Below are 144,179 nucleotides of genomic sequence, written 5' to 3'. Positions count from 1 at the left end.
GGCAGGAGGGGACTGATTTCTTGGGGCATCCCTAACAGCCAAGGCACTGTCCTGTAGGGATGAGGAGATAGATACAGAGATTTTCTTCAAAGTTTTGGAGCCAAGACGACACTTTCTCCACAGTTGGTGTTTCCATATCTGGGCAATACATTGCTGCCAAGCTGTTAGAATACGACGCTGGGGCACTTTGAATCACCTTTCTCCACATGGCCTGTGTGCATAGGACATCCTCTGGATCTTTGGAGACCTCCTCATCATCTAGATCACTGTAGATGACTTCCACCACTGCTAACTCTCTCAGGTACTGGACGCCTTCATCTGTGGTAGTCTACTTTTCTGGGGAGTTCACAAGATCTTCCTTGAATGGATATCTTGCCCTCACATTTAAGAGGAGCCGTCTCCAGAGACTGCAAATTGCTGCCCCTTTTCCAATTCCTCTTTCAATTCCCCGGTTTCTAGCGAGGGGATCCCAGCTGTTGGGCTTCCTTACCTTCCAGTAGCTGACTGTCGGCCCCATTATCCCAGCTTCGGAGCAGCCAGGCAGCAATCCACTCACCTGGCTGGCGGCTGCAGTCTTTCTGCATGTCTCGTAGTTCTGAGGAGGTGGTCAAGGACCACGTAGTTTCCACTTCCTGTTTAAGTTCTCTCACTCCTTCCTCCAATTTCTTTGCCGAAGGACTGGTTTCTTGATCAAATCTTTCCTCTTCTTCCTCTTCCCTTACTAATCAGTGATATGGACCCGTTGATCTCCTTGTCTACTGTTTCTTTTTCACTACTGGGGCAATTACTGTAGTTGTTGTTTGGGTCCCTATCTCGAGCATGGTGTCCTCAGATGCAGTCTGGGTCCCTGCCTCAACCGTGGTCCTCTGAGAATGCTGAACTATGGCTCGATAGGCACAGGCCAGGCCCCAGTACAGTGCGAGAAGCTGCTGGTTTTCATTGGGGTGGGCAAGGCACCCCTCTATCAGGTGGCGCATCAGTTTGCCAGGGTTGCTTGCCTGTTTGGGTGTAAAGTCCCAGGTTATGGGAGGTGATAACCGTCCTAGGAATCTGCCCAAATCCTTCCATACACCCTGCCACCCAGGGACTGGCCACTTCAGGGCACATTTCAGTATTGCCTTACGCGAAACTTGTCTTCTCTTATACCAGGACAAAACCAGATTCCACAAAACCCATAATATGCCAACAGTATTAATTATTAGTATTAAACAGCTCACATAAGGGTGAACAAGGACCTCGGGAGCCTCCATAATAAAACCATTCACATCAATGCCTGGTAGGGAGAGGGAGATGTATTCCCTCATCTCCTCCACAAGATAGCTACCCCAGCACAGTAAGGCCATCAATGCCAGGGCAAAGCACATAGCCATTATTTGTATTAACATGCTCCGAAGCTCAGCAAAATAAAGAGATAAGCAATGCAGCCAACAAACTCTGTGACCTACACAGGAGCTTGCCACTTAATAACTATAGCACGCTTAATGCAAAACTGCCATTGTTGTGCCCCATGTTGGGCACCAAAAAGGACTGTGGTGGGTTGACCCTGGCTGGGCGCCAGGTGCCCACCAAAGCCTCTCTGTCACTCCCCCTCCTCAACTGCACAGGGGAGAGAAAAAATAACAAAAGGCTCGTGGGTCAAGATAAGGACAGTTTAATAAAGCAAAAGCAAAAGTTGCATGTGAAAGCAAAGGAAAACTAAAGATTTTATTCTCTACCTCCCATCAGCAGGCGACATCTGGCCACTTCCTGGGAAGCAGGGCTTCAGTACAAGTAGCGGTTGCTCCAGAAGACAAATGTAAAATAATGAATGCCCCCACTTTCTCCTCCCTTTACTTAGCTTTTATTGCTGAGCTGATGTCATATGGTATGGAATATCCCTTTGGTCAGTTTGGGTCAGCTGTCCTGGCTATGTCCCCTCCCAAGATCTTGCCCAGCCCCAGCCTGGTTGTGAGGCAGGGGGAAATGTTGGAGGGACAGCCTTGATGCTGTGCCAGCACTGCTCAGCAGTAGCCAAAACACTGGTGTGTTATCAACACCTTTCTAGCTACCAATACAGAGCACAGCACTATGAGGGCTGCTATGAGGAGAATTAGCTCCATCTCAGCCAGACCCAATACACTATAAAAGATTTTAAATGCCTAGTTGGTGTGTGAAGTGTTTAAATCCAGAACTGAGATTCACAGAATAGGCTTATCAGCTTAAACCCAGAGGTTCCTCTTGGATCTCTACCTCTCTCGCTATTAATCCAGTAAAATCCCCCAAGGAATCTGTATTTTTGCTGCTGGGGATAGAAAAACTTCTAAGTCATGAGGGTGGTGCCTGCAGATTCACAAATCAATCATTCATCTACCCAGTTTACCTGCAGGACGTTTTTGGCAGGTATTCTAGCAGATTAGTCTTCAAGTCTGCCATGGATGATGCTAAGAATTATTTATAGTAGAATAGAATAGACTATTTCAGTTGGAAGGGACCTACAATGATCATCTAGTCCAACTGCCTGACCACTTCAGGGCTGACAAAAAGTTAAAGCATGGTATTAAGGGCATTGTCCAAATGCCTCAAACACTACACAGGCTTGGGGCATTGACCACCTTTCTAGGAAACCTGTTCCAGTGTTTGACCACCCTTTCGGTAAAGAAATGCTTCCTAATATCCAGTCTAAACCTCCCCTGGCACAGCTTTGAACCATTTTCCCATGTCCTATTACTGGATACCAGGGAGAAGAGATCAGCACCTCCCTCTCCACTTCCCCTTCTCAGGAAGCTGTAGAGAGCAATGAGGGTTGCCCCTCAGCCTCCTTTTCTCCAAACTAGACAAACCCAGAATCCTTAGCCACTCCTCACAGGACATGCCTTCCAGCCCTGTCACCAGCTTTGTTGCCCTTCTCTGGAGTGCAGTAGTTTAAGTATTCTGCTGGGGCTTGGGAGAGGCAAGTTAAAATGCTTCCTCTGCCTGTGCAGAGATTTGCTCTTTCACATCTTGAGAGTGCCAGTGCCCTAACAACTGGGAGTTATTCTCACATAAATGTCATTCTGCTTTTTTAGAAAGTGATAGCTTTATCCAAATAAGGTCTTAGGTGCCTTGAAAAAGGTTGGACTTTACCCGGTAGAGTTATTTCAGCTAAATTCAGTAAACTAAACATGTATGCCTTTTCTGTAGTTAGTGGAGTCAGAGGCACTATTTTAGGCTGAGATGAATTGTTTTCTGGAGGCACCTATTGATGTCCTTCACTAGAGAGGAAACCCAGACATCTAATTTTTACATAACTAAAGTCAGATGAAGTGAATCCAGGTCTGAGGGCTAAATTTAAAATTCCAACCTAGGTTCTTCCTCAGGGACTATCCACATTTACTAGAGACAAGCCAGCTGACCCAGGTGTTTCCTGCACAGCACCACACCTGTTTCCTACTTAGGCCTGACTGATGGAAACCTCTTGGCCTCTGAAAGCCTCACCACAGCTGACCTTCTTGGCCTGGTCTGAACACTGAAATTTTCAACACCTGATTTCTCTTTAAAATATACTTGGAGAAGGCAGCAAGGCTACCCCAGCCTGAGCCCTTCTCCCCTCCCAGAGCAGCTCTATGCAAAAAAAAAAAAAAAAAAAAAAAAAGCAGGAGTCAGAGAACAAAGAGGAAAAAAGAGATTGTGAGTGGGATTATAGTGGGTAAGGCACATAACCTTAATTTTGGCCTTTAATTCCCAGAGTGTTTGCATTTTCTAATGAATGATACAAGTTATATAATATATGCCTTTGCATAGGAACCAGGGCTGTGATTTCTAATAAGTGTGTTTTATCTTTTAGGCTGTCCTTTGGTGTTTCCCTTGCTAGCTCTGTGCATTTTGCAGTCTTGTACTATACAAGTGTTTTATAGAAAGCAGAACAGTTATAACAGGTGAGCTTGCCAAAGTCAGCCCAAACAATCAAGGTATTTGCCTAGAAAGTAAGAGATCTGGGTTTGTTACAGTTCCCACTCTAAATTATGTAAAGGAGGTGTTTAAACAAAGGTTTCCTGCCTTCTTAAGTCCCTGCAATAACCACTATGCTATTGGGTATTTAAACTCCTGGCAGTGGCCAATGAAAGCAAAAAGCTGTTTCTTTATCCATGAATGTTGTTGGAGGAGTGTACTGCTTTTGAGCTGGAGTTGTTATGTAAAAATCCTGTGAGAATTTTACTCCAGTATTTTTGTACTGGGTCTGGTTGGGCTATGTTAAGGGATGTTAAGAGCAGCAGTGGCTGCAGCCTCCAGAAGCTCTGGCCTGGGACTCTCTCCTGCTTGGCCACTGGAGCCCAGTCTGCTGTGCCTGGGGATGCAGGACCTCTGCCCAGGCTGAGAGATGTGGCTGTCACTTTCCCATTTGCAGGTTCAAGCAGTAGTAAAGCTGAGCATGTACTGCAGAGATATGCACACAGGACGCTAATGTGGCTGGCTACACAGACTGCTGCTGGCAAGGTGCTGCCTTCAACAGCATATAGGACTCATAAAACATAAACAGACAGACAAGTCCCCTTTCTCCTCTTTGGTTGGTAGAGATAGAAGGTCACTTGTGAATGCCCACATGCATCACTCTAAAATCACAAGCACATGCATATTTGTGGATCCCCTGAGTACTGGCATGGCTCCCTCTGTCTGCCTGGTACCTCTACTCAGATCCTAAGCCTTCTTACTTGCTTAATGGGTCCCCTACTCATCAGCTAGTCCAGCTTCATGCTCACTAGCAAACACAAATGCACACACTCGTCCCATGGGTGCTCCACACTCACAAGTCCCCCTCCTACTCATTGGTTAGTCCAGATGGAAGTTTGCTAGTGACTGACATGCCCATACCCACACACACCAGGTTTGGGGAAGACACTCGGCTTCCCCCCAGCAGCTGGCACCAGGCACACAGGTTCTGACCTGTGGTCCTGCTCCAGCCACCGGCACCGAGCCCCTCAGTTGCCTCACTCATGCTGTTTCCCCCACCTAGTAGCTCTTTTTTGGGACACACACTGTTCCCACCCCAGTGGCTGGTGACCAAGGGCCCCACCCACTCCAGTGACTGGCACTGAGACCCCCACTTGTTCCAATACCTGACACAACAGGCCAGGGGTACCTGTAAGAGTCGGTCAGAAAATCAGCATTGTCTCAACATTGTCATCAGGAACATGAACAGTACGTTACCTGACAACGGCCTGTTTGGAGCACAGCGGCCAATCCCAAGGGACAGAATGTGTGGTACAAGGCTCCTGGAAGGTACCTGGCTAGAGCCGTTAGAGATAACCGCATAGCTACTGTCAAAAAGGATGGATTGCACCTGTTGCCATAACATCGATGAAGAAATCATGAACTCTAGACGAACTTTGCTTCATTATAATACCAAAACACACCTCCTGGTCGAAGGCTACCCGCCTCCAAGACTTACCACAGCCCTCGGACAACTGACCCTGCGCCTGCGTGATAGCCTCGCTCGAGAAGGGCGGAGAATATGATAATTATATTCTGAGAAGGGCGGAGACTCCTGAGGCAGAGGTGGAGCAAGGTGTGTTACTAAGCATAAAGATGACTTCTGAACAATTGGGAATTTGAAGCTTCCCCACCAGGACACCACGCGATTCGACGACGCAGCATTAGCTGGACCCGGGAACCGTTAGGACGTCTTGAGATCAGCGGTGGTAGCTATAACCTCTTTTCTTCTCCTCTCTCTCTAAACTTAACATTTACTTTCTTCTCCTTTCTCTCACCCATCTCTAACTCTCGCGTGCCTCTTCACAGGCAATACAATAAAGTTTATACTGTGTGATTACTGCTATCCCCTTTGGTGTTGGTCACCTTAACTTTTGCACTTTCGAGATCGTAGCAAACGAACCATCACGAGTCCACCGAGTGGGACCGTGACATTAAACTGGCCGTCACGGACAGGATCCTGAGAGACAGAGGGGTTGCAGGTTTTGTGTGGTTTTGTAACAGGGGAAGAACGTTTCGTTCCAGCCGCACCTGGCCCTACACCTGAAAGGGTGAGAGGTGTCCAGAAAGCAAGGGGGCGATTCGGGATTTCCGCACACCGCACACACCTCAGTGGTATTTCATTCACCCCAAACTCGAATTGAGGGGCTCTGTCTATCAGGATCAAGTGAAGGATCTCTTAGTGCAAAAAGGGGTAACTGTCCTCGTTAGATGAGGTTGACTACTCGGGGAAGTTGAAGGGGACAGCAGAGAAAGTCTGCACTTGTGAGCAACTAAGTTTTGACTCCCCGAAGTGAGATTTTTGGTCCCTTCAGCCACTCGGGAAGAGGAGGGCGACGCAGCCGTTGTTGCTGTGTGGTTGTAACTAAGTTTGACCTCCCCCGAAGTGAGTTTGGGCCCTTTGCAACAAAAATGACTGAAAAGAATGGTTATCAAAACTCTCCATCAGTAAAAAATCTTGGCTCGTTTTATGCACTCTTGGCAAAGTATGGAGCTCGACCCTCCCCGCCTGGGGAAGAGTGGGCTCGAGACAATTGGGCAAATTTACAGAGTGTAACAGACCGAGTGATTTCTATACAGAATGAGGCTAGATCACGGTCAGGCAAAGGCAAAGCGATAATCTGTGCAGTTCTTGGAGCCAGCCTGGTCGCAGCAATTGAAGACCGCTATAAGCGGCGTAGCCAGGAAAAACAAATCATAGAATCCCTTGAAAATTTGGTACAACTTTTGCAGAAAACAACCTCCAACCTGGAAGAGCAGTTAGCAGAGAAAGAAAGAGTAATTTGCTTGTACAAACAGCAAGCAGAGGAAAAGGAGGAAGAAAATCGCTGTCTAAAAGATGCCTTGAAAGAAGAACTTTCAAAGTCTGTTGAATCATTGAATGAGATAGAAATGAAAATGGAAAAGATAGGTATTCGGCAAATAAGTCAGGTATACCCCCAAAAGGAGCTAGAGGAAGCAAGGAAACACTTCAGGGAAAACCCCCAAGTGAGGCCTTTGATTAAAGCAGAATATACTTATATAAATGATGAGGATATGACCCACATATTACAACTAAAGAGATACCATACACTCCCACTGAACTGGCCAAAATGAAAAGAGAATATGGGCGCCTTCCCAAAGAATCCGAAACAGAGTATGTGTGGCGTGTATCTTTAACTGGAGGGGACCAAAATTCAGTTAAGTGAAAGGGAAGCTAGTGGTTACTGGGGCCACGGCGTCTTTTTAACAACAGGGGATAGACGTGCCCCATGGTCCCTAAACCAGCGGGCTGCCTATTGGGCCGGAGGGCTGAACCCCCTTAGACAGGGGGGATCCCCTAGCAATCACAGGCACAGCTGATCAATTGCTAGAAAGTGTGCACAAACAGCTTGCCTGCAAATGATACATGAAAGGAAGTTAGTTCCCCGGATGTGAATCCCCCAATGATGTTGCCGGTGAATCCTGAAATCATGACTCCTTTAATAAGGGGACTCCAGAATCGCTCAAATCTACCGGGATTGTTCTCCAAAGGGACCATAGCGTCTTTAGTACCCTGTAGAAAAGTTGGAGAGCTTTATTAAAGGCAAAAGAGATGAAAGTAATGTTGGCAACGGATTCACCCTTTAATCATAGCTCGGCTTCTTCCCACTCAAAACATAAAAGGATGTGGACGTGGGGAGATGTAGCACAGGAATTGATAGATTATAGCAGAAAATACTGGTCCTGTGAGAACTTTGGAGGAGAAACCTAAAGGAATCCGTCAAGTAGGAGCTAAGATCTGCCCCTATCTGTTAGTAAAACTGTAAACCGCTCTCACTGACTCCGCCAGTGCTGCTGACTACTCCTACTCTAAAACTGGGGGAGGAGGAAGACCGCCCCTGACTCGACAGCAAGGTGGGCTTTGGGAATTAAAAAAGGGAGTTCCCAAGAGATGTAATGGATGGTTTACCCCTTAATAAACTGAGTAAACTGATATCAAAAGTGGTATGGTCCAAAACAACACCCACAGCACTTAAGGTCAAATAGAGAAATCCTCTCCTGTCATGCCCACAGCCCCCCCCCCGCGGAGAGCACCGGGCGATGGGGAAAGTCAGCAGGGAAACTAGAACCTCCGTTCCTTAGCAGTTGGGCGGGGGAACGGAGGATGGATTTATAATCCGACAGCTCACTAAAACTAACAGAGGAGATTTATTGATTACAGCTATTGTAGGTCCTAAGCGTGCACCCGTAACCTTTTAATTGACACCGGTGCACAGATCTCTGCCCTGACTGAGGAATATGCACAGAGGTGTGGGGTGATTCCCTCTAAGCGAAACATTTGTGTCTTGAATGCTCTAGGGTCAACAGAAGTTATGAACATTGTTCCGGTAGTAAAGCTGATGCTGCCGGGAGAGGAAGGCACAATCACTATTGACATGGTGGTTGGGAACATTCCGACTAACCTGTTAGGTATAGATGCCCTTAAAGGAAGGGGGTGGGAGGATTCAGAAGGATTGTTGTGGACTTTTGGGACACCGCAGCTGAACATCAGGCTACTTCAAACTGCAACCCCCTCTGCCATTTAGCAAAGTAACTAGTGTTAAACAATATCCCCTCCCCCTGGGAGCAAAGGAAGGTATCAAACCAGTCATGCAGGAGATGCGGGGAACAAGGAGTGGTGATAAATACCCATTCTCCTTTCAACTCGCCAGTATGGCCGGTTGAAAAAACCTAATGGGAGTGGAGGCTCACAGTAAGATTTTCGAAGGCTGAATGCTAACACACAGGGCCTCTTGACTGCCGCATTCCCTAATATGCTGACCTGTATAACAATTCAGGAAAAAGCTCATCCGATCATGGCAACCATAGATGTTAAAGATATGTTTTTCCATGATACCTTTGCGACCAGAAGACAGAGATCGTTTTGGCTTTTACTTGGGAGGGACAACAATTTACCTTTACCCGGCTGCCTCAGGGATACAAACATTCCCCTACACTAGCTCACCACGCTTTGGCCCAAGAACTGGAGAAAATACCAAAAGCCGACGGCATAGCTGTCTACCAGTATATTGATGATATTCTCGTGGGTGGAGATGAAGAAAAGGAGGTGGGGGCAACCCAACAGAAACATAATTTCTCATTTGGAGAACTGGGTTTGCAAATTCCCCCAGAAAAGATCCAAAAAACCCTCACAAGAAGTAAAGTTTTTGGGAATTTGGTGGAAAGGGGGAATGACATGTATCCCACCAGACACTCTCACTTCTCTAGATCAGGATTTAAAATGCCTGACTCAAAAAAGGATTTGCAAGCATGCTTTAGGGTTATTGGTATTCTGGAGAAAACATATCCCAGACTTTTCTATCATTGCCAGACCTCTTTATGATTTGCTGAGAAACGGGCCAAATGGGAATGGACTGCTTCTCAGGAAGAAGCAATGCAATTGTTAATTTTTGAAGCAACAGCTCATCAGGCTCTTGGCCCATCCACCCTACAGACCCTTTCAGGTAGAATGGGGGTTTGCCACAACAGGATTGTCAGTACACATTTGGCAACGTGGTCCTGAGGTCCAACCCGCCCTGTAGGAATTTTACTTCCCGTGGCTTTAAGGATGCTGAGAAGAGATATACTGCATGGGAGAAAGGTTTGTTTGTGGTTAGCATGGCTCTCATAGAAGTGGAGGAAAATTACACGTCAGCAACCAATCGTGCTAAGAGGCCCGTTCAAAGTTATAAAAGCAGTCACTAACGGGACCCCCCCTCCTGACGGGGTGGCCCAGAGAGCCTCGGTACGAAAGTGGTATGCCCAGATTGAACACTATTGTAACCTTTTCTCAGTGACTGAAGGAGCTTTAAAAAAACTTAGCTATCCAAGAAACAGAAAAGCCGGGACGGCAGCCAAGACAAACCTATCTCAGTTATTCAGGTAGCCCCTCCTTTTCTCCCACGATCAGTCAGGTGAATGCTTGGTTTACCGACGCTTCAGCAAAGCGAGAAGGGAAAAGTGTGGAAATACCGGGCAGTAGCCCCTCCACACTACTACTAAAGAAACAGATAATAACAGAGGGAGAAGGGAGTGCCCAGGTAGGAGAATAATTGCAGTATGGAGCGTTTTCAAGCATGAAGCACAAACAGCTTCCCCTGTCCATATATACTGATTCCTATGCAGTGTTTAAAGGATGTACTGAATGGCTCCCTTTCTGGGAGCAAAATGAATGGGAGGTTAACAGAATTTCAGTGTGGCAGAAGGACAAGTGGCAAGAAATCCTGAGCATTGCAAGACAAGGGAACTTTGCTGTGGGATGGGTAGCTTCTCATCAAGTAGATGGGGGCTCGGCAGGAGAATGGAACAACAAAGCTGATGAATTAGCAAGACTAGCTCCTGTACAAAAGGACCAGATCACAGAAGATTGGGATCGTTTGCTAGAATGGTTACATATAAAACGTAAACATACAGGAGCTAAAGATTTGTATCGTGAAGCCCTTGCCCGGGGCTGGCCTGTCACTAGGGAAATATGTAAAACCTGCATATCAGCCTGTGAACAGTGCCGTACACGGCTCGAAAGACACCCCTTAGAGGATGACCCTCTGCATTAAGAGACGGTAAAAGGCTTGTGGGATGCTTGGCAGGTAGATTATATAGGCCCCTTTAAGAAATCAGGAGGAAAACGCTTTGTGCTGGTAGGAGTGGAGATAACATCAGGGCTAGTCCAAGCCGAAGCTTTGAACAAAGCTACGGGAGAAAAAAACTGTGAAAGCACTGCGTGAATGGTTTGGAATTTTTCCAAAACCACAAGAAATACAATCTGACAATGGCTCCCACTTCACCGCCAAAATCGTACAGGATGGGCAACGAAGCGAAGGGATTAAATGGGTCTTCCACACTCCATACTATCCACAGGCCAATGGGATTGTAGAAAGAACAAATGGTCTCTTAAAACGACTTTTGAAACCACAAGAGGGAAATTGGGATACCCGCCTATGGGAAGCTGTCAAAGGTGTAAATGACAGATGGGGGGTAAATGGATGCCCCAAAATTACTGGCCTTTGCCCGAAGGCTCCCTCTCTAGTTCCCTCATTAAAGGGACCAGATGATTCTAAGAATCCAGCACATTTCCCTGGACAACCTGTCCTAGTAGAACTTCCCACTGTAGGAAGTGTGCCACTGGTATTAAAAAACCCCACTGAATGTATACTCATGGGTAGCATCCGATGCCCTAGGGAAGGAGCATCGGATAATACTCGCTGGATAATTCCATCATTTTAATTTTCTGTATGTATTAATCTCTTTTGCCTCAGAGAGGCAAGTTTTGTTTCTTTTTGTTTTGCAGAAGAACTCCGAGGGGACGCCAAGAACAGCATGAATTATGAATCACTTAACTAGATTGATAGTACTCTTTGTATTTACCACTAATCTGTAGCCAAAAGAATACAGAATGGCCATGGTCCCAAGCTATTGTCCAGTATACTTGGAGTATGGGGACAGTATCCCAAAGACCGTCTCCCAAACTTAGCCACTGTAGTAATGCATGATTCTGAAGTATACCACCCACTTGAGTGGGGGGAATGGGACAAAAAAGACTGGGTCCGTGTCCTGACTGGAATGATTGGAGAAAAAATCCAAGTGGGATGTAGAAAGGTGGAAGGATCTCTTTATGAGAAAGCCTCTTCAATTACCATCTCTGGAAATCTATTGGACCCTAGTTCCAACATCACTGTGAAACTCTGTCCTACGATAGAATGGGGATGTACAAACAGGATTCTCTCATTACATGTTGCCGTCAAAAGAATGTCGGTAACTACCCCCTAGACCCAAGTACCAATAATGTTGAAATCACCAAATCCTGTCTTAAGGAACAAGGAGATTGTTGGTATAATTTCACTTTGACCAAGCCAGTTTATGTGGTGTGCAATTGGCGATCTAATCCACCAAACCGGAGAGCTATCAGGCCCTAACATTTTAAATTCAAAATGAATGTTGTAACTAGGATGCTTGTTGCAGTAGTCACGCACGATGGCATAGATACCCTCTTTACGCTAACTGACAAAGATGAAGTTATACCCTCTTTTACAGTGGTACAAGGAAATAACATCACAATAAGATGCAGGACTGATCACTGAATCTCACATTGAATCCCACAAACAGTTATGGAATTGGACCTCATGGCCCTATTTTGTTGTGTAAAAATCAAAACCTAGACTGTTGGTTAAACTTGACAGCTGTACAATACTCTTATAAAAGTTATGTGTGGTAAAAATAACACTAAATACTGGGGGAGGATTTAAAATAGATGTTTGTAATACCTACTACCCAAACCAATTGTTTGTGTTCAGCCCAAAAATCTTTGAAATGGGACCGTATGTGATCAGAAATACGGGCCCTACAACAAATGTTGTTTAACCCGGCGTGGTCTCATCAAACGAGTTGAATTGTCAATGCAGAACAATGTTTCAGACATTCAGCCAGCTTGCTCACCTTTCCTAAAGCACTTCTTACGAGGGATGGACAACCTGGCTGCAAAAACGAACTCTTCCCATGAGAAGAAACACAGAGAGACCTAACCAGTGTTTTGGGTACAGGATTGGGAGTTTTAAATAGCATCGATTCGGAAGTAATAATGAAACAAGTTTGGCTACCTCAATTAGTGATTTGGCTAAATTACAACAGCCTTTGCGGTCTTCTTTATTGGCTTTGGGGACTAACCAGTGGCTGTTGTCAAATAATATTACCAAAATGGGAAAAGGTAAATGTAAGAGACCACGAATTGATTACTGATGCACTTGGGGTGATCCAAAAATACCGTCTCTTTGGCTCTCAGTTGTATCCAGGCTCAAATATGGGATGCAGTCGGTAGCCGCCTCCAATTATAAGAGAAGGGGAAGAAGGCACTCTCCCCACTGAAATTCGGAAATAATTTGGGACAGTGCCACTGATTTTGAGAAGGAACTCCAATCCTGGTGGAACCTGGTAAACTTTACTTATGATCCCGTTACAAACATAGCTACAACTTTTGTGCTTACTATATATAATGCTACCATATACCCAATTTATCCCGTTATTGCATTAGGGTTGAACCACAACGGAACTATACTCTATCCTTTTGAGCATAGAGTATGGGCCCGAAAGGTGAATGAAAAATGGCAAACTGTTAATTTGGAATCTTGTATTGTACGAGAACAACAAGGATTTGTTTGTGAAGGCAATGCAATTGAGGCACAAGATATTTGTTATTGGATACTGACAAAATATTTGCCACTTTGAGATTCATCCTAATGAAAACCCTGAAACAGTACTCATATACATCGGCAAAAGGCTGTGTATGTTTGAGGACTGTTTGTGATTTTCTATCTGTAGATAAGGTAGTTGTGGAGACTAAAAATCATTCAAATTTTTGTGCTTTGTAATTTCACTAAGATTGTTGGATGTGACTTTTCCTATTCGACCCCGGTCACATCTCACCAACTTTTGCAATCTAACTATATGTTGATTCATGAATTGTTGCCTATACCCATTGGAATGAATCTCACTTTGGTAAAAACAGTTATTACAACACAAGGGATTTGGTTGAGATTTTGGAGAAAATTAGGGAAAAACGGACAGAAACAACCTTAATAACTGTTCATCACAATGTGAAAGAAATACACCGAGTTTTTAGAAAGAGTGCAAAAGGATGCAGAACATAGATGGTGGGACACACTTTTCGGATGGTCGCCTACTGCTACAAGGCATCCTGAACAAGTTGTGTCACCCCATCGTGGTTCTCTTGACATTGGTTTTGATCAGTTTCTTTGTCTGCAGTATTGTATGTCATAGCCTGGAGAATGATGAATCGGTTAACGCATTTGATGTCTGTACTGAACACATATAATATGCTTGATGTTCCATCCAATGTGGATATTCCCAAATCCATTGATGTTTTGAAACCTCATTGATTTTTTTTTTTTTAATATATATAAACAATTTTGATTGTAATTGATACAAATTGTAGTGCCTTTCTATCTTCTCTCCTTTTCTCTCTCTCTCTGTCTTTTTCTTTTCCTTTTCTTCTTCCTCTTCTTTATCATGTTACCACTAAGCGGTCCTGACGTCCTGACGACCATGTTGAGCCACGGGGTGGTGTAAGAGTCGGTCAGAAAATCAGCATTGTCTCAACATTGTCATCAGGAACATGAACAGTACGTTACCTGACAACGGCCTGTTTGGAGCGCAGCGGCCAATCCCAAGGACAGAATGTGCGGTACAAGGCTCCTGGAAGGTACCTGGCTAGAGCCGCTAGAGATAACCGCATAGCTACTGTCAAAAAGGATGGATTGCACCTGTTGCCATAACATCGATGAAGAAATCATGAACTCTAGACGAACTTTGCTTCATTATAATACCAAAACACACCTCCTGGTCGAAGGCTACCCGCCTCCAAGACTTACCACGCCTCGGACACTGACCCTGCGCCTGCGTGATAGCCTCGCTCGAGAAGGGCGGAGATATGATAATTGTATTCTGAGAAGGGCGGAGACTCCTGAGGCAGAGGTGGAGCAAGGTGTGTTACTAAGCATAAAAGATGACTTCTGAACAATGGGAATTTGAAGCTTCCCCACCAAGGACCACGACGATCGACGACGCAGCATTAGCTGGACCCGGGACCGTTAGGACGTCTTGAGATCAGCGGTGGTAGCTATAACCTCTTTTTTCTCCTCTCTCTAAACTTTACTTTTCTCCTTTCTCTCACCCATCTCTAACTATCGCGTGCCTCTTCACAGGCAATACAATAAAGTTATACTGTGTGATTACTGCTATCCCCTTTGGTGTTGGTCACCTTAATTTTGCACTTTCGAGATCGTAGCAAACGAACCATCACGAGTCCACCGAGTGGACCGTGACAGGTACCTACACCCCTGATCTGACTCCAGCAGTTGGTACTCTGGGCTCAAAGTCTGTAGGACCCTCCTGTTACCTGATCAGAAAGTAACTCCCGAAACACACAAAGTTTGTTTAGAGAGGAGACATTGCTTTATTCTGTGCAAGGTGGAAAATTTCCACAAATCAAGCACACACTGAGGTTTTCAGTCCATATTTATACACTACAGTTAAAACACCACGCCTATCGAATACATATGTTCCACCTAACTATTGCATATTCATTATGTTGAGCAAGCATGACGTGTTGTTCTCTTGAGCAATCATTCCAGAGTCTTCTACGCCTGCGCAGGGGTCTCTGGTGGTCTTTGTTTGGGGAAGAATACCCCTACTCCTTTTGTCTTGTTATGGTCATGCATCATCTGAGGACACCAGGGTCTTTGTCTCTCTTGCCAACCCCTTGTTTCTCAATGCCGGAGGAGGATGTATGTCCTTAACTAGCACGTCTGTGACTCTTTAAGCATCCTCTATTGTAAGCAGAATCTTAAACTAGATAAGCTTTACCTTGAGTACACATAATCTAAACAGTCCTTGAATAGCAAACATACCACACTTCTCATGGTTTAGGTTTTTTTTCTTTAAACTATCACCGCCTTCTTATTTGTTAATTGGTCTTCTGAAGGCTTGAGGCAACACGACTGACCAGGTTTGTTCTTATTGCTCCCTGTGTTCTGCATCGGGTGTGTGGGTGTGGGGGAGGGGAGCGTGTGGAGGAAGGAGAGAGAAATAGAGAGTGAGAGATCTCAATCTCAACAACAACTTTAATAATAACTTAATTAGACAGAAAAAGAAGAAGAATATAGATAGCAAGTAAATCTTACGTCCCTTCAGATGCTGGGCACCCCACATTGGTGCAGCATCGGATTTAGCCCAGAAGGATTTTCACACGGCATGCTTCATAGAACAGATCCTGTCCATGGAGAGAAGCTCTCCCTTTTTTGTCCTTTGAGCTAATTTCCTTACAAAAAAACCCAACTCTATTCCTAAAAGATGTTCTCATGAGAAATTCTTGCTGCACTGTTAGATAAAGGTGAGGCCACACAGGCGATGTAATCACTGGTACCAAGCGGGAGCTTCCTGCAGGCTCCTCTGTTGCAATGAGCTGGCTGAGTTTATCCTGCGGCCAAGGGATTTGTGTAGCACAACACAGGCCTGAAGGCCGTGCAGCACAGCGTAGCACAGGCCTGGGCCTACTCAAGGTAACTGCGTTGTGGATCACTAGCTCCTAAATGTGCAACGCTATCCCAGTCAGGATCGCTACAACCTCCCTTATCATTTGTTCGTCAGGTTTGTCTCTGTATTTTCTTGTTTATGGCTCCTTTGACCAAATACCCTTAAAGGAGCAGTCATTCTCCTTCCACATACCCTTACAGGATGGAGTCAACTTTCTTCATAGCAGCCCATATGGTGCTGTGCTTTGTATTTGTGGCTAAAACCAGTGCTGATGATAACACACCAATGTTTTGGCTACTGCTAAACAGTGTTTGCACAGCAGCAAGGCTTGCTTTCCCACTATGCCCTGCCCACCCCCACACAGTGAGTAGGCTAGGTGTTACAGATGCACAACTAACCAAATCCAACAGGTGTTAAAACTCAGATTTATTCTTCAGCAAAAGTTAGTTAGAAGTCCTGTAACGTTTTATAAAACCACAGGCTCAATGATGTAAAGAGAATTAATACTACACAGCCGACTTAAGAATCCCCAAGATTTAAAGTGACGGCTCAAAATGCACATATCACTCACCTAAAAGCTGAGGGCTCTCTCCCTCGAGGAGTTACCTCGGGCTGTGCCCCGACCCGAGGGGGAGTCCCCGACTGCAGACCCGCTGCTCCGAGGAGGACTGCCAACATGTCCTGCGGCGGGACCTGTGGTCATTTAATTCTATTGGCTAGGAGGGTCACCTCGGTGTACCTGGCGCATCTCGATTGGCCAGTTCAAATTTCAACCTGCAGCCTCCAGGGTTTCCTTCCCCTTCTCCCTGCCTGGAGAAGTTTCATTTCCTGCTGGCAGGATGGGGGGGGAAATGTACTGCCACACTGGGGGTAGGCAAGAGGTTGGGAGGGGACATAACCAACACAGCTGACCCAAACTGAAGAAAGGGATATTCCATGCCATATGATGTTGAGCTCAGCAATAAAAGCTCAGTGAATGAATTTCTCTTTTTGTTTTGCTTGCATGCACACCTGTTGCTTTTCCTATTAAACTGTAATTATCTTGATCCCTGAGTCATCTCGCCTTCTATTTTCTCCCCGTGTCATGAGAGAGGGGAGCAAGCAGGTAGCTGGGTGGGTGTTTAGCTGTTGGCTGGAGTCAACCCACCACAGTCCTTTTTTGTCACTCAGTGTGGGGCTTGAGATAATGACAGTTTTGATCTGAGCGTGCTATAGCTGTTGTAGTTGTTAATTGGCAGGCTTCTGTGCTGATCATGGAGTATGCTTTCTTTACTGTATAGTAGATTCCAGGGCTTGTTAGTGGCTGCTTTTGGCTCTTGCTGTTTGCTGTGCTACTTATAACTTTATTTCACTGTACCTGGGAACTTTTAATAAAAGCAATGGCCATGCACTTGGCCCTGGGCTGGCATATGGCCCTGGCATTGATGCCATTCCTGTGCTGGGTAGGCTATCTTGCAGGGAGAATGAGGGATTACACCTCCCTCTTCTCCAGGATGCATGTGTACAACTTTGTTGCACAGGCTCCTGAGGTTCTTGCACATCCTTATGTAAGCTGTTTGATCCTATTATCTAACATTGCTGCATAGTTGTTGGGTGCGTGGAACCTGGTTTCATCCTGGCATAAGAGTAAGCAACTTGTTAGTGATGTCACAGAGAAACATGCTGCAAGACGATCCCTGGATGGCAGGGTATGTCGAAGGATTTAGGCAGGTGCCTAGGGAGGTTATCACCTCTGATAGCCTGGGATTTTACTCCTGAACAGACATATAATCTCATTGAAATGGCACCCCACCTGATAGAAGGGTGCCTTGCCAACCTTAATGAGACCCAGCAGCTCCTAGCACTGTTTTGGGGCTTGGCCTGTGTCTATCAAGCCTCTGTCCAGTACCATCAGAGGAGCAGGGGAAAGAGGGCCTCTACATCTGAGGACACCATGGTCGAGACAGGGACCCAAACCCCAACTACAGTAATCGCCTCATTAGTCAAAACCAAACACTGGATGTGGAGATCAATGGGTCCATACCATCAGTTAGTAAAGGAGGCAGAGGAGGAGGAAGGGGCTGATCAGGAAGCCAGTCCTTCAGCAAAGAAATGGGAGGAAGAAGTGAGAGAAATCAGACAAGAGGTGGAAACCATCCAACTTCTAACCCTGAGTGAGCTGCAAGATCTGTGGAAAGATTACAGCTGCCAGCCAGGCTAGTGGATTGCTGCCTGGTTTCTCTGATGCTGGGATACTGTGGCCAACAGTCAGGAATTAGAGGGTGTGGAAGTCTAGCAGCTGGGATCCCTTGCTAGGGACCAGGGAATTGACAAAGAAATCAGAAGAGAGGCAATAATCTGCAGCCTCTGGAGATGGCTCTTGTCAAGTGATGTCCAGTGCACACAGGCCATGTGGAGGAGTTTTGTCCAAAATGCACCAGCACCCTAGCAATGATGGACCAGCCAGACCTCGAAATACCAACTGTGGAGAATGTCTCACTGGCTTTGGCAATTCAAAGAGAATCTCTCTTCCTTCTCATCCTGTGGGCCTGCATCTCAGCTGTCAGGAGTGCCCCACAGAGTCAGCCTCCCCCTGCTGGAGGGAAAGGGAGCCCCAAGCACATGCTGCGTGGCACCCTCTGGTTCTTCCTGTGACCGGGGGAGAACATGAGGAAGCGGGATGGTGAGCCTGCCTCTAAGCTAGAAGCCTGCATACGTGAATGAGGGGGAAGACAGCTGCTAAGAAGGGGCCATCCAAGAAGGCTTTCACTCCAGTTGCTGTTGGTAGAAGGCAACCAGCAATCCCCCCATACATAGAAGAAAGGCCAAGAATGCCTCTCCTCCTAATTTTGATAAAGGGACTTCTGGTCTGACACTGCAGGGGTCAGATGATAGTGAATACTGTGACCCAGAGTAGAGGGTTGTCGCAATAGAGACAGACATGACAAACATCAGATTGTGCCAAAATGGCAAAATGGCTACTTTATTGTTCTAACAAGCTTTTTTATAACTTTCTTCAGAGTATGTGTTCATATATGATTGGTTTAGTTAGTAACTAACAATTCATGATTGGGTAACAGTTTTGCTGCGGATTCGTCAAGACGGTTCTTCTTATCATTTTCTTGCTCGGGACTTTCCAGACTCTCAAGGATACACCACAAGCTGCTCAAGGTCACGCTGCTCATGCACCGTCAGGCATTCGGCAAATTCGCTACATTCCCCGACAGAGGGTCCCTGCCTCCAGCCAGGTGGAGGAAAGGGACAACCAGTTTTACTCGACTGTATGGATTCAATGGCCTGGCGCATCAGACCCACAGAAGTATGAGGCTTTGGTGGACACCAGTGTACAGCGTACCCTAATGCCATCAGGATACAAGAGGGTGGAACCCATTTGGATTGCTGGAGTGACAGAGAGATCCCAACAGTTTTCCAACAGGCTGAGGTGAGCCTAACGGGACAGGTGGATAAAGCACCCCATTGTGACCGGCCCAGAAGCCCTGTGTGTCCTTGGCATAGAGAAGGTACTTCAAGGACCCAAAAGGGTAATGGTGGGCTTCTGGTGTAACCACCGTGGATACAGAGAAGATTAAACAGCTGTCTACCTTGCCTGGCCTCCCAGAGGATCCCTCTGTTGTGGGGTTGCTGCATGTCAAAGAACAGCAGGTAACAATTGAACAATTGAATTGATGCTGTAGGAAACCATCGGAAGTGGAAAGGTGCTGTGTGGAGTCCCACGTGATAAGTTGCAGAAACTGTCAAAAGGGAAGGCAAGTTGATTCAATCTGCAGAAGTAAAAGCCATCCAGCTGGCCCTAGAGATTGCTGAACAAGAAAAGTGGCCAGTACTCCATACTGACTCCTGGATGGTGCCAAATGCCCTGTGGGGGTGGCTACAGCAGTGGAAGAAGACCAACTGGCAGCGCAGAGATAAATCCATCTGAGCTGCTGCATTGTGGCAAGACATCGCTGCCCAGGTAGAAAACATTGCTGTAAAGGTACATCATGTAGAGGCTCACATGCCCAAGCACCACACTACAGAAGAACATCAAAACAACAAGCAGGTAGACCAGGCTGTCAGAACTGAAGTGGCTCAGGTGGACCTGGACTGGGAATGTAAGGGTTAGTTCAGTGGGCCCATGAAACATTGGGACATCTAGGGGGAGATGCAACATATGTATGGGCTCGTGGTTGCAGGGTGGATGTGACCGTTGACACCATCACGTAGATCACCCATGAATGTGAAACATGAGCCACACAAGTGTTCCTTAGAATAGAGGGCAGTGGCAGGGATATCAATATGGGAGATGATAGATATACTATACTGGACCACTACCATGAACCTGCCAAGCCAAGTGCTACATGCTTACCATGGTGGAAGTGATTGCTGGGCAGCTGGAAACATAACCTGTAAACCATGCCACTGCCCAGAACACCATCCTGAATCTTGAAAAGCTAGTTCTTTGATGACACAGTACCTCAGAAAGAATTGAATCAGACAATGGGTCTCATTTCTGAAATAACCTCATAGACTCCTGGGTCAAGAAACATGGCATTGATTGGGTGTATTACATTCCCTGTTACCTGAAAATGTCCGTGTACTGGGTCTGGCTGGGATGGAGTTAATTTTCTTCATAGCAGTCCATATGGTGCTTTGTTTTGGATTTGTGGCTAAAACAGTGTTGATAACACATTAATGTTTTAGCTGTTGCTGAAGAGTGCTTGTACAGTGTCAAGGCCTTCTCTGTTTCTTGCTCTGAGGGATGGGCAAGAAGTTGGGAGGGGACACAGCTGGGGCAGCTGACTCAAACTGACCAAAGGGATATTCCATGTCATATGACATCTTGCTCAGCAATAAAACGTGTGGGTAGTCTTTCCAAAGTAGCTGGGCATCAGTCTGCTGGCAGGAGGTAATGAGGCCTTTGCATCAATTGCTTTTTTTTCTTTTTTTTATTAAACTGTCTTTATCTTGACCCACACATTTTTCTTGCTTTGCTTGCACGCACATCTTTTGCTTTCTCTATTAAACTGCCATTATCTCGATCCATGTGTCTTCTTACCTTCTTTCTATTTTCTCCCTGTCTCATGGGAGAGGGGAGCGAGCAAAGTGTGTGGGTGTTTGGCTATTAGCCAAGTAAACCCACCACAATTTCCTACTGAATATCATTGTAGGTCCCTTCCAACTGAACTATTCTATTCTATTCTATTCTATTCTACTCTATTCTATTCTATTCTATTCTACTTCAAAGCCCTACCTCTGGCTCTTAGTGATCTTATTTGCTTCAGGTTATCTCACTTGGGGTTGAAAAGTCTACTGGAGAGCAGTACAGCCCAAATGTCTGCATGCTGTGCTTCATAGCACTGCAGTTCCTAAACAGTAGGTCCAGTATATGATTTAAGTGGGTTTTAAAAGCCAGCTTGCCAATGAAATCATTGCAGCTGTCTATAACAACTTCATTATAAATTGCTCAGTACCTAGGTTACACCTATATCTGATAAAAATAATTTAATTTGTCCCCCCTTTTATAAGACTCCCACAGGCTTGATTCAGCAGCTGTTCTTTCCCAGAAGTACCAACCAGCTTTTTCATACCAGTCTTTTTGAGAGCATGTGAGCTAGCTCAGTAGTGGTCAACCCTTCTGGTGGCTAGGGCAAGTTAAAAAATAATATAATGTACATTTATCAATTCTAAATCCTATATAAAGGCCCTAGATAATTAAACTGTGACTTGCACAAATCATGCTTGTGAGTCTTTGGAAGGCCCCTGTTTTGAAGGTGTGGGTTTCTTATGTACTTATTAAAAAGTCACAAGTCTTGCTTCATCTTACAAATGAGATTGCCTTTATGTACAGTAAAGGGATGAATAAATATTCGCAATGGGAAATCAGATGTAGATATGCCTCAGGTGAAAACTAATTTCAAGTACATCTACTTCTGTGGCAATCACATCCCCCTCCCCGACTATTTTAAGCTCCTCAATCAATACATATGAAATCCTTCAGTGATGACCCTCCGTGTTCTGAATCTTTGAAAGTTTTCTACAAGTAGACATGCATGTTCACTGACAAACAAGATAAGAGTTTCTTCTGTCAGCAGAGATTCAACTAACCCTTGTAAGTTTGTGGATTATTATTTAGCTTCCTCTACTTGCTTTATTTTTTTTATTGTTGATCTATTTCGATAACCTCATAATCTTGATGTGACTGATTCACCAAAAGAAGAAAAAGAAAAAAAAAAAAGGAGCCTTGCAAATGGAAACACTTTCTACTTCTGGGTTTAGATTCCATGGTAAAATGTCTAATTTCACAATTACGAAACATGAGACAAATAATGGACTTACTTATGTTCAAAAATGTATTAGGATATTGCTCCTATGTGGCGCAATGGGAGCAGAAATGTAGAGTGAAATTGCTGGTTCTGAAGATCTAGTGCCCACCCCTGCACGTTTTGGAGGATTTTGCTTTGGATAAGCTCTACTCTGGTTCAAACAGATCAAACACTCATCAGCCATTGGAGTGTATTATATGCTCTTCTGGAGCACTTCTTCCAATTTAGTTTCATCTGAAAGGAGACATTTTATGCAGTCCAAGATGTGAACCAAAGCATGGTGAGTGGGGACAATAAGAAGATTCACCTCACTTCAGAAGTGAAAATCTCTTTCAATATTGGGAAAAGATCACATGCATGGTAGTGCTGACAATTTTCATACAAGTCCTTAAAATCAACATGCAGTGTTATAGCTCTCTGGGTAAAAATACCAGCAATAATGAAAATCAACCCCACAGCCTAAAAGCAGATCATTTATGACTGGTTAGTCAAATTACAAGAAGTAAAAAAAGAAGAAAATGCTCAACATAGCACAAAAGCAGATGACCCAGATCTAGCTCTGCTGTTGCAGAGAATACACTGTGTAATCTTGGGCAAATCACTATCTCCTCACTGCACTTGGTTTCTATTCTAATTTTTATGTTTGTGGTAAACTCTCATTTTATCTTTGGACAAGGCTAATGTCCTAATAGCCAGGCCCAAAGAGTCCTTCATCTCAGTCAAGATTTCTAGGTGTCATTATTGTAAATCACATAAAAATAATCTCTTTGTGCCATAAAACTTTGCTCAGAGGATATTTTTACTGGGGATTTAAACTACCAAGTTAACTGGCAAGATATTGGCCTCTGGTTGGTTACTTGTGTATTGGGTTTGTGTGACAAGGTTTTGGTAGCTGGGGGGGGTTACAGGGGTGGCTTCAGTGAGAAGCTGCTAGAAGCTTCCCCTATGTCCGATAGAGCCAATACCAGCCGGCTCTAAGACGGACCCACTGCTGGCCAAGGCTGAGCCAATCAGCGACAGCGGTAGCGCCTCTGTGATAACATATTTAAGAAGGGAAAAAAAGTTGCTGCGGCACAGAAGCTGCAGCCGGAGAGAGGAGCGAGAACATGTAAGAGAAACAACCCTGCAGACACCAAGGGCAGTGAAGAAGGAGGGGGAGGAGGTGCTCCAGGTGCCGGAGCAGAGATTCCCCTGCAGCCCGTGGTGAAGACCATGGTGAGGCAGGCTGTCCCCCTGCAGCCAGCCCATGGAGGTCCACAGTGGAGCAGATATCCACCTGCAGACCCTGGAGGACCCCACACCAGAGCAGATGGATGCCCCTGAAGGAGGCTGTGACCCTGTGGGATGCCCGCGCTGGAGCAGGCTCCTGGCAGGACCTGTGGCCCCATGGAGAGAGGTGCCCACGCTGGAGCAGGTTTTCTGGCAGGACTTGTGACTCCGTGGGGGACCCATGCTGGAGCAGTGTGCTCCTGAAGGACTGCACCCCGTGGAAGGGACCCATGCTGGAGCAGTTCGTGAAGAACTGCAGCCCATTGGAAGGACCCACGTTGGAGAAGTTCGTGGAGGACTGTCTCCCGTGGGAGGGACCCCACGCTGGAGCAGGGGAAGAATGTGAGGAGTCCTGCCCCTGAGGAGGAAGGAGTGGCAGAGACAACGTGTGATGAACTGACTACAACCCCCATTCCCCAACCCCCTGTGCCACTTGGGGGGAGGAGGTAGAGAATTTGGGAGTGAAGCTGTGTCCAGGAAGAAGGGAGGGGTGGGGGGAAGGTGTTTTAAGATTTGGTTTTATTTCTGTATTGGGTCTGGCTGAGATGGAGTTAATAGTCCCCATAGCAGCCCTCATAGAACTGTGCTCTGCATTAGTAGCTAGAGAGGTGTTGATAACACACCAGTGTTTTGGCTACTGCTGAGCAGCACTGGCACAGCATCAAGGCTGTCTCCCCAACATTTTTGCCCCCTCCCTCAATGGCAGGCTGGGGCAGGGCAAGATCTTGGGAGGGGACATAACCAGGACAGCTGACCTAAACTAACCAAACAGATATTCCATACCATATGACGTCAGCTCAGATATAAAAGCTAAGTAAAGGGAGGTGGAAGGGGAGGCATTTTTGTCTTCCGGAGCAACCACCACGCGTACTGAAGCCCTGCTTCCCAGGAAGTGGCCAGACATCGCCTGCTGATGGGAAGTAGAGAATAATATCATTTGTTTTTCTTTGCTTTCACGTGCGACCTTTGCTTTCACTTTATTAAACTGTCCTTATCTTGACCCACGAGCCTTTTGTTATATTTTCTCCCCCCTGTCCAGCTAAGAAGGGGGAGTGATAGAGCGGCTTTGGTGGGCACCTGGCACCCAGCCAGGGTCAACCCACCACAATTTCTCATTACCCTACTCTGGTTGATTGGCAATAAATTAATTTTCCCCAAGTCGAGTCTGTTTTGCCCATGACGGTAATTGGTTGAGTGATCTCTCCCTGTCCTTATCTCGACCCACGAGCCTTTTGTTATATTTTTCTCTCCCCTGTCCAGTTGAGGAGTGGGAGTGATAGACCAGCTTTGGTGGGCACCTGGCACCCAGCCAGGATCAACCTACCGCACTAGAAGATAATGATAATCTCCTAAGATCAGTAAGTCATTGTCAGTGCACTCCAGAAACGTGGATTGCTTGTGACCTGCTGTGTTGCCCTTCCAGCTGATATCAAAGGCTTGCAAACATGAGGCTTCTTCCCTTTGTCTGAAGAAGGCCTCATCTACTACTACTTCCTGATCAGGCAGTCTGTAGCTGATACCCACCCCAATGTCACACATGTTGGTCTGCCCACTAATCCTGATCCAAAAGCTCTTATCATCTATCCCTAGGCAGAGCTCCAGGCAACCCTGCTCCTCCCTCACAACTCTCACTCTTTGCCTTCCCAGCCTGTCCTTCCTGAAGAGCCAGTATCCAGCCATTGCAGCACTCCAGTCCTGTGAGGTATCCCACCATCTCTCTCTGATCCCAATGAGATTATATACCTGCAAGTGCATATAGGCCTCTAATTCTTCCTGCTTGTTTCCTATTCTGAAGTGTCTGCACACAGTGAGGCCCACACTCACGCTGATTTTCCAGAAAGGGTGTGAGCTTCCCCCATCATGCTGTCCTCTCAGCATGTCCTTATTTGTGTGCGTACACCTAAGGTCAGCCTCCTTCTGCCCTGTTTTGTTGGTGTTAAGGTGTCTTTTGTCCACATCACTCTATACCTTTTGCTTGCCAACCCAGGCCACTGCCTCCTCGCTTGATTGCAGGTCATAGAATCGTAGAATGGTTTGGGTGGAAAGGGACCTTAAAGATCATCTAGTTCCAACCCCCCTGCCATGGGCAGGGACACCTTCCACTAGACCAGGTTGCTCAAAGCCCCATCAAACCTAGCCTTGAACACTTCCAGGGAGGGGGCATCCACGACCTCTCTGAGCAACTTGTTCCAGTGCCTCACCACCCTCATCGTAAAAAATGTCTTCCTTATATCCAATCTAAACCTACCCTCTTTCAGTTTAAAGCCATTACCCCTTGTCCTATCACTACATGCCCTTGTAAAAAGTCCCTCTCCAGCTTTCTTGTAGGCCCCCTTTAGGTACTGGAAGGCTGCTATAAGGTCTGCCTGGAGCCTTCTCTTCTCCAGGCTGAACAACCCCAACTCTCAACTTTCTCATTAGTGCTTAAATCATCTGCAAGTCCTGTACTTACTTAACAGTACTGAGAGTCTCTCAGAAACCAGAGGCTCTTTAAGTGTAGCTTGGATACCAAGGCATCCACACCGAAGATCAAAATGGGGAAAACACTGAGTGACTTAACAGGTAAATGGTGATGCCAACACAAGAGCAGATGAGCTAATGGTAACCAGTCAGAGAATACATTTATCTGTCCTTAAAACACTCATAGCAGAAATGCATTTTTTTTAATGCGCTTTTGCAGACAGACCACAACCTACTCTTTTTAGGTAGTACTGGGGATGGCAGATTAGAAATATTTAACAGGATTAAGATTGAAGTCTTAGACTTCCATGTCCAAAGAAGAGCAACGAAGCTGGTGAAGGGTCTAGAGAACAAGTCTTATGAGGAGTGGCTGAGGGAACTGGGGTTGTTTAGTCTGGAGAAAAGGAGGCTGAGGGGAGACCTTATCGCTCTCTACAACTACCTGAAAGGAGATTGTAGCGAGGTAGGTATCGGTCTCTTTTCCCAAGTAGCAAGTGATAGGACGAGAGTAAACGGCCTCAAGTTGTGCCAGGGGAGGTTTAGATTAGGTATTAGGAAAAATTTCTTCACTGAAAGGGTTATCAAGCACTGGAACAGGTGACCCAGGGAAGTGGTTGAGTCACCATCCCTGGAGGTATTTAAAAGATGTGTAAAGGTGGTGCTTAGGGACATGGTTTAGTGGTGGACTTGGCCGTGTTAGGTTAGCAGTTGGATTCGATGATCTTAAAGGTCTTTTCCAACCTAAATGATTCTATGATTCTATGCATGGTAGATGAAACAACTGAATCTTTATCAGCAGCATGAAGTCTCTTGGAGCTGCCAGAATTCTTACTTCCTAGAACCTCTTGTAGAGAACAACACTAAGATCTGAAACAAGAGGCTTCTTGTCAAATGGATACTTCAACACTGGACACACTCCTCAATGACTTACCATTATAAAAGAATAAAATAAAGATCAAATCTGTGTGCATGGAAAATTAATTATAAATGGCTTATTTGCAGAGGATATGGTACATATCTTACTATTTAGGAGAATCCCATAACAGTCAGTCTCATAAGCCATGGAGAACACCTCTACCATCAAACTTCATTCCCCTCTGCATTCAGTTAAGTCTTAAACAGCTATAACATGATTAAACACAACCTAAATATACTAATTAGCAAAGATTCTAACCAAAGCCACCAAGTATGCTCTTTCTTATCTTTGAGAGACCCGAGATCCCTTTGACAAAAGCGGATGCAGATTAACCATGTGACATAGACATGATCAGCCACAATGCCATGCTAACATAGCTATGCTGATGGTGAAGCAGACTTAGTGGGACTGCTCTATTGATGTGTTATCATAGTGGATCCAAGATTCCAGCTCACTACCCAAACTGTTAAGAACTAGGCAGTGGTTGCAGATGCTCCAATTTCTAGATTTTCACAATTGGAAGAGGAAGATGCATAGCACACATGCACAACCTTACTAGCTAAACTAACACAACACTAACACAACACTGCTTCAGCAATTAAGCTCAAAAGCAGAGTTCATAACCCTCCCAACCCTAGGAAGATGAAGAGCTAAGAAACGAAGAAGCATTAATTATCTGAGTTGCAGCCTACATTAAATTAGCTTAAATGTACTTGGCTAAATATTAACTGAGAATGTGCAGCAACTGTGCCTACAATAAAATCATAATAGACAGGTACTCTGAAGAGGTTTTGGTTCAATTTTAATGCTTCCATGTAAACCTGGTTAATTGGAAAAAAAATGCTCAACACATTGCAAGATGAGAAAAATTGCAGCAACATATTAGCTCCAACCACATGATGCCAGGGTAGACATTTATCTTCCCTAATTATGTTGTGTATTAAAATTTAGTACTGAAGAGTTTAATATTTTTATGGTTAAGTGAGAAAGGTACATTGTAGAAAAACAAACACCAGCAGAAAACAAGAGCTCACATATCCTTTTAAATTTAACTTGTCAGACAAGTTATCTATGTACAAACAGTGTGCATTATAATAATTCTATTAATAGAAAGCCATTCAAATCTAAAATATTAACTGGCTGCATAGCACATTTGACATTATTGCCCATTTTAAGAGGGAAAACAAATATATTTCCAATAAATTTGGGCTGATTTGGATTCAGAAGTGTTCAGATATTGAACACTCCTTCTTTAAAACCAATGGACTGGAAAAAACTTTCCAGATCACAGTTTAGCTGAATATTTCCCACCATTTCATTACAACAAATCACAATATTGACAGTTTAATAGAAAACCAAAACATGTATATGAAGCATCCAATAAAAAGGGGGGCACTAAATGGAATAAAAATGTTCCCTTTCCCCATTTTTGCATTCTGAACAGTGATTTCATAAATATATTTTATTAAAGTGTTAGTATACTGACTTTGTTTCATACTTGTGACAAGAAGGCCTGAGTTGGTGGGGAAAGGAACAAGCAAAAAAACAACCACCAAAAAAACCCCAAAAAACTCCACCCCCAAAAAAACCCCACAAGCTCATTTAATTAGTTTGCAATAATTTTCAGCCATTTATTTTATTTTGTAAAAAGGCATTATTACAACTGATCACAAACAGGAGAAATCCTGGCTATTTTACAGTTATAGGTACAGAACTTAAATATTCAAGCTTGTGATGAAAAGCGGCAAGGTGGTTGCAGTGTACAATGTAAACAAATAGCTTTGGAAAGTGAACAAAAGTCCTTGAGAATTCTTTACTAAGAAAACAAAACAAACTCCTCATTCCTTCCTGAAACATGATCACAGGTCAGTGTTTAAAAATTCATTTGCAAACATAATTTAAACTGTATTCAGCCTAAAAACAGTTTTATGAGATCCAGTCTGAATGGGGCAGTGTTGAGGTCCCTGTAAAAGTAAACATTTTCCATTTCTTAAAGGGGGGGGGAAGTGCTACAACATTTGCAGCACATTGCAGCATAAACTTTAAATACAAAAATATTTTTCTATTGTTGGGATAATAGACCTTGCACCCTGGAAAGAAGTAACAATACTGCTACTGACAGAATATCCAGTCCATATCTTTCAAGTCACATAAGGCAATTACCGTGTTAGCTTACTGTATATGGCTAAAAGAAGGTCCAGAAAATGTCAGTCTTTGTTATGTTTTCCGGCTACTCCATGTATGTTCAGGTGTACTTTTGTGATCTGATGAGTGTTCAAATGGAGATCTGCGTCCTAAAGGAGATCTTGAACCATAAGGAGACCTCTGATCTAACGGTGATCTTGGGCCACTACCAGAAGCTCTGTGGTCCATTTGCCAGTCTGAGTGGTACCTATGATCTCTGGAAGATTTATGATGGCTGTACTCTGAAGTGGAACGGTGATCTGAATGTATCCTGTGGTCTGAATGGGAATGGTGATCTGAATGAGGCTGACTGTCTTTTAAACTTCCTTCCAGGTTTGACCTGTGATCTCTGCTCCTGTGGTCATCCAACTTTCTATGTTTACTATCACTATAGTATCTGAAAAGATTTACTTATATTAGTATTACCAAACACATAGTAAGAACTACAATTATGTCAATTCAACAGAACTGCATTAGAGAAATTTCTTTGCAATTCTGCATTACTCAGAAAAGGTACTTTGGTGCTTACTACAAGCATACTGCAAAACCAGGAAGGGAATTCTTAACAGAATTTACAATTGCTGAAGCAATTTACCTGCTGTCTTGTTTATAGTGATCCCAGTCTCTGTGGTCTTTTCCATTGCTGAAGGCTGAATAGGACCTTTTCCTAGAGTCACTTTTCTTATATGCATCTCCCTGATGCCTGTCCTTACGATGATCATGGTATTGTGACAAATATCTATCAGAAGAATAACTGTCCCTGCTACTGTCATCATGGTTTGTATTCTCTTTCAGTCTTTCAACATCTGTTTAATAAAGCAGAGGTTATAAGGAAGTCTCATACACTATAAATTTTTTTCTTCACCAATTCAAACAGCACTTCTACCTGTCAGATTTAAAGCAATGTGAAAGTGGCATTATTATTTGAGAGAAACAAGATCTAAATAATTGAAAGACAAACGCACTAATGTGAGTGAACTGAGAGAAACCTCAGAAGTAAATAGAAGGCAAGCAAGCTAGAAATGTAGATATGTAGGGCTGAGAAACTAAAATTTTCCACCTTACAGACTGAATGGAGAGGATCAGTGTGGTCCAAATGAGCAGTGAATAGAGACCAGGTGCCTTTAGTAGAGCAATTTTAAACAGAGTGGTAGGAAGTTCCTCTCTAAGGAGAGATAGCCCTAGCATGAACATCAGTTTTAGACATACACCTCATTAATGAAAGGTTTTTAGTGGTATTCCTAAAATACATTATACTAATTTTAAACCCATGGTAACATACTCAAGGTTTTACATAACATGATATAAAAAGAAGTATTACAAGAAGGCAAGTGTGGGAGCATAGAAAAACAAGTATTATTGTCAACAATAAAAGACATCCCATATAACTGATTGCTAACCATGACTTCAGGGAATATTTTTCTTATGATATAGTGACATTACAACTGCTAGAAACAGGTATAGAGCCTCCAAGAAGTTTACAAGTGTTGAGTTGGCCTCTCTACCTCCTCAAAAATCAAGTGTTTTGTTTTTAATTAATTTATTTACTTTAAAAGAACAGCAGTAAGTACCAAGTTCAGTTTGTGTTCAGTTGAATTTCATCAGCAAACTAGTGAAGTTATGCTAAGTCAGCCTATCCCTATGATATCCAGCAGTATGGGAGTTCTAGGAGACAGTTTTAAGCTTATTTAATTTTACATACCATCATTTAAGATATCCAGCACAATAATATGCCCAAGATTTCTTACCTGGATTTCTAATTACATGTGTATTCATGTTGCTGCTAGTATTCTGGTCACTGTGTTGCTAGAAGAGACAAGTACAAAAATTGTCATTGATAAATCCCAAAGTTGCATCTGAATTCTTCAGAAAATATCCTAAGAAAACAAACTAGTTTACTATGAACAGTAAAATACACTTCAAATGTATTGAGTTTACTTAATTGATACTTAATAAAACAGTTATAAAACTTAGAATATATATTTGTATATTTAGAGAGTCTGAAAGTATTACCTGAGATTCTTGGCGTTTTTTGATTGCATGTTTATACAGCTTGTGCAGCTTTCTGGCATCAAATTCTGTAAACTTAGAGACAAAAATCCACAAGTTTCTGAGGAAAAAGAAAGAGAGGTTATAATTCTTCCATATATTAGTTTTTATTGTATCATACAACAGAACATGGACTTAAATGAAATTATTTCAACAGTACTTCAGTAAACTGAAATCACTGTAAAGTCTGTTACACAGAATATTACCTAGCTGCACAGCAAGCATTATTTAGCTGTATTTCAAACATTTGAGAAATTAATTCCTTTAACAATTTGTCATTTTGTAATATTTATCACAATGACTGCAGAATGCAAAGCGCATGAAAAGTAGTATTAATGGCAATTCTGTTAATAGAATGATTTGTGCAATTGCATAAAGATATAGTTTTCAATTTGTTGTGCAAGTCCTCTGAAAGATTGTTTGAAATGTGTCAGAAAACTTGAGTATTTACTACTCAGTAAAGATTCTTCCAAACTTGAAATCTCTTGCAGTGTAAGAAATTTGACCTACATGCCTTATTTCCTACAGATATCAGGGACAGGATTTTTCCACAGAATTCCAAAGCCTAGTCAAAGATTTTGAAACCAAATGAGAAATCTGAAAGAGGATGGAAGTAGCATGGCAAAAACTTTGATCCTAATGTATGCTATGAAAGAAGAAAGGAAAACAAACCAACTCTTTTGGTGTCAAGAAGCCAAAACCCTAAAGACAACATTTGCTTCTATGATCACAGACACCAGATCTAAAGTCTAGAATTCTTTTAGCAAAGTTTACAGGTGGAGTGCTTAAAAGATTACAGAATACTACTGTTCTAATTAGTATTTAGTTCAGAAACATCTCAAGTGCATAGGCTCAAGAAGCATCTATCTGCTCTTTCTCTGTGATGATTTAAACATAGTTTTGGCCTAGAGGTTTGCAAAAGACACAACCAGCCAACAGTGCGCCCAATGACATCTGTATAATATAGAATGAATACCTTTACTAAATTCTATGTCTTATTAAAGACAGATGAAATACATATTTTAATAATCTATGGATGGTACTGTAGCATTATTATGAATTAATATTATAGTAGTTCTACTATGAATTTCCACTTAAAGAAATAGAACGTTTACCAAGGTGTCTTTAAAACATAGATATTGTTTTTGTATTTCAGTTCACCCTAATATTTTGAAGTAAAGCAAGTACAAACAGCAGAAATATTCTATGTTAACAGTCTGCAAGGAAATTAAACACTTGACCGAGTGTTGTATATGGAAGTGCAGGATAGATTTGCAACCATAAAGGATTAAAGTGCACATTATGATAAAACTAACTTAATTGTATTAAGAACTTAATGACAAAATATAACAAGTTTATAAACCAACATTTTTCTTATTTTTTCCAAAGTTATCACCTCACAGATGCATAAGAACACTTAAAATTCTTTCATTTTGAAATACATCTCTGAGTATGTTAAAGGTTTTTTATAAAGTCATAGTTAATATCTGATTTCATTTTAGAGTACATTTTTATTCTTTTTAAAGGATTCTGCAACTCAAAATCATTCAAACTTCACCACACACATTTATAATGGCCTATTTTTAGCATGAATAAAAAAACCAAAACCAAAACAAACTTCAAAGTTGAAAACGCCAGATTCTTTAATGATAAGAACTCTTTTCCACTAAATATTAAATATACTCTAAACAGAGTTATTTTCTGTTTGCTTTTGGTTTTTAGTAAGATGACTCCACCTTCTGGACAAAATGCATTGCTATGCAAGTATGAAAGAGTGAATCCATTAAAAAATGGAGCCATTTATAATCATCTTTTTATAAGTCCTTATTTAAAACAGCAGAAAAATACAAGAAAGGGAGAATAAGAAACAAGAAAAATAATTAAAAACTACTCTACTTAATAGAAGCTATTCTGGATTTCCCTATTTCAAGAAAAATCATGCAGAATAACTTACTTTCTCCACTGTTTAATTTGTTCAGGATTTGTGTACTCCTTTAGACATTCAGTAATGTGGTCCCCAATTTTGATTAGGCACTGTCTAGTATGCTCCAGCTGTTCCCTTTCAGAAAGGCCTTTCTCTGGTCTATCCAGTTGTTTCAATGCTGCTTTGACAGGCCTCATTCTTTCTTTGCACTATAAAATGTAAAAAAAGAATACATTAATTCAAATGAAAATAAAAAGATAGTGAAAATTGTAAAACATGACCAACCCTTACTGTGCTATTTATATAGGTGTTGTGCTTTAAACCCAGCTGGTAACAAAGCACCACACAGCCACTCGCTCACTCCTCGCCCCCAGCCACCGTGGGATGAGGAGAAAATATAAAGAAAAGCTCGTGGGTCGAGACAAGGACAGGGAGGGATCACTCACCACTTATGGTCACGGGCAAAAGACAGGCTCAACTTGGGGAAGAAACAAAATCAATTTAATTTACTACAAATCAAATCAAAACGAGGATAATGAGAAGTAAAACCAAACCTTAGAACACCTTCCCCCCACCCCTCCCTCCTTCCCAGCTCAACTCCACTCCCAGTTGTCTCTACCTCCTCCCCCCAGGGGGACAGGGAATGGGGGTTGGGGTCAGCTCGCCACACATTGTCTGCCGCTCCTTCCTCCTCAGGGCCAGGACTCCTCACCCTCTTCCCCTGCTCCACCGTGGGGTCCCTCCCACAGGAGACAGTCCTTCACGAATGTCTCCAACGTGAGTCCTTCCCACGGGCTGCAGTTCTTCACGAACTTCCCTGGTGTGCGTCCTTTCCGCAGGTCGATCTTCAGTCACAGACTGCTCCAGCACCAGCTTTCCCATGGAGTCATGGCCATCTTCGGGGCCATCCACCTGCTCCAGTGTGGGCTCCTCCACGGGCTGCAGGTGGGCATCTGCTCCACCGTTCACCTCCATGGGCTGCAGGGGCATCACCTCCTCCCCCTCCCTCTTCACTGGCCTCAGTATCTGCATAGGCATTCCTCTCACATTCCAATCCCCCTACTCACTGGGGGTTCCCCTTCTTAAATATGCTATCCCAGAGGCGCTACCACTGTCACTGATTGGGTCGGCCTTGCCCAGAGGCGGGTCCGACTTGGAGCCAGGGGAGCTTCTAGCAGCTTCTCACAGGAGCCACCCCTGTGGCCCCCTCCCCTGCTACCAAAAAACCCCGCCATACAAACCCATAACATTCCACCTCTCCCCTCTGCGGATCACATATTCAAGAATTATCACTAAAATGACAAACTTCACTCACATCACAAAAAACCCCCAAAAAACTTCCCCACAAAATTTAACATAATCACCATCACAATACCAAGCAGAAGTGGACAATATACACACAATCTATCCCTCATTCCTCCACCACAATTACAATAACCGAAATTCCCAGGGGTATTTCACTAACATTGTTCAGTCCGTATTTTGCCCATTACCTCTCCCAATTACTAGCCTTATATCTCGAATTATTCCTCTGTCTCCTGCCTGGCTCGCCAAAAAGGACTGTCGTGGTTTAAACCCAGCCAGTAACAAAGCACCACGCAGCCACTCGCTCACTCCTCCCCCCCAGCCACGGTGGGATGATGAGAAGAAAATATAAAGAAAGGCTCGTGGGTCGAGACAAGGACTGGGAGGGATCACTCACCACTTATGGTCACGGGCAAAAGACAGGCTGAACTTGGGGAAGAAACAAAATCAATTTAATTTACTACAAATCAAATCAAAACAAGGATATTAGGAAGTAAAACCAAACCTTAGAATACCTTCCCCCCACCCCTCCCTCCTTCCCGGCTCAACTCCACTCCCTCCACTCCCGGTTCTCTCTACCTCCTCCCCCCAGGGGGACAGGGAATGGGGGTTGGGGTCAGCTCGCCACACATTGTCTCTGTAGCTCCTTCCTCCTCAGGGGGAGGACTCCTCACTCGTCCCCTGCTCCACCGTGGGGTCCCTCCCACAGGAGACAGTCCTTCACGAACGTCTCCAATGTGAGTCCTTTCTGTGGGCTGCAGTTCCTCACAAACTTCCCTGGCGTGGATCCTTTCCGTGGACTTCAGTTCTTCCCGAACTTCCCTGGTGTGCGTCCTTTCCACGGGTGGATCTTCAGTCACACACTACTCCAGCGCAGGCTTTCCCATGGAGTCACAGCTATCTTCAGGGGCATCCAACTGCTCCAGTGCGGGCTCCTCCACAGGCTGCAAGTGGGCATCTGCTCCACCGTTCACCTCCATGGGCTGCAGGGGCATCACCTCCTCCAGCGCACCTCCTCCCCCTCCCTCTTCACTGGCCTCAGCATCTGCATAGGTGTTCCTCTTACATTCCAATCCCCCTACTCACTGCAGGTTCCCCTTCTTGAAGATGTTCTCCCAGAGGAACTACCACCGTCGCTGATTGGGTCAGCCTGGGCCAGAGGCGAGTCTGACTTGGAGCCAGGGGAGCTTCTAGCAGCTTCTCACAGGAGCCACCCCTGCGGCCCCCTCTCCTGCTACCAAAAAAACCCCGCCACACAAACCCGTAACAATAGGCAAAGACAGTACTGTTGTAAGCCAAATGAAAAACAAGTCTTCGCTCACAGCCCTTTTAGTTTTACTACAAGCTTTCATTTGGAAAAAGTAGTATTTTAAATCCAGTTGAAAATTTACTCCTATATGAAAGCATTAGATTGTAACAAATATTAAAGATGTAAGAAAGCACTAATTTAATATAAAGATTTTCTGAGGGAAATGAATTATTATAACTAGGTTTTACAATCATGGGTTTAACTTTCAGCACAAGTATATAGGGCAAGACTTATTTTACTTTCTAGGACCTTGAAGGCTATACAAACTCAGTGTCAAGATTAAGTATGAGAATGTTTAATATATTTTAAGTAGATACTTTCTGCAACAATTAAACTTGGCATTCAACAGAGGATCAGCATTCCTTCTCTGAGCACTTTTTAAGCCTGAGTTCTATGCAGATACTGACAGAAACTGAGCTATCTAGGATAAAGCTAGTTTAGGTGTGCCTAAATTAGTAACAGTGATGACAACACAGATGTACCCACAGATATATTTCATAAGTGCATTCTTGAATTTTCACACTAATTCAAATGTGTTAATAGTAAATGCAGATAAACCAGTTAGCATGTTTTAAATTATAGACACTTGCTTGGAAATACCATTCAATCACAATGGCAAGGTAGATAGATGAAATGCATATTTTTACCTGTCACAAGGTACACAAGAAGTCAAATGAGTTAGCCTCAACAACCCACAGCAGTAATTTCCATTTGAAAAGGTAAACATGCTAATTAGATTGCACCTGACCATGGCATAATGATGAATATACCAATACACAAACCCAACCTAGAATTGCTCGCACTAAGGAAGAGAGGCAAGTTTGTATATCCAGAATCAAAAATATGAGGGGTTGATGAAGAGGGCTTTAAACTAAAGTTGCCAGGGGAGGGGAACCTCAATCCATCCCACTCCTACCAGTTTGATGCCAGTGCCAGCAATAGATGCCCAGAGCCTGGAGAGGGATCACAGGTCAGCAGGAGAGCACCTGAAGAGCAGCACAAAGGAATTCCAGCCACTCCAGCCAGTAAGTCAGCTTCATTGGAGGCCCAACTTAAATGCCTCTATGCAAATGCAAGTAGCATGGGGAATCAACAAGAGGAGTTAGAAGCGTGCGCATGCCTGCAGGGCTATGATCTTATTGGCATCATGGAGACGTGGTGGGATGGCTTCTATGACTGGAGTGTTGGAATGGAAGGATACAGGCTCTTTAGGAAGGACAGGCAGGGGAGATGAGGAGGGGGTGTCACCCTCTATGTCAATGACCAGCTGGAGTGCATGGAGCTCTGCCTGGTGATGGATAAGGAGCCAACCGAGAGCTTATGGGTCAGGATTAAAGGGAGGGCAGGGACAGGTGACATTATAGTGGGGATCTGCTACAGGCCATCTGACCAGGAAGACGGAGCAGACGAGGCCCTCTATAGACAGATAGGAGAAGCCTCACATTCACAAGCCCTGGTCCTCACGGGGGACTTCAACCACCCCAATATCTGTTGGAGGGACAACACAGCAGGGCATAAGCAATCCAGGAGGTTCCTGGAATGCATTGATGACAACTTCCTTCTCCAAGTGACAGAGGAGCCAACAAGGAGAGGTGCTATGCTGGACCTTGTTCTCACCAACAAGGAGGGGCTGGTGGGGAATATGAAGCTCAAGGGCAGCCTTGGCTGCAGTGACCATGAAATGGTGGAGTTCAAGATCCTTAGAGCAGCGAGGAGGGCACACAGCAAGCTCGCTACCCTGGACTTCAGGAGAGCAGACTTTGGCCTCTTCAGGAATCTGCTTGGTAGAGTACCATGGGATACAGCCCTAGAGGGAAGAGGGGCCCAAGAAAGCTGGTTAATATTAAAGGATCACCTCCTCCAAGCTCAGGAGTGATGCATCCCAACAAAGAGGAAGTCAGGCAAAAACGCCAGGAGGCCTGCATGGATGAACAAGGAGCTCCCGGACAAACTCAAACACAAAAAGGAAGCCTACAGAGGGTGGAAGCAAGGACAGGTAGCTTGGGAGGAATACAGAGAAATTGTCTGAGCAGCCAGGGATCAGGTTAGGAAAGCCAAATCCCTGATAGAATTGAATCTGGCCAGGGATGTCAAGGGCAACAAGAAGAGCTTCTATAGGTATGTCGGTGATAAAAGGAAGACTAGGGAAAATGTGGGCCCTCTCCAGAAGGAAAAGGGAGACCTGGTTACCTGGGACATGGAGAAGGCTGAGGTACTCAATGACATTTTTGCCTCAGTCTTCATCGTCAAGTACTCCAGCCACACTGCCCAAGTCACAGAAGGCAAAGGCAGGGACTGGGAGAATGAAGAAATGCCAACCATAGGAGAAGATCAGGTTCGAGACCATCTAAGGAACCTGAAGGTACACAAGTCCATGGGACCTTGATGAGAGGCATCTGTGGGTCCTGAGGGAACTGGCAGATGAAGTCACTATCCATCATATTTGGGAAGTTGTGGCAGTCCAGGGAAGTTCCCACTGACTGGAAAAGGGGAAACATAACCCCCATTTTTAAAAAGGGAAAAAAGGAAGACCTGGGGAACTACAGGCCAGTCAGTCTCACCTCTGTGCCCAGCAAGATCATGGAGCATATCCTCCTGGAAACTATGCTAAGGCACATGGAAAATAAGGAGAGGTGACTGGTGACAGCCAACATGGCTTCACTAAGGGCAAATCGTGCCTGACAAATTGGGTGATCTTCTATGATGGGGTTACAGCATTGGTGGATAAGGGAAGAGTGACTGACGTCATCTACCTGGACTTGTGCAAAGCATTTGACACTGTCCTGCACGACATCCTTGTCTCTAAAATGGAGAGATGTGGATTTGATGGATGGACCACTAAGTGGATAAGGAATTGGCTGGGTGGTCACACTCAAAGAGTTGTGGTCAATGGCTCAATCGAGTGGAGACCAGTGACGAGTGGTGTTCCTCAGAGGTCGGTATTGGGACTGGCGCTGTTTAACATCTTTGTCGGCAACATGGACAGTGGGATTGAGTGCACCATCAGCAAGTTTGCTGATGACACCAAGCTGTGTGGTGCAGTCGACGCGCTGGAGGGAAGGGATGCCATTCAGAGGGACCTTGACAGCCTAGAGAGGTGGGCCCGTGCAAACCTCATGAAGTTCAACAAGGCCAAGTCCAAGGTCCTGCACCTGGGTCGGGGCAATCCCAAACACAAATACAGGCTGGGCAATGAGTGGATTGAGAGCAGCCCTGAGGAGGACTTGGGGGTATTAGTGGATGAAAAACTGAATATGAGCCAGCAATGCGCTCTCACAGCCCAGAAAGCCAATCACATCCTGGGCTGCATCAAAAGAAGTGTGGCTAACAGGTCGAGGGAAGCGATTCTCCCCCTCTACTCCGCTCTTGTGAGACCCCACCTGGAGTACTGTGTTCAACTCTGGGGCCCCCAACATAAGAAAGACTTGGACCTGCTCAAGCGGGTCCAGAGGAGTGCCATGAAGATGATCAGGGGGCTGGAGCACCTACCCTATGAGGACAGGCTGAGAGAGTTGAGGTTGTTTAGCCTGGAGAAGAGAAGGATCCGGGGAGAATTTATAGCGGCCTTCCAGTACCTAAAGGGGGCCTACAGGAAAGATGGGGAGGGACCCTATCAGGGAGTGTAGTGATAGGATGAGGGGTAATGGTTTTAAACTGAAAGAGGGTAGATTTAGATTAGATATAAGGAAAAAATTCTTTACCGTGAGGGTGGTGAGGCACTGGAACAGATTGCCCAGAGAGGTTGTGGATGCCCCCTCCCTGGAAGTGTTCAAGGCCAGGTTGGATGGAGCTTTGAGCAACTTGGTCTAGTGGAAGGTGTCCCTGCCCATGGCAGGGGGGTTGGACCTAGATGATCTTTAAAGGTCCCTTCCAACCCAAACCATTCCATGATTCTGTGATTTTGGGGAACATCACCATCACTGTGTCAACATCTAGGGACAACTGAAAAAATCAGTGAAGCTGTTCCATTACCAGTTCATGCCATTAAGTAATTAAGCAGCTACATTACATATTGCACTAACCACAGCTTAAAGCAACCTTTAAAAAGACAGTTTACAAAGTACACTGCTTAAGTGTAGAGGTGAACAGAGAAGTGTAATTGTACATGGGAATAGAGTGATTTTCAGTTACCTAGCCACACACAAGACATCCTGGAAATTATGGATGAGTCACTTATTTAGATAAAAACAAAACACAAAACAAAAACCCTACATACATAAACTGGTCAGTACCATAGTGATGAGAAAACAAGATAATTTGCCTCTCTCAGCCAGCACCACAGTAGACCCAGTAAACCTGTCTGGCAGTAACAGACAACTGTTGAGACCTGAATGATAGAACTTCCACAGCAGAAAAGTAGCTGCTCAAAGTAACTCCTTAGCATCTTTCCAAAGGCCCCAATCGACCTATAAAACTTTACATAGATTGAGTTTACCCACCTTTTTTTCTTCCAATATTGATTCTGTTGTGGTCAAAAGTAGTGATATAACTGAAATTCTTTTGGTATCAGAGATATTAGTCTGGCAAGATATTTCTAAGGAATTGTTGTGGTTTAACCCCAGCCAGCAACTAAGCACCACGCAGCTGCTCACTCACTCTCCCCCCACCCAGTGGGATGGGGGAGAAAATCAGAAAAAAAAGTAAAACTCGTGGGTTGAGATAAAGACTTAATAGGACAGAAAGGAAGAAAATAATAATGATGATGATAATAATAACAATTTAAAAATAAAATGAAAATAATAATAATAAAAGAATTGGAATATACAAAACAAGTGATGCACAATGCAATTGCTCACCACTCGCCGACCAATGCCCAGTTAGTTCCCGAGCAGCGATCTGTCCCCCCTCTCCAGGCCAACTCCCCCCAATTTATATACTAGACATGATGTCACATGGTATGGAATATTCCTTTGGCCACTTTGGGTCAGCTGCCCTGGCTGTGTCCCCTCCCAACTTCTTGTGCCCCTCCAGCCTTCTTGCTGGCTGGGCATCAGAAGCTGAAAAATCCTTGACTTTAGCCTAAACACTACTTAGCAACAACTGAAAACATCAGTGTGTTATCAACATTCTTCTCATACTAAATCCAAAACATAACACTATGCCAGCTACTAGAAAGAAAATTAACTCTATCCCAGCCGAAACCAGGACAGACTTTAGGATTTGTTCCTTCTTCTGTCTAACACAGGAAGTCTGTAATACTTCAAGTGCAACTTTGAAACTTAATTTCTCTTGTTAGCTTACAAAGAACAAAGGGGTATTTGATAAGGCCAAGCCAGAGACTACAGCAGCCGCATTAAAATACATTCGGTTCTGTCCTTTAAGAAGCAGTATCCATGAATTATTCTTGAGGGCGGATCTTTACAGTCTGTATTTTAAAACTATTCAGCACACAGATGACTAGACAAATACTCTTCATTATACTGCATAAATGCAATAAAATAAAACTGCTGGCCTGAAAACAAAACTGACTTTAGTATAGTGTCAATAACCCTTCACTGATCTAAGATTTTACTGGCAATAGATATCTGTGTTATAATGCCTAATAGCAGAATCAAGAACATCAGAAATTGTGTTCATTTAGAATATCAAGTGTAAATACTAAGTTATCAACAAGGGACTTACCACACTGAATGTCTTCTGATCCAGTTCTTCAGATTCTTCAGATATAGGAACTGGTTCACTAGTTGCAGTAATATGAACTGGAATATCCAACAATGAAACTTTTTTATTTTTTTCTTTATTTTCAGTTTTGATTTCATTTACCTAAGAACAAAATATGAAAATGTATCTGATAAGCAAACCTTATTTTTGGGCTGGAATTATACTGTAATTAGGCAATCACTGTAATTACTGCCTTCTCTTCAATAATAACAAGAAAAAAAATTAATTCTGACATTCAGTGACAGTACCTTTTATTTTCTCTCTCCGAGGGATGGAGAAGGAGAATGGAAAGTTTCTTGCACCATTTGCACTCTCAGTCCCACTAAGCTATGCATCTTTAAAGAGGTAATTTCCCATTTCATTTGCCTGTCCTTGTAGTTACAAGTGGTAAAAATAAAACTTCAAATGATGCAAAAGATTTCAATGAAATGACAACTGTAAAGTAAATGATCCAAAATACCTTTTCAACTCAAAATTGTTCACAAAAACCTGATGGCCTTTTCTAGTGGTATATAAGAAAAATAAACCTAGTTACCTTTTCTTCCTTTACTTCTTTTTCTTTCTGTGTAGATTCTTTTACTTTGTTTTCTCTCTTTTCTTTAATATTTTTAAATTCTTTCTTATCCTCTTTTTCTTTTTTCTCCCTTTTCAAATCCCTCTTATTTTCTTTTTCTTTTGTCTCTCTTTTTTCTTCAGCTTCCTTCTTTATACCAATGTCTGGTTCAGGCTTTTCTTCATTTTCTTCTTCTGCTTTTATTTTTTTATGCGGATGTTTCACTGAAACAATCTCATCCTGCAATACACAAGCATATATGTCACATCAAATTGAGTTCCTAACTATACAAGTTTTGTAACCATCAGATTAAAATGTACTTTTTATCTGTGTGTGATTTCTGTAGACTTAGGTTTAACACCTATCAAATGGAGCTGGATGCAGTTGCAAAACAAAATGAGGACTACTCACTTATTTCCTTGATGTGACACAAAACAAGTACTGATTGGGCAGGGGTAATGGAGGTGGGTGAGAGATTAAGTCCATTTAACTATCATATCCCCAAAGAAATCTGCCCCTGTAAAAGGTAGTTAAGCTGCAAAGAGCTAAAAACAATAAGGAAGGAGGCATCACAAGACTGAACTGATTTTTCAGGGCATGGTGATGATAAAAGACCTCTATTCTGGTTAGCTTTGTTCCAGTAACTTTTTACTGACCACAAATTAAACATTCACAGTCACAGGAGAAGGGAACAGAGTTCCAACTTTTTCTTTTCCAGAGGTGTTCTGAAGAATCTGGTGTTCTTTCAAAATTAGGTGCAACATAGCCCCTAAACTTCATCTGTTTCCCCCCTAGTGGTTTCTGATGTGTGATAAATTTAAATAAATGATCCAACAAAAGCAGAGGCCTAAAGGGATACATCAGAAGTAATAAAAACATAACAAAGTTGAGTAGTCTATTAGAATAATGTAAGCCCTGACATACACAGAAGCATTCACTTGCATGTCTCAAAACATCATTTATTCATGCTGTTCTTTCTAATCAAGCTTGATTTTTTTTTCCTGAGCCTGAACAAAAGTTGCTACCTGAAGAATCATTATCAGTAGTAATAATGGATTAGTCAGAAACATTAGTTTTATATTCAGATGTTACATTAAAATTGCATTTCTAGCAGATACAATGCTCAATTCTTTAAAGAACATTGAAATTTCACAATGTGACTTGTAATTGGGTGACAACATTATTTTATGATAATATAATTTGGAAAACTAATCATGTCTGAGCTACGGGCTTATCATTAAATTAAAATAGATATAATCTTCCATGCGATTATATTGATGCAATATTAATTGCCACAGAAGGAGGATGCCATTCAAGTGCTTCAATTTTAAGTCAAACAGAAGATCAAATAGAAAGTGTTACTATTAGAAACAACTGAATAGCCATCTTTACCATATGAATGATGTTTACCTCATTATCCTCATCATCTTCATCAGATTTTTCTGAGGGTGGTGATGAGGAGTCACTTTTTATTTCTTCTTTAATTTTTGCAGCCTTTGTTGCTCTATTCTTCTTAGTTCTTGTTTTCCTCCTCTTTGAATTGCCCTGAATGCAAATTAGTACCTTTATTATGTCAACTGACAAGCATCTTTGCACCACAGTTGCAGAAAAAGATTTGTTTTTTATGTTAAAGAAAGCATTCATTTTATTTATTGCCACTAATGACCACCACTTTTCTCAGGACTGGAGACCAAGCCTAATGCAACAGTAGAGAATATATACAAATAAGAGAATAAAACAATATTAAACTTGCAATTCATTCCTTGAGTTAGTCCCATATAATATGATTAGCAATACAGAGAAAAATTACACAAAGCAAAGCAGAGTGGAACTAAGAATAAAACAAGTATCTGCTGACATGCCCGTAAGCATATTATGTTATCTCGCTACTGAATATCAAGTTTTACTTACCGCACCAGTAAGTCTTTGCGCTTCTTTTCTTGCAAGGTCTTTATTCAGTAATTTAATGAGGTAATCTGCACGGGTCTGTAACTGCTTGGCCTGGGGTTTCTTATCTGGATCATCAGGTAAAATCTGAGGAGAGCAATGGTAGTATCAACTACGAGTACACATTATCAAATTAGGAAGCTGCTAGTCTGGAGCAGTGGGAACAGAAAAAGCTGAATTAAAAAAAAAAAAAAAAGGTAAAAAAAAAAATCTACTCCAACTATACCTGACCAATATGCCAGCATGCTTCAAGGAATGGAGAATTTCTTAAATGTTTTATTTTTCCCCAAACACACAACTAATATAGTCTTGGAAATGGTCTCACAAAGTTTACAGTAAACTCAAGAAATTAGCCTCAGATTTCTGTTTCCACTCTCATAGTTTATCTAAAAAATTCAGAGCTCCTGTACCACTGTCATCCACAGATCTCCTAGTTCTGCTTTGTGCTTCTAAATGCATTAACTCATTACCACAGGATATTTCAGAAGCCAAAAATATAAATGAGTGGTTTCATAAAACAAGCAAATTAATGGAAGGCAGGGACAGGATATCATTAAACAGATTTGTATACAACCCTGGCTCCTCAAATCCCAAAGCTACAGGTTGTTGGCAATGTCAATTGAGTTTGCTTCACTCCAGTCTTTCCCTAAATGTTTCTCACTATTTCTAAGCAGCCATTGCACTACTTTTAATCTGATGAGTATAGCTATTCTCATGTTGCGAATGAAAGACAGTTTCAAGCAAAGAAACCAGGGACAGGAAAACCAAACCAAAACCCCAAAACAACCTTCCCTCCAAAAGATCAAGAATAAAATTAACACAACTAGAGCATTTAAATTAGGGAAGCAAAAGATGGAAGAGAATGAATTCAAGTGACAGAGATCCAAATACATAGAAATACAGAAAGATAACAGACTCTAAGAAGGTATACTTCAACTGAATACAAAAAGTCTTGAAATCTAATAATTTACCAGAAGGATACAAAGGAGTACAACTGACCTAGCTTCTGTGCAATTTCAGTTATCATAAAATAGGCTCTTTTAGTAACTGTTATTAGCATTATTACTGTCGTGGTTTAACCCCAGCCAGCAACTAAGCACCACACAGACACTCACTCACTTCCCCCCTACCCAGTGGGATGGAGGAGAGAATCAGGGAAAAAAAGTAAAACTTGTGGGTTGAGATAAGAACAGTTTAATAGAACAGAAAAGAAGAAACTAATAATGATAATGATAGCACTAATAAAATGACAATAATAATAATAAAAGAATTGGAATATACAAGTGATGCACAATGCAATTGCTCACCACCCACCGACCAATGCCCAGTTAGTTCCCGAGCGGCAATACCCCCCACCCCCACTTCCCCCAGTTTATATACTAGACATGATGTCACATGGTATGAAATACCCCTTTGGCCAGTTTGGGTCAGCTGCCCTGGCTGTGTCCCCTCCCAACTTCTTGTGCCCCTCCAGCCTTCTTGCTGGCTGGGCATCAGAAGCTGAAAAATCCTTGACTTTAGACTAAACATTACTTAGCAACAACTGAAAACATCAGTGTTATCAACATTCTTCTCATACCTAACTCAAAAACATAGCACTATACCAGCTACTAGGAAGACAATTAACTCTATCCCAGTCAAAACCAGGACAATTACCTAAACAAAAAAGTCCTTGATGAATTTTGTAGATGACATACCTTCTGTGTCAAACTCAGATCAGGATCCATTTTTATCATTTCCCAGCTGCCATAGCCATATTCATAGATACCTATTAGCAGATTGGAATCATCTTCCTTACCCCAATCTATATCAAAATGAGCTGCCTTGGTGTGGCATGGGATGACATATCTAGTAGAAATAAATTAGAAACATAAATAAGCAATCTTCTCAAACTTAGCAAGGGAGAGGGGAACATGCCACACATCACTAAGATCCTGGTATATTTAGGTAAGTAATCCAGATATCTATCAGGTTTTCTTACAATTTCTAGAAAATATTTATTGAAATCAGTACTGAAACATGTTTTAAAGCAGATCAGGATTAAGATATAAAGAACAACAGACATCTATCTGTGGCCATGGATTGAGTCAGAACTGGCTAACCATTAAGATAATCTTAAAATATTACTCAAGTGTAACTGCTAAATGAATAAGCAGATAGTCTAGGGACTACGATACACAAGTTAGCAAGCTAAAAAGTTCAGAGGGCTAAACAACTACCAACAATTACCATCTGCTCCACTTTGACAAATATTGCTTTCTCTCAGGTAGAGGTGACACAAAGCAGCTCCTTAACAAGCCTAATTTCTAGTCTAGAATAATTAAGAGTAACTGAACCCAGTCCCCAATGAATACAGTTCAGAAGCCAAAGCAAATACTGACTTCTAAGGAGAGGGAAGAAAGAATAAAGTAAGGATGTGGAGCAGATTTCTGCTGCCAGTTCTTAGAGGGAATGGAGCGACACTGGTGTCCCAGTGTGCTTAAGAGTCTGGATTGCTTAAATATATGCATAAAAGCCTTGAATAACTTTCTACATTATGGCTTCCTTTAGGAAAACAAAAAAAATACCTTTTCCTTTCTTCTGGATCTGAAGGAATGGATTTGTGCAATGGTGCCAACTCTTCTTCATGAGAGATGACTAGCTTTGCATTCACTTGCACTCCTGATATTCGGAATGTTGGGCCTTTAACTTTCCCGAGTCTACCTCCTTAAAATAAAGGACCAAATTATTAAAATATTTAGCCTTTATGTGTATCTTATAGACAAACATAAAGAAAAAAGAAAGTTTGATGCTATAGCAGCAGACATTCAATTATAGCAAATTACTTTTTCTTAACCAAACGCTTTAATTAAACTCCAGAATCTCAAGGTCTTCCAGATAATAATAGCAGATTAATTTTAAAGTTCATGGTAAAGCAAAAACATGCTGCATTCTACTACGACAACTCACTCAGGGAAAGGGGGAAAAAAACCAAACCCAAAAAGTCTTCTTACTATAATCCTTTTTTCTAAATCACCTAGCATGCTAACATTTTGTTAATGTTTTCCCCTAACACAATTATTTTGTTATAATCAGAGTGCAAGAATTTTTCAGATGTCTTGACACTTTTTATTCCTCTCCCCCATCCCCAAACACACTTTACCTGCTCTTTCTTGTCCAAAGGAATTGTCTTTTAAAGCCTTAATGCATCCATTATGTACAAGTTCTCCCAGACGTCTAAGGTCCGTCTCAGATTTATCAACTAGTTCAGCATCTCTAGCTATAGCATCTAACCTGTAAGAAAACAAATATGTTTTTACAGCTCTCAAACTTTAGTATTATGAATGACTCCTTCAGATTTTGAAACTAGAGAAGTGATCATGTAAGTTATCATTCACCCACACTTGCTATGCTGTGTACAATTTTGATCCATGCAGTTAAAAGCAGCTATAGAAAAGAATACAGAAACTATAAAAAAGGGTGTTTCACATAGAGGACAATACAACAGGAACTATAAAGGACCCTAACTATACAGTTTTGAGTTAAATTACTACACATTCTTTTAAATAGCAAAGGATCTAATATATATAATAAGATCATATAGACTATAAATACTATTAAAGAAAATTAAGGTGGGAAATTATTCTCAAAATACAGAGTAATACAGAAAGCTTAAAATAAGAACTGACAATGAGAAAAATGCAAAACTGGCAGTTAGTCTGTTGAAAGCCGATGGCTTTATCCACTCTATCAAACAAGAAAACTGAACGATTGTCACTAATGCAGATTAAACAAGACAGTAGGTAAAATATAAAGAAAAACAAGCAGTCTTGCAAAATTTAAAGATTTGTCAAACTGGCCGTCTACATACATACCATATATGAAGAAAGGAAAAAACCATTAATTTAAATTCATGTTATAGTCAAGGCAAAAGATTAGGCACACTATTTTCTCTTCAACCTAAGATTTCTCGGTGTATTGTTCTAATTTTAATGAAAACAAAGTTCCAAGTTGCTATACCAATATAATCAAATAAGTTTACCTTTCAAGTGGGCCACCAAATTTCTTGTAACTCTTGATAAACCTAGTAACAGAAAATTTTGCAGTTAAAAAATGTATGCTTAACTACACTGGTTTTAAAAATGTATTTGTAAAGTCTTAGTACAAGGCTATGTGGATGCAAAGAAAATAAGAACTAGAGAGACTAGGACAGCTTAATATTTCAAGATAACCCACATATAAAGCCAGAGTTCTATTTGGTTTAATAACTGATGTAAATAAAACAACAGAAGATACAATTTATTTCAAAAAATTACTTTACTAATTAGTTTCACAAGACAAAGGATTCAGCAATGTGATGTGTCTAATCATAAAAATCAAATGTGGATTTATAGTAAATGGAGAATTCAGACATTATGTTAGGCCTCTCATAATAAAGAGGAGCTAGCTACAATTTTAAGGTGATTTTTAAGACTTAGGAAAACATAATATGAAAGATAAAGGAATGCAAGCACAAGAATACCCCTGACAAAAGCAGCAAACCATTATGTGTTAGATGAAATGAAAAGGAAACAAGGCTCTTTAAGGTTATTTATATAATCAAAAATATTTTATAAGCTTTACAGTATTTTAGAGAAACATGAATACTTAAATTACAGAAGCAAAGTAGCATTTCACAAAACAATTTATCGTCCTTCTACCAAAGTTTTTTTAGCACCAAGTATTGATAGGACCAGCTGTACAGATTCACTTATGTACTGGTTTTCTCTGAGATAAAGTTAATTTTCTTCAGAGCACCATACCTGCTAGTATGTTTTGGATTTGTGACCAAAACAGTGTTAATAACACAGGGATGTTTTAGTTACTGCTGAGCAGTGCTTATACAGAGTCAAGGCCTTTTCTGCTTCTCACACTGCCCCCCTCAGTGAATAGGCTGGGGGTGCACAAGAAGTTGGGAGGGGACACAGCCGGGACAGCTGACCCCAACTGACCAACGGGGTATTCCAGACTATATGACATCACGCTCAGCAATAAAAACTGTGGGGAAGAAGGAGGGAGGGGGTCGTTCAGTGTTATGGCATCTGTCTTCCCAAGTAAGTTTTATGCACGATGAAGCCCTGCTTTCCGGGAAACGGCTGAACACCCGCCTGCTAATGGGAAGTAGTGAATGAGTTCCTTGTTTTGCTTTGCTTGCGTGTGGCTTTTGCTTTCCCTATTAAACTGTCTTTATCTCAACCCACGAGTTTTCACATTTTTACCCTTCTGATTCTCTCCCCAATCCCTCTGGGGAAAGTGAGCGAGCAGCTGTGTGGTGCTTAGCTGCCTACTGAGGTTAAACCACAACTTATCAAAATGGATTTTGTATTTATTTAATTTTTTTTTTTTTAGTTTTAAAAAGCACCATATAACATTAATTCAATTACAATGGCAAGAAATTTAAAACAAAACTCACTGAACCTTTTGTAGGTATTTTCACAAAAATGTGCGTATCATTTCTTCAACTACAGTTTTTAGGTTAAATGATGGGAAGTAGAATATTTTGTTTGTGGAGTTAAAAAAAGAGCTCACCGATTTTAGAAACTGGTTTTTGAAATCACTGTCTTCAGGGGATGCAGGAAGAATAATACATATTAAAAGATTGTAAAACAATTGCGAACATTTTTCGAACCCAATGTTATCCCTCGCCAAAATAGGTTCAAATTCTGGACATAAGAGTTCCTTATGTCAGCACCCCAAACTACACAGAGTAAAGCCTATAATGCCTAGAATAAAATTTTCAACTAAATTCAGGAAAAATAGACTGTTTTCCGTATTTTCAAACTCTGAAACGATAAAAAAATATGTTTTGTCCCTTTAAACATACATGTCCCCCCACATCTTACCGCCTAATCTCTGCATCGCTAAATCCTTTAATATTTTCTCGAGGAATAGTTCGTGGTCGTCCACGTTTTTTTGGTCGTTTTCTTTCTGAGATGGAGTCACTATCAGATCCAGAATATCTTCTGCTCCTACTGCGTTTCCCTTCACTTCCATTAAAGCTGATCTGGAATTTCAGATTAAGTAGTTCAAACCTACGTGACTAAAACATTTTATTAATGTGTTATCTAGCCTGTCAAAAATGGGGGAACGGGGGGGTGTGCCACGTGTGAAAACCACCCAACCCAAAAGTACAAGACAAAACAACAGCAATGAAAAAACAAACAAACAACAACAAAAAAATCAGTTAGTTGGTCAAAACCCAGAGATACCTGTTTTGCACAGTTTCTCATCCTTGGGAGCATATATATTTCTTCAAGCTCTTTTTGTCTTTCCTCCTCTTCTATTCGTCGCCGCTGGACTTCTGGAATGATTTCTTCCCAGTTTCTTAAATTTTGTTCTGGTTCCAACTCAATGTCATCTTCATCCATATTGGAAAAGTTAGCCACCTTATTTATTGGAACATAAGTATTTTCACCAAATCAATCATAGAATCATAGAATCATTTAGGTTGGAAAAGACCTTCAAGATCATTGAGTCCAACCATCAACCATGCCCACTAAACATGATTTTATTTAAACAAAGAGTCAGTAATCAATATTTTAGAAAAACTTAGTTCAGAGTGGCATATTTTATTTATTTATATATACACAAAAATGTACACATATAAAATGCTTCATGAAGCACTCTCTAATGAAAGTATTTTCATATATGAAACGCACACACTCCATGCAACATGGCTGAATATAAAGATGAGAATCTTTTTCTTCTTTTACAAGTTGAGTAATATAGAAACACTATGAAATGCCTCCCCAATAGCTGTGATTGTTGTTTAATTTCCTTCAAAGCAGAAAGCAAGTCTAACTGAATGCCTGAGTTAATATGAAACTATAATAATAATGTAGAACTAACCAAACATTAATAAACTGTAGAAATCACAATATGTTGCAAGTGAATGATTAGCAGGAAAGTGATTTAGTACTCTACTGATCTAAAAAAGTCCTGCCCTGCTTTAAACAAAAAACAAGCAAAAACACACCACACACTAAACTTCAACAACAACAACAAAAAGATCCACAAAAAAACCCAAACCCAAACCACCACACACAATTTGGACCCACTTAATATTTTAAGTGTTATCCAGTTAAGCATATCTGGTATTCATGTTTACATGGGGGCTGAAAGGAATTTCTAAAAGTCATCAACTAAGAAATCCAAACTTCATTCTCTGTTTTCAAAAGTACCACAGGTGCTTAACAGCATAAAGCATTAAATGAAAAACAGCCCTCCCCAGTATTTTAATAATTAGATCAAAGACTAATGTATTTGTAAATATCTTTCTTACTTTGTTAGCAATATACGTTATGTATTTTTAAATGTTTGCACTGGCAATAATTACCCTGTATAGGTGAAAAGACATTCTATGCCAAAGAGTTGACTTACTGTTGAGCCTGTTTCATAAGAATGAAGAAAAGATGAATAGGTGCACAAAAGAAGAAGAAAAAGTAGCATTTATAAAGGAAAGTGTAATTAAGGGAAGAGGGAGGGAACAGAGCAATACCTTGAACTGTGAAAGCAACTCATCTCCTACAGTTAGTGGGCCTGGCTCATTTTCTCGAGTTTCAGCCCTCTTCAGGATTTCATCTATATCCATTTCCTGAAACAGAAGTTTCTCTTTACAACAAAACAATTTATGCATATTTTTAGTTTCTCTGTCCATCAAGTGTAGATGCACTGTTCTGTTTACCTGAGGCTCCTCTTCTTCCCCTTCAGGTTCTTTAAAAAGTTCCTCAGCACCGAACTTCAAAATCGCTGATAACTCTTCCTTATTAAAAGGTGTTGAGCTGAAATACAGAAAGTTTAAGATAAACACTTTATTTTAATGAATTTTTTCAAATTGCTATAACCATGAGTCAATCAAACTTCCTTTTGACTTAAAAGCTATATTTAATATGTAAAAAAAAAAAAAAAATGTACAATATACTTTGCAGTCTTTACTTACATAACTCCTTACCACGTATTTTTTGCCTCTTATTAACGAAGTGAAATGACTTGCATTTTTACTCAAATAGTCAGGTATACTTAAGCATAAGTTAATATGAAAGAATAAACAAATATACCTGGAAGGGGTAGAGCCTGTATGTAGTACGGTTTTCCCTGTAGTGTCCATTCTCTGAATTACTAAGTGATCTAGCACCATCTTTTTCTTGGCTCTTTCAAGAATATCTTCTTCTACTGATCCTTTTGTGACTAGCCGATAAATATTAACCTATGCATATTACAAAAAAGGCTTTATTTACGTGCTCACAAATTACACCTGAAAACAATATTCAGATGAAGTTAACAAAAAACCCTTGAGCAACAACAGGGATATATGTTAGTCGTGATTACAAATCTAAATCTTATTGAACTAGTATTTCATATACAAAACCAGTCAATCATATTACCATAGTCTCTACATAAATTATTTAAAAAAAATAAAAGAAAGAAATTCTTAGACCTCTCCTCTTTCAACTTCTGTGATTAGGCACAAGCATGGCCACAAGGAAAAGTGTTATATCTGATTACTACTTGAAGTCTTCTGCAAGAAAGAAACCCAAAAAGAACTATGAAGTTTTTATCTTTAAGTAAAATGGATGAACCTGAAGTATAGCAATTACTTTCTAGAATGACATGATGCCAACGAACATGGGACAAGTCCACAACTCTTCTCCCTAACCATCCATATAGTACGGCTGCCGTGCAATCTCTCTGTATAGGGAGATTTTAAAAATATTTTTTAAAAAGACAATTTAACATTATTAACATTTCTAGACATTCTTGGCAAGTATTAGTTATTCTCAAAATATATGAGGACTGCAATTGCCCAGACAGACAGCTTATGGCTACCATATGAAACCCTCCTTCAGGTTTGGAGCTTAAAAGACAAGTGGGCATACCTGTTTCTTCTGTCCAATCCTATGAGCTCTAGCCTGCGCTTGCAGATCATTCTGTGGATTCCAGTCAGAATCAAATATAACTACAGTGTCAGCAGATGCCAAGTTTATACCTAATCCTCCAGCTCTGGTAGACAGCAAAAAGCAGAAGTCCTGAAATTATAAAATAAGAAATAGCTTTATATATATTAGCCATAATATTCTTCAAGGAAACGATATGATACTTCTTTATAAGCTCTGTGGAGCAGACTATGAACTCATACACTTCTTTAAGTATATCATAAACGTATGCTAGACTTGTAATACAATAAGGTGCTTGTCATGGCTAGAGCCAGTAGATCGCTATTAGAATAGAACAGACTAGACTATTTCAGTTGGAAGGGACCTACACCAATCTAGTCCAACTGCCTGACCACTTCAGGGCTGACCAAAAGTTAAAGCATGTGTCCTAGTTTCAGCTGGGATAGAGTTAACTGTCTTCCTAGTAGCTGGTACGGTGCTATGTTTTGAGTTCAGTATGTGAAGAATGTTGATAACACTGATGTTTTCAGTTGTTGCTAAGTAGTGTTTAGACTAATGTCAAGGATTTTTCAGCTTCTCATGCCCAGCCAGCGAGAAAGCTGGAGGGGCACAAGAAGTTGGCACAGGACACAGCCAGGGCACCTGACCCAAAGTGGCCAACAGGGTATACCATACCATGTGACGTCCCATCTAGTATAGGAACTGGGAAGTGGGAGCAGGGAATCGCCGCTCGGGGACTAGCTGGGTGCCGGTCGGCGGCTGGTGAGCAATTGCACTGCGCATCATTTGTACATTCCAATCCTTTCATTATTGCTGTTGTCATTTTATTAGTGTTATCCTTATCATTATTAGTTTCTTCTTTTCTGTTCTATTAAACTGTTCTTATCTCAACCCGTGGGTTTTGCTTCTTTTCCCGATTTTCTCCCCCATCCCACTGGGTGGGGGGGGAGTGAGTGAGCGGCTGCGTGGTGCTTAGTTGCTGGCTGGGGTTAAACCACGACAGCATGGTATTAAGGGCATTGTCCAAAGGCCTCTTAAACACTGACAGGCATGGGGCATCGACCACCTCTCTAGGAAACTTGTTCCAGTGTTTGACTACCCTCTCGGCAAAGAAATGTTTCCTAATGTCCAGTCTAAACCTCCCTGGTGCAGCTTTGAACCATTCCCATGCGTCCTATCACTGGATATCAGGGAGAAGAGATCAGCACCTCCCTCCCCACTTCCCCTCCTCAGGAAGCTGTAGAGAGCAATGAGGTCACCCCTCAGCCTCCTTTTCTCCAAACTAGACAAACCCAGAGTCCTTGGCCGCTCCTCATAGGACATGCCTTCCAGCCCTTTCACCAGCTTTGTTGCCCTCCTCTGGACACATTCAAGGACCCTAACATCCTTCTTAAATTGTGGGGCCCAGAAATGCACATAGTACTCAAGGTGAGGCCGCACCAATGCTGAATACAGCGGGATCACCACCTCTTTTGACTGGCTGGTTATACTGTGTTTGATGCACCCCAGAATGCAGTTTGCCCTCTTGGCTGCCAGGGCATACTTCTGACTCATATTGAGCCTGCTGTCAACCAGCACCCCCAGATCCCTTTCTCCAGCCACTGCTCTCCCAATCTGTACTTGTACCCGGTGGTACTCCATCCTAGGTGCAGGATCTGGCATTTGGACTTGTTAAATTTCATCCCATTAATCATAGCCTGATGCTCCATTCTATCTAGTTCCCTCTGCAAGGCCTCTTGTCCCTCAAGAGAGTCAACGCACCTCCCAGTTTTGTATCATCAGCAAACTTGCTAACGGTCCATTCAATTCCTGCATCCAGATCGTTGATAAATATATTAAACAGAACTGGCCCTAGAATTGAGCCCTGAGGAACACTGCTGGTGACCGGTCACCAGCCAGATGTAGCCCCCATTGCTACAACCCTTTGAGCTCTGCCCTTCAGCCAGTTCTTCACCCAGCGCACTGTGAACCCACTCATCTCACAGTTGTACAACTTGACCAGAAGGATGCTGTGAAGGACAGTGTATTTGGTTTCTGTGGCAAGGTTTTAGTAGCTGGGGGGTACAGGGGTGGCTTCTGTGAGAAGCTGCTGGAAGCTTCCCCTATGTCTGATAGAGCCAATGCCAGACGGCTCCAAGACGGACCTGCTGCTGGCCAAGGCTGAGCCAATCAGCGACAGCAGTAGCGCCTCTGTGATAACATATTTAAGAAGGGGAAAAAAGTTGCTGTGGCACAGAAGCTGCAGCCAGAGAGAGGAGTGAGAATATGTGAGAGAAACAACTCTGCAGACACCAAGGGCAGTGAAGAAGGAGGGGGAGGAGGTGCTCCAGGTGCCAGAGCAGAGATTCCCCTGCAGCCCGTGGTGAAGACCATGGTGAGGCAGGCTGTCCCCCTGCAGTCCATGGAGGTCCACAGTGGAGCAGATATCCACCTGCAGACCCTGGAGGACCCCACGCCAGAGCAGGTGGATGCCCAAAGGAGGCTGTGATCCCGTGGGAAGCCCGCGCTGGAGCAGGCTCCTGGCAGGACCTGCGGATCTGTGGAGAGAGGAGCCCATGGAGCAGGTTTTCTGGCAGGACTTGTGACCCCGTGGGGGACCCACACTGGAGCAGTGTGCTCCTGAAGGACTGCACACCGTGGAAAGGACCCATGCTGGAGCAGTTCGTGAAGAACTGCAGCCCGTGGGAAGGGCCCACGTTGGAGAAGTTCGTGGAGGACTGTCTCCCATGGGAGGGACCCCACGCTGGAGCAGGGGAAGAATGTGAGGAGTCCTGCCCCTGAGGAGGAAGGAGCAGCAGAGAGAACGTGTGATGAACTGACTCTAACCCCCATTACCCATCTCCCTGCACTGCTGGGGGGGGTAGGTAGAGAATTTGGGAGTGAAGCTGTGTCCAGGAAGAAGGGAGGGGTGGGGGGAAGGTGTTCTGAGATTTGGTTTTATTTCTCATTACCCTACTCTGGTTTGATTGGCAATAAATTAAGTTAATTTTCCCCAAGTCAAGTCTTTTGCCCGTGACGGTAATTGGTTGAGTGATCTCTCCCTGTCCTTATCTCGACCCACGAACCTTTTGTTATATTTTCTCTCCCTTGTCCAGCTGAGGAGGGGGAGTGATAGACCGGCTTTGGTGGTCACCTGGCATCCAGCCAGGGTCAACCCACCACAGTCAGTATCAAAAGCATTACTAAAATCCAGAAAAACTACATCCACCGCCTTCCCTCCGTCCACTAAGCAGGTGACCTCATCATAGAAGGAGATCAAATTAGTTAAACAGCACTTTCCCTTTGTGAACCCATGCTGACTGTGCCTGAGGCTTGCATTATTCTTTAAATGCCTTTCAATAGTACCCAGTATGATCTTCTCCATCATTTTTCCAGGTACTGAGGTTAGACTAACAGGTCTGTAGTTCCCTGGGTCTTCCCTCACGCCCTTCTTGTGGATTGGAATAACGTTGGCTAGCTTCCAGTCAGCAGGGACCTCCCCAGACTCCCAAGACCTTTGGTAGATGATCGAGAGGGGTCCTGCCATAACATCTGCTAGCTCCTTCAGTACTCTGGGATGAATCCCATCAGGCCCCATGGACTTGTGAACATTCAGCTGATACAGCTGGTCCCTTACAATTTCAGTGTCCACAAATGAAGGTCACTGTTCCCACACTTGTGGTCCTCTGACTCAGGGGATCGGGCAGCCCAAGGTCTATGAGTATTATTAAAGACTGAGGCAAAAAACGCAGTGAATGCCTCTGCTTTTTCTTCATCCCTATTAGTCAGATGACCGTCTTCAACAAGTATCGGTCCAATGTTTTCTTTAGACCTCCTCTTGCTATTAACATACTTAAAAAAAGCCTTTCTTGTTATCTGACACAACACTGGCCAGCTTCAGCTCTAGTTGAGCTTTGGCCTTTCGTGTCTTTTCCCTGCATATACGAACCACGGCTCTGTAATCTTCCTGCGAAGCCTGACCTCGCTTCCAGAGATCATACAATTTCTCTTTCCGCCTGAGTTCCACGAGGAGTTCCCTGTTCAGCCGAGCTGGTGTTCTGCCCTGCTTGCTTGACTGATGACACACTGGAATTGCCTGCTCCTGTGCTTCTAAAAGGTGGTTCTTAAAGACTGACCAGCACTCGTGGACTCCTAAGCCCTCAAAAGCAGATTCCCAGGGCACTCTGCTAAGTAGCTCCCTGAATAGCTTAAAGTTTGCTCTCCTGAAGTCCAGGGTAGCAACTCTGCTGTCCTGTTTTCTCATTATGCTGAAAATTTTAAACTCGACCATTTCATGATCACTGTGGCCAAGACAGCCACCTACCAACACATCCCCCACGATTCCTTCTCTATTCACAAATAGCAAGTCTAGGAGGGCATCTTTCCTAGTTGGCTCCCTGAGTACCTGTGACAAGAAGTTATCTCCTACAGACTTCAGGAATTTCCAAGACCTGCTCGTCACAGCAGTATGATATTCCCAGGTGATGTCTGGGCAGTTGAAATCTCCCATAAGGACAAGGGCTACCCATCCAGAGATTTCTCCTAATTGCCTATAGAATAACCCATCAGCGCTTACATCCTGGCTGGGTGATCGGTAGTAGACACCCACTACATCATCTCCTTTGTTTTCCATGCCCCTAATCCTCACCCAGAGGCTCTCAACCACATCATCACTAACTGTAAGCGCTGTACTATCAAACCTCTCCCTTACATTCAGTGTGACACCTCCATCTCGCCTGCCCTGACTATCCCTCCTGAACAGCCTGTAACCCTCCATCCCAGCACTCCAGTCATGGGACTCATTTCACCAAGTCTCACTAATACCAATGATATCGTAGCTCCAGGAACTGACCAACGCTTCCAGTTCATCCTATTTGTTTCTGATACTGCGTGCATTGGTGTACAAGCATTTCAGATACACTCCTGAGCCCTCCGTGCTCCCTGGAGCAGTGTAAATGTTCCCACTAGCATTGCCACCCTCAGGCGATGCCATGCCAACCCTTGGCTTACCTACTGCAATCCTGTTGGTATCCCCTTCCCCCATCAACTCTAGTTTAAAACTCTCTCAATCATTATCTTGTGGGTTAACCCCAGTAGGCAGCTAAGCACCATGCAGCCACTCCATCACTTCTCCTCCCCACCCCCAGTGGGATAGGGGAAGAGGAAATGAAGACTAAAAGCAAGGAAACTTGGGGGTTGAGATAAAAATTGTTTAATAAGCAAAGGAGAAGTGGAAGAAGAGAGATAGAAAACAAAACAAGTGATGCAAAGGCAATCACTCACCACCTCCCATGGGTAGGACTGATGCCCAGCCATTTCCCAAGCAAAAAATGGCTAACCTCCCTAAAACGCCTCCTCTCCCTTTTTATTGCTGAGCGTGATGTTATATGGCATGGAATATCAGTTTGGTTATTTCGGGTCATCTATGCAAACACTGTTCAGCAACAGTGCAAACACTGGTGTGTTATTAGCATTGTTTTTGTGACAAATCTAAAATACAGCACCATACAAGCTGCTATGAAGACAATTATCTCCAGCCCAGCCAGACCCAGTATAAGTATAAAGCAAACTGATATCAATTTCTCTTGTGAACAGTTATCAACTTCTCCGTGGTTTAAAGGAAGCAGCATCCTAGAAGATGAGCAAAAGCCACTTGGGGGGAAAAAAAAGCAAAACACTGGCTAAAAATACAAACCCCCTTGTTGTTAAAGCCTCATGTGTGCCTAAGTCCCTCTGTTTTTTTGTTAAGAAAACTGAAGTGTTCTGTTGGGGTCAATGCTCTTCAACATATTCATAAACAATATGAAAATGAGATGAGTAATGAGGTGACAAAGTTTGCAGATGATATGGAGTTATTCAGGGACAACTACAAAGGACTACAGAAGGATCTTATGAGACAGGCAATAAAAAAGCATATGAAATTAAAGAGAAAGTGAAATAGGAAATAAATTTGATTTTTAAATACAGTGAAAGGTAATAGCAAGCCATTACTGCTCAGGAATGAGTCCTTGGAGCTGTCGTAGATATTTCCATGAATAACTTAGCTCAGTAATAGCAAAAAAAAAAAAAAGTATGAAGTTTTATTGATTATTAGGAAAGAAATAGAGAATAAAACAGGAAACAATTTTATTGCTGCACAACTCCATAGTTTGCCTCCATTCTTGAATACCATGTGAAGTTTGGATCCCCCTTCATCTTAAAAACTGTACAGTACAACTACAAGGATTCCAGAAAAAGACAATGATGTCTATACTAGAAATTTAAAACAGAACTAACTTCTGTATTTAACAAATATCTGAAGTTTATGTTATGAAATTAAGTCCTTCCTCCTCAACCATAGCAGAAACATAAGCTCAGCAGCAACTGACAAATGCTATGCTTCTATTACTGAAAAACCCTGTCAGTGCAGGACAAAAGACCTAAGATTATAAAAGGTATGGAATGGCTTCCATAGTAGGAAACCTAAATAAACTAGGAATCTTAAGTGGTACACAAACAATGGCTAGAAATTAGTTTTTCAGTTTCTTCCAGGGCAAGGAAATAAGAGGCAAAAAATGAAGATAACAGAAGCCAGATTTAAAGCTGTTAAAGATAGTTGTTTTTCATGCAAGGATATACAGAACTCAATTCTGCCCATTGCCTAAGTAGGTTTTCGATGTCAAAAGCTTGTGTAAAAGTTCAGTGCTCCTGTAAAAATTGAAAGATTAAGTCCTACACAACAAAATAAATTAAATTCTTCAGTTTTTATACAGTACTTAAAATTACTTTGATAAAGAGCACTGACAAAAATCTAAAATTATAACTATGTAGTTATATTAGTTAAACACCATTTTCATAAATTCTGTGTTTCCTATTTAACCTCCTCTTATTTTTTTTTTGGGGGGGGGTTGTGTTTGCTTTTTGGGATTTTAGTTTTTGTTGTGGGGTTTTTGTTTGTTTGTTAAGAGTTGTAAACCTTATAGTCTAGGCAATAGCAATGAAATTTCAACATAATACATCCCTCACTTTATTCTATCTTCAGTTATTGTGTAATATTTGTAATAAAGCTGAGTAGATGAAAAAAACAACCACCCACTAATACCATACCTCTGATCCTTCTGCATTAAAATGATCCAGTGCTTGTTTCCTCAATTCCCCTTTTATTGATCCATCAAGTCTCTAAAGAGATTGAATAATACAGTTAAAAAGGAACTCCTACTATATTCTAATCGGAACAACTTGAATTCTCAATTGCCAAAACAATTGGGGGGGGGGGATAAGAGTAATATAACATTTCATCTTTCTAATTAATCAGTTTCATTTCAAAATAGTATTTAGCATATAGTAATTGCCAGTCTTTTCCTGTACATAAAATTAAACTTTCATAAACCTTTCTACAAAAAGGACACTTTTCTTAAAGAGGTAAAGATCAAGGCTTCTTAACTACTACCAGCAAAGTTCTTACCTGAAAGGGAAACTGACGATACTTCAGATACTCTGCTAGGATGTCTAGCATCCTCACCATCTGAGAGAAAATCAGTACTCTGTTGCCACGTTCTCGTAGACGAATCAGTAGCTTGTCAAGAAGGATTAGTTTCCCACTGCTACGTATTAAATGCTACAAGACAAGAAAACATGTATTGCAAAATAAGTTCACCTCAACACTAACATACACTGCAGATGGTTAGACATTCATTAACTGAACATGAAAGTTTAATAAGTATTTAGTCAGTCCTGATCTTGTAAAAACTCATTATAAAAGCATTAAGCATTCTAACTGAAATCAACAGGAGTACTGACTAGCATGTTTTTCAAATAAATGCATTTCTCAGCTCTGGCTCATAAAACAGCATATTAACATTTCATTAAAATATTAAGTAAATATACTGTGCTATGAGTTAGAGCAGTTACAGTGTAGACTCAAGTTCTTTTCTACCAAATAAACAACGACAAGACTACCTGACTACCTTAGTACCGCTTGCTCCTCACTTTCTGTCTTTTGAACAAAAATAAGCATTGCTACTTGATCATCTAAGTATTTTTAAACAATGCCTAATCAGTCAAGTTTCTCAGGCAAGATAAAAGTGAGAGGAATCTTGTTTGTAGAGGTCAACAGGCTTTAGCTAGGTTACAATGTTAAGCCTTCTCAGCTCCAGTGGGAACAACTAGAACAGAAACTCAGGTGCATGCCGAATTTAATGTTGAAAACATTAGGCCTCTTTAGCTGAAGAGGCTCAGGATAGAATTTTGGGGAATAAAAAATTTGGAGTTAGGTGCTTTTATTCTTTATGCCAGAAATGAGAAGGATGTATCATTCATAATTAGAGCTAACAATTAGAGCTTATTCAGATGAGCCAAGGAAATCATTGTTACAAATATGCAATTATTAGCAATAAGAGCTGAATAGTTCTGATAAGTTTAATTATAAATTTAAGTAGTTAGAGTGTGCCAAGTTGCAAATGAAACATCCTTTAGCTTTGATAAGCACTTTATAATATAAAATAGCTTGTGCAGTGACAGCTTATAATGTCAATCTAGTAGTTTTGGGAAAGTATTTAAATTATGAACTTCAAAGCTTACAGAAAAAAAACCCTGATCTTTAGAAACATTTATGTTGTTATAAACTGCATCAATTATAACAGTCCTTTTATTTGTTGCTGTGGTTCTCAACAGTTTTAGTACAAAGATTAGTTAACCTTTACAAAAAACCCAAACTATAAACCCACAACACGATCACAGATCATCTTTGGTAGTGATGCTATAATTGCTTTCATATATAACAACAAAACAACCAGACTAAGCTTTGGATGTTTATTACTTTTATTTCCTTTCACTTTGGTTGTTTGAAGGCATGCAGAGAACAGTGTTTGATTACAAAAAAGCTTAAAGAGATTCTGCAGATTACTTTCTGCTATCACATGGATTGTTGGTGTACCACTGCCAGTCACATGCATTTGCATTTATATTCAATTTACCTGTTTGTTTAACTGCTTTATTTTAATCTGGGTTTAAAATAGGTCTTAAGTTTATTTAGCCTGAAAATACACAGACTATTTCGAACTATTTCCTTTTTATTTTGATCATAATTCAAGCCAGGGATATTTTATTTAGTATTGATCTCTCTATTATTCAGTTCTAGTTAAGAAACAAACAAAAAGAAATAATCAATTCACTTACCTGTAAAACCCAGGATGCACATTTAATAGAGAACTTGTTCTTTCTTAATATACTTTACTAAGAACTAATAAATTGCCAGAACACTATAAAATTACCATGTGCATATTAGAGATGTAAAAACACTTTAAAAAAAAATTTTAAAAAATTAAAAAAAAAAAAAAAGGTATTACCTGTAAGGCCTCCTGTTTATTATAGAATTCATTATCATCCGGTGGTTTAATGAGGTAGCAATGGTTACAACACTTCTTGAGTTCCATCATGATGTTCAAAAAGCCTGAGGTACTGCCTTTTGAACCTTTACTCAGGGCTTTATAATTCCTGGTTAAAATCCACCTATGATATAGAATGTGCAATGGAAGTAATTTCTAACCATTTGTGGAAATATGAAGGATGTAAGCTCTCAAAATATCAGTTCAAATTGCATTATGAGAACTATTGCACTTCAGTAATTTTCATATAGATATATCATTAAAATAGCAGGAATTAAAAAGTGTCATTACTTACTTGTAATATTGCTTCTGCAACGCACTCATTTCCATCCTCAAAATTTGTTCAACCTTAGCAGGTAAAGACTTTTCTACATCTTTTTTAACTCTTCTGAGTAGAAATGGTTCAAGTTCTTTGTGAAGACTTGCATAACCAAACTCTCTCCCTTTGCCATGCTCCTCTTCGAAATCTTCCCAGGAAGAAAACCTTCAACATAAGAACAAAGGTAAAATAGTGACATACCATGAACACAGACAAACAAAGACCATAAATATACCACATGTGCACACACACATATGGACTTCTTCCCCACTCCCTTCTGTTTTATTTAATAAGTTTCTGAATTTGCATCTCACAAGAAATTCCAAATATTTTGTCTGCAAATAGGAGAATGGAAATTTCCAAACTTTTGCAGAATGAAAATTTAAAACAAACTACTGAATTTTAATTTCTCCAGTGAAAACCCAACATTTTACTTTTCTGCATGGAAACCCAGGCAGACGGTTGCAGAAATTCCATTATATTTCTCAAGAGCAGCACGAAAAAATAGTTGCATAGCTGGAGGAAGTGCAAGAGAATAGACCACTTCACATACCTTTTGCAGCTTGTATGGACTAGCTGAAATGTAGTTATCCTCTGATATGTACTAACAGACTAAGAGAATGGACTTTGTGATCAAATGTCTGGTGCCAGACAACAACCTTAGTGGCTTTGCTTGTAAGGTTCTGAAGAAGTCAATGCAATGCATAGCTCCAAAAGTAATTGGAGCTACAGTGCTTTGCATTTACAAGATATCTAAAAGGAGCACATGCCCTTATTTATCCCAGATATAAACAGAGGTCAGTATAGAATAATGTCAATACAGTAAACCTATTCTATGCAAACCATAAGGGCAAATTGGCTGCCTGACTGAACTACTGGATATCGGGCACTGTAGTACAATCTTGAAGACATCCTCAGCCCCATTCTATTTCCCTAGAGTAAATCCATGTGATTTTCCTTTTAGATTAAGATGAAGCATCTTTTCAGGGTTCTGAGCCATACATCAATCCATCTTTTTTGTGGACTGCTAAAACAGAAAAAGTGACAACTACTACCAAAACAATTTATCAAGAGCAGCATGAAAAATATGTCCATCTATTTTATATTAAATATTTAAACTATTTCACAATGCAATTCTTTATCTCTATTGATTCTCCAATCACTACAATATTCCACCGTAAGAAACTTGACAAAAAAAAAAAAAAAAATCACATTCCTTACTTTTCTGGCATGATGAAGTGCAGCAAAGACCAAAGCTCTTTGAGGGAGTTTTGCAGAGGGGTTCCAGTAATAAGAAGACGATGATTAGACTTAAAGTCTATTAAAGTCTTGTACAGAAGGGAATCATCATTTTTTAAACGATGAGCTTCGTCAACTCCTATAAATACCCAATTCAGACCACCAAGGAATGACTTAAAGAAATTGGGGGGGGTGGGGGGGAGAAGACATTATACAGGTTAATATATTATGCAATTTCTGACATTTTACATGAGGTTATATATACACCATCACTCCTTTTATTTTAATAACAAATGGACACCTATATGTTTTTAGTATTAATTATGGTTTTTATGTTTGCTAGATTTAACAAAAGGCTATGCAGGCATCCCAAGTTTAAAAGGAAAGTATAAACCAAGTTTATACTTGCGAGGGAGGAGGAAGGCAAAAAGCTGATCTATAAATTTTCAATTGAGAAAAAAAAAAAAAATCCACTATTGACTCTCTTCTTTCCAGCATGTACAAACAAATGAAATAGAAAGTCAACAAGCAGAACTTTTTTTATTAAAATTTTCATATGTTGTTAGGATTAACAATAACTCTATGTGCTACCATCATGAAGAGAGTAGTAATAGATATAATATATATATACATAATACTGCACACACAAATACAAAGATAAAACATGGGATTTCAGAGTTGTGAATCACAAGTGTTTGGAGCTAGGGGTTGGTTTGTTTTTTCAGTTCCTGGATGATGGTCTAACAGGAAAGTAGACATTTTCAGATGTGAAGAAATTACTACAGTAATGTGAAGCTCAAGCAAACTGAAGAAAAAGAAGTTTTACCCACTCAATATGGGGGGGGGGAGGAAGGGAGGGGGCAGAAAGCCTCACCACACATACATAAAATCTAAAAGTGCTTAAAGAAAACTTCACTGTCATACTTCCAAGAGTAAAGCTGTCATACTCCCCATCTATTTAATGGCCCAGAACCCAAATATGTGCCAACTCTAAAGGAGTTTTACATTCTACAAATGATTTTATCTCCCTGAAGAAGTAAGTGTGATTACCTTATCCTTCAGCAAAATTTCATAAGTTGTTAGAAGTATATTAAATTTTAATCGCTTGGTCTGTGGATGCATCCATTCATGAGTTCTTATCTACAAGAAGAATCAAGTGAACTATAAGCTAGAGAAAAATGGTCTTATTGATCGGGATGACTTCAGGTACTACAGCAATATAGATGTTAAGTGACATACAAGAATCTGATCATGAAAAAGGAACATAACATGTGAAGCTACTTTTTTTTTTAAGTCATTAAACAGTGGTGGTGGTGAGGTGTTTGTTGTTTTTGTGGATTTTTTTGTGTGTGTGTGGTTTTTGTCTTTTTGTGGGTTGGTGGGGTTTTTTGGGTTTTTTGGGTTTTTTTAACTTTAATGGATAAGGTTACTTATATTCCTCCTTTCAGAAAACAAATTAAGATTATGTCTGTCTGGTTTAAATATTTATTTTATGCACCTAAATAATCACATGACAAAAGACAATTTATTTTCAAATGCAAGGTTGCATTTTTAATCCATTTTATTATTAAGCAGGAATGAAATCTTTCACATGCATTTATGTCAGATCAAAATTTATGCTTTTAATTTGCATTTTAAACACATATAATGTTTCGAATAAGTATTTGCTCATTCCTAATCAAAACATTGGAGATTAGCATAAGACAGGAACATGAAGTGAGTCTTGTTTACCACTAATCTTTTTCAATGATACAAAGAAATACTCACCATATTTCTGCTAGTTATATCTCCTAAGTAAACCACAGCATTCATCTGAGGAGCCCAAGTTTGAATCTCTCTTTGCCAAGATGTCAAGGTAGAAAGTGGCACGACTAGCAAGAAAGGCCCATACAGTTGATGTTCGTGAAACAGGTAGTTCAGAAAAGAAATTGTTTGTATTGTTTTACCCAGACCCATTTCATCTGCAAGAATACAACTATTCCCTCTAAAAAAAAAAAAAATAAATAAATAAATAAATAAATTTATAAATGCTTTCAAATTAAAAACAGCAAGACTAATTTAAGACTATACTTACTTGCACCACGAGTGAGCAAGCCAGTTCAGTCCATTTAACTGATAATCTCTTAACTCTAAACTCTCATGTCCTCCAATATAAGATGGTTGCTTCTTTAGTGCAACAAACCTCGGCCTCTGTTTTAGAATCTGTCAAAAGCAAATTGAGCATCAGTCCTACTACTAAGTGAAGTTACCAAAATATCTTCTTATAGAAACAAAGTAGCAGTAGGAATCTGTTTGGTCACCAAGTCTAGTCTTTATTCATCACAGACAACTAGGCCATATAACAATATCAACCCATTTGCAAGCTAAAATTAGTTTGACTGCTGATCTAAATTCCACAACAGAAGTGACATGAACTCATTCACAAAGGTTACTTTTAAAACAAATTAAAGTACTAAACAATCTATCTTTGAATGGCAATAAAATAAGTAGGGAACAAATATCTACAAAAGGCTATTCTTAATAGTGATACTTGTTACATATATAAATACAGCTATCATTATTACTGTTCTGGACAACATTCAAAAAATATTTTATAATATGCATCTTATTTTTGGATGCGTAAAATACGTCAACTTTTTTTTTTAATCTCAACTGTATAAATCCATTGAAATTACACACTCACCTTGCAGTCCTTAAACGGAGTGGTCTTGGATTGATTTCTGCTAAAATACTCATCAATACACGCCTGAAATTTTTTGGCAATGAGAGCACCGTCTTCCCAGCTACATTCTGAGTAAGGCAGACCCTGCCATTTGCAATAGTAATCTGGATAACCAGCTGCTGATTTCTGATTTGAATGAGCTGCAGAAATGCATCAGAGATACCAGATCAATATTCTCCTTCTGTATTTTAAGAAAGCACTCATTTTAGGTGATAAGACAACATGAACTAGTTTCACAGCAAAGACAGTATGACAACTTTTCTCTTCATCAGAGGTTTTGTTTTGCCTTAAGTTGTTCGGGATATTAATAACCTAAATTTATTAACTATAAATTCAACATGCAAGCAATAAATTTGTAATATTCTCAACACTGTTTTCCATCTGGAAGTTTGTCACGTACCAATTATCCTTTCCACTATTTGGTACTGTTTATGTAGATCATCTGTAAGTTCCTGCTGGCAGTTATAATATTCCACATCTTCTGGAGAAGCATTTTTCAGCCTGAAATGGGAATTTATTTGCAGCACTTATTACATTGTGTAGTTCTAAAACTAAGAAAATCTGGCAATTTTAAAGCTCTGAATGTAAGCACCATAGGAATGCTGCTTAGAGAGCTTCTTTGAAGAAGCTACAACTCTGAAATTCCTGCTATAAAAGTGTTGCATCTGGCCTAGGTACCTCATCACTGATGACTGAGTTTATCAAGAGACATTACTATCAGCTACAGCTTGTACTAGTCACGCAGATCATTTACAATATCTGTTCTCAACACTGAGTAGTGTACTTCACATGGTATTTTCACGAAACAGCACTGATGGCTCAGTATAATAATCTATCTTATGAGTAGGAGTCACTAAAAATCCCACCACTATTTATAGATTATATTAAACATACTAATAAAATGGAATACCAAAACATAGACCTAAAATGTAAAGATTTTTTTCACTTCTTGGTTCTGAGGCTTTAACAGAAGTTTGAGCCAAGAAAACTAAATGCTGTAATGTTTTGAGTGCTTTAGCCATTTCTGATTTTTTTTTTTAGTCTCTGCAGCAATTCCTGAAGAACTCTGATCAAAATACAATCAATCAGTGACAAAACTAGTAAAAGGTAAGATCTAAAACAAAAACAGAAAACCCACCGCCCATCTTGTTAAAACTTCATTTATAACAGACACATTAAAATTTAGGTGCAGAAGCTGCTTCCTTAAAGGCCTGATTTTACAAGATGTGTGAGTATTCTCACTTGCTCAAGTAAAGTTGATCTAACAGGATCATAAGGTGTTAGGGAAGCTTCAACTTTAAAGCTTTTGTCTTCCTGTTGTATAGGCACTTGAAACTATGCCTTCACAAAGAGGCAATAGAACTCACAGAAACACAATAAAACATCTATACTGTTACAAAAAATATGCAATGTGGAAGTAGTTATAAAAATACTCACCAGCGTTTTGTTTCCTGATCCTTTTTCTTATAGTTGTCTAGTTTCTTCATTCCTTTAACATTTTGTTGCTTCAGTGTTTCCTCAGTTTCCCAAGTATTGTGGATGTGTGACCAGCCTTTCCATTTAATAAGATACTGTATTTCTCCTAGCTCCTTTGACTTTTCAAACCCAGTATTTGGGTCACCATCTGCCTCAACTGCATAGATGGTGGTTGCAGCACCAGTGGCTGATAAAGAAACCACACCATAAGGCTTGATTAAGAATGCACTGCCATAAATTAACCAGTAAAAAAACATACTGCAGAAAGCAATTTGTGATGCTCTTATATGAGCGTGTAACTTGACTAATTATATCCTCAACTCTTATGTCGCTCCTCTTACTTGAAGAATTATGATGTAGCTATATTAACACACGCACAGGTATACCAACGAGATTCAAAAAAGCAACCAAAAAACTCTGCATCTAACCTATAGTATCTCATCTCATGAGAATTTTCTTAGCATTCCTAGGTTTTTTAGTGATCCCCAGAGAATGCTCCACTAACACTGCTTGCTGTCATCTTTGCTACATCCTTCTCATCTCTGAGAATATAACAGATATTTGACATTGTGCTTAATCAGCCTTGAGACTTGAATAGCCTACTATTCAATTATTACTATGGATGCTATAAATCCAATTCACAGAATCGAAGAATGGTTGAGGTTGGATGGGACCTCTGGAGGTCATCTGATCCAACCTCCATGCTCAAACAAGGTCACCTAGAGCCAGTTGCCCGAGACCACGTCCAGATAGCTTTTGAATATCTCCAAGGAGGGAGACTCCACCACCTCTCTGGACAACATGTTCCAGGGCTCAGTCATCCTCAGGGTCAAAAAAAGTCTTTCCTGATGTTCAGATGGAACCTTCTGTGTTTCAGCTTGTGCCCATTGCCTCTCGTCCTGTCACTGGACAGCAATGGAAAGAGCCTAGCTCCGTCCTCTTTGTACTTTCCCTTCAGGTATTTATATACATTAATGAGATCCCCCTCTGAGCCTTCTCTTCTCCGTCCCAGCTCTCAGCTTTTCCTCATAGGAGAGATGCTCCAGTCCCTTCATCATCTTCATGGCCTTTCGTTGGACTCTCTCCAGTAGTGCCATCAGTTTCTTGTACTGGGAAGCCCAATATTGGATGCAATACTCCAGATGCGGCCTCACCAGTGCTGAGCAGAGGGGAATGATCACCTCCCTCAACCTTGCTAGCAATTCTTTGCCTAATGCAGCCCAGGATACTGTTAGCCTTCTTTGCAGTAAGGGCACATTGCTGGCTCATATTCAACTTGGTGTCCACCAGGACCTCCAGGGCCTCTTCTGCAAAGGTGCTTTCCAGCTGGGCAGCCCCCCAGCATGTACTGCATGGGGTTGTTCTCCCCAGGGGCAGGACTTGGCACTTCCCCTTGACATTCCTGTCAGCCCATTTCTCCAGCCTGTCGAGGTCCCTCTGGATGGCAGCACCACTCTCTGGCCTACCAGCCACTCCTCCCAATTTGGTGTCACCTGCAAACATGCTGAGGGTATACTCTGCCCCATCATCCAGATCATTAATGAAGATGTTGAACAGGACTGGACCCAGTATTGACCCCTGGGATACCCTGCTGTTTTACTGGCCTCCAGCTAGACTTCATGCCACTGATCACCACCCTCTGGGCCTGGCTGTTCAGACAGTTTTCAGTCCACCTCACTGTCTGCTCATCCATTCTGTATATCAACAGCTTGTCTATGAGGACCTTATGGGAGACAGTGTCAAAGGCCTTCCTTAAGTCCAGTTACACTATATCCACTACTCTCCCCTCGTCTACAAAGCCAGTCACAGAAGGTTATCAAGTTGATCAAGCATGACTTCCCCTTGCTAAATCCATGATGACTACTCCTGATGACCTTCTTGTCCTTTATTTGCCTGGAAATGGTTTCCAGGCTTAGCTGCTCCATCACCTTCCCAGGGATCGAGGTGAGGCTGACCAGCCTGTAGTTCCCTGGGTCCTCCTTCTTGCAGATCTGAGTGACATGCAAACTGGTAACAACAGACGAGGAGAAGGCTGAGGTACTCAACTTTTCTGCCTCAGCCTTCACTGGCAGTCTCTCTTCCCACACCTCTCAAGTGGATGGTCCTCAAGGCAGGGACTGGGGGAGAAAAGTCCCTCCCATCATAGGAGAAGATCAGGTTCGAGAGCACCTGAGGAACCTGAACATACATAAGTCTATGGGACCTGACGAGATGCATCCAAGAGACCTGAGGGAACTGGCTGATGTAGTTGCCAAGCCACTCTCCATGATATTTGAAAAGTCATGGCAGTCAGGTGAAGTCCCTGGTGACCAGAGAAAGGGAAACATTGCACCTATTTTTAAAAAGGGTAGAAAGGAGGACCCTGGGAACTACTGACCTGTCAGCCTCACCTCTGTGCCTGGAAAGATCATGGAACAGATCCTTCTAGAAGCTATACTAAGGCACATGGAGGACAGGGAAGGGATTTGAGACAGCCAGCATGGCTTCACCAAGGGCAAGTCCTGCCTAACCAACCTAGTGGCCTTCTATGATGGAGTGACTACATCAGTGGACAAGGGAAGAACTACAGATGTCATTTACCTGGACTTCTGTAAGGCCTTTGACATGGTCCCCCACAACATCCTTCTCTCTAAATTGGAGAGATATGGATTTGATGGATGGACCGTTCAGTAGATAAGGGATTGGCTGGATGGTTGCATCCAGAGAGTAGTGGTCAATGGCTCAATGTCCAAGTGGAAACCTGTCCTGGTTTCAGCTGGGATAGAGTTAATTTTCTTTCTAGTAGCTGGTACAGTGCTGTGTTTTGAGTTAGGGATGAGAAGAATGTTGAAAACACTGATGTTTTCAGTTGTTGCTAAGTAATGTTTAGGCTAAAGTCAAGGATTTTCCAGCTTCTCATGCCCAGCCAGCGAGAAAGCTGGAGGGGCACAAGAAGTTGGGAGGGGACACAGCCAGGGCAGCTGACCCAAAGTGGCCAACGGGGTATTCCATACCATGTGACGTCACATCTAGTATATAAACTGGGGGGAGTGGGGGCGGGGGGATTGCCGCTCAGGAAACTAACTGGGCGTCAATCAGCAGGTGGTGAGCAATTGCACTGTGCATCATTTGTATATTCCAATCCTTTTATTATTACTGCTGTCATTTTATTAGTGTTATCATTATCACTATTAGTTTCTTCTTTTCTGTTCTATTAAACCATTCTTATCTCAACCCACGAGTTTTACTTCTTTTCCCGATTTTCTCCCCCATCCCACTGGGTGGGGGGAAGTGAGTGAGCGGCTGCGTGGTGCTTAGTTGCTGGCTGGGGTTAAACCATGACAAAACCAGTAACAAGTGGTGTCCCTCAGGGATCCGTACTGGGACTGATACTATTTAATATCTTCATCAACGACATAGACAGTGGGATCGAGTGCACCCTCAGCAAGTTTGCAGATGACACCAAGCTGAGTGGTGCAGTTGACATGCCTGAGGGACAGGATGCTATCCAGAGGGACCTGGACAAGCTCGAGAAGTGGGCCCATGTGAACCTCACGAAGTTCAACAAGGCCAAGTGCAAGGTCCTGCCTCTGGGTCAGGGCAACCCCAGGTGTCAATACAGGCTAAGGGATGAAGGGATTGAGAGCAGCCCTGTGGAGAAGGACTTGGGGGTACTGGTGGATGAAAAACTGGACATGAGCCAGCAATGTGTGCTCACAGCCCAGAAAGCCAACCGTATCCTGGGCTGCATAAAAAGAAGCATGGCCAGCAGGTCGAGGGAAGTAATTCTGCCCCTCTACTCTGCTCTGGTGACATCGCACCTGGAGTCCTGCATCCAGCTGTGGAGTCCTCAGTACAAGAAAGACATGGACCAGTTGGAGTGGGTCCAGAGGAGGGCCACAAAAGTGATTAGAGGGATGGAACACCTCTCCTATGAAGAAAGGCTGAGAGAGTTGGGGTTGTTCAGCTTGGAGAAGAGAAGGCTCCAGGAAGACATTATTGCAGCCTTTCAATACGTAAAGGGGGGTTATAAGAAAGATGGGGACAGACTTGTTTCCCACATCTTGTCCTGTCCAGGCTGTCACGGTCTGTTTGGATCTCTCAAATTTACAGGACAACGTACACTGTGATTTAAACTTTTGTGCTGGTTTTGGCTGGGATAGAGTTAATTTTCTTCACAGTAGCTAGCATGGGGCTATGTTTTGGATTTGTGCTGAAAACAGTGTTGATAATGCTGAGATGTTTTCATTACTGCTGAGCAGTGCTTATACAGAGTCAAGGCCTTTTCTGCTTCTCACCCCACCCCACCAGCAAGTAGGCTGGGGGTGCACAAGAATTTGGGAGGGGACACAGCTGGGACAGCTGACCCCAACTGACCAAAGGGATATTCCAGACCATATGACGTCATGTTCAGCATATAAAGCTGGGGGAAGAAGAAGGAAGTGGGGGACATTCGGAGTGATGGCATTTTTGTCTTCCCAAGTAACCATTACACGTGATGGAGCCCCGCTTTCCTGGAGATGGCTGAACGCCTGCCTGCTGATGGGAAGTAGTGAATGAATTCCTTATTTTGCTTTTCTTGCATGTGCAGCTTTTGCTTTACCTATTAAACTGTCTTTATCTCAACCCATGAGTTTTCTCACTTTTACCCTTCTGATTCTCTCCCCCATCCCATTGTGGGGGGAGTGAGCGAGTGGCTGCATGGTGCTTAGTTGCCGGCTGGGGTTAAACCATGACATAAGGCCTGTTGTGATAGGACAAGGGGTAATGATTTTAAACTAAAAGAAGGTAGATTTAGACTAGATATAAGGAAGAAATTTTTTACAGTGAGGATGGTGAAACACTGGAACAGGTTGCCCAGAGAGGTGGCAGATGCCCCATCCCTGGAAACATTCAAGGTCAGGTTGGACAGGGCTTTGAGCAACCTGATCTAGTTGAAGATGTCCCTGATCATTGCAGGGGGGGTTGGACTAGATGACCTTTAAAGGTCCCTTCCAACCCAAACCATTCAGGCACTTTTCCCAGTTGCCATGATCAATCAAAGATTATCGAGAGTGGCCTCGCAATGACACCTGCCAGTTCCCTCAGCACTTGTGCGTGCATCCCATCAGGGCCCATGGACCTATGCATGTCCAGCTTGCCTAAATATTCCCTGACCTGATCCTCTTCCACCAAGGGTACATCTTCCTTGCTCCAGACTTTCCCCCAGTCTCTGGGGCCAGGGATTCCTGAAGGCCAGTCTTGCTAGTAAAGACTGAGGTGAAGAAGGCATTCAGTACTTCAGCCTTTTTCATGTCCTGCGTTACCAGGACCCTGCTCCATTCAGCAGCATGCCCACATTTTCCTTTGTCTTCCTTTTGTCACCTATATACTTATAGAGGCCCTTCTTGTTGCCTTTGACAGTCCTCGGCAGATTCAATTCCAAGTGGGTTTTGGCTTTCCTAACTGCATCTCTGCATTCTTGGAGAGTGTCTCTGTATTCCTCCCAGGTTACCAGTCCCTGCTTCCACCTTCTGTATACCTCCTTTTTGTTTTTGAGTTTTGCCAGGAGCTCCTTGTTTATCCATGCAGGCCTACTGGCATTTTTGCCTGACTTCCTGCTTGTTGGGATGGGCTGCTCTTGAACTATTTCTTCCTAAACTCATTTTACTATTTCCCCCCCAACCCTTTGGAATCTTACGTGGGGCAATTTTTAATTGAATACAGTCAGTATTACAGCTGAAGCACACTAGCAGCAGGAAACAGGCACATTTCTCTGAGGAGAGCCAAATAAGGAAGTGGACCCAACCAGATGCAGGGGACAGATATAGCAACAGAGCATGGCAATAGCAAAGGACAGCACAAGCAATAACAACATCTGGGCATGCAGAATATAAGAAGCCTAGTCCAAAAGGCTTTTAACACAGCAGTGACACTGTGCATTGGAGTAAGGGGCTAGAGTAAGAATACAATGGAATTTAGGACAGTATGGGAAAAGAAAGTTGAGAGGAAAGAGAGTGCAAGCTCTGAGATAGGTCAGAACCTCTAGAGATCAGGTATAACTAATGGAGAAAGGCAGTTCTGAAGTATGAGTAGGCCCAAGTTTTCTATAATCAGAACCCTAATTTGCAGGCTAAAAAAAAATCCCCAAACCCCCAGAAACCCCACATAAGCAGGACACTGCATCCCATCAGATGCTGGAAATATGACACCCCTACCATCATTCATAAAATTACTTTTAGAAGTGCACATGCAAGCATACCACTGAAATTTTAGATTCCACCATCCATTGCATTGTATTGGGACTATTTGTACAGGAATAACTGAAGTCACTATCGCAATGGTTCAGCCTTCCCAACATCATCCTTCAGCATTCAGGCTACTGGTTAGCTGTCCTATCCAGTCTACTTTTTCTCCACCCCCCTGTATACAGTTTATACCTATCAGGTATCAATAAACTGTACAAATAGTGATGTACAAATACTGACATAACAGTATGGTATGCATTTATGCAATATGGAGCTATATTCCACTTCATTTTTTCTTTTTGCATTAATTAGTTACTGAAGTTCTTCTATGTTTTACTTTATAAGACTTACAAAAGAAACATGAGTATGAAAAACAAAATAAGATTACTTTCTGGTATTTTTAAACTTATTCTTTACAAACATCACTGGTCACCTACAGCTGAGAATAACTGCTGTTTACATTGCACCGCAATGCATCTTAAGCATCTTAAGAATGCTGATAAAAAATACCTCCTTTTCGGCCAATTCGACTATCCATAAACTTCTCTATAGTTTCAAATTCATCTTCTTCAGGCTGCGGGACATCTTCTCCACAAACTTCCAACAAGTCATCAGAATCTGTCTTGGTTTCTTCAGTTTCTTTGTAACTAACATTGACTGTTGCCTGGCGACGAGATCCTCTCTTGTCATAGTCATCATCATCTGATGAATCAAGCTGCCTCTTTTTCTGTCCTGCAATCTTTTTGCTGCTTTTTGGCTCAATTCTTGAAGAAAATAAGATACAACACAACAGTGGGGTTTCAACACAGACAGCTACAAGCCTTCTGTATTTGTTTCTGAATACATATATTTCATGACTGCTCAGTTACACCACTTTAAGTTGGAGCAGGCAGGAAAGAGGTATTCAACAGAAACCACTGGTGTGATAACATCTTTTGTAGCTTAAAAAAAGTCTTCAAGTTCTGTAATAAATATTAATGTTTTCATTTGCCTGTATAGTAGTACAATACTTGATTACGAAATAGAAATAGTACCAGAGTATCTAAAATGCAAGACTTCTTACCTGCTTGGAGGTTTCTGGCTTTTGACCTTGTTTTTTGGCTCATAGTCAGATTCACTATCTTCACAACTGCTTTTCTCTCTATCTTCCTCCGATTCAGAATCAGAACCAGTTCCTGATACTGACCCTGACACAGACATTTGCCAGTCTTCACTGTACATATTGAGAGACAAAACAGTAACTCACATTAGTTTTTTGGGAGGTTTTTTGTTTGTTTTGTTTTTAAATCAGGTATTCACCACAGGTTTGCTACTTCAATTTCAACATTCTTCACAGAAATAAAAATGTTATAATAGTTATTTCAGCTAGAAGGACAGACACTTATCATCAATGGATAACAGGTAAAAATACCCAATGGCTTCAAAGGGAGTTGAATTAAGTTTTCTGTTATCAAGAGGTTGATATAAAAAACAAATCAAACAAAAAATCTGGATTTCTGTATAAATTACAGCTTTAATAGTTGAGTTAATTTGACATCAATAAACCCAAAGTCCTTAACAAGACTTTAGCTGGAAGGATACATATTTACTGGAACTTACCTATGCTCAAGTCATAAAACCCCATAACATTATATTTTGCAAAATCCCAAATTCTTCAACAGCTATGTTCCCTGTGCCTCATGTGAATAATTAGGAACTTCAGCACGGGAACCAAAAATAATGCAGAATCAGATTTGAGAAACACACAGAAAGACTTGAACCATGGCAATCTGAGAGGCATTGGCTCCCAAAAGCCCTCACTGAGCTTCTAAATCAGTGCTTCACACCCATGCAAGATACTATGAGTAAGCCACTTGTGACTCCCAGTGGCAGTATCTCTGTGCTCCTGCTTAGCTGAGATCTTTTACTTTGCAACAGGAAAGATGTACCCATTGATCGACAGTATCTTACCTCAGGCTCTGTTTGTACAGACTCTGTACAAAGAAATTTAATCTTAATAGCTTGGGGGGGGGGGAGGGAAGTAAAGTCTGGCATGCATTCTTGAAAGGTTGCTAAATCTTTATACTACCATCTATTATCAGGTTTAGGGGTCTTTGACCAGGATGCTCAAACAGTACTAATGGCCTTCAAAGGTGGAATATTACTCAAAGACCTTTTCATTAAATTTCAGATCAGGAAGCCTAAGAATCAGTGCTTTCACACTTCTTTCACTTAAATATACATTGGTCCCAGAAGTTACATTTTTATTGTGGTCAATACATCTGTGTGTCTTGGAAATACTATAGAATCATCTGTCTCCTTAAAAGATTTTTTTTTCTGCAAGCAGTAAATTAAAAAACACCCAAACAACAACCCCCCAAAATAAAAACACACCCCCCCCCAACCCACCAACTCCCCCACCCTATGCAAATCCACAACCCGTATTTATTTGGAGATATAGACAACATATAAAACACCATATTCTAGGGCTTGGATCCTGTACTAAGTTTATATATATAGAAATCTGATCTGCATGTCAGATAACAACTGCAAACATACTTGTTCAAAATATGTATAAATCAAAATTGAAGCACTGGATATATGAGGTTATTTGGCTACTAGTTTCTAAACTTAAATATCTTCCCTGTAACAGAGTATGTTATTAGGTGTAATCATTCTTAAGTAACAGAAGACTGTGAATAACAATTCATCACTAGAGAAGTACTATTTTGCATAGCAAGCTTTTTTGAGCCCCCCCCCCCCCCCATTTCTTGAAGATATTATATTGGCAACCCTGAATATTGAGATGATTCAATTAACTGGAGAAGAGGAATGAGAGAATGATTCTATACACTGTTCATAAAAAAAACCAACCCCCCAAACCCCAAACAAAACACAAACAAAAACACACACCCCCACCCACCACCCCCCCCAGGTCACTACCAATGAGAAGGTATAACCTTTTTCACAAACTTTTTTATCTACAGCTTAAAATCAGCTCAATTTCAACTTAGCTTTATTGACTAGCCAAGAGAGCTTATTACTGTCAAACCTGTAATAATTTGGGGGTTTTTGCCTCTAAAATGTTTAAAAATTTGGCATGAACTACAGGATTCCAACTTAAATTTTATCTGAGACAACCTACTTAAGTAGTTTCCTATTTCTTCAATAATATTCAGGGAGGACCTTCAACTCAAAAATATGCCACAAATAAGACTACTTTAAAAATAAAAAGTGCTGATGAACATTTTTCAGTAACACTGTAGATAATACAGACTCTTTTGCTCAGAAATGAATAGCAATACATATGTTCCTTTGAGAGTATTTATTTTAAAATATTCCAAAACATTAATCAAAACTGAGAAGCACAAGATTATGTATTTCAAGTGCAGAGAAGTGAAGCCTGGGTAATTATAAGCATTATGTCACCATAACAAAAAATTATATTATTTATGAAAAACATCTTACTCTCTATGTTTTTTCTTCTTGGTTTCACTGGAAGAGTCATCTGCAGAATCTTCACTGCTTGATGAATCCTGCAGATGAAGAAAAGAATATATACAATTCATTACCACAAAAAGAATGAAGTATTTTTAGTATTAAAAAGATAATTCAGCTCCTACTTTCAAACTGAAATCATATTCTTCATGTCTTATCCTCTTCATCCCCCTCAGTGTACCCACTGATACTGAATGAGATCAGGATTGCTATTGATTTCATATTTCTCCATCTATCAATATACCATGTCAGCAGAACTCTAGAAAACACTACAAAAACTCTGTCTTAAAATATAATCATTGTGCCTACATATAGTCATGGTTTAGACTGCTGCAAGTTAATAAATCAAGATGAAGGTTCTATCAAAAGCCTAATAAAATCTCCTGCCCTTTGAGAGCTCTCTCACCTTTCATATCCTCTCACATTTAAACACCACTAAGAAAATTTTGAGAATAGCATGTATGTTTCTTTTCTCTCCACTCCTAAACAAAAAATAATAAATAAATCGATGAACCCTCTTAAAATTGTTTCCCTAAAACCAATCTCATAGAGATTAAATTTCGATCATTTTTATCCTAAAAAAGAGTCTTCAGGAAAAGAGTACTTAGCAACAGCTATAAATTAATATTTTAACTATATATGATTAACTCCTTCCTTTAGTTTTAATCTGACTAAAAAAAAAACCAAAAAAACCCCACCCACAGTAATGATTAAAGACCGGTGATCACAATGCTTACTTTTTTTTTTAATAATGAAGAAAATATGAAAGCCTGCTTTTAAATAAATTTTAATTCACAGTCACTAGTGTCCTTAAAAGATATTCCTACTGCACAAAGTCAATTTTTGTTTAGCCTATGGTTTAGGTTTTAAAAATCTCTAAAATTGAAGCATGGTTCTTAAAATACAAGAATTCTTTTATAACTGTTACAAAAGTTGCAAAAATCTAGCTTTCTATTCCATATAGTGCTTTTGAAAACTGCAACAGCTACCTTTTTCACTATAGTATTGTTTCTATATAAAGTCTTTTAGCATTTTTAACTGTCTTTATGGAACTCAGAAGGCAGAAATACAATGAAAGTTAATACTACGTGACTTGAAAATTTTGTCCATACAACACAGAATATCTAGCTAAAAATATCAATCATCTCAACTGCTATCATTTTGGCACAACTCACCTGAAAACATGCAACTAAATTCTCCCCCCCCCCCCAAGTTTCCTTATAAACATGTCAGTTATTTGAACATTACTTTTATAGACTAAAACAAGACTTTTTAAACATACACACACACTTAAGAGAACAGAACTGGGCTCTACATAATTTTATTCTAACATGTGGGGTAATAAGACATGCATGTTTACATTTTATTTACTAATTTATATGTTATTCACCTCTTCTGAACTGCTGTCTGATGAGGCTGCCTTCTGCTGTTGTTGCTTCTTGAGCACTGCTGATCTCTGCACAGCAAGTATAGTTGGACTGGACTTCCAAAACTGAATTGGAATTCAGATACAAGAGTCATTTAAACCTATTGAAACTTTAAAGTTTACCACATACTTACTTTTCTTAAGATGAGCAGCATCGCTATTAAGATGGATCTCAATTTTATTAATAATAAAAAACTCACTATAAAATACCACATGCATTAATAATATTGGATAGCATTTTAAAGTAGTGAGACTTCTGCAGAAAGGAATGTTATATGAGAATTGCCAGCACGATTTTTACAGTAAGTATAACAATAGTTGTGCAGGCCTCTGTATTATTAAGATAACTTTTTTTTTTTTAAAGTAAATTTTTAAACTGATCTAGATAAGTCCTTTCAGGCCACTTAGCTGATATATTTTTGCTTCCTATGGGAATACTGAAGTACATAGAATCATAGAATATCTCAAGTTGGAAGGGATCATCAAGTCCAACTCCCTGCTCCTCACAGAACTACCTAAAACTAAACCATATGACTAACAGCATCATCCAGACGCTCCTTGAACTCTGACAGGCTTGGTGCTATGACCACTTCCCTGGTCCAGTGCCTGTTCCCTTCTCTTCTCCAAGCTGAACAAGTGACCTCAGCTGCTCCTCATAAGTCTTGCCCTCGAGACCTTTCACCATTTTGGTCATTTATAAAAACATTGAAGAGAACTGGCCCTAACATTGAGCCCTGGGGAACTCCACTGGTGACTGGCCGCCAGCCTGATGTAACCCCATTTACTACAACTCTTTGAGCCCAACCCATCGGCCAATTGTTCACCCATCATATTATGGACTTGTCCAGCTGTGTGCTGGACATTTTGTCCAGAAGGATACTGTGAGAGACACTATCAAAAGCATGAACATGAACAACAACAAAAAAAAAAAACCACAAAAAAAGAATCCTTAACGGCCTTTGAATCTTACGGTAGGAAATATTTTATTACCTTCCATATATATCATATATCATCCAAATTAAGGCCATATTACACAGAGAAAAAGGAGAATTTAGGTAACTTTCATCCATTGCATTTAAGAGATTTCTAAACACCACTTTTCTTCTAAATTTGGAAGACTTTATCCCCATACAGAAGACAAGCTGCATCTAAGCCTGAAACTGTCATACAATCATTTATTGATATGAAGAAACTAAGCATTAGAGAGACAACTTTAAAAAAATTTTAGAAATAACAACATTATGTGTGGCTTTGTCTTCAAAAATATGCAATAAGTTGATAGGTGCTTCTGCGTGATAAAATTTAGGTAATTATCTAACTGTAGGTATTTACAGAGATGAGAATTTAAGAGCCCAATGTTTGTTATGAGAGCTAACCATGTGCATTCACTAAACCAACCAAGTTAGAATTCTAAGTAAAAGTTACGGGGTTTTTGTTTGTTTAAATTAAAACTGCTCTTGTAACTACTCTGCACAGAGTGGGTTTTTTCCCCACAAAGGGTTAATTTACATGTTTTGTTTTACCTCAGATCCATCAACTTTTGGTGGTGGTTTAGCTTGAACTTGTTTCTTCTCTCTAGATGTGTCAGACTCTGATTCTGATTGACTGCCTGACTCTGAACCAGACTCGGAGCCACTGCTACATGATTGACTGCTACTTCCATCACTACTGCTTCCAGAGCTTGAACCAGATCCAGAAGCTGATGCTGACCCAGAATCATCATCTGATTGGCTGCAATTAGAAATTAACACGACATTACACAATGGCTAATTAAATAGGATTTAAAAAAAAAAAGTCACATTAAAAAGGCTTTAGCTTCACATATAAATCAATTGTTAGGTTAACCCAGACACATGGATAGCATGCAAATGAATGTACTGGATTAAATAAATCAGGAATGAAAATTCAGAGTTTAATCAGATCCTTTTCACTAAACCTTAAAAGAAAAAAGGGGGGGGGGGAGGGAGAGAGAGGCGAGAAAGAAGGGAGAACATTAATCATTAATGTAGAGGAGTCAAAAGAGGGTATTTCTCACCCACCCAAACCCTTACTTAGCTCTATCAAACCCCACGTATTTTTGTGTATACACACACACACACTTGTTTTAAGTCTTTTTAGATCAGCAGTGTGTCCCCCCAAATTTTTTTTTTGAGCATGCATTTCTTCAAAGCAATTATAAACTCCGTTTTGTTTCCCTAGTTTTACTTTTTTCATAAAAAAAAATAGGGAAAAAAAAAAAAGTATCTTTAAGGAAGCACTTGCAAACTACATTTCATGTTGTGATTTGGACCAACTATATACAAAATACTACCAAACACTTGATTAAATAAAGTGTTTATAAAAATAACTGGAAAACCAGAAGTGTGTTGTCACACATAATATAAATTCATGCAGACCATCTTATACTGTTAAAGTAACAGCGGTAAAATTCCCCACACAGAAAAACTCTGAATTTGTCACTGAATAAATGACTTGTGCCAAGTCATGTAATCAGTGACCTTAGCATATTCTTGGGCCACTGGATTATTCCACCTGTACATTTATTTCACACTAGATTTAACATATTTAAATAGAATAATATTTCAAGTTAAACATTTATTTCATGACTATTCAAAACCATAGAAACATTTGGTTTTCTAAAACAATTTTACAAAGGAACAGAGTTAAGACTTTAATAAAATTCCTCATTAGGTTAAATACTACCATACTTTAGAGATATCAAGAGGGAAAACATTGGAATTACACCACCACACAAGCAAAATAATTGTAAATTATGTACACTTGGGTTGCAAGCATTTAAAAAGAAACAAACCCCCAGTAAAGATAATACCAAAAATCCAAAACAATAAAAACCCCAAAGCTGATATCAAAGTCTAAGCCTATCACTGCCAGGACAATTCATCTGGCTGTCAGCCAGCGGGGGGGGGCGGGTAGGTTGATCATCTTCCGCTCTAGAACACACTTAATTGACAACATTTAAAGCCACAAAACAGAACAACTACTCTCCCTGTTGCTAACAGCAATGAAATTGTACTAGTGAGGGAAAAAAAATGAAGCTATTCACAAACTGATTCCTGTAGACAGCACCTCAACCAACCAGCTGCATCTGTTGACTTTGAAAGAAAGAAACAAACCATGAAAAAGCTTCCTTATTTTGAAGTGGGGGATATGAAGAAATACGACTGCTGGGTTTACTTACACTTGCTGAGGAGAAAACTGGGGAGCAACAAGGCTGCTTCCAAACTTCCCATTCCTGTCATCAAGGGCCTACTTCAGGCATGATGCTATAACACTAACATATTAACCTGACTTGAAAAATAAAAGCAAAGCACCCACTGTAGAATATGACTGGAGTTTAAACTATTTACCAGAAATTAAGGGCAACATCCACCATGATTCACCAAAGATATTTTAAATACAATAGTATTATTGTACACAACTGTTACCTTACCTTAAGTGTTGGGTAAATTAGAGCGTTATAAAACAATAGCATTTCTCAGCATAGCATAGTGCTATGTGCATAGTGGTAAATATCACAGGGACTATGGAAGATGGTACATGAAGAGAAGAAAATTCAGCAAGGAGAAACCTTGAGACACAAGTAAATACCTGCCAGACAAGTCCCTGTGACAAAATGCCACCAAAAATGCCTAAATCCTACATTTAGATAAATAAGCAAAAATCATGTCAGTAAGATTCACAGTTGATGGGAAATTTTAACAGTTTAATGTTTTTCAACATAGGAAGTAAGCGGCAAGTTCAAAAACAAGAGGATTGTGAGATAGAAAGAAAAAGTCTAATAGATATTGCAAGTATTTGCTCAGGAGCTAGATGTAAAGAACTCGACTAATTCCAAATCATTTTCTTTATGAAGAGATCAACTAGCTATCATCTATGTTCTCCATTAAGTAATACCAATCCATCAACAGATGTGGATCATACAATATTCAGTGTTCAGACAAAATACGTAGGCTCCTTATCTTGGCAACACTGTCTAATTACAATGGTGTTTGAGAATTTTGAACAATTTGAATACCCTTGGGATGTTGAAACCAGCATGGTCCTATTGCTAGGAACTAGCATGTTCCTGAATGTGGACATAACAAACTGCATATCAACTAATAGTAACACCTGAAAAAGAGTAAAGGTTTCAAAGTCAGTATTCAACTGACTTTTTAATAAACGCAAGATTATAGTACAAATCTGTAGCTAGAAGCAAGAGGGATGGGGAGGTGAAGAAAGGAAAATACAAGAAACAAAAAAAATCAAATAATAAGGTTCACCACAATTGTTTCAGGGCTACCCTAATGAAACCCTCTACGAGGAAGAATGCAGGGTCACTACTGTAGACTAACAGCTAATTTGTACTTAGAATAAAGAAAAAACAGAAAGATAAAGTTTAAAGGCCCTACCATCCACAAGGTCTTACTAAGCTGTCTTATCCCACAGTGTTAAATCAGCACAACAAGAAAAATGGGAAAAGGCAAGCTGAGCATCAGCAAGTATTTTTGAAAACAAGGCCTTGCTAAAACATTTATCAAATCTTGAGATGCTATGGCAGTGCTCATACAGGCTTTAAAGAGTTTCAAATTCACTGGTAAAAAGTACCTATGGGAGAGGACTAGTGCATACTGGGTAGAGTTTACTTCAACTCTAGTCATCCAAATTAATGCAGATGTGTGAAACTACACTAGAGTTTCTGTCTGTACACCCTCTTATATGTACCACATATTTGCAGAGATCTTGATGTAACTACAGCACACACAAAAAACAGACAAGATGAATAGCTGTGACTTCGTTTTTACTGAAGTGTGGAGAACTTGCCTATTCACTGGCCACAGGATGACCAGCTGTGGAAGGCTCCGAGGACTACCAGCACACATTTAATTTATCATGTGTTCTCATTGGGGGGGAGGTCCATTTCTACCCTAAGCTTCAGTAGAACTTTGACTTGGAGACACAACCCCTACAAGGGCAGTATTATAGCCCAAAAGTTTGTATCTACAAAGGAGGTAGGAAGCAGGGAAATATATGAGTACATTCTGCATATTCTGCAATGAAGATGATACACTACAGATTGCTGAGACCGTACAAGCAGCACTGCATGACACAATACTTTTAAAACTCAAATAGCTGCAATAGTCTATATATCAAAGGACTTTCCTCTGAGAAATATAATGAATTTAAGCCAACAGTAACGATGATGAGGAACCCTAGGCAAAACACACACTATACAGTAAATGCTACAGGATAAATGCTCAATTTTCAGCATTAAAAAAACCCAAACAACAAACCACCACCACCCCCCCTCCCCCCAAAACACCCCCAAACCCCAACTTTTCCAAACATCAGAGAGAAAATTGATATTTTTTATTTCTACTGCTGAGATCACTGTAGTCTAAGAGCCAGAAGAGAACAAGTTTATGCCAAGGCAAATCACTAGCTGTCACATATTTCCAGGTGCAGACTGTATCCTTGTTTTTCTTGTACTTCGGCCAAACCTTAAAAAAAATAATTTATTTTTTTTTAAACATAACATTCCTTCTTTCACAAAGTGTAAAACTTATATGTCAGTATTTCAAACTATGATGTTCAACTGACTTTTTTTAAATAAGAACTTAATACTAGCATCTTTCAAATTCAATCTTACACTAACATAGGTGTCATGAAAAGGCTTAAGAACAAGGAACTCAGTTTAGCCACTCCCTCTATCAAAAACACTGCCTCTGCTCTCTCATAGAAATCTTTTTTTTTTCTTAAACCTAGGGGAAAAAAAAATATATCTGTGTATATACACACACACAAAAATAAAATGGAAAACTGCAAACAGGGCACGCAAACAGTGATCGAGAGGGCGCCGCAGTTTGCACAGCAGGGCGCACAGAAGGGCATGTGAGAAGGGCTGTGCACCCTGCTTGTAGGCCCACAGCCCAGGGAAGTGCTCTAGGTCTCTGCCAGGATGGTGGGCACTCGCCTCAGAGTTAAAACCAGTGTTTCTACAAAGAAAGCCCCTGAGATGTGGTGGTGGGTTGACCCTGGCTGGACCAAAGCCACTCTATCACTCCCCCCCTCAGCTAGACAGGGGAGAGAAAATATAACAAAAGGCTCATGGGTCAAGATAAGGACAGGGAGAGATCACTCAGCCAATTACTGTCACGGGCAAAACAGACTCGACTTAGGGAAAATTAACTTAATTTATTGCCAATCCAATCAGAGTAGGGTAATGAGAAATAAAACCAAATCTTAAAACACCTTCCCCCCCCACTGATGTCAGATACAGAAAGTCCTTTGGTAGATTATAAAGTCCTGTTTTAAATTAAGTTAGTTAGCCAAGATCATTCTGATCTTTTCTATTCTTCCTGTTTAATGGTGCCTCACCTGGAGCACCAATTCTGATCCTTTCTATTCTTCCTGATTGATGGCGCGTCCCTCTTGGCAGGAAAATGAACCATTGACCCGATACAGAGCGGCTTAGCGGTCAAAGCAAGGAGGGGCTACCTCCCTAAACGACCACTGAAGACCACCCAAGACCCCCGCGCGTGCGGAGAAGGCACCTGATGTGTCATGGTTATGTAATCCTATGCATATGCATTAGATACTTTGAACATGTACTAGGTAGGAGTAGTTTAATAAATTAGGTGCAATTGTTACTGTATAAAAGGGACACACCTGATGAATCTGGTGTGCTTGATTTGTGGAAAGTCCACTGAGCACCCTGCGCAGAATAAAGCGATATCTCTCCTGAGTGTGTGAGATTGGTCTATTGCACACCGGGTAACGAATCCGCTTTTAGGACAACACCACCACTCCCTTCTTCCCGGGCACAGCTTCACTCCCAAATTCTCTACCTACCCCCCCAGCAGCGCAGGGGGACGGGGAATGGGGGTTACGGTCAGTTCATCACATGTTGTCTCTGCCGCTCCTTCCTCCTCAGGGGGAGGACTCCTCACACTCTTCCCCTGCTCCAGCACGGGGTCCCTCCCACGGGAGACAGTCCTCCACGAACTTCTCCAACGTGGGTCCTTCCCACGGGCTGCAGCTCTTCACGAACTGCTCCAGCATGGGTCCCTTCCACGGGGTGCAGTCCTTCAGGAGCACACTGCTCCAGCATGGGTACCCCACAGGGTCACAAGTCCTGCCAGAAAACCTGCTCCAACGTGGGCACCTCTCTTCACGGGTCCGCAGGTCCTGCCAGGAGCCTGCTCCAGCGCAGGCTTCCCACAGGGTCACAGCCTCCTTTGGGCATCCACCTGCTCCGGCGTGGGGTCCTCCACGGGCTGCAGGTGGATATCTGCTCCACCGTGGACCTCCATGGGCTGCAGGGGGACAGCCTGCCTCACCATGGTCTTCACCACGGGCTGCAGGGGAATCTCTGCTCCGGCACCTGGAGCACCTCCTCCCCCTCCTTCTTCACTGACCTTGGTGTCTGCAGGGTTGTTTCTCTTCATGTTCTCACTCCTCTCTCCAGCTGCAGTTTCTGTGTCGCAGCAATTTTTTTTTCCCTTTCTTAAATATGTTATCCCAGAGGCTCTACCACTGTCGCTGATTGGCTCGGCCTTGGCCAGCGGCAGGTCTGTCTTGGAGCCGTCTGGCATTGGCTCTGTCGGACATAGGGGAAGCTTCTAGCAGCTTCTCACTGAAGCCACCCCTGTAGCCCCCCCAGCTACCAAAACCTTGCCATGCAAACCCAATACAGGGGCACTGAGGTGCCCGTCTGCTGGCCTGACAGGGAGACACGAGAGGTATGCTGCCTTCCAGGAGCTAAGGTCCGAGATGTTGCCGAGAGGGTGCCAGAACTTGTCAAGAGCACAGACTACTATCCATTGCTACTCTTTCATGTGGGCACGAATGACACTGCAAGCCGGAACCTGGCCAGAATCAAAGATGACTACAAAGACCTGGGGGTGCAAGCAAAAATTATTGGTGCCCAGGTTATCTTTTCTTCCATTTTACCAGTTAGAGGAAAGGGTGCAGCCAGAAATAGACGTATAATGCAAATCAACTTCTGGCTTCGTGGCTGGTGCCGTCGTGAGGGTTTTGGCTTTTATGACAATGGGACGTTCTTCGATGACTACAGCCTGTTAGGGAGGGATGGGATCCACCTGTCTAGAAGAGACAAGGGAATCTTTGGCAGCAGGCTGGCCAACTTGGTGAGGCGGCCTTTAAACTGAAGGACTTGGGGGGGGGGGGGGGGGTGTCCAAAGTGGCAACGCTCACACCATTGCAACCAACTGGGGAATAAGCCAGGCCAACCAGAGCAGCGACAAATGTTCCTTAGCTGCCTCCCAAGATGAGAACCAGAAGACCAACCACGTCAAGGGTGTGTATACCAATGCGCGCAGCCTGGGGAACAAACAGGGGGAACCGGAGCTCCGCGCCCAGTTCAGAAAGTTATGATATTATAGGAATAACTGAAACATGGTGGGACAACTCACATGACTGGAGGATCGCGATGGATGGCTATAGGCTGTTTTGTAAAGACAGGCAGGGAAAAAGAAGAGGAGGAGAGAGGAGGAGTCGTTGCACACTATGTTAGGGAGAACCTTGAATGTATAGAAGTCAACTACGGCGACTGTGGAAGCCCTATCAAATGCCTCTGGGTCAGGATCAGAGGGGTCGTCTCCAAGGAGGATCTTACAGTAGGCATCTGCTACCGACCTCCAAACCAAGATGATAAGACCAACAAAGCAATATTTGGGTCACTTAAGCAAGCTTCGGGTCAATAGAACCTGGTTCTTATGGGTGACTTCAACTACCCAGACATTTGTTGGAAGAACAATACAGGAGCTCACATGTCATCCATCATGTTCCTGGAATGTGTAGAGGACTGCTTCCTCATACAAATGTTAGATGTGCCAACCAGGAATGAGGCACTGCTGGACTTGCTACTCACAAACCAAGAAAACCTGCTTTGTAATATCTCGGTTAGTGATAGCCTTGACTGCAGTGATCACAGTACTGTGGAGTTTGGGATCCTGCTGAGCACGCTGAAGGTTAGTACTAAGACAAAGGTTTTAGATTTTAGAAGAGCAAACTTCAGCTTGCTCAGAGCTCAATTGGGAGGGATTCCATGGGAAGCTTCCACAGAGGATAAAGGAGCTAGCGAGTGCCAGGAGTTTTTCAAGAATGCTCTCCTGGAAGCACAAAAACAGTTCATCCCCTTTAAAGGTAAGGGAAGTAGGCGGAGCAAGAGACCCCCTTGGCTTAAGTGCGAGCTTCTGAGTCTGCTCAAAACCAAAAGAGAAGCATACCAGAGATGGAAAAGCAGATGAATACCAGTTGAGAACTACAAGGGCATTGCCAGGGCGTGCAGAGATGCAGTTAGAAAAGCAAAAGCTCAGCTCAAATTGAAATTGACCAGAGATGCCAAAAACTACAAGAAAGGGTTCTTCAGGTACGTAAACAACAAGCAGAAACAGAAGGAAAATATTGGCCCACTGTTAAACAGGAGAGGTGAATTAGTCGCCAACAACACTGAAAAGGCAGAGGTTCTCAACACTTTCTTCACCTCTGTCTTTACCAGCACTGCTGGGCCCCAGGCCTTGGGAACAAAAATCCAGGTTGATGCAAACACAGACCCACCGTCAGTGAAGGAAGAGTTGGTATGTGAACTATTACAGGAGCTTAACCCCTACAAATCGATGGGCCCTGACAATATCCACCCAAGGATGTTGAGAGAGCTGGCTGAGGTCGTTGCGAGGCCGCTCTCCATAATCTTTGAGAAGTCGTGGAGATCAGGGGACATCCCAGAAGCCTGGAAGAAGGCTAATGTCACCCCCATCTACAAGAAGGGCTTAAAGGCCGATCCGGGAAATTATAGGCCCATCAGTCTTACTTCAGTCCCTGGGAAAGTTATGGAACGAATCCTCCTGTGGGCTATCACAAGTCAAATGAAGCACGTGATTGAGAAAAGCCAGCACGGATTCACCAAGGGCTAATTGTGCTTGACAAACCTGATCGCCTTCTACGACAAAAGTAACCTGCTCAGTTGATGTGGGGTGAGCGGCGGACATTGTCTACCTGGATTTCTCCAAGGCTTTCGATATGGTTTCCCACAGCCTCCTCCTAGAGAAACTGATGCGTTACGGTCTAGACAAGTGATCTGTGCGGTGGGTGGGAACTGGCTGACAGGCTGCACCCAGAGGGTGGTAGTAAATGGCTCCTTTTCAAACTGGCAACCTGTCACAAGTGGCGTCCCCCAGGGATCGATATTGGGCCCAACGCTGCTTAATATCTTCATAAGTGATCTGGACAATGGGATCAAGTGTACTCTGATGAAGTTTGCCAATGATACCAAACTGAGTGGGGAAGTGGACACTTCGGAAGGGAGAGCCACCCTGCAGGAAGACCTGGATAGGCTGGAAGAGTGGGCTAACAAGAACTTTATGAAGTTCAACAAAGCCAAATGCAAGGTCTTGCACCTGGGAAAACATAATCCAGGAATGCAGCACAGGCTGGGATCTACCCGGCTGGGGAGCAGCTCTGTGGAAAGGGACCTGGGGATCCTGGTGGACAACAATCTCAATATGAGTGAACAGCGTGCTGCTGCAGCAAAGCAAGCCAACAGGATGCTGGGTTGCATCAACAAGGGCATCACCAGCAGAGATAAAGAAGTCATTATCCCACTCTATTCAGCGCTTGTCAGGCCACACCTGGAATACGGTGTTCAGTTTTGGTCCCTGATATACAAAAAAAGATATGGACAGGCTGGAGAGGGTCCAGAGAAGGGCCACAAAGATGATCAAAGGACTGGGAAGCCTGCCATATGAGGAAAGGCTGAGAGAACTGGGTTTGTTCAGCCTTGAGAAAAGAAGGCTTAGGGGACACCTTATCACCATGTTCCAGTATTTAAAGGGTGGCTACAAAGAAGATGGAGACTTCCTTTTTACAAGGAGTCACATGGAAAAGAGGAGGGGTAATGGGTACAAGTTGCTCCTGGGGAGATTCCGATTGGACACAAGAGGAAAATTTTTCACAATGAGAACAATCAGCCATTGGAATAATCTCCCCAGGGAAGTGGTGGATTCCCCAACATTGGACACTTTTAAGATTTGGCTGGACAGGGTGCTGGGCCATCTTGTCTAGACCGTGCTTTTGCCAAGAAAGGTTGGACCAGATGATCCTTGAGGTCCCTTCCAACCTGGTATTCTATGATTCTATGAACTCATTCCCTAACCAAGCTATTTGGAGATTGCAGCAGTTGAAAGAAAACATCTTTGTATTAATACCACAAAAAAAAGTTTCTTGCCTAAAAGGACTACTTACCTATTCAAACAGAAGTTGAATGGAAATTTTCAGCCTAAAATTTATTTCTCAGTTAGTTATCTTTAAAAGGTATCTACCTACATATTAGAATATGTAGGTAGTATAAGAAACAGATCAGCGTCAGCCAGACTACCAACTTGCATGATCAACTCCTGGGATAAAGCAGTGTCTTACTTGTTTTTGAAGTAATACCTGTAAGAAAGCAGCAACAATAAAGACGACAGACCTATTTAACTTTCTAAAAAAAATTCAAGTCTCCAAAATATGCCAAGACTTGCTTGGAACAAAGGAAGAAGCGTTATCTAAAGAGAAGACTAAACCCCTACTTTTTCCCCTCACACCAAAATGTCTGCAGGATTCTAGCCACGTATCTTAAGCAGTGTCCATAATAAAAACTGGGGTATTGAAAATTAATATTTTTTGAAAATTACATCTTACTGAAAAACTACTGTAGTAAGCTACTTCTTTTCAACACAGCTACTAGCAGTTTGCTACACCATGTCAATTCACCACCAGAGAGCATCCCTTTCTAGCACTTTGCTTTTGCAGATGTAACTTCACTGGGATATATGTACTTGGCTTTTTATTTTTGTTTCACTTGTCTAGTGCTGATCTAGTCAAAATTTAACAGAGAGTCATTACTTCTCAGTATCACCTAAGCAGGGCCCAGATTCACCCTGCCTCAGGACTTAATTGTAGCCAGATTTTTTGCTACAGTATTTTAGCCAATGTATTCATGAAAGAAAAACAGAACTCTCCTTCCCCAGGCTCCCCACATTTTACTGCAAACACAAAACTACTGGCACACTAAGGGGTAAAAAGCAGTAATGGAGAGCAGCCTTCCTTTCTTCCTAACACGGACACATTAAGCAACCTTTAGTTATTAAAAATGAACATAAATCTCTAATCCCTGTCACGGGATTACCTATGTCCCTCTACCACATGAGCAGTAATTCAGATTAAACACTAGTAATTCAGATGCTAACCCTAGGAGGAAGGATGGAATTATTTAAGAAAAGGTACACAGTTACACACATGCACATGTTAAAAAAAAAAAAAAAAAAGTTATATCTATCATCTCCTTGCAAATAGAGGGGAAACTAAGGAAGAAGCAACTTCAAAATTTCACTTTAAATGCTCCTATATTTACTGTGAATTTCAGCAATTTTCACACAATTTGAAAAATGGTACAAAGCAGCAGTATGAGCTATCACATCTGAAGCCAAGCACCTTGAAAACACAGTCTTGGTCCTCAAACAATATATTTGCCTGCTGGTGGGTGATGCTCCACAAGAATAACTTATTTTGACATTGCTATTAATGCCCTCTCCAACCTTCTCCCAACACAGCACCCCCTTAGTGGTGTCAGTGCAGTCTGTAGAAAGAACAGATTCAGCTTTTAAAAAACATCCTACCAACTTACAGACCCCACAATGCAGTGTAACAAGTGAGCACAATTGAACAGGGCAATATTTCTTAAGACTGCTGTCCTGAAACCAAAGTATAAAACGGTGCAAATCAATACAGAATTCAGGAAAATTAACTAAATAAATTTCAAACGAAAAAGTTTTTTTTGTTGTTGTTTTCAATTTTAGTACATGCACACACATTCCACATTGCATCATGACAGACTGCAGTTGCTTTTCCAAGTGTTTAAAATGCTATGCAGTCTAATATCTTTTCCCCTTTCTTCAAGGAGCATTGCTGACATAACTAAAAAAAAAAAAAAAACCCAAAAAACCCAAAACCTCTGCAGAACTCATTACACTGCAACATCTACCAGCATCGCTGTAAGTTCAGAGAACTTGTTTGCCATAGTTTTAAAAATCTAATTGTTTGAGGTTTTGAAGCTTGTAGGAAAAGACATACAAGATATAGAAGTTTCATACACATTTCTAGCAGCTCAGATGACATTTTCTTGATCCGCTAAAATGAATACTGTAACAGCTATTATATGGCAAAACCAATCATAATCAGCTTGAGAAAAATTCACATTCTTTTGAGAACTTGAAAGACAAGCAATCTCTCACTCCAACAACTTCTATCAGCAGCATGCCAGAAGTGGTGTAATCTTTCTTGAGGTTGAAAAGGAAAGGAGATACAGTTTAAGACAACATGTACATTTTCTAGAAATAATCATTGCAAGCTATCATTGCTAACCGAGCTACAATTGAGAGCATTTCAGACTATACCAAAATTTGACTTTTAAAATAGTTGTTCCATTAGGGGAAAGAGAAAACACACACCCCCACCAAAACACAACACACTTTCATGATAGCAAGACTGTTTCCTTTCATCCTTTTATTAAAAGGAGCAGAACCTAAGTTCTATAATAAAAGCATTGAAAATGTAAATTCATGGAAATAATAGCTGTGAGATAGTCATATTTTAACATCCTTGTCACGTTTTTCTTTTCCTCCTTTGCCTATGGGCTTCTTTGATTTTCCCTGCATTATCTGTAGCGTAATATACAAGCAATTCCTCCTCTAGCTAAAGAGCTTTAAATGCTATCTGATGCTGTCCAGCTAGGGTCCATAATTTGTCTAACTTCTCTCACAATGAGTAATGCCTATTAACACAAAATAGCACCACTGACCTCTACAAGATTAATCACTTGAACTGGCACGACTAATTATCGACATTCTGGTATCGTATCTCTAGCGTTAGGATGCAAGGAACATTAAAACTCAAATATTTCTTCAACCAAAGACTCAGAATACTGTCATAATTACCTGCTACCTAATGCTGTTAAATAAATATCATCTCAGGAACAGCAATTCTGATCCTCTGCTCTCCAGAGTTCCTTTTACGTAGGAGGACAGGCAAAGTGCTTTATTTCTTGCCCCCTTCTCTTACTGTACAGTCCAGGGTCAGTACCTTTTCTTTAGATGCTTTTATTTGAAACAGTTCAGCAAAAGGTGAAAGAGGACACCATATTCATCATGTTGCAGACACCTGAAGTAGCCTAAAAGACAGGGTTTGGGTACAGCACGACCAGCCTTTTTTCCCCCTCTTTCAAAAAAGCATGCTTGAAACTGGAAGATAGGATGCAATCTTCAGACCTAAGCCTAAATTAGAACCTTCCTGTCTTTCCCTCACGCTTTCTGAATATACTCAAGAGACTGGTAGAAAAACCATACATACCTTACATATAATGAGAAAAAGAGACAGTGTACAAAACTTAATTTTCAGTTAACTATTGTCTTGGTTTTGGGTAGGATAGAGTTAATTTTCTTTCTAGTAGCTGGTACACATGTAGAAGGTGCACACCACAAGGTGCTCTGTGGTTTTACCTATGTGATCATGGAGAGGACATGAGGAAATGGGATGGAAAGCCTACCTCAGTCCTAGATGCACAGGTACATGAGTTAGGAGGAAAAAACACCACAAAAGGGAATACTACCAGGAAAAAATGCCACTCCAGTTTCCAAACAGAGTAGAAGGGCTGATCTTATTTCTGATCCTCTTGAAGGGACTTCTGAGCCAATTTTATGAGAAGTGAGTACTGGATACTCTGACCAGGATTAGAGGGGCCCTGCCTCCAGCCAGGTGGAGGAAAGGGACAACCGGGTCTATTGGACTGTGTGGATTCGATGGCCTGGCACATTAGATCCACAGGAGTATAAGGCTCTAGTGGACACTGGTGCACAATGTACCCTAATGCCATCAAGTTATAAAGGGGCAGAACCCATCTGTATTTCTGGTGTGACAGGGGGATCCCAAGAGTTAACTGTATTGGAAGCTGAAGTAAGCCTAACTGGCAATGAGTGGCATAAACACCCCATTGCAACTGGCCCAGAGGCCCCGTGCATCCTTGGCATAGACTATCTCAGGAGGGGGTATCTCAAGGGCCCAAAGGGGTATCAGTGGGCTTTTGGTATAGCTGCCTTGGAGACGGAGGGCACTGAACAGCTGTCTACCCTGCCTGGTCTCTCTCAAGACCCTTCGGTTGTGAGGTTGCTGAGGGTTGAAGAACAACAAGTGCCAATTGCTACCACGACGGTGCACCGGCGGCAATATCGCACCAACTGAGACTCCCTGATTCCCATCCACAAGTTGATTCGCCAACTGGAGAGCCAAGGAGTGATCAGCAGAACTCGCTCACCCTTTAATAGTCCCATATGGCCAGTGTGAAAGTCTAATGGGGAGAGGAGACTAACAGTTGACTATCGTGGCCTGAATGAAGTCACGCCACCACTGAGTGCTGCAGTGCTGGATATGCTAGAACTTCAATACGAACTGGAATCAAAGGCAGCTAAGTGGTATGCCACAATCGACATTGCTAATGCATTTTTCTCCATTCCTTTGGCAGCGGAGCGCAAGCCACAGTTTGCTTTCACTTGGAGGGGCGTCCAGTACACCTGGAATCGACTGCCCCAGGGGTGGAAACACAGCCCCACTATTTGCCATGGACTGATCCAGACTGCACTGGAAAAGGGTGAAGCTCTGGAACACCTACAGTACATTGATGACATCATTGTATGGGGCAATACAGCAGAAGTCGTCTTCGAGAAAGGGAAGAAAATAATCCAAATCCTTCTGAAAGCTGGTTTTGCCATAAAAGAAAGTAAGGTCAAGGGTCCTGCACAGGAGATCCAGTTTTTAGGAATAAAATGGCAAGATGGACGTCGTCAGATCCCAATGGATGTGATCAACAAAATAGCAGCTATGTCCCCACCGACTAATAAAAAGGAAACACAGGCTTTCTTAGGTGTCGTGGGCTTTTGGAGAATGCATATTCCAAATTACAGTCTGATTGTAAGCCCTCTCTATCAAGTGACCCGGGAGAAGAATGATTTTAAATGGGGCCCTGAGCAACAACAAGTCTTTGAACAAATTAAGCGGGAGATTGTTCATGCAGTAGCCCTTGGGCCAGTCTGGGCAGGACAAGATGTTAAAAATGTGCTCTACACTGCAGCTAGAGAGAATGGCCCTACCTGGAGCCTCTGGCAGAAAGCACCTGGGGAGACCTGAGGCCGACCCCTGGGGTTTTGGAGTCGGGGATTGTGATGGGTTGACCCTGGCTGGTTGCCAGGTGCCCACCAAAGCCATTCTATCACTCCCCCTCCTCAGCTGGACAGGGGAGAGAAAATATAACAAAGAGCTTGTGGGTCGAGATAAGGAGAGGAGAGATCACTCACCAATTACCGTCACGGGCAAAACAGACTGATCTTGGGGAAAATTAACTCACTTCATTACAAATCAACCAGAGTAGGGTAATGAGAAATAAAACCAAATCTCAGAACACCTTCCCTCCACCCCTCCCTTCTTCCCGGGCACAACTTCACTCCCGGATTATCTAGAACCCCCCAGCGGCACAGGGGGACAGGGAATGGGGTTTACGGTCAGTTCATCACACGTTATCTTCTGCCGCTTCATCCTCCTCAGGGGGAGGACTCATCACCCTCTTCCCCTGCTCCAGCGTGGGGTCCCACCCACGGGAGACAGTCCTCCACGAACTTCTCCAACGTGGGTCCTTCCAATGGGCTGCAGTTCTTCACAAACTGCTCCAACATGGGTCCCTTCCACGGGGTGCAGTCCTTCAGGAGGATGCTGCTCCAGCGTGGGTCCCCCCACAGGGTCACAAGTCCTGCCAGAAAACCTGCTCCGTGGGCTCCTCTCTCCACAGATCCGCAGGTCCTGCCAGGAGCCTGCTCCAGCGCGGGGTTCCCACGGGGTCACAGCCTCCTTCGGGAACCCACCTGCTCCGGCGTGGTGTCCTCCACAGGCTACAGGTGGATATCTGCTCCACCGTGGACCTCCATGGACTGCAGGGGGACAGCCTGCCTCACCATGGTCTTCACCACGGGCTGCAGGGGAATCTCTGCTCCGGCGCCTGGAGCATCTCCTCCCCCTCCTTCTTCACTGACCTTGGTGTCCGCAGGGTTGTTTCTCTTACATGTTCTCACTCCTCTCTCCAGCTGCCGTTTTCTGCCTGTCCCAACTTTTTCCTTCTTAAAAATGTTATCACAGAGGCATTACCACTATCGCTGATTGGCTCGGCCTTGGCCGGCGGCGGGTCCGTCTTAGAGCCGGCTGGTATTGGCTCTCTCTCGAACACAGGGGAAGCTTCTAGCAGCTTCTTACAGAAGCCACCCCTGTAACCCCCCCCGCTACCAAAACCTTGCCACACAAAGCCAATACAGGGATACAGAGGATCCGAGGCTCGCTATACTCCAACTGAAAAAGAGATATTGGCAGCATATGAAGGAGTTCGAGCTGCCTCAGAAGTGGTTGGTACTGAAACACAGCTCCTCTTAGCACCCCGACTGCCAGTGCTGGGCTGGATGTTCAAAGGGAGGGTCTCCTCTACACATCATGCAACTGATGCCACATGGAGTAAGTGGGCCGCACTGATCACACAACGAGCTCGCATAGGAAACCCCAGTTGCCCAGGAATTTTAGAAGTGATCGTGGACTGGCCAGAAGGCAAAGATTTTGGAATGTCGCCAGAGGAGGAGGTGACACGTGCTGAAGAGGCCCCACTGTATAATAAACTGCCAGAAAATGAGAGGCAATATGCCCTGTTCACTGATGGGTCCTGTCGCATTGTGGGAAAACATCGGAGGTGGAAGGCTGCTGTATGGAGTCCTACACGACAAGTTGCAGAAACTGCTGAAGGAGAAGGTGAATCGAGTCAGTTTGCAGAGGTGAAAGCCATCCAGCTAGCGTTAGACATTGCTGAAAGAGAGAAGTGGCCAGTGCTCTATCTCTATACTGACTCATGGATGGTGGCAAATGCCCTGTGGGGGTGGCTACAGCAATGGAAGCAGAGCAACTGGCAGCGCAGAGGTAAACCCATTTGGGCTGCCGCACTGTGGCAAGATATTGCTGTTCGGATAGAGAAGCTAGTGGTAAAAGTACGCCACGTAGATGCTCATGTACCCAAGAGTCGGGCCACTGAAGAACATGAAAACAACCAGCAGGCAGATCAGGCCGCCAAGATTGAAGTGTCTCAGGTGGACCTGGACTGGCAATGTAGGGGTGAGCTATTTATGGCTCGATGGGCCCATGATACCTCAGGCCATTAGGGAAGAGATGCAACATATAGATGGGCTCGTGATCGAGGGGTGGACTTGACCATGGACACTATCGCACAGGTTATCCATGAATGTGAAACATGTGCTGCAATTAAGCAAGCCAAGCGGCTAAAACCCCTGTCGTATGGAGGGTGATGGCTGAAATATAAACAGTGGGAGGCCTGGCAGATTGACTATATCACACTCCCACAAACCCGCCAAGGCAAGTGCCATGTGCTTACAATGGTGGAAACAACCACTGGATGGCTGGAAACATATCCTGTGTCCCACGCCACTGCCCAGAACACTATCCTGGGCCTTGAAGAGAAAGTTTTATGGCGACAGGGCACCCCAGAAAGAATTGAGTCAGACAACGGGACTCACTTCCGAAACAACCTCATAGACACCTGGGCCAAAGAACATGGCATTGAGTGGGTATATCACATCCCTTATCACGCACCAGCCTCCGGAAAAATCAAACGATACAATGGACTGCTGAAAACTACATTGAGTGCAATGGGGGGTGGAACTTTCAAACATTGGGATACACATTTAACAAAAGCCACCTGGTTAGTTAATACTAGAGGATCTGCCAATCGGGCTGGCCCCGCCCAACCAAGACTTCCACATACTGTAGAAGGAGATAAAGTCCCTGTAGTGCGCATGAGGAGTATGTTAGGAAAGACAGTCTGGGTTAGTCCTCCCTCAAGCAGAGACAAACCCATCCAAGGTATTGTTTTTGCTCAAGGACCTGGGTACACCTGGTGGGTGATGCAGAAGGATGGGGAAGTTTGATGTGTACCTCAGGGAGATTTGGTTTTGGGAGAGAATAGCCAGTGAATTAGGCTGTATGATATTTAACTGCTAAATAACCTGCCAATGTATGTCATTGTATCTATAGTGTCTATATGCCATATCAAGGGTATTACTATAAGAATTACCCCAATGACTGAAGGATGGACTTTGAAACTGAGCCACGTACAACAGTGATAGAACTTGAACTGGCGCCCAGCAATTTCCTCAAGATCAACATCTTCGACCTGCAGACCAAGGGTGTGGGTTGCACCAAATGTACCAGCCACAAGTTCCAGAGGCAGCATACAACAACCCAACACCTCACACCATCTCTCTTATCCTGAAGAACTGTTACAACAGATGGAGCCCCAAAGTCATGGACTAAATAAAATTGATGGACACATTGGAGGGATAACCCATCGACTAAGGGAATACTATATGGGGGGGGGGGTGTGTCCATATACATATATATAAGACAAGGAAAGTGGTAGTGGTTAATTGGAAAAGGTAAGATCTGGGCATGATGTAGATGGTATAGAATAAGGGGTGGATAATGTCCTGGGTTCAGCTGGGATAGAGTTAATTTTTACAGGAACCTGGGAGGTGGGGGGGCATAGCCGGGGCAGCTGACCTGAACTAGCCAAGGAGCTATTCCATACCATGTGACATCATGCTCAGTATATAAATGGGGAGCGGGCTGGGGGGAGCTCTCTCGACTTTCGGTGGGGGAAGTGGTGAAGCGTCGGGTTCCGCGTGGTGAGCAGTTGCACTGTGCATTACTCTTTTTGTATATTCTTTCATTAGTACCGTTGTTGTTGTTGTAACTTCTCTTTTTTTTTTTGTGTTGTCCCAGTACACTGCCCTTATCTCAACCCTCGAGGTTCCGTTTTTTTTTTTTTTTTTTCTTTTCTCTCCTCCGTCTCCTCCCTATCCCACCGGAGTGGGGTGGGAGGAGTGAGCGAGCGGCTGCGTGGTCCTTTGTTACCGGCTGGGCTGAAACCACGACAGGGGGGTGGAACATTCAAACACTGGGATACACATTTAGCAAAAGCCACCTGGTTAGTCAACACCAGAGCATCCGCCAATTGGGCTGGTCCTGCCCAATCAGAACTTTTACGTACTGTAGAAGGGGATAAAGGCCCTGTAGTGCACATAAAAAAATATGTTAGGGAAGACAGTCTGGGTTACTCCTGCCTCAGGCAAAGGCAAACCCATTCATGGGATTGCTTTTGCTCAAGGACCTAGGTGCATTTGGTGGGTAATGCAGAAGGATGGGGAAGTCCAATGTGTGCCTCAAGGGGATTTGATTTTACGTGAGAATAACCAGTGAATTCAATTGTATGATGTTAGTTGCTATATAACCCTGCTACTGTATGTTATCTTTACTGTAATTGTTATATGCTATATCAACGGTATTACAGTAAGAATCACTTAGATCAAGCAAGAATGAACTGTGATAAAACTGAGCGAAGCGCAGTAGTAATAGAACCAGAACTGACTTCAGCATGCAACAATCCAACACTACACAACCGTCCTCCTGCTGCACTGAACGTCACCTGCTCACTGCACCGCACTGAAGCCCGATCCTGCTCTGCCAACTGAGGGGACTTCGCACCATCCCTCCTGCCCAGAAAGACTGGTATGACAGATGGAGCCCAAAGTTGGGGACTAAATGAACTCAAGGAACAATTTACATAGATGGCCCATAGACTAAGGGAATGATATCTGTGTGTGTGTATACATATACATACATATAGATCTCAAAGGACAGAAAAGGTGATGGTGATTAATTAGGATGTATTGGAAAGTATGGGACCTGAGCATGACGTAAATGGTACAGAGTAAGGGGTGGATATTTTCCTGGTTTTGGCTGGGGTAGAGTTATTTTTTTCTAGTAGCTGGCATAGTGTTATGTTTTGGGTTTAGTATGAGAAGAATGTTGATAACACTGATGTTTTCAATTGTTGCTAAGTAGTGTTTAGGCTAAAGTCAAGGATTTTTCAGCTTCTCATGCCCAGCCAGCAAGAAGGCTGGAGGGGCACAAGAAGTTGGGAGGGGACACAGCCAGGGCAGCTGACCCAAAGTGGCCAAAGGGGTATTCCATACCATGTGACATCATGTCTAGTATATAAACTGGGGGGGGCATTGGCCTGGGGGGGATCACTGCTCGGGAACTAACTGGGCATCGGTTGGTGAGTGGTAAGCAATTGCATTGTGCATCACTTGTTTTGTATATTCCAATCCTTTTTTTATTATTATTGTCATTTTATTATTGTTGTTGTTATCATTATTAGTCTCTGCTGTTCTACTAAACTGTTCTTATCTCAACCCACGAGTTTTACCTTTTTCCTTCCGATTGTCTCTCTCATCCCACTGGGTGGGGGGGAGTGAGTGAGCAGCTGTGTGGTGCTTAGTTGCTGGCTGGGGTTAAAGCATGACAACTATTCACCTGCGTTTGTCCATTTACTGTATCCCACCTTGTCACATTATGTCCTCCCTTTACCTCTGCTCTTGCATTGCTGTCCTCTTCCAACCAACTCATCCTGTGGTGTAATTTGCCTTTTTTTTTTTCTCCCCTCCCTTCTTCACTGATGAATGTGCTTCCAAGAAGAGACCAAACATCAACAGAAATTATAAACACTATCAAGACTAGAATTAGAAGAACTCTAGATCTAAAACAATAGGGGCAAGGCAAATTAAGCTACAGAATAAAGATGCTGTTAATATGATGTATGTAGAAAGGGAATATTCAGTATTTGCTGTTGAAAAGCATTTGTGCTCTTTTAGATACTTAATTCTGTTAATCAAAACAGAATTCCTGCTTTTGTAAGTCCCTCTTTTGAAAATGTGTCATATAAGCCTTCCTCCCCCGCTTAAAGCAATTTTTATATTGCTTATACATATAAACCCCAGTAAAATTAAAACAGCATTATTTGATAAAAGGTATTCTTGAATAAGAAACCATACATTACATACACCGTACTTTGTTCAATTGGAAAAAAAAACCAAACAAAACAACAACCAAATCCAAAACCAACAACACTAAACAAAGACAGGAATGCATGAGACTGCACAAAACAGTTATAGGAGCATCACGGGACCATGGAAAAAAAGAAGCAAAAGTGATGGATAAAGCAATAATGATGACCTCTTCAGTCCTGTTGAAGTGAGACTACTTCTCTACCATGCAAACAAATCACTGCAATGATGACAAAGTTAAGTGACAATGCTAACCTGCAGTAATAGGCATACAGGAATATATACTAAGAATGAATAGCATGCTCTCAGGATGGGATTTCTACATGAAAAAGTATAGTTTCATGTATGTTGGCAAACCAATGTAAAGTCTACAGAGAGCATCTTCCAGGATATGTAGTACAGAAGCTTCTCACACCCCTAGCCCTTGAGTCAAATAGTTGCATTTGTACAGCAGCATATGTCAAATCTGATTTGGTATGAAAGTTTGACACAACTAAGAAGTTAGTCTGTATTACATTTTATAGACATTGTCTCTGGATATTCTCAATATATTCAAGAGCAACTTAAGAGAGATCCACAAAAGCAATATTTATTTTCAAACTATTTTGCAAGAAAAGCAAGATAGCTTACTGAGAGTACCAAGAGATAATTGTTGCATGTTTGTACCTGTTAATTTTTCAATAAATATCTATAGAATAAAATCAGAGTATGCTTTGGGGAGATGACAGGAGAAGACAGACTTAAAGAAAAAAGTCACTGACAAACATTAAGAGCAAGTGTTCTGTCACAGAGTCACTAGTTCTTTTCAGTAGTCTTAGGTTTAGCTTCACTAGCTAACCTCTTAAAACAAGGTCCCCCTGATCAGAACACAAAACTAGGAAGTCAGCTAATTTATACAAGGCACTAGGAAGAGAAACTTCAAGACAGAAAGCTACACAAGCCATGCTGCAAAAGCACTGTTAGAGCATTTAGACTCCTGTACAAGGTCTAGGTTGATAAAGGACCCAAGAGGACAATTTATCACTGCTGATTTAGAGGGCATTCATTACATTAAACTGCCTTAACAATCCTCCAATTTAAAAACAACAGGAAACAGAATATCAATTTGAGCAAAACAAAAGTTTAACCCATTAAAACCAGAAAAGATTAATTTCTGCAAGGTCTTTGAAAAGCATCTGAGATGACAGTTCACCATTATTTTAATAAACCAGAAGTCCAAGGAAGGTCATGCATTTGAATGGGAAGAGCCCCTTCCAGAATGAATAGAAGTAACAGACATAAATGCTAAACTCTTAAAACTGAAAGTTCATAGGTAAGTTTATTTAGGCAAATACAGTGCAAGTAGGTTTTTTTTCTTTTTTTTTTTTTATTAAAGAAAACTGAACTACTCAATCTGATTTAGATGTGTAAAAGAGATTCATCTTATTCATCACCACCAATAAAAAACGAAGGGAGCAAAGAGTATTAAGTTCAGGCTACCAAGAAGTGTTATTTCCTGTCCTCATCTATTCTGAAGCACGAACTCGATTCCTTTTTCCTGACTTTGGCTGACAACTTGTCCTGGTTTTGGCTGGGATAGAGTTAATTTTCTTTCTAGTAGCTGGCATAGTGTTATGTTTTGGGTTTAGTATGAGAAGAATGTTGATAACACACTGATGTTTTCAGTTGTTGCTAAGTAGTGTTTAGACTAAGTCAAGGATTTTTTCAGCTTCTCATGCCCAGCCAGCAAGAAGGCTGGAGGGGCACAAGAAGTTGGGAGGAGACACAGCCAGGGCAGCTGACCCAAAGTGGCCAATGGGGTATTCCATATCATATGACATAATGCCCAGTATATAAACTGGGGGGAGTTGGCCTGGGGGGGGATCACTGCTCGGGAACTAACTGGGCATCGGTTGGTGAGTGGTAAGCAATTGCATTGTGCATCACTTGTTTTGTATATTCCAATCCTTTTATTATTATTATTATTATTATTGTCATTTTATTATTGTTGTTGTTATCATTATTAGTCTCTTCTTTTCTGTTCTACTAAACTGTTCTTATCTCAACCCATGAATTTTACCTTTTTCCTTCCGATTCTCTCCCCCATCCTGCTGAGTGGGGGGGAAGCGAGTGAGCGGCTGCATGGTGCTTAGTTACCGACTGGGGTTAAACCACGACACAACTCAAATTCATTTCTTGCCAATTAAAAATAAAAGTAGGATGGTGAGACACAAAGACAAAACTCATTTTCATTCCCAACTTTCTACCTCCTCCCCCCACCCCGGGGGGGTGGAGGGGAAGAATGTGGAATGGGGAGTTGCAATCGGTTCATAACAGCTCATCTGCCACTCCTTCCTCCTCACACTTTTTCCCTGCTCCAATGTGGGGTCCCTCCCACAGGATAGTCCTTCACAAACTGCTCCAGCATGGGTCCTTTCCATGGGGTACAGTCCTTCAGGAATGGACTGCTCCAGCGTGGGTCCCCCAGGGGCTGCAGTTCCTGACAGAAAACCTGCCAGGAGCCTGCTCCATCATGTGCTCTCTACAGGCTGCAGCTTCCTTCAGGGAACATCCACCTGCTCTGGCATGGGGCCCTCCATAGGCTGCAGGGTGGATATCTGCTCTGGAGTGGTCTTCTCCACAGGCTATAGGGGAATCTCTGCTCCTCCCCCTCCTTCACTGACCTTGGTGTCTGCAGAGCTGTTTCTCTTGTGTTTTTCTCCCCTCGTTCCTCCCTCTCTCACACACACACTCTGCTGCACAGCATTTTACCCTTTCTTAAATGTTATCACAGAGGTGCCACCAGCTTCACTGATTGGCTCAGCTTTGGCCAGTGGCAGGTCCATTTTGGAGCCAGCTGGAACTGGCTTTGTCCAGCACAGGGGCAGCTCCTGGTCTCTTCTGACAGAAGCCACCCCTGCAGTCTCCTCACTACCAAAACTTTGCCACATAAACCCAATACAACTCTCTCTATACATATACAACTCTCTCTATACATACACACTTTTTCCTCCCCCCCCCCCCCCCCCATTTGTATTACCTACTTCTACCAAAAAGAAACCAATAGATGAGAATACTTCTGTAAATATGCTTGGGGAATCTTTGTTTTAACTCCCACTTAGGTTTCTTGAAAGCAGGAACTTAGAATAGTGGCTTTCAGTTTATCTTTTTAATCTTCTGTAGAAGGTATGAGTTTATACAGCAAATTCAAGCCTGCTGACAAAGAGCTGGCTTTATTAAACTATCTTTTGTGGTCCACAGACTATTAAATCAAGAAAGCAAATTAAATCCACAGAAATTACAGTCTTGTATTAACATCAGCTTTCAAGAACATAAACAATGGTAAGGGACCTTGGTACAAGAAGCCACTTTCTGCTTACTGGAAAAAGGAAGTACAATGCAACCCAGCCAGCTACTTTCCAGATAAGCTTTACTGAGCACACCCTTTTTTACATACAGAGAATTAAGGTCTGCTCAAGTGTTTCATGTCTTGTTCTACAAGAAACATAGGAAGAGCAAAGAGATGGGAAACCAGGTTGCTATTCAATTGGCATCAATGTTTCACTTTTGCATTCCCTGTTCTACCTGGAGCTTGTGTTGCAGTTCAGCTATAACTGCCCTTCCTTGCTCATTAAGCTTTCTTAATGCTAGCTAATGTGTATTTACTCCTATTCAAGTTTGCAACAGAATGCTTTCAAGAACACTACACAAAAATGCTTTTCTTAAATTTAAGAGTCAGTTTCTCAAAGCACTGCTATAAAGTTTTTGTGCTTATACTTACTTGCTATCCAGATAATGTTTATCTGTGATATTTTACCTAGAACTACTGAAAACATTCCAGAGCAGTGATTTAAAGTAAATAAAAAAACCTGGAGAGTAGACCCCACTGTAATTATTACACAGAAATTCTAAGATCAAGCAGCAAGATTAGATTATAACATTTCTGTCAGTGTACAACCTTCACCATTGTGGTGGGTTGACCCTGGCTAGACGCCAGGTGCCCACCAAAGCCAAACTATCACTCCCCTGTCCAGCTGAGGGGGGGAGAGAAAATATAACGAAAGGCTTGTGGGTCGAGATAAGGACAGGGAGATCAGTCAGCAATTACTGTCACAGGCAAAACAGACTTGACATGGGGAAAATGAATTTAATTTATTACCAATCCAATCAGAGTAGGGTAATGAGAAATAAAACCAAATCGTAAAATACCTTCCCCCCACCTCTCCCTTCTTCCCTGGCACAACCTCAGTCCCAATTTTCTCTACCTCCTCCCCTCACAGCAGTGCAGGGGGACGGGGAATGGGGGTTGTAGTCAGTTCATCACATGTTGTCTCTGCCACTCCTTCCTCTTCAGGGGCAGGACTCCTCACACTCTTCCCCTGCTCCAGCATGGGGTCCCTCCCACGGGAGACAGTCCTCCATGAACTTCTCCAACGTGGGTCCTTCCAATGGGCTGCAGTTCTTCACAAACTGCTCCAACATGGGTCCCTTCCACGGGGTGCAGTCCTTCAGGAGGATGCTGCTCCAGCGTGGGTCCCCCGCAGGGTCACAAGTCCTGCCAGAAAACCTGCTCCAGCGTGGGCACCTCTCTCCATGGGGCCACAGGTCCTGCCAGGAGCCTGCTCCAGCACGGGCTTCCCATGGGTTCACAGCCTCCTTTGGGCATCCACCTGTTCTGGCGTGGGGTCCTCCATGGGCTGCAGGGGGATAGCCTGCCTCACCATGGTCTTCACCACAGGCTGCAGGGGAATCTCTGCTCTGGCACCTGGAGTACCTCCTCCCCCTCCTTCTTCACTGACCTTGGTGTCTGCAGGGTTGTTTCTCTTCATGTTCTCACTCCTCTCTCCAGCTGCAGTTTCTGTGCCGCAGCAACTTTTTTCCCTTTCTTAAATATGTTATCACAGAGGCACTACCACTGTCGCTGATGGGCTCAGCCTTGGCCAGCAGCGGGTCCGTCTTGGAGCCGTCTGGCATTGGCTCCATGGGACATAGGGGAAGCTTCTAGCAGCTCCTCACTGAAGCCACCCCTGTAGCCCCCCAGCTACCAAAACCTTGCCATGCAAACCCAAATACAACCATGCTTGGCACTAGCACAGATTTATAGCTTCAGAGGTTGCTAATAAGGCCAAGGAAAGTCCAAACAGTGCAACAACAAGTTATTAAACCATGAAAATACAAGAGATTTGCTTCTACTTGTGGCCAAACAGAACTTCAGGCTCAGCACCTGCAGCAATGGAAAGATTTCTGGTCATCTACCAGTCAGATGAAGAGATTCAACAGTGGAAAGGAACACAGGTGCATGGCAAATTGGCCATTTCTTTCACACATGCTTCAGAAATGCTTCTTCACATCTAGTCACAGGGAATAGAAGACAGCTACAATTCCTTACCACAGTTCTAGCCAGTGTATACAACCTAAGGTTTTCAGTTAGCCCCTTCTCCAGCCCTCCTATTGCTGAGAATACTACAGGCTTTCCACAACTTCTGCAATTCACAGTAAGAGTTTCTTTAAAACAGTATAAAACAGTATCCATGAGGCTGTGTATTTCTGTAAAGCCAGCCCTGATCCACTGCTTCTCTTTACTTTTCAAAGTAGTGATGGTGGCTCCTCTAGATCTGGCTATATTTAATTGTGATCAGGACTGTCACTGCAGAGCAACAACCATGGAAGCTTACACAGACATCAAAGAGGGAAAAATGGCCTTGCTACATTTGTAAAGTGTCACATTTTTAAAGTGGCATACTTTTCAAAGATTCATTGTCATTATTACCAACTGTATCACCAATGCTGCTGCCTAGATTTGTCACTGTATCTACCTTCATCTCTCCTTTTATACCTACTTTTGAAAGTCTGACTTTCTCTGCAGTTTCTTCCCAGCAGCAATTCTCAATTACTTTCTCAACTTGTTTTGCTTCTCTTCCTAGCATTCTGAATGGAACAGGATCACTAAAAGCCTAGTAATGATAATTTGCCATCAATAGTAGCTATTTTGTTACTGATTTTATTTCCATTCTATAGAATTCATATTTCCAGACTATTTGAAGACTAAATGCAGCTTCACTTCCCTGGTTACAGTTAGATATCTGTCTGCAGTCATAGCTAGCTTAAGGAATTTTCCTCCTAGTGAAAATAAGTTAGAGTTCTGGAAAACTTGAAGAAGGGGGGGGGGGAGATGATAACACAACACCAACAAACAAAAACAAACCACAACAACAACAGGGGCAAGTCATACTAAGGTACCCCATAAGCATCAAACACCTTTCACAATAAATTATTTTAATAATGAAAATAGGCTGGACAGAAAAAGGGCTCAATTCTTTAATATTGGAAGCCTTCACCCTTCATTTACAAAAACAGAGTTTCCTGTTAGCAAATGGCAAGCATACAAATAGGTTTTCTGAGATCTGTCTGTGAATTAGGCTACAGGGTTAATGACTGATACAAGCCTAGGGGAAAAAAAGTTTAACATTTTAAAATGTGCTCAGCAGTACATTTAAGATGCAGAACAAAGTCTCACTTCACAGGCAACTGTCATGTTTTAAGTAATTTGCATCTTCCTGATATTTACTTATAATAAAGTTGTCTGGATGCTTTTTTGATATTTAGTTTAGTCTTATGAGAATTGCTTTTGAATAACTTTGATATACTGGTATTTACAAGTGGTCATAGTTTGATATGCAGTATTATCCCTACATTATCTTTAGCTAGGTGGCTTGTTTCAAGTAGTAAAAAACTTCATAAATACAAAGTCATCAGAGTTGTCCCTGATAAGTTAATGTTTATTGGAGGTCCTATGTATAACTCTCTAAAAGTTCAGAAGACTAGCTTTGTTCACACTGTTTTATTTTGTTCATGTTCCTCTACTCAACTGACAAAGCTTGTTTTGGGTTTGGTTGGTTTTTTGTTTGGTTTTTATTTTTTTTAACATAAGCAATCAGGAAAATTTTGCCACTTACTAGAAGAAACCCAAAATTTGTTTGCTAACTAGACAAGTACCATCTTTACTGGAAGCAGAAATCTAACAAAAAAAAAAAAGTTTACAAATTATTCACAAGATTCAAAGTTTACTGACTTTCTAGAATATTTCTAGGTATAACATGGAAGCTTGACATAAAAAAAATACACAAAAGTTGTTAAAGTTTCTTTAGTTTTACTGCTCATAGGTTTCCTAGAGATTTGCACCTAATATCACCCAAACACTTCTCTCTTCCCCCTTCTTCCCACCCCATTACTCACTATGCTACATGCAAGCTTAATGGCCAGCACGCGCTGAATGATCAGCTGGCCATTATGTTGTTCTTGGATTTCTTCACTTGGGGCAATAATTTAGATCTATCCCCTCTACCTAACTGGCTGTTTTCATAAAGCCCACAGAACTCAGTTTTCTTTATGACCTCTGACTGATGGAATCAACTAACAGGTTCAACAGGCTGTGATCAGAAAGAGGAGCAGACAGACAGACAGATGGGTAGACTGACAGCATGATCACAACTGCTTCTATTTGTAAGTTTGCCTTGCCTTCTTAAATTTGCAGCATTCATCATATTCCCAGTTTTAAGAATATTAACTTCCTAGTGCAGTAGATACTTGTTGAACTTAGCAGTGTTCTAGAATAAGAATTTAATTCCACCCCTACAAGTTCACTGTTATCCTCATCTTGCAGCAGGGAAGTTCTAACCAGGCTTTTCCAACCAAATGAACCCTCTACACATCCTAGCACACCAGCAATCAACATTAGAGGGGTGGATTTTTATTTTTTTAATTAAGAAAACAGCTGGGAAAACTGTACTCTCACTTTGGAAAACAAACATGAAGTTAATGCTTTCCGTTATACTGCTTTGACAACTCAACAAAAAAAGGAAGCCTCACTAGAATTAACAATCCACTGTTCCAACTTTAGAGATAGCCTAGTTTGGGGTTTATACAGCACATATTATGCATGCATGCCCTGCACTTCATAGACACGAGTTTTACTTTAACATTTCAATCTAATCTGTTTCAGCTTTTGACACTTCAGACAACTTTTGAGGAAAAAAGAGTAATGGATGCTGATAAAGCTTAAATAGTATTAAAACTGTATTATGTAAGGTATATACACGATTGTTACAGTTATTAAATGAAGCTAACTGATTCTAACAAGCAGATTAAGCATCTGTAAAAAAGCATGGCCAGTCCTCCTAAATAATGCTCTACCTGCTCACCAGGAAGCTTTGGCACAAAGTTAAAACGTAAACAAGTTCTAATAAACAAAATACAGGAGAATACGTAGCCAAGGACTGAAAGTGCTTACCTTGACTCTCCACTACTGTTTCTTACAATGTCTTCATCACTGTGCCCATTCATTGTAAATATTAAGAAGTTTAAAAGATAAATAGAAGTCCACTCAGGTTAGAAGGCAGATGTCAAGAATCTACTTCTTGATACTCTGTTTTCCAGGTGACTTGTTTACTCAACTGTTCTCTGCAGGTATTGAAGATTTTTCCCAAATTACCTAAAGTAATAAAGGAAAATGTTGACATAATTTGAAATATTTGATGGTTGCAACTGAAAGATACTGAAAATAACCTGTCTTGTCACAACAACACTGAAAGGGAGTATCTAACACATTTGACATCTTTTTAACTGAAAAACAGCTTTTGGTATGCCATAGTACTGTCTTAAGAATAACCAGATCTAACTTTTAAAGGAAAACAGCCTCCCCAAACACATAAATAAAGATTATGGATATTAATGCTCTAAGATCTGATTAGCAAAATTATTTCATGCACAAAACAAACATATCAGAAGCATTTCCAGACACAGACATGTTTACATCCAGTTGGGGATAGAGTCAAGAAAATAAAGACTGTCCCATTTTAAAAAATTGTTCAACTACATCAAGCTAATAAGGACCCACAGATGGAGTGATCGTTATTTCATATACATGAACATCTTCAACCAGATCTTTACCGTGTTAGATGCACCTAGAAAAAGTTTAGGTTCACTTTAAATGGAGTGTAAGTATGAATTCACTGATAATCAGCTAAAGAGCAGCGCCTCTCGCAGATTTAGTGGTGTGAAAGCGATTAGGGGCTCGCTTGCAGGTTGCCTACCTCGAGGTGCTCTTCTCTAATACAGCCCGACCTACAGCTCATTATGGAGGCGGGGGCCGCCTCGTTCCGGGCAGAAAAAGCCCTGCGCTCAGGCACCATCTCAGACACCAGGGCCACTCCAGCCAGCAAACAAAGGCAACGACGGAAGAAAAGTGATAGGAAAGAGCCCTGTAACCCCAGAGAGGCCGCGAAGCTAGGCCGGGGCCCCCGCGACGGCGAGCTGGGCAGCTTGGTGGTTCCTTGCGGATCAGCCGCTGCTGCCCAACGAGGCCAAGCTCTGCGCTGTCTGCCCTCCCGCGCCCAGGGTGTGAATATCCTGCCGCCTCCGGGACCGGCACTCCCTGGACCCCAGGAAATATCTTTAGTGGCCACGAAACTCTATCCTTGTCGCCCGCTCCCTGCTCCGCGACGATCCTCCCCGGCCACCCCGCACCGCGCTCTTGCGGCCTCCCGTGACCGACCACTCCCAAGGCGCTCCCAGGGAGAGCCCAGGCCAGGGCTGCCTCCCTACCTCCCACCCCCAGAGACGACCCTCTGCTGGTGGCGCGACCCGCACAGGCGCCGCTCCTGGCCAAGGCTCCCTGGCAGTATTGCTAAGGCGGCCGCTGTCCTCCGTGCTCGCTTCTCCCAGCGCCCCCCCATGGCTAGAGAAGAGTGAAGGCCGCACTCCTGCCTCCCAGCCGGTTCGTCACAGGCTCCCCCCGCAGGAGCCAACGAAAGAGGCTCAACCCCGGCTGCCTGCCTCAGCTCTCACAGCTCCCTCCCTCCCTCTTCGGAAAATAGCGAGCGGGCCCAGGAGCCCAGCCCCGGGCTAGCCATCCAACCCCTTCTTCTCAACGCCAGTCGCCTCCCCATCCATCTTCGAAAGCGACAGCCACCGCACAACTCCGGACCAGGGAAAGGGAAAGGAGCCATGGCGGGCCTCTGCCTACCTGCGTGTGTGCGCCCGGCCCGGCCTCCCTAGGGCTGCCCTGGTCCGAGACGGCGCTACACCCCACGAAGAGGTCTGTGCTGCAACCTAGGGTCGGAGGCTGCTCCTGCGGCCGCCACAGGGCCTGGGCCGCTGGCTCCTTACAGCCCCACGCGGCGGGCTCGCCTGCAGCCCCCACCAGCTTGAACAATAGGGCCCCAAACCAGGCAGGGAGAAGCTTGGAGAGTAGATGCTGTGTTGCTCCGCCGCCGTTTCTTAAGTCCTGCCGACCACCGCCATCACGCTGCCACTCCGCTCAACCTCCTCCCCCTCCCTTAGTCGGATGGAAACCCTAGGCGTGATGTCAGTCCTGCGCCCTGGGACAGAGCGGGGAGGAGGAGGAGCAACAGCCGGGAGGGGACAGCGCCGCCAGGCCATGGCGGCAGGAAGGGCCGCTTGGAGGGGGTGGCGGAGCTAAAGCGGCCTCTTTGCCGCGCCGGATACTGCCGGGGCCGGGGGCAGCAGGCGCCCGCCTGCAGCAGCAACGAACGGGCACTGGGGCCGGTGCCGTTCCTGGTGCCCGCTGCAGCTCCTGTATGAGGGGGCAGGGTGCGGCCCGGCCTGAGGGGCGCCCATGACCTGCGCAGCGTGGCAGGGAACTTTGCCTAGGCCACATGTTACTGTTTAGTGTGGTGTGGGTTTTTTTTGTTTCATATTTTTTCCTGTCTAAAATCAGAGCCCCCTAACAAACACATATGCATTTCTTAGTCTTCCTATGTGGTTACAAGTGGCATTAGGGCATATTTAGGAAGGCTTGGCATGCAGCTACACAGAGGACACTTGCCTCCATGAGGAAGGCATTGATAGCATATGTCCATACATTCTGTATGGTATGTCTAAATATTCTGATGGTTTTAATATTTTGCACCAGCCGTGGAAACTGGTTTGCTGCTAGGTGACTGTAAAAGTGAGATTTGGTAAATAATTATTAGAAATCTTATACTAACACTATGATTGAAACAATAGACAAAAGTATAGCCAAGCAATTAACTAGTAGAGGCAGTTACTCACAAGTTTGGCAGTTCTTGGCACTTATGACTAGATGTTCCTGTACGCTAGATGAGAACAATGTTGAAACTGACCACATGTGATTGAAACTGCGTTAAGCTTCAAGATCAAAGAACAAGGACAAGAACAAAGACTTCAAGGACAGCCAACAAGAACTTCAAATGGGTCGGTGGTCGTAAAAGCAGCCCTTCGACTCAAATGAATTCTTCATTGCGCATGATCGGATGTAGGCAGTACTATGATAATCAGTTACAATCATTTTTATGTATATGTACACTAATCTGATTAATATGTAATTGTTACTCCATATAACCTGTTTGTGCTGAAGCTGTGGCATGCATGCTAGGTGGAACTATCCCCCATGCATCCAGCGCTGCAATAAAGAATGCCTGCTTTCTAAAACTCCAAAACGAGTCTTAGAGACTTTCTTCAACTGGCTTTTCGGTATCATTTTGGCACCCCAGATGGGACAAGGCTTCTGAGACTCGACAGACGTGGGATCGCAGGACCTCGAGCCGGCACTGAGATTTCTTGGGGAGACCCTTGATCCCCGTTCCCCGGGCTCACAAGCCAAGGCCACTGGTAAGATTTTATTCAAAGCCATTCTTTAGATTAACCTGGTTCTGGTATTCTGGTCTTATATTCTGGTCTGGTACTCTTACCTGTAAGCCTGACTGAGAGAAGTCAGCAAGGAAAAAATATAAAAGGATCCCTAACAATCTGGTATTCTGGTAGAAGTACTTCTCTGATAAAGGGTAGTTGTCTCACTGGTTGAAGACAGAGATACCCATCTGGTTTGGCTTCTGAGAATTGCTCTATTCAGTACTTTGATTAAGGCTTTGGGATTTGACTATGGATTTTGGATTTGACCTTAGATCTCTCATCAACGCTGCTTGGTACTTTGACTTAGGCTCTGATATTTGACTTTCTGATTTTTGATTTTTGTATATTGAAGGTATTGATAATGGGAACAGGGCAATCGAGTGAAATCCCTAAAAAATCGCCTTTGGGGTGTATTTTGAAACACTGGAAACAGCTGGGGGGTGTTCTCGGTGGTAACATGTGGAAAGAAGATTTGATTAAATATTGTAATCATTGGTGGCCTCTGTATAAGCTTGATGAAGGGGAAAAGTGGCCTGTGAATAGGATGATCTTTAGAAAAAGAAGGAAACAAAAAGGTGACAATAAGCTCAAAAGGTGCTGTTCTGCATGTAGTATCCCGCAAAGATGTTTAAAGTTATACAAGCAAGAACGAGAGGATGATACTGAAATGATAACTGGATCCCGAAGGGCCCCACCTAGTGCTGTTCCCAGAAATAGTGATGAAAGAGAGCCCATGAGTAGTCCTGTCACAGGGCGAACGAGAGCTAAACAGAGCAAAGTTGTTCAAGCTCCTCTTCGTCAGGCCCTTGGGACTGAGGGTGTGGCAACTATTCAAGTACCCTTTTCTATTGTGGATTTAAATAACTGGAAAGTAGCAGCTGGGAGCTATCGAGAAAACCCCGATCAAACAGCCCGCACTTTTGAAACAATGATTCAGACTCAGGATCCTGATTGGAAAGACATACAAGAAATAATGGATGTACTTTTTGATAGTGCAGAAAGAGATATGACCCGGAGAGCTGCTAAAACCCAGGTAGAAGCACAAGTGGCTTCTGGAGTATTACAAGGAACAGTGGAACAAAATTTTCCATCTACTGATCCCAGATAGGATCCTAATAATTTGGCTCAGAGAAGACTGCTAGATCAATATCAAAAATGGGTTCTATTTGGAATTAGAAACGCTATGCCTAAGGCAATTAACATGTCTAAATTATATGAAATTAAACAAGATAGAAAAGAGTCTCCCACTGAATTTCTAAGCAGATTAAAAGATGCTGCTAGGAAATATACTAATATGGATCCTGAGTCTGAAGAAGGAAAAGCTCAATTGGCTCCTTTATTTATAGGACAATCCTCTGATGATATCAGAAGGAAATTACAAAAATTACAAGGAGCAGATTCTCGAGACTGGGGAAAATTATTAGAAGTTGCTTGGGTGATATATAGAAATAGAGATGAATTACAGAGTAAAATGAATGCAAGGTTAGTGGCTGCTTTAGAAGTAGGAGCTGGCATGGGATGAGGCAGAGGAGTTACCCTCCAAGGAAGGGGATGCAGTCGAGGAATGGGACGAGGGAGAGGAACTGGATTAGGCTCACCAGTGGGATTAAATCAGCCCCTGGGACCGAATCAGTGTGCATACTGTAAACAAGAAGGGCACTGGAAATGGGAATGCCCCTTTGAGACCTACAGGGTCACAACTGATCCCAATTCCGACTGCGCAACCTCAGCAAGTTCCCCCTTTCTTGGGAAAGTTGAGTGAAAGTATCTGACGGGGACCGGAGGGGAGTCTCCCAGCAGAAGCTCTGGTTACAGCTAACCTGGGAGAACAGAAAATTGAATTTTAGTTGACACTGGAGCCACCTCTTCAGTTTTAAATACCTTAGAGGGGGAGTTAAGTTCTGAGGAAATTAGTGGTGTTGGTGTGACAGGTGAACGAGAGACTAGACCTTTCTTTAAGCCTTTGACGATGAAATTAGGAAAGCAATGGGTCACTCATCAGTTTCTGTATTTGCCAAATTCTCCTAAACCCCTGTTAGGGAGAGACCTACTTGAGAAATTGGAGGCAGAAATTAAATTTTTAAATGGAGAGATTAAAATTTTAATTCCAGAAACTAAACATATCGAAGCAGTGGCTTTGTTGTTACAGGACGATTACCGAAGGCAGAAGATCATACCAGTTGAAGTAAATAATGCTGTAATTCTAATCGTCTGGGCTGGGGAAGTTCCTGGTAAATCCAAAAGAGCAGAGCCTGTGAGGATTGATTTAAAGCCAGGATCGAGTCCAGTAAGAATTAAACAGTACCCCCTAAAACTGGAAAGTCGGAAAGGGTTAGTACCGATAATACAAAAATTTCTAAAGGACAAATTGTTAATAGAATGTGAATCCAAATATAACACCCCAATCTTGCCTGTTAAAAAGGCTCATGGAAAAGATTACAGATTAGTGCAAGACCTCAGAGCGATAAATCAAATAGTACAAGATATTCATCCGGTAGTAGCAAATCCTTATACTTTGTTAACAACCCTAACCGAGAAACAAGAATGGTTCACAGTGTTAAACTTAAAGGATGCCTTTTTCTGTATTCCCTTGGATCCCAATAGTCAAGAGCTTTTTGCTTTTGAATGGGAAAATCCTGAGACTGGGAGAAAAACACAATATACATGGACAGTCTTGCCTCAAGGCTTTAAGAATAGTCCTACCATTTTTGGAAATCAATTGGCACAAGAATTAGAGATTTGGAAGAAAGACAATAATCAAGGAATCTTGTTGCAATATGTGGATGATCTGTTAATTGCAGCTGAGACAGAAGAACAACCCACAAAGTTAACTATTAGCCTTTGAACTTTTTGGGAATCAGTGGATATCGAGTGTCAAAAGAAAAAGCCCAAATAACCCAGAGAGAAGTAACTTATTTGGGTTTTGAAATCCTGAAAGGACAGAGACAATTAGGAACTGAGAGAAAGGAGGCAATTTGTCGTCTCCCTGAACCTAAGATTCTAAAAGAATTGCGAGCATTTCTGGGAATGGTTGGGTGGTGTCGCCTGTGGATTGCAAATTATGGCTTGCTGGTCCGACCTTTATACGAGCAGCTCAAAACCTCAAACAATGGATTTATAGATTGGACTGATGCTGGGAAAGCTGCTTTCAAAGAACTAAACCAGGCTCTAATGGAGGTGCCAGCCCTAGGCCTGCCAGATCTCACAAAGACCTTTGAACTCTTTACTCATGAAAGAAAAGGTATAGCTCTGGGTGTCCTGGCCCAATATCTGGGACCAAGTCGGTGAGCTGTGGCCTACTTCTCGAAGCAATTAGACAATGTGAGTCTGGGATGGCCCGGTTGTCTGAGCGCCGTCGCTGCAACTGTGCTATTGATCCAAGAAGCTCGTAAGTTCACCCTAGGACAGAGAATTACAGTGTACGTTCCCCACATGGTAATCGTTGTGCTCGAACAGAAAGGGGGGCATTGGTTATCCCCTAGTAGAATGCTGAAATACCAAGTGGTGTTGCTGGAGCAAGATGGCGTTTACTTAAAAACTACTACTATCGTTAACCCTGCTGTGTTTTTAACAACTGATCAAGTTGAAGGAGAACTGGAACATGACTGCTTGCAGACAATTGAAGAAGTCTACTCCAGCCGACCGGATCTCCGAGATGCACCACTGGAAGAAACAGATTGGGAACCGTATACCAACGGAAGCAGTTTCATCCGTGAAGGAAAACATTTATCAGGATATGCGGTAACCACTACTGAGAAGGTAATTGAATCATGAGCTTTTCCTTCAAATGTATCTGCCCAAAAGGCTGAATTGTTAGCTCTTATTCGAGCGCTGGAACTAAGTCAAGGAAAGCAAGTCAACATTTGGACAGACTCAAGGTATGCTTTTGGAGTAGTACATGCACATGGAGCGATATGGAAAGAAAGAGGACTGTTATCTGCACAAGGAACCACCATTCAGCATGCAGAACAAATACTGAAATTGTTAGAAGCCATTCAAAAGCCAACAGCAGTCACGATAATGCACTGTAAAGCACATCAGTCAGCTAGGACTGTTCCTGAAACAGGTAACCGATTGGTTGATAAAGCTGCTAAAGAGGCTGCAGAAAAAGGCATCCTAGCACTAGTTCCAGAGAAAAGTGTAAACTTGCCTAAAGAAGCTCCAAATTATAATGAAAAAGATGAAGAATTAATTATTAAATTGCAGGCTAACAAAAATGAAACAGGATGGGCTGTAACACTGACAGGTCAAATAATAGTCCCACCCACAATAATGAGAGAAATTGCCCAAGCTGAACATAACAAAGTACATTGGGGAACAGAAAACCTTGTTAAACATTTACAAAAGTGTATTTTGAATAGAGATATGACAAAAGTGTATTTTGAGTAGAGATATGATAAAAATTATTCGAACAATTACAAGTAGATGTGAAATTTGTATATGTGATAATCCCAAAACCAATAATAAAATCTTTTTTGGAATTACTAAGCAAGGAAATTCTCCAGGAGAGTATTGGCAAATTGATTTTACAGAATTGCCTCGAAAAGAAGGATATTGATATATCCTAGTTCGAGTTGATACCTTTACTGGGTGCCCGAGGCTTTCCCTTGTCCCACCAACAAAGCAAGAGAAGTAGTTATCATCATTGTTATAATCTGTGTCGCTTTTAGCTGTCTTAAACGAGCTGTGACATAATCTTTGTTCAAGTGAGACTACTAAAAGAATTAGTAGCCTCCAACAGAAAGGGGGGAATTGATAGCATATGTCCATACATTCTGTATGGTATGTCTAAATATTCTGATGGTTTTAATATTTTGCACCAGCCGTGGAAACTGGTTTGCTGCTAGGTGACTGTAAAAGTGAGATTTGGTAAATAATTATTAGAAATCTTATACTAACACTATGATTGAAACAATAGACAAAAGTATAGCCAAGCAATTAACTAGTAGAGGCAGTTACTCACAAGTTTGGCAGTTCTTGGCTCTTATGACTGGATGTTCCTGTACGCTAGATGAGAACAATGTTGAAACTGACCACATGTGATTGAAACTGCGTTAAGCTTCAAGATCAAAGAACAAGGACAAGAACAAAGACTTCAAGGACAGCCAACAAGAACTTCAAATGGGTCGGTGGTCGTAAAAGCAGCCCTTCGACTCAAATGAATTCTTCATTGCGCATGATCGGATGTAGGCAGTACTATGATAATCAGTTACAATCATTTTTATGTATATGTATACTAATCTGATTAATATGTAATTGTTACTCCATATAACCTGTTTGTGCTGAAGCTGTGGCATGCATGCTAGGTGGAACTATCCCCCATGCATCCAGCGCTGCAATAAAGAATGCCTGCTTTCTAAAACTCCAAAACGAGTCTTAGAGACTTTCTTCAACTGGCTTTTCGGTATCAGCATCCCCCAGCTGGAGGCAGAGCACTCCTTTCACTCTCTTAATATCTAACTCGAGTTGTTTCGAAGTGATTAATGAGAAAGCTGTTTGTTTAAGGTGGCTTCTGTTCAGAAAAAAAAAAAATCATGTAAATTGTCCTACTGCTGAAGTCTACATGTTCCCAGAGTGGCAAAAGTAGTGGCTGCTGAGTGAAAGACTGTGCTCTGAGCAACACAATTAAACAGCCAAATGTGTTGGAAAGAGGAAGTGATTTACCTGTTTTCTCCTCTTTGGATTCCCGCATATGCAGTTACACTCCATCGTGCTAGGGGGGATTGTGGGGTCATTACTGACCAGGATGTGGTACCAGACTTGGAATTTTCTTCAGCACCTTGCAAGAGTAAAAGAGGTTGAGATTAACAAGAAAACACAGTTTGCTCATGAAGGAAGGAAAGGCTTGAAAGAAGAGTCATTGCGTGGGTGTACCAGAGCAAGGTGGCTACAGTAACTGTCAAATCAGTTCATACTTGAAGAGTTCTGTTGGCCAGGAGTCAGCATCTGAGCCACAGTTAGTCAGCTAGAGATGTTGGCCTAGGGTTTATCTCATGGCTGCCCCCACCAGGGTGAGCAAAGCTGGGCAGCCAAGGCACCTGCCACCCCCTCAGCAGGGCTGCAGGGGTATCCTGCAGCTGCTCCTTCAGCCCACCAAGTGTTGGGATCAGCTGTTACACACAGCAACTCCATCTCCATTTTAGAACCAGACTGAAGCAGCAGAGGCTAGGTGAGGTACTTCCACTAGTCCATCTCTCAAGCATCATAGAAAAATACCTCAAAATCTCAAAATAAATGTTTTTTCCCCCTTAGAATTAAAAAAAAGCATAAGAAGGTGTTCAGACAAGAAAACAGCTTCAAAGCCTACAAAAAACCTGTTAGACTATGTTCCTTCCTGAAGCACTTAAGTTTGCCTAAGTCAGCTTAAGGGAGAATACTTCATTGTGATAGACAAAGATGCCACAAGATCAATGGACTTTAAATTCAAGAATGTCAGAATGAAAATAACTGCTTTAAATTAAATTGAAATTGAAATTTTTAATTTAAATTAAGGTAATTAACATGGAAACACTTTACCAAGGTGTACTAGGTGTGGCTGAGATGGAGTTAATTTTCTTTGTAGCAGCCCTCACGGCACTGTGTTTTGGATTTGTGGCTAAAACAGTGTTGATAACACACCAGTGTTTTAGCTATTGCTGAACAGTGCTTGCACAGCATCAAGGCTTTCTCTTTTTCCCACTCTGCCCCTGCAGCAAGTAGGCTGGGGGTGGGCATGAAGGCTAGGAGCGGACACAACCTGGACAGCTGACCTGAATTGTCCAAAGGAATATTCCATGCCATATGATGTCATGCTCAGCAATAAAAACTGAGAGGAGGGGATTTTAGGGGAGGTAGCCATTGCTCAGAGACTGGCTGGGCATCAATCTATTTGTGGGAGGTGGTGAGTGACTGTCTTTGCATCACTTGTTTTGTGGTTTTGTTTTCACTCATTTTCTTCTTTCCTTTACTTATTAAACTACCTTTATCTTGACCCAGAGTTTTCTTATTTTACTCTTCCTGTTCTCTTACCTGTCCTGCTTGGGTGGGGGGTGGGTTGAGCGAGTGGCTGTATGGTGCTTAGCTGTTGGATAAGGCCCCAAATCTGCAAACATTTTGAATATGTTCACACTTTCCTGGCATTCCTCTGGTGAGTATTTAGGGCAAAGGAGTCCAGGAAGGCTGGACATTCTTCAAGAAGGAAATCTTAAAAGCACAGGAGCAGGCTGTCCTTGTGTGCCGAAAGACAAGCCAGTGGGGAAGAAGACCAGCCTGGCTGAACGGAGAGCTTTGGCTGGAACTCAGGGAAAAAAAAGGAGTTTATGACCTTTAGAAGAAGGAGCAGGCAACTCAGGAGGACTACAAGGATGTCATGAGGTTATGCAGGGAGAAAATTAGAAGGGCCAAAGCCCAACTAGAACTTAATTTGGCTACTGCTGTAAAAGACAATAAATGTTTCTATAAATACATTAGCAACACAAGGAGTGCTAAGGAGAATCTCCATCCTATACTGGATGCGGGGGGACACATAGTGACAAAGGATGAGGCAAAGGCTGAGGTACTTAATGCCTTCTTTGCCTCAGTCTTTAATAGTAAGACCAGTTGTTCTCAGGGTACCCAGCCCCCTGAGCTGGAAGACAGGGATGGGGAGCAGAATGAAGCCCCCATAATCCAAGGGGAAATGGTTAGCGATCTGCTACACCACTTAGACACACACAAGCCTATGGGGCTGGATGGGATCCACTCAAGGGTACTGAGGGAGCTGGTGGAAGTGCTCACCAAGCCACTTTCAATCATTTATCAGCAGTCCTGGCTAACCAGGGAGGTCCCAGTTGACTGGAGGTTAGCAAATGTGACGCCCATCTACAAGAAGGGCCAGAAGGAGGATCCGGGGAACTACAGGCCTGTCAGCCTGACCTCGGTGCCGGGGAAGGTTATGGAGCAGCTCATCTTGAGTGCCATCACACAGCATGTACAGGACAACCAGGTGATCAGGCCCAGTTAGCATAGGTTTATGAAAGGCAGGTCCTGCTTTACTAACCTGATCTCCTTCTATGACAAGATGACCCGCTTAGTGGATGAGGGAAAGGCTGTGAATGTTGTTTACCTGGACTTTAGTAAGGCCTTTGACACCATTTCCCACAGCATTCTCCTGGAGAAACTGGCTGCTCATGGCTTGGACAGGCATACTCTTTGCTGGGTAAAAAGCTGGCTGGATGGCCAGGCCCAAAGAGTTGTGGTAAATGGAGTTAAATCCAGTTGGTGGCTGGTCACAAGTGGTGTTCCCCAGGGCTCAGTATTGGGGCCAGTTCTGTTTAATATCTTTATCAATGATCTGGACGAGGGGATCGAGTGCACCCTCAGCAAGTTTGCGAATGACACCAAGTTGGGAGGGAGGGTTGATCTGCTCGAGGGTAGGAAGGCTCTTCAGAGGGATCTGGACAGGCTGGATCAATTGTATGAGATTCAACAAGGCAAAGTGCTGGGTCCTGCACTTGGGTCACAACAACCCCATGCAATGCTACAGGCTTGGGGAAGAGTGGCTGGAAAGCTGCCTGGCAGAAAAGGACCTGGGGGTGTTGGTCAACAGCCAGCTGAATATGAGTCAGCAGTGTGCCCAGGTGGCCAAGAAGGCCAATAGCATCCTCGCCTGTATCAGAAATAGTGTGGCCATCAGGACTAGGGAATTGTCCCCCTGTACTTGGCACTGGTGAGGTCGCACCTTGAATACTGTGTTCGGTTTTGGGCCCCTCACTACAAGAAAGATGCTGAGGTGCTGGAGCACGTCCAAAGAAGAGCAATGAAGCTGGTGAAGGGTCTAGAGAACAATTCTTATGAGGAGCAGCTGAGGGAACTGGGGTTGTTTAGTCTGGAGAAAAGGAGGCTGAGGGGAGACCTTATCGCTTTCTACAACTACCTGAAAGGAGGTTGTAGTGACGTGGGTGTTGGTCTCTTCCCAAGTAACAAGTGATAGGACGAGAGGAAACGGCCTCAAGTTGCGCCAGGGGAGGTTTAGATTGGATGTTAGGAAAAATGTCTTCACCAAAAGGGTTATCAAGCATTGGAACAGGCTGCCCAGGGAAGTGGTTGAGTCACCATTCCTGGAGGTATTTAAAAGATGTGTAGATGTGGTGCTTAGGGACATGGTTTAGTGGTGGACTTGGTAGTGTTAGGTTAATGGTTAGACTTGGTGATCTTAAGGGTCTTTTCCAACCTAAATGATTCTATGATTCTATAATTGCTTCATTAAGAAGGATATATTCTGCAACATCGTCTATAGATTAAGAAGGTGTGACTGTACATAAATTACATATATTTGTAATAGCATATTTTAGCTATCAAAAGTAACCATAGCTGTGAAAATATGACAGTATTAGCATAAATTAATAATTGGAGCGTGTGCTAGGGAAACTTACCAGCAGTACTATCAAGATTATAACATCACCTGTTGTGGCATATGCTTCCTTTTGCAGATGCACAGTACCTCTACAGTTACATCCAACCCAGCATATCAGATGTCTATGGAGAACTGCTCTAAGGTTTCTGGAAGACTCTGGAATGCATGATGCTACTTTAGATTAATGAAGCAATAATGCATGTACTTGCACCCACTACAAACACCCCTTTGCCAGGAAGGCATTATACGTCATCTTCACTATAATCTGTTACTACTGGGTAGTTTGCTAAGAAGTATCTTTTTTTTTTTGCCAGGACTTTAACACCAGTAGTTTCCACATCCAAATTAATATGGTTAAACCTACCTCTTTTCCAGTGAGGATTAATCCTTTGCTTGTTTAAAGTTTCATGGTTTACTTAGTGCTGTGAGGTGTGTCTGCTTTCTGTGTGTAGCAGAGGTGCTAGCCTGTGTCCACTAAAAAGGAATTGCTTCCTGAACACAGCACTTAAAAATACTAGCCACCCTTTGTAACCCAGGAGATACTCCCCAGTCCCTAAGACTTCTAAACATGTCTCAAAGCGCAGTTCCCCCAGGAAGTACCTGCATGCACCCTTTGGTTTGTGCTAAAAGAAATGAAGGTGCTTTATTTACATTTGCCAACCTCACCTGCATTCACTGCCAATACTAGACAAGCTTAAGATTCAAGCAGAATAAAGTTCTGTTTCAGCAGGACATGAAGTTAAACTCCTAATTACAAAATTTGGGAGACATTTATATTTTGTTATATTCTACTTAATAATCTTCTTAGCTTCTTCAGTTTCCCTCACCTGAGCCACTTCAGTTCTGGCAGCCTGGTCTACCTGCTTGTTCTTTCAGTGTTCTTCAGTGGCATGGCTTTTGAGCACGTGAGCATCTATATAATGGACCTTTAAAGCAATGTTTTCTATCTGGGCAGTGATATCTTGCCCAGATGGGTTTACCTCGGTGCTGCCAGTTGGTCCATTTCCATTGCTATAGCCACCCCCACAGGGCATTTGCCACCATCCAGGAGTCAGTATAGAGCACTGGCCACTGGCAATCTCTAGGGCCAACTAAATGGCTTTCACTTCTGCAAACTGGCTCAATTCACATTTCCAGTATAGTGGTTATGGCTGGGACAGAGTTAAATTTCTTCATGGTAGCTTGCATGGGGCTCTGTTTTGGATTTGTGATCAAAACAGTGTTGATAACACACATGTTTTAGTTATTGCTGAACAGTGCTTACGCAGCATCAAGGCCTTTTCTGCTTCTCACACCGCCCCACCAGCAAGTAGGCTGGGGGTGCACAAGAAGTTGGGAGGAGACACAGCCGGGACAGCTGACCCTAACTGACCAAACGGATATTCCATACCATATGACATCATGTTCAGCAATAAAAAGCTGAGGGAAGAAGGGGGGAGGGGGGAACGTTAAGAGTGATAGCATTTGTAACTGTTATGCATGATGAAGCCCTGCTTTCCTGGAAATGGCTAAACATCTGCCTGCCAATGGGGCATAGTGAATGAATTCCTTATTTTGCTTTTCTTGCATGTGCAGCTTTTGCTTTACCTATTAAACTGTCTTTATCTCAACCCATGAGTTTTCTCACTTTTACCCTTCCAATTCTCTCTACCATCCCACTATGGGTGGGGCGAGGTTGAGCAAGCAGCTGTGTGGTGCTTAGTTGCCTACTGGGGTTAACCCACAATACCCTTACAAAATATGTATATATCTCAGTTTAATGTGATTATTTACAAGTTAAAATGAAATAGAACAACTTCAACTGGTACAAGTGTGTGCATACATTTCTTTAACTACATTGGTTTAATTGAATTGAATGATAAACTGATAATTGGGCAGTTATGATTCAAGGCTGTCCTTAAACCTGATATGTAGTACAATAAACTAAATCCTTTTTACAAATTACTGCTTTGTCTGGACAGAGTATCTTTACATGATTGGAACACCTGAACAGTGACACTTAATTAGTGCATTGGCTGAAGGTTTTGCTGAATAGATTAAAGAAATAATTAAAACATTGGCATTTAAATGGTTATAATGAGGCTTCAAAGTTAAAATCCATCAAGGCAGCTGAGAAAAGTTAACATTTCTCTTTCTACTGCTGTTTTGTTTGGTCTGCCTTTAAATTGCTCTTGGCTTGCTGGAAGCATTAATTCTCTCTAAAAGTCTCTTGCCTGTTTTATAAATGTGGTGTTCCTGTTAGTATAATCTTCTCAATGTTTAGCTAGGGAAAATGTGAAGTGAGAGTGAAGGTTTTTCTGGTTTGGTTTTTTTTTTCCTTAGGCAGTAATGCTTGATATTTTTAAGATAAAGGCAAACCTATAACCATAGTAGACTGCTTCAGACTATATTCTGGAGCAGGGGAAAAATTAATTCCTGAAATGTTACTCAAATCACAATAAGCACTTACATGGCTGAAGGTAAAAGCAATAAATTTAGCATCCAGGGTTAAAAAAGAAATTTATAGCCATGATCCAACAAGCAGTAAATTGTCTTTGTATAAAGAAGTGTCAGATGATAGTTTTAAACACTACTGTTTTCTCCTTAAGTATACTTCTTGATTTAATTAAATCTTATCATTTTTATTGTTTTTTTTTAAATCACGTCCCAGTTTTGGCTGGGATAGAGTTAATTTTCTTCCTAGTAGCTGCTATAGTGCTGTGTTTTGGATTTAGGATGAGAAGAATGTTGAAAACACTGATGTTTTCAGTTGTTGCTAAGTAATGTTTAGGCTAAAGTCAAGGATTTTCCAGCTTCTCATGCCCAGCCAGCGAGAAAGCTGGAGGGGCACAAGAAGTTGGGAGGGGACACAGCCAGGGCAGCTGACCCAAAGTGGCCAACGGGGTATTCCATACCATGTGACGTCACATCTAGTATATAAACTGGGGGGAGTGGGGGCGGGGGGATTGCCGCTCAGGAAACTAACTGGGCGTCAATCAGCAGGTGGTGAGCAATTGCACTGTGCATCATTTGTATATTCCAATCCTTTTATTATTACTGCTGTCATTTTATTAGTGTTATCATTATCACTATTAGTTTCTTCTTTTCTGTTCTATTAAACCATTCTTATCTCAACCCACGAGTTTTACTTCTTTTCCCGATTTTCTCCCCCATCCCACTGGGTGGGGGGGGAGTGAGTGAGCGGCTGCGTGGTGCTTAGTTGCTGGCTGGGGTTAAACCATGACAAAACCAGTAACAAGTGGTGTCCCTCAGGGATCCGTACTGGGACTGATACTATTTAATATCTTCATCAACGACATAGACAGTGGGATCGAGTGCACCCTCAGCAAGTTTGCAGATGACACCAAGCTGAGTGGTGCAGTTGACATGCCTGAGGGACAGGATGCTATCCAGAGGGACCTGGACAAGCTCGAGAAGTGGGCCCATGTGAACCTCACGAAGTTCAACAAGGCCAAGTGCAAGGTCCTGCCTCTGGGTCAGGGCAACCCCAGGTGTCAATACAGGCTAAGGGATGAAGGGATTGAGAGCAGCCCTGTGGAGAAGGACTTGGGGGTACTGGTGGATGAAAAACTGGACATGAGCCAGCAATGTGTGCTCACAGCCCAGAAAGCCAACCGTATCCTGGGCTGCATAAAAAGAAGCATGGCCAGCAGGTCGAGGGAAGTAATTCTGCCCCTCTACTCTGCTCTGGTGACATCGCACCTGGAGTCCTGCATCCAGCTGTGGAGTCCTCAGTACAAGAAAGACATGGACCAGTTGGAGTGGGTCCAGAGGAGGGCCACAAAAGTGATTAGAGGGATGGAACACCTCTCCTATGAAGAAAGGCTGAGAGAGTTGGGGTTGTTCAGCTTGGAGAAGAGAAGGCTCCAGGAAGACATTATTGCAGCCTTTCAATACGTAAAGGGGGGTTATAAGAAAGATGGGGACAGACTTGTTTCCCACATCTTGTCCTGTCCAGGCTGTCACGGTCTGTTTGGATCTCTCAAATTTACAGGACAACGTACACTGTGATTTAAACTTTTGTGCTGGTTTTGGCTGGGATAGAGTTAATTTTCTTCACAGTAGCTAGCATGGGGCTATGTTTTGGATTTGTGCTGAAAACAGTGTTGATAATGCTGAGATGTTTTCATTACTGCTGAGCAGTGCTTATACAGAGTCAAGGCCTTTTCTGCTTCTCACCCCACCCCACCAGCAAGTAGGCTGGGGGTGCACAAGAATTTGGGAGGGGACACAGCTGGGACAGCTGACCCCAACTGACCAAAGGGATATTCCAGACCATATGACGTCATGTTCAGCATATAAAGCTGGGGGAAGAAGAAGGAAGTGGGGGACATTCGGAGTGATGGCATTTTTGTCTTCCCAAGTAACCATTACACGTGATGGAGCCCCGCTTTCCTGGAGATGGCTGAACGCCTGCCTGCTGATGGGAAGTAGTGAATGAATTCCTTATTTTGCTTTTCTTGCATGTGCAGCTTTTGCTTTACCTATTAAACTGTCTTTATCTCAACCCATGAGTTTTCTCACTTTTACCCTTCTGATTCTCTCCCCCATCCCATTGTGGGGGGAGTGAGCGAGTGGCTGCATGGTGCTTAGTTGCCGGCTGGGGTTAAACCATGACATAAGGCCTGTTGTGATAGGACAAGGGGTAATGATTTTAAACTAAAAGAAGGTAGATTTAGACTAGATATAAGGAAGAAATTTTTTACAGTGAGGGTGGTGAAACACTGGAACAGGTTGCCCAGAGAGGTGGCAGATGCCCCATCCCTGGAAACATTCAAGGTCAGGTTGGACAGGGCTTTGAGCAACCTGATCTAGTTGAAGATGTCCCTGATCATTGCAGGGGGGGTTGGACTAGATGACCTTTAAAGGTCCCTTCCAACCCAAACCATTCAGGCACTTTTCCCAGTTGCCATGATCAATCAAAGATTATCGAGAGTGGCCTCGCAATGACACCTGCCAGTTCCCTCAGCACTTGTGCGTGCATCCCATCAGGGCCCATGGACCTATGCATGTCCAGTTTGCCTAAATATTCCCTGACCTGATCCTCTTCCACCAAGGGTACATCTTCCTTGCTCCAGACTTTCCCCCAGTCTCTGGGGCCAGGGATTCCTGAAGGCCAGTCTTGCTAGTAAAGACTGAGGTGAAGAAGGCATTCAGTACTTCAGCCTTTTTCATGTCCTGCGTTACCAGGACCCTGCTCCATTCAGCAGCATGCCCACATTTTCCTTTGTCTTCCTTTTGTCACCTATATACTTATAGAGGCCCTTCTTGTTGCCTTTGACAGTCCTCGGCAGATTCAATTCCAAGTGGGTTTTGGCTTTCCTAACTGCATCTCTGCATTCTTGGAGAGTGTCTCTGTATTCCTCCCAGGTTACCAGTCCCTGCTTCCACCTTCTGTATACCTCCTTTTTGTTTTTGAGTTTTGCCAGGAGCTCCTTGTTTATCCATGCAGGCCTACTGGCATTTTTGCCTGACTTCCTGCTTGTTGGGATGGGCTGCTCTTGAACTATTTCTTCCTAAACTCATTTTACTATTTCCCCCCCAACCCTTTGGAATCTTACGTGGGGCAATTTTTAATTGAATACAGTCAGTATTACAGCTGAAGCACACTAGCAGCAGGAAACAGGCACATTTCTCTGAGGAGAGCCAAATAAGGAAGTGGACCCAACCAGATGCAGGGGACAGATATAGCAACAGAGCATGGCAATAGCAAAGGACAGCACAAGCAATAACAACATCTGGGCATGCAGAATATAAGAAGCCTAGTCCAAAAGGCTTTTAACACAGCAGTGACACTGTGCATTGGAGTAAGGGGCTAGAGTAAGAATACAATGGAATTTAGGACAGTATGGGAAAAGAAAGTTGAGAGGAAAGAGAGTGCAAGCTCTGAGATAGGTCAGAACCTCTAGAGATCAGGTATAACTAATGGAGAAAGGCAGTTCTGAAGTATGAGTAGGCCCAAGTTTTCTATAATCAGAACCCTAATTTGCAGGCTAAAAAAAAATCCCCAAACCCCCAGAAACCCCACATAAGCAGGACACTGCATCCCATCAGATGCTGGAAATATGACACCCCTACCATCATTCATAAAATTACTTTTAGAAGTGCACATGCAAGCATACCACTGAAATTTTAGATTCCACCATCCATTGCATTGTATTGGGACTATTTGTACAGGAATAACTGAAGTCACTATCGCAATGGTTCAGCCTTCCCAACATCATCCTTCAGCATTCAGGCTACTGGTTAGCTGTCCTATCCAGTCTACTTTTTCTCCACCCCCCTGTATACAGTTTATACCTATCAGGTATCAATAAACTGTACAAATAGTGATGTACAAATACTGACATAACAGTATGGTATGCATTTATGCAATATGGAGCTATATTCCACTTCATTTTTTCTTTTTGCATTAATTAGTTACTGAAGTTCTTCTATGTTTTACTTTATAAGACTTACAAAAGAAACATGAGTATGAAAAACAAAATAAGATTACTTTCTGGTATTTTTAAACTTATTCTTTACAAACATCACTGGTCACCTACAGCTGAGAATAACTGCTGTTTACATTGCACCGCAATGCATCTTAAGCATCTTAAGAATGCTGATAAAAAATACCTCCTTTTCGGCCAATTCGACTATCCATAAACTTCTCTATAGTTTCAAATTCATCTTCTTCAGGCTGCGGGACATCTTCTCCACAAACTTCCAACAAGTCATCAGAATCTGTCTTGGTTTCTTCAGTTTCTTTGTAACTAACATTGACTGTTGCCTGGCGACGAGATCCTCTCTTGTCATAGTCATCATCATCTGATGAATCAAGCTGCCTCTTTTTCTGTCCTGCAATCTTTTTGCTGCTTTTTGGCTCAATTCTTGAAGAAAATAAGATACAACACAACAGTGGGGTTTCAACACAGACAGCTACAAGCCTTCTGTATTTGTTTCTGAATACATATATTTCATGACTGCTCAGTTACACCACTTTAAGTTGGAGCAGGCAGGAAAGAGGTATTCAACAGAAACCACTGGTGTGATAACATCTTTTGTAGCTTAAAAAAAGTCTTCAAGTTCTGTAATAAATATTAATGTTTTCATTTGCCTGTATAGTAGTACAATACTTGATTACGAAATAGAAATAGTACCAGAGTATCTAAAATGCAAGACTTCTTACCTGCTTGGAGGTTTCTGGCTTTTGACCTTGTTTTTTGGCTCATAGTCAGATTCACTATCTTCACAACTGCTTTTCTCTCTATCTTCCTCCGATTCAGAATCAGAACCAGTTCCTGATACTGACCCTGACACAGACATTTGCCAGTCTTCACTGTACATATTGAGAGACAAAACAGTAACTCACATTAGTTTTTTGGGAGGTTTTTTGTTTGTTTTGTTTTTAAATCAGGTATTCACCACAGGTTTGCTACTTCAATTTCAACATTCTTCACAGAAATAAAAATGTTATAATAGTTATTTCAGCTAGAAGGACAGACACTTATCATCAATGGATAACAGGTAAAAATACCCAATGGCTTCAAAGGGAGTTGAATTAAGTTTTCTGTTATCAAGAGGTTGATATAAAAAACAAATCAAACAAAAAATCTGGATTTCTGTATAAATTACAGCTTTAATAGTTGAGTTAATTTGACATCAATAAACCCAAAGTCCTTAACAAGACTTTAGCTGGAAGGATACATATTTACTGGAACTTACCTATGCTCAAGTCATAAAACCCCATAACATTATATTTTGCAAAATCCCAAATTCTTCAACAGCTATGTTCCCTGTGCCTCATGTGAATAATTAGGAACTTCAGCACGGGAACCAAAAATAATGCAGAATCAGATTTGAGAAACACACAGAAAGACTTGAACCATGGCAATCTGAGAGGCATTGGCTCCCAAAAGCCCTCACTGAGCTTCTAAATCAGTGCTTCACACCCATGCAAGATACTATGAGTAAGCCACTTGTGACTCCCAGTGGCAGTATCTCTGTGCTCCTGCTTAGCTGAGATCTTTTACTTTGCAACAGGAAAGATGTACCCATTGATCGACAGTATCTTACCTCAGGCTCTGTTTGTACAGACTCTGTACAAAGAAATTTAATCTTAATAGCTTGGGGGGGGGGGAGGGAAGTAAAGTCTGGCATGCATTCTTGAAAGGTTGCTAAATCTTTATACTACCATCTATTATCAGGTTTAGGGGTCTTTGACCAGGATGCTCAAACAGTACTAATGGCCTTCAAAGGTGGAATATTACTCAAAGACCTTTTCATTAAATTTCAGATCAGGAAGCCTAAGAATCAGTGCTTTCACACTTCTTTCACTTAAATATACATTGGTCCCAGAAGTTACATTTTTATTGTGGTCAATACATCTGTGTGTCTTGGAAATACTATAGAATCATCTGTCTCCTTAAAAGATTTTTTTTTCTGCAAGCAGTAAATTAAAAAACACCCAAACAACAACCCCCCAAAATAAAAACACACCCCCCCCCAACCCACCAACTCCCCCACCCTATGCAAATCCACAACCCGTATTTATTTGGAGATATAGACAACATATAAAACACCATATTCTAGGGCTTGGATCCTGTACTAAGTTTATATATATAGAAATCTGATCTGCATGTCAGATAACAACTGCAAACATACTTGTTCAAAATATGTATAAATCAAAATTGAAGCACTGGATATATGAGGTTATTTGGCTACTAGTTTCTAAACTTAAATATCTTCCCTGTAACAGAGTATGTTATTAGGTGTAATCATTCTTAAGTAACAGAAGACTGTGAATAACAATTCATCACTAGAGAAGTACTATTTTGCATAGCAAGCTTTTTTGAGCCCCCCCCCCCCCCCATTTCTTGAAGATATTATATTGGCAACCCTGAATATTGAGATGATTCAATTAACTGGAGAAGAGGAATGAGAGAATGATTCTATACACTGTTCATAAAAAAAACCAACCCCCCAAACCCCAAACAAAACACAAACAAAAACACACACCCCCACCCACCACCCCCCCCAGGTCACTACCAATGAGAAGGTATAACCTTTTTCACAAACTTTTTTATCTACAGCTTAAAATCAGCTCAATTTCAACTTAGCTTTATTGACTAGCCAAGAGAGCTTATTACTGTCAAACCTGTAATAATTTGGGGGTTTTTGCCTCTAAAATGTTTAAAAATTTGGCATGAACTACAGGATTCCAACTTAAATTTTATCTGAGACAACCTACTTAAGTAGTTTCCTATTTCTTCAATAATATTCAGGGAGGACCTTCAACTCAAAAATATGCCACAAATAAGACTACTTTAAAAATAAAAAGTGCTGATGAACATTTTTCAGTAACACTGTAGATAATACAGACTCTTTTGCTCAGAAATGAATAGCAATACATATGTTCCTTTGAGAGTATTTATTTTAAAATATTCCAAAACATTAATCAAAACTGAGAAGCACAAGATTATGTATTTCAAGTGCAGAGAAGTGAAGCCTGGGTAATTATAAGCATTATGTCACCATAACAAAAAATTATATTATTTATGAAAAACATCTTACTCTCTATGTTTTTTCTTCTTGGTTTCACTGGAAGAGTCATCTGCAGAATCTTCACTGCTTGATGAATCCTGCAGATGAAGAAAAGAATATATACAATTCATTACCACAAAAAGAATGAAGTATTTTTAGTATTAAAAAGATAATTCAGCTCCTACTTTCAAACTGAAATCATATTCTTCATGTCTTATCCTCTTCATCCCCCTCAGTGTACCCACTGATACTGAATGAGATCAGGATTGCTATTGATTTCATATTTCTCCATCTATCAATATACCATGTCAGCAGAACTCTAGAAAACACTACAAAAACTCTGTCTTAAAATATAATCATTGTGCCTACATATAGTCATGGTTTAGACTGCTGCAAGTTAATAAATCAAGATGAAGGTTCTATCAAAAGCCTAATAAAATCTCCTGCCCTTTGAGAGCTCTCTCACCTTTCATATCCTCTCACATTTAAACACCACTAAGAAAATTTTGAGAATAGCATGTATGTTTCTTTTCTCTCCACTCCTAAACAAAAAATAATAAATAAATCGATGAACCCTCTTAAAATTGTTTCCCTAAAACCAATCTCATAGAGATTAAATTTCGATCATTTTTATCCTAAAAAAGAGTCTTCAGGAAAAGAGTACTTAGCAACAGCTATAAATTAATATTTTAACTATATATGATTAACTCCTTCCTTTAGTTTTAATCTGACTAAAAAAAAACCAAAAAAACCCCACCCACAGTAATGATTAAAGACCGGTGATCACAATGCTTACTTTTTTTTTTAATAATGAAGAAAATATGAAAGCCTGCTTTTAAATAAATTTTAATTCACAGTCACTAGTGTCCTTAAAAGATATTCCTACTGCACAAAGTCAATTTTTGTTTAGCCTATGGTTTAGGTTTTAAAAATCTCTAAAATTGAAGCATGGTTCTTAAAATACAAGAATTCTTTTATAACTGTTACAAAAGTTGCAAAAATCTAGCTTTCTATTCCATATAGTGCTTTTGAAAACTGCAACAGCTACCTTTTTCACTATAGTATTGTTTCTATATAAAGTCTTTTAGCATTTTTAACTGTCTTTATGGAACTCAGAAGGCAGAAATACAATGAAAGTTAATACTACGTGACTTGAAAATTTTGTCCATACAACACAGAATATCTAGCTAAAAATATCAATCATCTCAACTGCTATCATTTTGGCACAACTCACCTGAAAACATGCAACTAAATTCTCCCCCCCCCCCAAGTTTCCTTATAAACATGTCAGTTATTTGAACATTACTTTTATAGACTAAAACAAGACTTTTTAAACATACACACACACTTAAGAGAACAGAACTGGGCTCTACATAATTTTATTCTAACATGTGGGGTAATAAGACATGCATGTTTACATTTTATTTACTAATTTATATGTTATTCACCTCTTCTGAACTGCTGTCTGATGAGGCTGCCTTCTGCTGTTGTTGCTTCTTGAGCACTGCTGATCTCTGCACAGCAAGTATAGTTGGACTGGACTTCCAAAACTGAATTGGAATTCAGATACAAGAGTCATTTAAACCTATTGAAACTTTAAAGTTTACCACATACTTACTTTTCTTAAGATGAGCAGCATCGCTATTAAGATGGATCTCAATTTTATTAATAATAAAAAACTCACTATAAAATACCACATGCATTAATAATATTGGATAGCATTTTAAAGTAGTGAGACTTCTGCAGAAAGGAATGTTATATGAGAATTGCCAGCACGATTTTTACAGTAAGTATAACAATAGTTGTGCAGGCCTCTGTATTATTAAGATAACTTTTTTTTTTTTAAAGTAAATTTTTAAACTGATCTAGATAAGTCCTTTCAGGCCACTTAGCTGATATATTTTTGCTTCCTATGGGAATACTGAAGTACATAGAATCATAGAATATCTCAAGTTGGAAGGGATCATCAAGTCCAACTCCCTGCTCCTCACAGAACTACCTAAAACTAAACCATATGACTAACAGCATCATCCAGACGCTCCTTGAACTCTGACAGGCTTGGTGCTATGACCACTTCCCTGGTCCAGTGCCTGTTCCCTTCTCTTCTCCAAGCTGAACAAGTGACCTCAGCTGCTCCTCATAAGTCTTGCCCTCGAGACCTTTCACCATTTTGGTCATTTATAAAAACATTGAAGAGAACTGGCCCTAACATTGAGCCCTGGGGAACTCCACTGGTGACTGGCCGCCAGCCTGATGTAACCCCATTTACTACAACTCTTTGAGCCCAACCCATCGGCCAATTGTTCACCCATCATATTATGGACTTGTCCAGCTGTGTGCTGGACATTTTGTCCAGAAGGATACTGTGAGAGACACTATCAAAAGCATGAACATGAACAACAACAAAAAAAAAAAACCACAAAAAAAGAATCCTTAACGGCCTTTGAATCTTACGGTAGGAAATATTTTATTACCTTCCATATATATCATATATCATCCAAATTAAGGCCATATTACACAGAGAAAAAGGAGAATTTAGGTAACTTTCATCCATTGCATTTAAGAGATTTCTAAACACCACTTTTCTTCTAAATTTGGAAGACTTTATCCCCATACAGAAGACAAGCTGCATCTAAGCCTGAAATTGTCATACAATCATTTATTGATATGAAGAAACTAAGCATTAGAGAGACAACTTTAAAAAAATTTTAGAAATAACAACATTATGTGTGGCTTTGTCTTCAAAAATATGCAATAAGTTGATAGGTGCTTCTGCGTGATAAAATTTAGGTAATTATCTAACTGTAGGTATTTACAGAGATGAGAATTTAAGAGCCCAATGTTTGTTATGAGAGCTAACCATGTGCATTCACTAAACCAACCAAGTTAGAATTCTAAGTAAAAGTTACGGGGTTTTTGTTTGTTTAAATTAAAACTGCTCTTGTAACTACTCTGCACAGAGTGGGTTTTTTCCCCACAAAGGGTTAATTTACATGTTTTGTTTTACCTCAGATCCATCAACTTTTGGTGGTGGTTTAGCTTGAACTTGTTTCTTCTCTCTAGATGTGTCAGACTCTGATTCTGATTGACTGCCTGACTCTGAACCAGACTCGGAGCCACTGCTACATGATTGACTGCTACTTCCATCACTACTGCTTCCAGAGCTTGAACCAGATCCAGAAGCTGATGCTGACCCAGAATCATCATCTGATTGGCTGCAATTAGAAATTAACACGACATTACACAATGGCTAATTAAATAGGATTTAAAAAAAAAAAGTCACATTAAAAAGGCTTTAGCTTCACATATAAATCAATTGTTAGGTTAACCCAGACACATGGATAGCATGCAAATGAATGTACTGGATTAAATAAATCAGGAATGAAAATTCAGAGTTTAATCAGATCCTTTTCACTAAACCTTAAAAGAAAAAAGGGGGGGGGGGAGGGAGAGAGAGGCGAGAAAGAAGGGAGAACATTAATCATTAATGTAGAGGAGTCAAAAGAGGGTATTTCTCACCCACCCAAACCCTTACTTAGCTCTATCAAACCCCACGTATTTTTGTGTATACACACACACACACTTGTTTTAAGTCTTTTTAGATCAGCAGTGTGTCCCCCCAAATTTTTTTTTTGAGCATGCATTTCTTCAAAGCAATTATAAACTCCGTTTTGTTTCCCTAGTTTTACTTTTTTCATAAAAAAAAATAGGGAAAAAAAAAAAGTATCTTTAAGGAAGCACTTGCAAACTACATTTCATGTTGTGATTTGGACCAACTATATACAAAATACTACCAAACACTTGATTAAATAAAGTGTTTATAAAAATAACTGGAAAACCAGAAGTGTGTTGTCACACATAATATAAATTCATGCAGACCATCTTATACTGTTAAAGTAACAGCGGTAAAATTCCCCACACAGAAAAACTCTGAATTTGTCACTGAATAAATGACTTGTGCCAAGTCATGTAATCAGTGACCTTAGCATATTCTTGGGCCACTGGATTATTCCACCTGTACATTTATTTCACACTAGATTTAACATATTTAAATAGAATAATATTTCAAGTTAAACATTTATTTCATGACTATTCAAAACCATAGAAACATTTGGTTTTCTAAAACAATTTTACAAAGGAACAGAGTTAAGACTTTAATAAAATTCCTCATTAGGTTAAATACTACCATACTTTAGAGATATCAAGAGGGAAAACATTGGAATTACACCACCACACAAGCAAAATAATTGTAAATTATGTACACTTGGGTTGCAAGCATTTAAAAAGAAACAAACCCCCAGTAAAGATAATACCAAAAATCCAAAACAATAAAAACCCCAAAGCTGATATCAAAGTCTAAGCCTATCACTGCCAGGACAATTCATCTGGCTGTCAGCCAGCGGGGGGGGGCGGGTAGGTTGATCATCTTCCGCTCTAGAACACACTTAATTGACAACATTTAAAGCCACAAAACAGAACAACTACTCTCCCTGTTGCTAACAGCAATGAAATTGTACTAGTGAGGGAAAAAAAATGAAGCTATTCACAAACTGATTCCTGTAGACAGCACCTCAACCAACCAGCTGCATCTGTTGACTTTGAAAGAAAGAAACAAACCATGAAAAAGCTTCCTTATTTTGAAGTGGGGGATATGAAGAAATACGACTGCTGGGTTTACTTACACTTGCTGAGGAGAAAACTGGGGAGCAACAAGGCTGCTTCCAAACTTCCCATTCCTGTCATCAAGGGCCTACTTCAGGCATGATGCTATAACACTAACATATTAACCTGACTTGAAAAATAAAAGCAAAGCACCCACTGTAGAATATGACTGGAGTTTAAACTATTTACCAGAAATTAAGGGCAACATCCACCATGATTCACCAAAGATATTTTAAATACAATAGTATTATTGTACACAACTGTTACCTTACCTTAAGTGTTGGGTAAATTAGAGCGTTATAAAACAATAGCATTTCTCAGCATAGCATAGTGCTATGTGCATAGTGGTAAATATCACAGGGACTATGGAAGATGGTACATGAAGAGAAGAAAATTCAGCAAGGAGAAACCTTGAGACACAAGTAAATACCTGCCAGACAAGTCCCTGTGACAAAATGCCACCAAAAATGCCTAAATCCTACATTTAGATAAATAAGCAAAAATCATGTCAGTAAGATTCACAGTTGATGGGAAATTTTAACAGTTTAATGTTTTTCAACATAGGAAGTAAGCGGCAAGTTCAAAAACAAGAGGATTGTGAGATAGAAAGAAAAAGTCTAATAGATATTGCAAGTATTTGCTCAGGAGCTAGATGTAAAGAACTCGACTAATTCCAAATCATTTTCTTTATGAAGAGATCAACTAGCTATCATCTATGTTCTCCATTAAGTAATACCAATCCATCAACAGATGTGGATCATACAATATTCAGTGTTCAGACAAAATACGTAGGCTCCTTATCTTGGCAACACTGTCTAATTACAATGGTGTTTGAGAATTTTGAACAATTTGAATACCCTTGGGATGTTGAAACCAGCATGGTCCTATTGCTAGGAACTAGCATGTTCCTGAATGTGGACATAACAAACTGCATATCAACTAATAGTAACACCTGAAAAAGAGTAAAGGTTTCAAAGTCAGTATTCAACTGACTTTTTAATAAACGCAAGATTATAGTACAAATCTGTAGCTAGAAGCAAGAGGGATGGGGAGGTGAAGAAAGGAAAATACAAGAAACAAAAAAATCAAATAATAAGGTTCACCACAATTGTTTCAGGGCTACCCTAATGAAACCCTCTACGAGGAAGAATGCAGGGTCACTACTGTAGACTAACAGCTAATTTGTACTTAGAATAAAGAAAAAACAGAAAGATAAAGTTTAAAGGCCCTACCATCCACAAGGTCTTACTAAGCTGTCTTATCCCACAGTGTTAAATCAGCACAACAAGAAAAATGGGAAAAGGCAAGCTGAGCATCAGCAAGTATTTTTGAAAACAAGGCCTTGCTAAAACATTTATCAAATCTTGAGATGCTATGGCAGTGCTCATACAGGCTTTAAAGAGTTTCAAATTCACTGGTAAAAAGTACCTATGGGAGAGGACTAGTGCATACTGGGTAGAGTTTACTTCAACTCTAGTCATCCAAATTAATGCAGATGTGTGAAACTACACTAGAGTTTCTGTCTGTACACCCTCTTATATGTACCACATATTTGCAGAGATCTTGATGTAACTACAGCACACACAAAAAACAGACAAGATGAATAGCTGTGACTTCGTTTTTACTGAAGTGTGGAGAACTTGCCTATTCACTGGCCACAGGATGACCAGCTGTGGAAGGCTCCGAGGACTACCAGCACACATTTAATTTATCATGTGTTCTCATTGGGGGGGAGGTCCATTTCTACCCTAAGCTTCAGTAGAACTTTGACTTGGAGACACAACCCCTACAAGGGCAGTATTATAGCCCAAAAGTTTGTATCTACAAAGGAGGTAGGAAGCAGGGAAATATATGAGTACATTCTGCATATTCTGCAATGAAGATGATACACTACAGATTGCTGAGACCGTACAAGCAGCACTGCATGACACAATACTTTTAAAACTCAAATAGCTGCAATAGTCTATATATCAAAGGACTTTCCTCTGAGAAATATAATGAATTTAAGCCAACAGTAACGATGATGAGGAACCCTAGGCAAAACACACACTATACAGTAAATGCTACAGGATAAATGCTCAATTTTCAGCATTAAAAAAACCCAAACAACAAACCACCACCACCCCCCCTCCCCCCAAAACACCCCCAAACCCCAACTTTCCAAACATCAGAGAGAAAATTGATATTTTTTATTTCTACTGCTGAGATCACTGTAGTCTAAGAGCCAGAAGAGAACAAGTTTATGCCAAGGCAAATCACTAGCTGTCACATATTTCCAGGTGCAGACTGTATCCTTGTTTTTCTTGTACTTCGGCCAAACCTTAAAAAAAATAATTTATTTTTTTTTAAACATAACATTCCTTCTTTCACAAAGTGTAAAACTTATATGTCAGTATTTCAAACTATGATGTTCAACTGACTTTTTTTAAATAAGAACTTAATACTAGCATCTTTCAAATTCAATCTTACACTAACATAGGTGTCATGAAAAGGCTTAAGAACAAGGAACTCAGTTTAGCCACTCCCTCTATCAAAAACACTGCCTCTGCTCTCTCATAGAAATCTTTTTTTTTTCTTAAACCTAGGGGAAAAAAAAATATATCTGTGTATATACACACACACAAAAATAAAATGGAAAACTGCAAACAGGGCACGCAAACAGTGATCGAGAGGGCGCCGCAGTTTGCACAGCAGGGCGCACAGAAGGGCATGTGAGAAGGGCTGTGCACCCTGCTTGTAGGCCCACAGCCCAGGGAAGTGCTCTAGGTCTCTGCCAGGATGGTGGGCACTCGCCTCAGAGTTAAAACCAGTGTTTCTACAAAGAAAGCCCCTGAGATGTGGTGGTGGGTTGACCCTGGCTGGACCAAAGCCACTCTATCACTCCCCCCCTCAGCTAGACAGGGGAGAGAAAATATAACAAAAGGCTCATGGGTCAAGATAAGGACAGGGAGAGATCACTCAGCCAATTACTGTCACGGGCAAAACAGACTCGACTTAGGGAAAATTAACTTAATTTATTGCCAATCCAATCAGAGTAGGGTAATGAGAAAGAAAACCAAATCTTAAAACACCTTCCCCCCCCACTGATGTCAGATACAGAAAGTCCTTTGGTAGATTATAAAGTCCTGTTTTAAATTAAGTTAGTTAGCCAAGATCATTCTGATCTTTTCTATTCTTCCTGTTTAATGGTGCCTCACCTGGAGCACCAATTCTGATCCTTTCTATTCTTCCTGATTGATGGCGCGTCCCTCTTGGCAGGAAAATGAACCATTGACCCGATACAGAGCGGCTTAGCGGTCAAAGCAAGGAGGGGCTACCTCCCTAAACGACCACTGAAGACCACCCAAGACCCCCGCGCGTGCGGAGAAGGCACCTGATGTGTCATGGTTATGTAATCCTATGCATATGCATTAGATACTTTGAACATGTACTAGGTAGGAGTAGTTTAATAAATTAGGTGCAATTGTTACTGTATAAAAAGGGACACACCTGATGAATCTGGTGTGCTTGATTTGTGGAAAGTCCACTGAGCACCCTGCGCAGAATAAAGCGATATCTCTCCTGAGTGTGTGAGATTGGTCTATTGCACACCGGGTAACGAATCCGCTTTTAGGACAACACCACCACTCCCTTCTTCCCGGGCACAGCTTCACTCCCAAATTCTCTACCTACCCCCCCAGCAGCGCAGGGGGACGGGGAATGGGGGTTACGGTCAGTTCATCACATGTTGTCTCTGCCGCTCCTTCCTCCTCAGGGGGAGGACTCCTCACACTCTTCCCCTGCTCCAGCACGGGGTCCCTCCCACGGGAGACAGTCCTCCACGAACTTCTCCAACGTGGGTCCTTCCCACGGGCTGCAGCTCTTCACAAACTGCTCCAGCATGGGTCCCTTCCACGGGGTGCAGTCCTTCAGGAGCACACTGCTCCAGCATGGGTACCCCACAGGGTCACAAGTCCTGCCAGAAAACCTGCTCCAACGTGGGCACCTCTCTTCACGGGTCCGCAGGTCCTGCCAGGAGCCTGCTCCAGCGCAGGCTTCCCACAGGGTCACAGCCTCCTTTGGGCATCCACCTGCTCCGGCGTGGGGTCCTCCACGGGCTGCAGGTGGATATCTGCTCCACCGTGGACCTCCATGGGCTGCAGGGGGACAGCCTGCCTCACCATGGTCTTCACCACGGGCTGCAGGGGAATCTCTGCTCCGGCACCTGGAGCACCTCCTCCCCCTCCTTCTTCACTGACCTTGGTGTCTGCAGAGTTGTTTCTCTTCATGTTCTCACTCCTCTCTCCAGCTGCAGTTTCTGTGTCGCAGCAATTTTTTTTTCCCTTTCTTAAATATGTTATCCCAGAGGCTCTACCACTGTCGCTGATTGGCTCGGCCTTGGCCAGCGGCAGGTCTGTCTTGGAGCCGTCTGGCATTGGCTCTGTCGGACATAGGGGAAGCTTCTAGCAGCTTCTCACTGAAGCCACCCCTGTAGCCCCCCCAGCTACCAAAACCTTGCCATGCAAACCCAATACAGGGGCACTGAGGTGCCCGTCTGCTGGCCTGACAGGGAGACACGAGAGGTATGCTGCCTTCCAGGAGCTAAGGTCCGAGATGTTGCCGAGAGGGTGCCAGAACTTGTCAAGAGCACAGACTACTATCCATTGCTACTCTTTCATGTGGGCACGAATGACACTGCAAGCCGGAACCTGGCCAGAATCAAAGATGACTACAAAGACCTGGGGGTGCAAGCAAAAATTATTGGTGCCCAGGTTATCTTTTCTTCCATTTTACCAGTTAGAGGAAAGGGTGCAGCCAGAAATAGACGTATAATGCAAATCAACTTCTGGCTTCGTGGCTGGTGCCGTCGTGAGGGTTTTGGCTTTTATGACAATGGGACGTTCTTCGATGACTACAGCCTGTTAGGGAGGGATGGGATCCACCTGTCTAGAAGAGACAAGGGAATCTTTGGCAGCAGGCTGGCCAACTTGGTGAGGCGGCCTTTAAACTGAAGGACTTGGGGGGGGGGGGGGGGGGTCCAAAGTGGCAACGCTCACACCATTGCAACCAACTGGGGAATAAGCCAGGCCAACCAGAGCAGCGACAAATGTTCCTTAGCTGCCTCCCAAGATGAGAACCAGAAGACCAACCACGTCAAGGGTGTGTATACCAATGCGCGCAGCCTGGGGAACAAACAGGGGGAACCGGAGCTCCGCGCCCAGTTCAGAAAGTTATGATATTATAGGAATAACTGAAACATGGTGGGACAACTCACATGACTGGAGGATCGCGATGGATGGCTATAGGCTGTTTTGTAAAGACAGGCAGGGAAAAAGAAGAGGAGGAGAGAGGAGGAGTCGTTGCACACTATGTTAGGGAGAACCTTGAATGTATAGAAGTCAACTACGGCGACTGTGGAAGCCCTATCAAATGCCTCTGGGTCAGGATCAGAGGGGTCGTCTCCAAGGAGGATCTTACAGTAGGCATCTGCTACCGACCTCCAAACCAAGATGATAAGACCAACAAAGCAATATTTGGGTCACTTAAGCAAGCTTCGGGTCAATAGAACCTGGTTCTTATGGGTGACTTCAACTACCCAGACATTTGTTGGAAGAACAATACAGGAGCTCACATGTCATCCATCATGTTCCTGGAATGTGTAGAGGACTGCTTCCTCATACAAATGTTAGATGTGCCAACCAGGAATGAGGCACTGCTGGACTTGCTACTCACAAACCAAGAAAACCTGCTTTGTAATATCTCGGTTAGTGATAGCCTTGACTGCAGTGATCACAGTACTGTGGAGTTTGGGATCCTGCTGAGCACGCTGAAGGTTAGTACTAAGACAAAGGTTTTAGATTTTAGAAGAGCAAACTTCAGCTTGCTCAGAGCTCAATTGGGAGGGATTCCATGGGAAGCTTCCACAGAGGATAAAGGAGCTAGCGAGTGCCAGGAGTTTTTCAAGAATGCTCTCCTGGAAGCACAAAAACAGTTCATCCCCTTTAAAGGTAAGGGAAGTAGGCGGAGCAAGAGACCCCCTTGGCTTAAGTGCGAGCTTCTGAGTCTGCTCAAAACCAAAAGAGAAGCATACCAGAGATGGAAAAGCAGATGAATACCAGTTGAGAACTACAAGGGCATTGCCAGGGCGTGCAGAGATGCAGTTAGAAAAGCAAAAGCTCAGCTCAAATTGAAATTGACCAGAGATGCCAAAAACTACAAGAAAGGGTTCTTCAGGTACGTAAACAACAAGCAGAAACAGAAGGAAAATATTGGCCCACTGTTAAACAGGAGAGGTGAATTAGTCGCCAACAACACTGAAAAGGCAGAGGTTCTCAACACTTTCTTCACCTCTGTCTTTACCAGCACTGCTGGGCCCCAGGCCTTGGGAACAAAAATCCAGGTTGATGCAAACACAGACCCACCGTCAGTGAAGGAAGAGTTGGTATGTGAACTATTACAGGAGCTTAACCCCTACAAATCGATGGGCCCTGACAATATCCACCCAAGGATGTTGAGAGAGCTGGCTGAGGTCGTTGCGAGGCCGCTCTCCATAATCTTTGAGAAGTCGTGGAGATCAGGGGACATCCCAGAAGCCTGGAAGAAGGCTAATGTCACCCCCATCTACAAGAAGGGCTTAAAGGCCGATCCGGGAAATTATAGGCCCATCAGTCTTACTTCAGTCCCTGGGAAAGTTATGGAACGAATCCTCCTGTGGGCTATCACAAGTCAAATGAAGCACGTGATTGAGAAAAGCCAGCACGGATTCACCAAGGGCTAATTGTGCTTGACAAACCTGATCGCCTTCTACGACAAAAGTAACCTGCTCAGTTGATGTGGGGTGAGCGGCGGACATTGTCTACCTGGATTTCTCCAAGGCTTTCGATATGGTTTCCCACAGCCTCCTCCTAGAGAAACTGATGCGTTACGGTCTAGACAAGTGATCTGTGCGGTGGGTGGGAACTGGCTGACAGGCTGCACCCAGAGGGTGGTAGTAAATGGCTCCTTTTCAAACTGGCAACCTGTCACAAGTGGCGTCCCCCAGGGATCGATATTGGGCCCAACGCTGCTTAATATCTTCATAAGTGATCTGGACAATGGGATCAAGTGTACTCTGATGAAGTTTGCCAATGATACCAAACTGAGTGGGGAAGTGGACACTTCGGAAGGGAGAGCCACCCTGCAGGAAGACCTGGATAGGCTGGAAGAGTGGGCTAACAAGAACTTTATGAAGTTCAACAAAGCCAAATGCAAGGTCTTGCACCTGGGAAAACATAATCCAGGAATGCAGCACAGGCTGGGATCTACCCGGCTGGGGAGCAGCTCTGTGGAAAGGGACCTGGGGATCCTGGTGGACAACAATCTCAATATGAGTGAACAGCGTGCTGCTGCAGCAAAGCAAGCCAACAGGATGCTGGGTTGCATCAACAAGGGCATCACCAGCAGAGATAAAGAAGTCATTATCCCACTCTATTCAGCGCTTGTCAGGCCACACCTGGAATACGGTGTTCAGTTTTGGTCCCTGATATACAAAAAAAGATATGGACAGGCTGGAGAGGGTCCAGAGAAGGGCCACAAAGATGATCAAAGGACTGGGAAGCCTGCCATATGAGGAAAGGCTGAGAGAACTGGGTTTGTTCAGCCTTGAGAAAAGAAGGCTTAGGGGACACCTTATCACCATGTTCCAGTATTTAAAGGGTGGCTACAAAGAAGATGGAGACTTCCTTTTTACAAGGAGTCACATGGAAAAGAGGAGGGGTAATGGGTACAAGTTGCTCCTGGGGAGATTCCGATTGGACACAAGAGGAAAATTTTTCACAATGAGAACAATCAGCCATTGGAATAATCTCCCCAGGGAAGTGGTGGATTCCCCAACATTGGACACTTTTAAGATTTGGCTGGACAGGGTGCTGGGCCATCTTGTCTAGACCGTGCTTTTGCCA

General features: G+C 42.1%; 2 protein-coding genes across 7 annotated transcripts; both read right to left on the bottom strand.

The window, feature by feature from the left end:
* Window positions 1-27,771: 27,771 nt before the first annotated feature.
* LOC121232942 (chromodomain-helicase-DNA-binding protein 1) lies at window positions 27,772-111,931 on the bottom strand. Of its 6 annotated transcripts, XM_041121447.1 has the most exons (38): window positions 111,052-111,929; window positions 110,120-110,235; window positions 109,318-109,518; window positions 80,514-80,721; window positions 78,955-79,056; window positions 77,535-77,602; window positions 75,151-75,300; window positions 74,598-74,851; window positions 67,843-68,068; window positions 66,806-66,906; window positions 66,367-66,545; window positions 65,758-65,885; window positions 65,451-65,667; window positions 64,734-64,823; window positions 63,666-63,856; window positions 62,421-62,609; window positions 62,087-62,249; window positions 60,205-60,357; window positions 59,847-59,918; window positions 52,764-52,913; window positions 51,945-52,093; window positions 51,572-51,668; window positions 51,386-51,481; window positions 50,097-50,273; window positions 49,731-49,891; window positions 47,891-47,932; window positions 47,012-47,142; window positions 46,437-46,575; window positions 45,567-45,717; window positions 43,834-43,956; window positions 43,333-43,467; window positions 41,905-42,162; window positions 41,331-41,471; window positions 33,125-33,303; window positions 31,135-31,231; window positions 30,870-30,927; window positions 29,717-29,927; window positions 27,773-29,518 (listed from the first exon to the last, which is right to left on the bottom strand). In XM_041121447.1, the coding sequence occupies exons 3-38, from the start codon at window positions 109,368-109,370 to the stop codon at window positions 29,155-29,157; spliced, it is 5,403 nt and encodes a 1,800-aa protein (XP_040977381.1). In that variant the 5' UTR covers window positions 109,371-109,518; window positions 110,120-110,235; window positions 111,052-111,929; the 3' UTR covers window positions 27,773-29,154. The 6 variants fall into 6 exon arrangements, with proteins under 6 accessions (XP_040977383.1, XP_040977381.1, XP_040977380.1 ...); XM_041121449.1 differs by lacking the exon at window positions 110,120-110,235 and having other exon boundaries at window positions 27,772-29,518; window positions 43,333-43,455; window positions 111,052-111,931; XM_041121446.1 differs by lacking the exon at window positions 110,120-110,235.
* A 16,190-nt stretch (window positions 111,932-128,121) lies between these two features.
* Window positions 128,122-137,155, bottom strand: LOC121232962 (chromodomain-helicase-DNA-binding protein 1-like). The gene is made up of 6 exons (XM_041121532.1): window positions 137,118-137,155; window positions 134,606-134,813; window positions 133,047-133,148; window positions 131,629-131,696; window positions 129,245-129,394; window positions 128,122-128,945 (listed from the first exon to the last, which is right to left on the bottom strand). The coding sequence occupies exons 1-6, from the start codon at window positions 137,138-137,140 to the stop codon at window positions 128,669-128,671; spliced, it is 828 nt and encodes a 275-aa protein (XP_040977466.1). The 5' UTR covers window positions 137,141-137,155; the 3' UTR covers window positions 128,122-128,668.
* Between the last annotated feature and the right edge of the window lie 7,024 nt (window positions 137,156-144,179).

The sequence above is a fragment of the Aquila chrysaetos genome (genome assembly GCF_900496995.4).
Source record: "Aquila chrysaetos chrysaetos chromosome W unlocalized genomic scaffold, bAquChr1.4 W_unloc_2, whole genome shotgun sequence".
Classification (NCBI taxonomy): domain Eukaryota; kingdom Metazoa; phylum Chordata; class Aves; order Accipitriformes; family Accipitridae; genus Aquila; species Aquila chrysaetos.
This window is presented reverse-complemented; position numbering and strand designations above follow the sequence as displayed.

What these genes read in the sequence shown, in the direction of transcription:
- LOC121232942 (XM_041121447.1), bottom strand. Translation starts at nt 109,370, where the DNA reads ATGAATGGGCACAGTGATGAAGACATTGTAAGAAACAGTAGTGGAGAG. An exon ending in CTCCGTTTAAGGACTGCAAG is followed by an intron (nt 65,886 to 66,366) that starts GTGAGTGTGTAA and finishes TGCTTTTGACAG; the next exon opens with ATTCTAAAACAGAGGCCGAG. An exon ending in ATCGTCAGTTTCCCTTTCAG is followed by an intron (nt 59,919 to 60,204) that starts GTAAGAACTTTG and finishes CAATCTCTTTAG; the next exon opens with AGACTTGATGGATCAATAAA.
- LOC121232962 (XM_041121532.1), bottom strand. Translation starts at nt 137,140, where the DNA reads ATGCTGGTTTCAACATCCCAAGG. An exon ending in CTGGTTTCAACATCCCAAGG is followed by an intron (nt 134,814 to 137,117) that starts GTATTCAAATTG and finishes TTCTAATTGCAG; the next exon opens with CCAATCAGATGATGATTCTG. An exon ending in AGCCAGAAACCTCCAAGCAG is followed by an intron (nt 128,946 to 129,244) that starts GTAAGAAGTCTT and finishes ATTTTCTTCAAG; the next exon opens with AATTGAGCCAAAAAGCAGCA.